We start from the raw sequence: 144,179 nt of genomic DNA, 5'->3' as shown, positions 1-144,179 counted from the left end.
GCTGAAAGTCTGAACTTCAACTGCATCTGAATTGTTTTGTTTAAAATTCAGTGTGGTAATGTCTATAACCAAAATTAGAATAATGTTGTCTCTGTCCAAATATATATGGACCTAACTGTATACATATATATATATATATATATATATATATATATATATATATATATATGAGAAAAAAAGGAAAACAGCACAAAGAAAGTAACAAAAAAGTGGGTCTTTAATGCCTGGACGGCGTGGCGACGTTTCGGATTTTCCAATCCTTTTTCAAGCCTTGAAAAAGGATTGGAAAATCCGAAACGTCGCCACGCCGTCCAGGCATTAAAGACCCACTTTATTGTTACTTTCTTTGTGCTGTTTTCCTTTTTTTCTCATATTATTGGAACCACCTGAATACTGGTCTGGAAAGCTTTGCACTGCAAGTGTGGTAATATGATGCTGTTCTAATTTTTTCAATATATATATATATATATATATATATATATATATATATATATATATATATGTGTGTCTCACTGACATATATATATATATATATATATATATATATATATATATATATATATAGACGGTATATATGTTTTTTAGAATATTTGAGGCGATGGATCCATGATATGTCCATTTTGCAAGCCTGCGAGAAAAAAACGCCGTACGGAAGCCATACGGATGCCATACGGATAAATTTGTGCGTAAAAATCGCATCCTCGCATTGAATACGGAACAGTGTTTTGGGACAATTTCTGCGTATTACGGCTGTAAAAAACAGACCGTATTTCCATACGCTGAGTGTGACGCCGGCCTTAGACGGAGACCTGGAGAGGCGTACAAGCCACAGTGTTTTGCACCAACCGGCAAGCCTCCTTCACTGCCTGTCAGATCGCTGATCTGATACAGTGCTGTGCAAAGTGTCAGATCAGCGATTTGACTTTATACAGTGATGTCCCATCCTGGGACAATGTAAAGAAGTAAAAAAAAAAAATTATATTGTGTAAAAATATATTTTTTTAAATTCCTAAAAAAAGAAAAAAAATATATTGCTCCAATAAATACATTTCGTTATGTAAATAAAAAAAACAATAAAAGTACACATATTTGGTATTACCGCATCCGTAACGAACAGGTCTATAAAACTGTCCCACTAGTTAACCCCTTCAGTGAACACCGTAAAAAAAAGGTGCAAAAAACTATGCTTTATCATCATCATCATACCACCAAACAAAAAGTGGAATAACATGAGGTCAAAAAGACAGATATAAATAAACATGGTACCACTGAAAACCATCTTGTCCCAAAAAAAAAAAACGAGCCACCATACAGCGCCATCAGTGAAAAAATTATAGCTCTCAGAATAAAGTGATGCAAAAACAATTATTTTTTATATAAAATAGTTTTTATTGCATAAAAGGCCAAAACATTAAAAAAAGATATAAATGAGGTATCGCTGTAATCGTTCTGACCCGAAGACTAAAACTGCCTTATCAATTTTACCACATGCGGAACGATATAAACGCCCCCCCCCCAAAAGATATTCATGAATTGCTGGTTTTTGTTCATTCTGCCTCCCAAAAATCGCAATAAAAAGAGATGAAAAAAGTCATGTGCCCAAAAATGGTAACAATTAAAACATCAACTTGTCCCGCAAAAAACAAGACCTCACATGACTCTGTGGGCCAAAATATGGAAAAATTATAGCTCTCAAAATGTGGTGATGCAAAAACTATTTTTTGCAATAAAAAGCATCTTTTAGCGTGTGACAGCTGCCAATCATAAAAATCCGCCAATATAAAAACCAGATATAAATAGTAAATCAAACCCCCCTTTATCACCCCCTTAGGGAAAATAATAAAATAATTTTTTTTATTTATTTCCATTTTCCCATTAGGGTTAGGGTTGGGGCTAAAGTTAGGGTTAGGGATGGGGCTAACGTTAGGGTTGGGGCTAAAGTTACGGGTGGGGCTAGAGTCAGGGTTAGGGTTTTTATTATGTTTACGGCTGGGATTAGGGTTCGGGATGGGATTAGGGTTAGGGGTGTGTCAGTGTTATGGGTTTGGTTAGGGTTATGGTTAGGGCTGGGATTAGGGTTAGGGGTGTGTTGGGGTTAGGGGTGTGTTGGGGGTAGGGTAGTGGTTAGGGTTGGGATTAGGGTTAGGGATGTGTTGGTGTTAGGGGTGTTGGGGTTAGGGTTGTGGTTATGGTTGGGATTAGGCTTAGGGGTCTGTTCGGGTTAGGGGTGTGGTTATGGTTAGGGTTGGGATTAGGGGTGTGTTGGAGTTAGGGTTGGAGTTAGAATTGGGGGAGTTTCCACTGTTTAGGCACATCGGGGCTCTCCAAATGCGACATGGTGTCCAATCTCAATTCCAGCCAATTCTGTGCTGAAAAAGTCAAATGGCGCTCCCTCTGCTCTGCCATGCGCCCAAACAGTGGATTCCCCAGCATATGGGGTATCAGCATACTCAGGACAAATTGCACAATAACTTTTGGGGTCCAATTTCTCCTGTTACCCTTGGTAAAAATAAACAAAAACAAATTGGATCTGAAGTAAATTTTTTGTGAAAAAAAAAGTTAAATGTTCTTTTCTTTTTTAAACATTCCAAAAATTCCTGTGAAGCACCTGAAGGGTTAATAAACTTCTTGAATGTGGTTTTGAGCACCTTGAGGGGTGCAGTTTTTAGAATGGTGTCACTGTTGGGCAGGGCCGGCCCGAACGTATAGGCGAACTAGGCGGCCGCCAGAGAAAAAATTATAAAAAATCTTTTCCAAAAGGTGTATGCAGCGGAGCTGAATGTGTATGAGGTGTATGGAGTGGAGCCATGTGTATGAGGTGTACGGAGCAGAGTCGTGTGTGTATGAGGTGCATGGAGCGGAGCTAAATGTGTACGAGGTGTATGGAGAGGAGCGCGTTTGTACGGAGCGCAGCCGCGTGTGTAGGAGTAGCTATGTGTGGCCATTATACGGTACGAAGTATCATGTGCGGCCAATATACAGTATGGAGCATCATGTGTGGCCATTATACAGTATGGAGCATCATGTGTGGCCATTATACAGTATGGAGCACTGTGTGGCCATATTTTTTTGTTTATAATTATTCTTTATGAAACAGTGTGATCAGCAGTGCTAAATGGGTGTGGTTAGGATGTGGATATGGGTGTGACTAGTTATGAATGGGTGTGGTCAGAGGCGTGGCCTAAAATTTGCAGCGGCGTGCAAAGCGCGCCGCAAACTTTGTCCCTCTTTCCCATCTTCAAAAGTTGGGAGGTATGTTAAAAGTAGTAGGGGCGCAACAAAATAGTTTCGCCTAGGGCGCCGTAATCTCTCGGGCCGGCCCTGCTGTTGTGTATTTTCTATCATATAGACCCCTCAAAGTGACTTCAAATGTAATGTAGTCCCTAAAAAAAATGGCGTTGTAAAAATGAGAAATTGCTGGTCAACTTTTAACCCTTATAACTTCCTAACAAAAAAAATTGGTTCCAAAATTGTGCTGATGTAAAGTAGACGTGGTAAATGTTACTTATTAAGTATTTTGTGTGACTTATCCCTGTGAATTAAGGGCATGAAAATTCAAAGTTGGAAAATTGCTAAATTTTCTAAATTTTTGCCAAATTTCCATTTTTTTTCACAAATAATCGCAAGGCGTATGATTTTTTTTTTACCACTATCATGATGTACAATATGTCACGAGAAAACAATGTCAGAATCACCGGAATCCCTTGAAGCATTCCAGAGTTATAACCTCATAAAGGGGCAGTGGTCAGAATTGTTAAAATTAGCCCGGTCATTAACGTGCAAACCACTCTCCGGGGTAAAGGGGTTAATACTTTTGCCATGGTTCCTTCTATTCCGTTCTTTATTTGTGTAATATCAGTTTCTCAGACTGCTGCACGCACACTGCGATATGGTAGTCTGAGACACTCCCCCTTGTTCTGGACTGTTTCATTCAGGAGTAAAGGGAGGTGTCTCTGCCTGTCAGTAGCCAAGTGAGCATAGAGTAGTCTGAGACACTCCCCCTTGTTCTGGAGTGTTCCATTCAAGAGTAAAGGGGTGTGTCTCTGCCTGTCAGTAGCCCAGTGAGCATAGAGTAGTCTGAGACACTCCCCCTTGTTCTGGAGTGTTCCATTCAAGAGTAAAGGGGTGTGTATCTGTCTGTCAGTAGCCCAGTGTGCATAGAGTAGTCTGAGACACTTCCCCTTGTTCTGGAGTGTTCCATTCAAGAGTAAAGGGGTGTGTCTCTGCCTGTCAGTAGCACAGTATGCATAGAGTAGTCTGGGACACTCCCCCTTGATCTGGACTGTTCCATTCAAAAGTAAAGGGGAGTGTCACTGCATGTCAGTAGCACAGTGTGCATAAAGTAGTCTGAGACACTCCCCCTTGATCTGGACTGTTCTATTCAAGAGTAAAGGGAGGTATCTCTGCCTGTCAGTAGCCCAGTGTGCATAGAGTAGTCTGAGACACTCCCCCTTGTTCTGGACTGTTCCATTCAAAAGTAAAGGGGAGTGTCACTGCATGTCAGTAGCACACTGTGCATAGAGTAGTCTGAGACACTCCCCCTTGTTCTGGACTGTTCCATTCAAGAGTAAAGGGAGGTTTCTCTGCCTGTCAGTAGCCCAGTGTGCATAGATTAGTCTGAGACACTCCCCCTTGTTCCGGACTGTTCCATTCAAGAGTAAAGGGAGGTGTCTCTGCCAGTCAGTAGCCCAGTGTGCATAGAGTGCTCTGAGACACTTCCTCTTGTTCTGGAGTGTTCCATTCAAAAGTAAAGGGAGGTGTCTCTGCCTGTCAGTAGCACAGTGTGCAGAGTACTCTGAGACACTCCCCCTTGTTCTGGAGTGTTCCATTCAGGAGTAAAGGGAGGTATCTCTGCCTCTCAGTAGCACAGTGTGCATAGAGTAGTCTGAGACACTCCCCCTTGATCTGGACTGTTCCATTCAGGAGTAAAGGGGAGCATCTCTGCCAGTCAGTAACCCAGAGTGCATAGAGTAGCCTGAGACACTGCCCCTTGATCTGGACTGTTCCATTCAGGAGTAAAGGGGAGCGTCTCTGCCAATCAGTAGCCCAGTGTGCATAGAGTAGTCTGAGACACTCCCCCTTGATCTGGACTGTTCCATTGATTAAAGGGGAGCGTCTCTGCCAATCAGTAGCCCAGTGTGCATAGAGTAGTCTGAGACACTCCCCCTTGATCTGGACTGTTCCATTGATTAAAGGGGAGCGTCTCTGCCAATCAGTAGCCCAGTGTGCATAGAGTAGTCTGAGACACTCCTTCTTGATCTGAACTGTTCCATTCAGGAGTAAAGGGGAGCGTCTCTGCCTGTCAGTAGCCCAGTGTGCATAGAGTAGTCTGAGACACTCCCCCTTGATCTGGACTATTCCATTAAAGAGTTAAGGGGAGTGTCGCTGCCTGTCAGTAGCGCACTCCCCCCTACTTTTATATAGACCTGGTAAGAGCAAGATAAGTCTTAAAGGAGTTGTCCAAAGGCAAAGTCATTTTCATTCCAAATCCCGATCTCTTTAATGCCATAATCTAAACTGATTTCTAATATACTTGCATTAAACATTCCCTACCATTCCCTAACTGCACTAACTACTATTCTATTGTTTTCCACTACTTTCTTTTTGATGACACTTCATTAGAGAAACCCAGTGCATGGTGGGATACTCAAACAAAGCATTATGAAAGAGGCAGAGGCTGCGATCACTGCCAGAGTCCCTGTCTCCTCACGGAAACAAAGAGTCATAAGTACCCAATGTTATTTCTATGCACTATTGCTTTTCCATACTTCCAGCAGAGTATATGATCATTTTGTTTTTATCTTAGGTTTTGCCAAAGAGAGATTTAGATTTTTTTTCTCCAAGTTGCATTTTCCTAAAATTTGGGGATCAGAAATTGATGCTGAAACTAGTTGTTATCTGCTATGAACAGCAGATGGCAGTGTCATACAGCATATACAGCACTCCTGCTAGAAAATGCTTTAGAAAGCTATGTATTATTAATATGAAAGGATGCCCTGATGAATAAAGCCTCAGTTTAGAATTGGCTCCAGATTGAACTCTGTAAACGAATACATGCAGCAACTTGTGGGGCTCGGTTCTTCCACGTTTATACATTACCCATTAGGCTACTTTCACATTAGCGTCGTGCACTGCAAGTCGCAATGCGACGTTGCGGCGTACCGACGCATACTGTGGAAGCGCCGCACAATGGGGGCAGCAGATGCTGTTTTTCAACGCATCCGCTGCCCCATTTTGGGGTGCGGGGAGGTGGGGGCGGAGTTCTGGCCGCGCATGCGTGGTCGGAAATGCTGGACACGACGCACCAAAAAACGTTACAAGCAACGTTGTTTGGTGGCGACGGTCCGACGCAACACGACGCAACCGTCGCACGACGGTTGCGACGTGTGGCAATGCGTCGCACTGCGTCACTAATGCAAGTCTATGGAGAAAAAACGCATCCTGCAAGCACTTTTGCAGGATGCATTTTTTCTACAAAACGACGCATAGCGACGTGCAGTGCACGACGCTAGGGTGAAAGTAGCCTTAGGCTACTTTCACACTAGCGTTAACTGCAATACGTCGCAAATGCGTCGTTTTGCCGAAAAAACGCATCCTGCAAAAGTGCTTGCAGGATGCGTTTTTTCAGCATTGACTAACATTAGCGACGCATTTGCGACGCATTGCCACACGTCGCAACCGTCGTGCGACGGTTGCACCATGCTGTGGCGGACCGTCGGGACCAAAAAACGTTACATGTAACGTTTTTTGCTCCCGACGGTCAGCTTTTTCCGACCGCGCATGCGCGGCCGGATCTCCGCCCCCACCTCCCCGCACTTCCCCGCACCTCACAATGGGGCAGCGGATGCGCTGGAAAAATGCATCCGCTGCACCCGTTGTGCGGCGGAGACAACGCTAGCGTCGGGGACCTCGGCCCGACGCACCGCGACGGACCGAGCCCGACGCTAGTGTGAAAGAAGCCTTAGTTATAGCATACCCTGTCTCAGAAACACCATTTCTTTAGTTCGTTTTTGTGCATATCTAGTAGAGGACCTTATCACGTCAAACAGGGAGTAATTGAGAAGTCTTTTGTGTTCCAAAATAGTTCTTTATTGTTCCAACACATCTTTGTGCCAGATCGCTGCCTTTCCCAAGGTAAAGAAACAGATATTTGTGCATATATTGTATATCTACATACCTAGTATCAGATTCATGTCAAATATCTGCATAGGTTTTATATGTGTGTGTGTATATAGTAGAAAAATGGAGGCAGCACACTAGTTTGTAGAGAGTGAAAACAAGTGCTACCAAAAAGTGCAAAGGGAGAAAGGTTTTCAGTCAGAACCAAAACGTCGCCATTATAGGCTATTACATAGCACCTATTTTCTATGTCTACAAACTGGTGTGCTGCCTCCATTTTTCTTACTATATTGAAAGTTTGGTATTTGTGTGGTAGGCACGGCACACGGATCAATTGCTGATGCTGCTATTTTTCTTACATGTATGTATATAATATATATAGATATGCAGTGCCCCAGAGTCCTGGTCGTTGCAGTACTGATGCTCTGCCGCTAAAGGGAGTGATGGTACGTCTGATGGCACTGAAGGAGTTCACCTGACCAGGTATCACAGTACACTTCATAGTCTGGCCTCCAGGGGGAGCTAAGGGTGCTATGTATTAGGCCACTCCTCACAATCTGGTAAAACTGGGGGTTAGATAGGAAGTTAGGGAGTAGTGATGGGCAGTCCGGCTCTTTTTGGTGATCCGGCTCTCATGGCTCCGCTCACCAAAAAGAGCCGGCTCTTTCGGCTCACGAATCGGCTCTTTTTGGATCCCTATTGACTATGTGTTCGGGCGTCCGAAACTCCGCCCACCCACCGCAGAAACTCCGCCCACTTCTCAGCAGCCAATTAAATTGAAGAGTGGGCGGTGTTTTGCTCAGGTGGGCGGAGTTACGCCTCCCGAAGTCCGGGATTTTACGCCCAGTGAGAGCCATTCAGGAATTTTAGTGGCTCTCACTGGTGTGCCGGCTCCCATCGTTCACAGCAGGGAGCCGGCTCTTTGTGTCGGCTCGTTCACGAACGACACATCACTATTAGGGAGAAAGCTGACTGGGTTGGAACCAGGCAACATACTGTGGCAGAGGGTGTTGCAGGGGAAGATTCAGGGGGGTCACTGTCAGGGGTGGGATCCTGACAGAGGCCTAGCGAACAGAAAAGAACGTTAAGGAACCGCGCCTGCACTACATCGCGGCGGTATCTCAAGAAAGGACAAGAAGCGAGGTTTATTGTGGAGAGTGAGAAACGAGATCAAAGCAGAAAGGAGATAACACCAATAGGAGTCGTGCTGTAAGATCGAGGCAACATCCTATTGAGGCGCGTAGCCGGTGGCCAGAACGCCGAGGAAGTATTAGGCTCCAAGCATTACTTCAAACAGAGGCAGGACAGTTAATTTTAGGTTGGCTGTCTCACCAAAATCACCTAAGAAGACATAGGGGGCAACTATGGGTGAGGGGCGTTACTAGGGTCCCGGAAGAACTCCAGGCCTTCCCGTCATATGGGTGCGTCCTATCCATATCATCTGGGGGACGGAGAAGAACATCAGAACAGACATAAGTTGTGGGAAATAGCATCAGAAACAGACACAACAGTTGTGAGGACTATCCCATGGTGCTCAGCAGGGAAGTACTACAACACACAGGCGCTAGAAGGTAGGCACAGATTTCCACCTGCAAAGGGAACTCTGGAGGTGCCATCGGACCGGCCGGTCTCATACAGCCCTGTAACCGTACTCCGGATTGAGGACCTTGAAGCCTTCAGTAAAGAGATAAAGAGGTAAAGAGACTGCTACCCTGTGTCCTCGTTATTCATCGCGACCTGCACCACGCACCACCACTTCCAACTTTCATTGGACGCCCCTTAGCAGGGTCACGGACCGGGTCTAGCCACCGTGACAACCCCAGAACTGAGACAGAGAAACCCGGTACCGAGTACCCCGCGGCCCTGCGTCTGGGGGCGCTCCAGATATATATATCTCTATATATAATTGTCTAAGGTCCACTTCTGTCTGTTTGTCTGTAACTTCCATCTGTCTGTAACAGAAATCCCGCATCGCTGATTGGTCGCGCCTGGCTGGCCGCGTCCAATCAGCGATATTGGGGCTGGATTTAAACACCCCTTCACTTTTTACTATTGATGCTGCCTATGCAGCATCAATAGTAAAAAGATATAATGTTAAAAATAATAAAACAAAAAAAAATATTATATTCTCACCTTCCGGCGTCCGCGCCAGCCTTTCCCGCTCCTCGCGACGCTCCGGTCCCAAGAATCCATTGCGGCAATTACCCCAGATCACGTAGCGGTCTCGCAAAACCGCTACATCATCATGGGTTATTGCCGCAAGGCATTACTGGGAACGGAGCGCCTCCCACGTCACTGATTGGTCGTGGACGCCTGGGCGCGACCAATCAGCGATTTGAACCACACTTTGCTGATTGGTCGCGCCCAGCCAGCCGCGACCAATCAGCAACATTGGTGCTGGATTTAAACACAGTGCGCAACCAATCAGTGAAGCGTGGTTCAAATCCCGCGCCAATTCGCGGCCGGACTGCACCTGTCGCTGATATAAAAACATATAATGTTAAAAATAATAATACAAAAAAATAAAACAATATATTCTCATCTTCCGGCATCCGCGCCAGCCTTTCCCGCTCGCGATGCTCCAGTCCCAAGAATGCATTGCGGCAATGACCCCAGATGATGTAGCAGTCTCGTGAGACTGCTACATCATCACGGGTTATTGCCGCAAGGCATTACTGGGAACGGAGCATCGCGAGGAGCATCGCTAAAGGCCTGGGCTGGATCCAGGGACCACCGGAAGGTAAGTATATAACTAATTTTTATTATAATTTTTTTTTTCACAGGGATATGGTGCCCACATTGCTATATACTATGTGGGCTGTGTTATATACTACGTGGGCTGTGTTCTAAACTACGTGGGCTGTGTTCTATACTATGTGGGCTGTGTTATATACTGCATGGCCTGTGTTATATACTACGTGGGCTGTGCTATATACTACATGGCCTCTGCAATATACTACGTGGGCTGTGCAATATACTATGTGGCTGTGCTATATACTATGTGGCTCTGTTATATACTACGTGGCCTGTGTTATATACTGCATGGGCTGTGCTATATACTATGTGGGCTGTGCTCTATACTATGTGGGATGTGTTATATACTGCGTGGGTTGTGTTATATACTGTGTGGTCTGTACTATATACTACATGGGCTGTGCTATATACTACGTGGGCTGTGCTATATACTACGTGGCTGTGCTATATACTACGTGGCTGTGCTATATACTACGTGTGCTGTGTTGTATGCTACGTGGGCTGTCAGACTCTTTCGCCCGGGGCCCTCAAAAACCTGGAGCTGGCCCTGGCTTCACTAATTGGTCGCGCCTGGCCGGGCGTGAACAATCAGCGACAGACGCAGTTTGGGGGCACGAATTCGCGCGGGACTTGAACCACGCTTCGCTAATTGGTTGTGCCCGGCCTGCCGAATCCTGTGTATTCATTGCATTATTCTGAAATCTTCATAAATAAACTACATACATATTCTAGAATACCCGATGCGTTAGAATGGGGCCACCATCTAGTATACATATATCTATATATATATCTATATATATAATTGTCTAAGGGGTACTTCCGTCTTTCTGTCGGCAACTTCCGTCACGGATATTCATTCGCTGATTGGTCTCGCCAGCTGCCTTTCATGGCTGCCGCGACCAATCAGCGACGGGCACAGTCCGATTAGTCCCTCCCTACTCCCCTGCAGTCAGTGCCCGGCGCCCGCTCCATACTCCCTGCAGTCACGGCTCACATAGGGTTAATGCCAGCGGTAACGGACCGCGTTATGCCGCTAGTAACTCACTCCGTTACCGCCGCTATTAACCCTGTGTGACCAAGTTTTTACTATTGAGGCTGCCTATGCTCCGGTGACCGGTCCATGCAAGCGGCAGGTTCCGGTGCTAAGGTTGGTGTGCAACAAGGACCCGCCGTGACGTCACAGTCATGTGACCGCGATGTCATCGCAAACCCTGCGCGCCTGCGCGAGAATGACCTGCCGTGATGTCACGGTCATGTGACCGCGATGTCATCACACCCTCGGACCGGAAGCTGCCGCATGAACCGAACACAGGCGACAGAACTACAAGGGGCCCCTCGGAAGGTGAGTATATGTTTATTTTTATTTTTTAACCTGTGACATACATGGCTGGGCAATATACTACGTGGCTGGGCAATATACTGCGTGGCTCTGTGCTATATTCTACGTGGCTCTGTGCTGTATACTACGTTACTGGGATATATACTACGTGGCTCTGTGCTGTATACTACGTCGCTGTGCAATATACTACGTGGCTCTGTGCTGTATACTACGTAACTGGGCAATATACTACGTCACTGGGAAATATACTACGTCACTGGGCAATATACTACGTGTCTGTGCAATATACTATGTAATTGGGCAATATACTACGTCACTGGGCAATATACTATGTAACTGGGCAATATACTACGTCACTGGGCAATATACTACGTCACTGGGCAATATACTACGTGGACATGCATATTCTAGAATACCCGATGCGTTAGAATAGGGCCACCATCTAGTATATATATATATATATATATATATATATATATATATATATATATATATATATATATATATATATATATATATATATATATATATATACATATATGCACAGTATACAGTAGTGCGAAAAAGTATTTTTCCCCTTCCCAATTTCCTATTCTTTTGCCAGTTTGTCACACTTAAATGCTTCAGATCTCCAAACAAATGTAAATACTAGACAAAGATAACACAAGTAAACACAAAATGGAGTTTTTATGTGAAGGTCTTTATTATTATTAAGGAAAAAAAAATCGAAACCTAGAGGGCCATGTGTGAAAAAGTGATTCCCCCTTAAACCTAGTAACTGGTTGGTCCACCCTTAGCAGCAGCAAATGCAATCAAATGTTTGTGATGACTGGCAATTAGTGTTTTATAACACTCTAGAGGAATTTTGGCTCACTCATCTTTGCAGATTTGTTGTAATTCAGGCACATTGGAGGGTTTCCGAGCATGAACTGTCTTTTTAAGGTTATGCCACAGCATCTCAATCAGATTAAGGTCAGGACTTTGATTAGGCCACTCCAAAGTCTTACCTTTGTTTGTCTTAAACCAATCAGAGGTGCACTTGCTGGTGTGTTTTGGATCATTGTCCTACTGTATAACCTACGTGTGCTACAGTTTGAGGTCACAAACAGATGGGCAGACATTCTCCTTCAGGATTTTTTGCTACACATTAGAATTCATGGTTCCATTTACCACAGCAAGTCTTCCAGGTGCTGAAGCAGCAAAACAGCCCCAGACCATCACACTACCACCACCATGTTTTACTGTTGGTATGGTGTTTCATTTCTGAAATGCTGTGTTGCTTTTTCATCAGATATAATGGAACATACACCTTCCAAAAAGTTCAACTTTTGTCTTGTCAATTCAGAGTATTCTGCTAAAAGTCTTTATGTTCTTTTTGATCAGTAGTGGTTTTCATCTTGGTACTCTGCCATGCAGATCAGTTTTGTCAGTTTGTTCTTTCTTATGGTGGAGTCATGATATCATGGGTGTGTCAGAGGCTGCAGACTGGTGCACTGCATCTAGCTGCAGAAGGTCCCAGCAGTTTGCTTTGCAGACTTTTTCCTAGTCCTTCTGACTCTTTGACATAGTGGCAACCTTCCCCCGACTCTAATGGAAACACCTGGACATGGGTGTTTGTAAATCCCAGTTTGCTGCTGGAAGCTGACGGTGATATTTCCATTTCCCTGTTGAGGCTTGGAGCTATAGCAGTCAGCTATCTTTGGTGTTTGGAGGACGTTTGTGTTTCTCTCTGAATCTACTCAAGCTAAGTGTTCCCCTTGTTTGTGTATCCATCTGTCTTTAGTTACAGTGGAGATTGACCAGTAGCACCTCGTCCTTCCCTAAGCAGGGCTTACCGCTAGGGTTAGGCAGGGATTAGGTATCCTGCTCAGCGAGAGATGCAGAACCTATATATGGATGCTTAGGGCAGACAGGGTGACGTTGGATCTGCTTAGGGGTCTCCACTCCCCGCTTCCCTAGTATTGGGCTCCCTTCCCCTTATACCTTTGTGTTGCACTTAAGGTACCTTCACACTAAGCGACTTTGCAGCGAGAACAACGACGATCTGTGATGTTGCAGCGTCCTGGATAGCGATCTCGTTGTGTTTGACACGCAGCAGCGATCTGGATCCCGCTGTGATATCGCTGGTCGGAGCTAGAAGTCCAGAACTTTATTTCGTCGCTGATCACCCGCTGTCATCGCTGGATCGGCGTGTGTGACGCCGATCCAGCGATGTGTTCACTTGTAACCAGGGTAAATATCGGGTTACTAAGCGCGGCCCTGCACTTAGTAACCTGATGTTTACTCTGGTTACCCGGGTGCTGCAGGGGGACTTCGGCATCGTTGAAAACAGTTTCAACGATGCCGAAGTCGTTCCCCTGATCGTTGGTCGCTGGAGAGAGCTGTCTGTGTGACAGCTCCTCAGCGACCTAAACAGCGATGCTGCAGCGATCGGCTCGTTGTCTATATCGCTGCAGCGTCGCTGAGTGTGACGAAACCTTTAGTCTTTCTCTGCCACAGGATTCTATGTGTCTCTAGTCTGTAGAAGAGTTTCTCAGTGCCCTAGCCCTGATCTGTGATGACATTGACTGTATTTCCTTGGCTGAAACCAGGCAGCAAGGGAATCATTCAATGTTGACTTATAGCTCTGAATTCCGCCAGTGGTCGACTGATACTAAGTGGAATAACCCAGCTCTCAGAAGCCAAATCATTCAGGGTCTCACTGAAAGGTAAAAGGACGGATTAGCAGTGTATGAGACTCCTGTGTCGTTGGAGGCTGCCGTGTCCTTAGCTATTCGGGTGCATAGACGCCTGCGTGACAGATGGGTAATACCACCTCCTTCTGAGCCCTCTTTCCTTGACAATACCACAGTGTTGAAGGGAAGGTCCAGTGGTGAACCAATACTTGTGGAGTTAGAGGAACCCATGCAGTAGGGGGGGTGTTCATGTTGTATGTTTTCCCCAACATTTCCAAGAAAAAGGGTGTATGTTTTTTGTGGGAGGAAGGGACATTTTATTGGGGCATGTCTTGTAATTCCAAAGCAAAAAGACTTGATTAACCCTTGGGAGCCTGGAGCTTGATAGTAAAGGGATGTGTTTGTCTTCAGCCTGAAATTCTTGTTTTGTCCCGACAGCAGATGTGGTGCTAGAGAGCAAGTCTGAAAAAATTTCTGTTTGTAGACAGTGGAGCTGGAGTCAGTATGGTGGATGCTGAGTATGCTAGAACCCATGGTTTTGTCTGCTCTAACTTGGCTAAACCTGTTCCTACTTGCACCATTGGCTCAGAACCACTTGCACAGAGAACACTGACACAAATTGTTCATAACATAAGGCTGAAGGTATAGTCTTTTCATTATGAAGCAATCCCTTGTTATGTCCTGAAGGATCTCCACACTCCAAAGGCTCTGGGTTTGTCCTGGTTGGTGAAGCATAATCCAATTGTGGATTGGCAATCCAGAGAGACTGTAAAATTGGGAGATTACAGTCATGGTAACTGCCTAAAATTTTCCCCTTCTGCTGTATCTACAGGGACCTTACCAGCATTTTTGTCTGGCTTTCAGGACCCTGCCCCAATTTTGCTGAAGGGGTAGGCATCTCGGCCTTGCACTCTGACCTGGAGGGTGAGGTGTTGGAGGCTAAGGGGGACGCCACTGCCTCTGGCCCTTCGGGGAGGTTATTTGTGCCATCTAATTTGCACCACAAGGTATCCAGAGAATTTCATGACTCTGTACTTGCTGGTCATCCAGGTGGTAAGGCAACTGCGGACCTCCTTTCTCATCGGTTTTGGTGGCCGGGGTTGCATCATGATGTGGTTGAACAGGTGTCTGCTTGCAGTGTTTGCGTACATTCTAAAGTACCACATACCTGTCCATCTGGTCCTGTTTTGCCACTACCTGTTCCTTACAGGGTCAGGGGAGACAGGTATAAAGGTATGACTGTCAGTAAACGCATGCCAGGTCTGGACCTGAATGTGAATGACTTTGCGTGGTTGTCTATCAGGTCTATCAGGTTGAGGGCTCCTTCCTGGAAGTTCGGACTTAGATTCATTGGTCCCTATAAGATAACTGCATTGGTCCAGCAGTGTTTTGCCTTGAGCTACCTCAGGCTCTTAAGATCTATTTCACAGGTCATTGCTCAAGAGATATGTGGATCCTCTTGAACCCTCGCCCCTTCCGCCATCTCCAATAATGGTTGATGGTAACCTAGTGTTTCAGATTTAGAGGATTGTAGATTCTATCCTCCAACGTCGTTCCCTACAATACTTGGTGCATTGGAGGGGTTATGGTCCAGATGAAAGGATGTGGGTTTCTGCATCAGAGGTGAACGTCCTTAGGCTGGTTCATTTTCCACACCTCTTATCCTAAGAAACTTGGTCCTGAGTGTCCGGAGGCCTCTCGTAAAAGAGGGGATACTGTCATGGGTGTTTCAGAAGCTGCAGACCGTCGCACTCCATCTGGCTGTAGAAGCTTAGTTTGCTTTGCAGATTTCTTTCTGGTCCTTCTGACTCTTTGACCCAGTGGCAACCTTCCCTTCGCTTTAATGGACACACCTGGACCTGGGTGTTTTTAAGTCCCAGCTTGCAGCTGGGAGTTGCCGGTGATATTTCCATTTCCCTGTGGCTAGGAGCTATAGCAGTCGGCTATCTTCTTCCTTGGTGTTTGGAGGACGTCTGTGTTTCTCTCTGAATCTACTCAAGCTAAGTGTTCCCCTTGTTTGTGTATCCCATCTGTCTTTAGTTATAACTTAGCCTGTTATAAATTCAGAGACACAGGTCTGTCTGGACGTGGTCTGCCTCTATAAGGATGGTCTAAAAGGATGACAGCAGAAATATGTCAGAAATGAGCCAGAAGTGAACAGAAGGTAAGACTAACCACTGTTAATAAATGTACCAAATTTCTTCCCCTTTCCACCACACTTACTCACCATGCTGACATACGCTCTAACAGTTTTGGCTCCATTACTCCTCATTCTCCTTCGCTATCCCACCAAACACCAGCACCCTCTAACCAAGTAATAATCTCTCCTTCCCTCTTGCCTCCCCACCTGACCTCCTCCACTGACCTGCTCTTCAACCTCAGATCTCTCCTAATAAAACACAAAACAAGCTGGCCACTCTCCTTCTCCCACCTGCTCTGTCTCTTTCTGCTTCTCCTCACTGCAGGCGACATATCTTCCAATCCTGGACCCCCACACCTCATACCTCCCATTATTACCCCCTTCTATCGCTCCCAACCCAACATAAACACCCAAAATCTTGCCAACCTCAAATCCGTGCCTCTGACGCCCACCACCCTGCTCCCTCTCTCTGTATCACTCTGGAATGCCCACTCTGTCTGCAATAAACTCCACGTGATTCACAACCTCTTTACCTCTCATAATCTTTCCTTCCTGGGCCTCACCGAAACATGGCTGACACCCTCTGACACAGCCTCCCCTGCTGCGCTATGATATGGCGGCCTCCACTTCACCCACACTACTCGTCCTGGCAACAAACATGGTGGAGGAGTGGGCCTTCTCCTTTCTTCCAACTGTACCTTTAACCCAATTCTGCCTTTTCCCTCCCTTATCCTCCCCTCTTTTGAAGTCCACTATGTCTGCATCTACTCTCCCTTCAGCCTCCAAATGGCCGTCATATACCGACCTCCGGGCCCAACCACTGCCTTTATTGACCAATTCTCCGCCTGGCTCCTTCACTTTCTGTCTGCTGACATTCCCACCACCATCCTGGGTGACTTCAACATCCCCATTGACACCCACCAGTCAGTAGCCTCCAAACTCCTGTCCCTTACTTCATCTTTTTGAGCTACTCAGTGGTTCTCCTCAGCCACCCACACAGACGGACACACATTAGACCTGATCTTCACCCATCTCTGCTCCCTATCTAACGTCACCACCTCCCCTCTCCCTCTATCTGACCACCATCTACTCACTTTCTCATTACTGACCTACAAAGCCATTCATAACCTTTCTCCTCCATATATTTCTGTACTAATGTCTCAATATCTTCTTTCACGTAATCACCGGTCCTCCCAAGACCTCCTTCTCTCCTCCATGCTTATTTGCTCCTCGCCCAATCGCCTCCAAGACTTCTCCAAAATATTCCCCATTATCTGGAATTCTGTGCCCCAACATGTCCGGTTATCCATCACATTTGGATCCTTCAAACGGAACCTGAAAACCCATCTCTTCAAAGAAGCTTACAACCTGTAATGACCAAACAACCACCTCAACACCATCGGAGCTACTGCAACCCACAACCTACTGTCTGCTTCCCCACAATCCTGTAGAATGTAAGCCCGCAAGGGCAGGGCCATCTCCCCTCTGTATCAGTCTATCACTGTTAGTTTTGTTTACTGTATGTGATATTTGTATTCTGATGTAACCCCGTCCCATATACAGCACCATGGAATTAATGGTGCTATATAAATAAATAAATAAATAATAATAATAATAATGATGATAGTGCGGATCGACCAGTTGCACCCCGTCCTTCCCTAAGCAGGGCTTACCGCTAGGGTCAGGCAGGTATTAGGTATCCTGCTCTGCGATACGTACAGAACCTATATAGGGATGCTTAGGGCAGACAGGGTGATGTTAGATCTGCCTAGGGGTCTCCACTCCCCACTTCCCTAGTATTGGGCTACCTTCCCTTTATCCCTTTGTGTTGCACTTAGTCTTTCCTACATCATGTGTGATACATGAACACTGACCTTAACCGAGGCAAGTGAGGCCTGCAGTTCTTTGGATGTTGTTGTGGGGTCTATTGTAACTTCTTGGGGAGTCGTCCCTGTGCTCCTTTGGGAATGTTGGTTGGTCGGCCACTCCTGGGAAGGTTCACCACTGTTTTGTATTTTCGTCATTTGTGGATAATGGCTCTCACTGTGGTTCGCTGAAGTCCCAACATGTTAGAAATGGCTGTATAACCTTTTCCAGACAGATGGCTCTCAATTACTTTGTTTCTCATTTGTTTGCAAATTTCTCTGGATACCAGCATGATGTCTAGCTTTTGAGAGTGTTTTGGTCTACTTCACTTTGTCAGGCAGGTCCTATTTAAGTCATTCCTTGATTGAGAACAGGTGTGGCATTAATCAGGCCAGAGTGTGACTAGGGAAATTGAAATCAGCTTCCCAAAGATGTGATAAACCACAGTTAATAGTACCCCAAAGCAGGGTACAACAGAATGTTTACTTTTATCTTTAACCCCTTAGTGACAGAGCCAATTTGGTACTTAATGACCGAGCCAATTTTTACAATTCTGACCAGTGTCACTTTATGAGGTTATAACTCTGGAACGCTTTATCGGATCCCGCTGATTCTGAGATTGTTTTTTCGTGACATGTTGTACTTCAAGTTAGTGGTAAAATTTTTTCGATATTACTTGCGATTATTTATGAAAAAAATGGAAATATGGCGAAAATTTTTAAAATTTTGCAATTTTCAAACTTTGTATTTTTATGCCCTTAAATCAGAGAGATATGTCACAAAAAATAGTTAATAAATAACATTTCTCACATGTCTACTTTACATCAGCACAATTTTGGAACAATTTTTTTTTTTGTTAGGGAGTTATAAGGGTTAAAAGTTGACCAGCAATTTCTCATTTTTACAACACCATGTTTTTTTTAGGGACCACATCACCTTTGAAGTGATTTTGAGGGGTCTATATGATAGAAAATAACCAAGTGTGACACCATTCTAAAAACTGCACCCCTCAAGCTGCTCAAAACCACATTCAAGAAGTTTATTAACCCTTTACGTACTTCACAGGAACTAAAACAATGTGGAAGAAAAAAATGAACATTTTACTTTTTTTTGCAAACATTTTACTTCAGAACCATTTTTTTTAATTTTCACAAGTGTAAAAACAGAAATTTAACCACAAATTTTGTTGTTCAATTTTTCCTGAGTACACCGATACCCCATATGTGGAGGTAAACCACTGTTTGGGCGCACCGCAGAGCTTGGAAGTGAAGGAGCACCGTTTGACTGTTTCAATGCAGAATTGGCTGGAATTGAGATCGGACGCCATGTCGCGTTTGGAGAGCCCCTAATGTGCCTAAACAGTGGAAACCGCCCACAAGTGACACCATTTTGGAAACTAGACCCCCCAAGGAACTTATCTAGATGTGTGGTGAGCACTTTGAACCCCCAAGTGCTTCACAGAAGTTTATAACGTAGAGCCGTGAAAATAAAAAATCGCATTTGTTTTCACAAAAATGATTTTTTCGCCCACAAATTCTTATTTTCACAAGGGTAACAGGAGAAATTAGACCACAAAAGTTGTTGTGCAATTTCTCCTGAGTACGTCGATACCCCATATGTGGAGGTAAACCACTGTTTGGGCGCACCGCAGAGCTTGGAATTGAAGGAGCACCGTTTGACTTTTTCAATGCAGAATTGGCTGGAATTGAGATCGGATGCCATGTCGCGTTTGGAGAGTCCCTGATGTGCCTAAACAGTGGAAACCCCCCACAAGTGATACCATTTTGGAAACTAGACCCCTTAAGGAAGTTATCTAGATGTGTGGTGAGCACTTTGAACCCCCAAGTGCTTCACAGAAGTTTATAACGTAGAGCCGTGAAAATAAAAAATCTCATTTTTTCTACAAAAATGATCTTTTTGCCCCCAAATTTTTATTTTCACAAGGGTAACAGGAGAAATTAGACCACAAAAGTTGTTGTGCAATTTCTCCTGAGTACGTCGATACCCCATATATGGGGGTAAACCACTGTTTGGGCGCACCGCAGAGCTTGGAAGAGAAGGAGTGTCGTTTTACTTTTTCAATGTAGAATTGGCTGGAATTGAGATCGGACGCCATGTCACGTTTGGAGAGCCGCTGATGTGCCTAAACAGTGGAGACCCCCCACATATGACACCATTTTGGAAACTAGACCCCTTAAGGAACTTATCTAGATGTGTGGTGAGCACTTTAAACCCCCAAGTGCTTCACAGAAGTTTATAACGTAGAGCCGTGAAAATAAAAAAATCGCATTTTTTCTACAAAAATGATCTTTTTGCCTCCAAATTTTTATTTTACCAAGGGTAACAGGAGAAAATGGACCCCAGAAGCTGTTGTACAATTTGTCTTGAGTACGCCGACACCCTATATGTGGGGGTAAACCACTGTTTGGGCGCATGGCTGAGCTCGGAAGCAAAGGAGCGCCATTTGACTTTTCAATGCAAAATTGACTGGAATTGAGATCGGACGCCATGTCGCGTTTGGAGAGCCCCTGATGTGCCTAAACAGCAGAAACCCCCCAAAAGTGACCCCATTTTGGAAACTAGACCCCCCATGGAACTTATCTAGATGTGTAGTGAGAACTTTGAATGCCCAAGTGCATCACAGAAGTTTATAATGCAGAGTCGTGAAAATAAAAAATATATATTTTTTAACAATAAAGATTTTTTAGCCCCCAAGTTTTTATCTTCACAAGGGTAACAAGAGAAATTGGACCCCAAAAGTTGTTGTCCAATTTGTCCTGAGTATGCTGGTACCCCATATGTGGGGGTAAACCACTGTTTGGGCGCACAGCAGAGCTCGGAAGGGAAGGAGTGCCATTTTGGAATGCAGACTTTGATAGAATTGTCTGCGGGCGTTATGTTGCGTTTGCAGACCCCTAATGTACCTAAACAGTAGAAACCCCCAACAAGTGACCCCATTTTGGAAAATAGACCCCCCAAGGAACTTATCTAGATATGTGGTGAGAACTTTGAATGCCCAAGTGCTTCACAGAAGTTTATAATGCAGAGTAGTGAAAATAAAAAATATTTTTTTTCCCACAAAAAAGATTTTTTTAGCCCCCAAATTTTTATTTTCACAAGGGTAACAAGAGAAATTGGACCACAAAAGTTGTTGTCCAATTTGTCCTGAGTATGCTGGTACCCCATATGTGGGGGTAAACCACTGTTTGGGCGCACGGCAGAGCTCGGAAGGGAAGGAGCGCCATTTTGGAATGCAGACTTTGATAGAATTGTCTGCGGGCGTTATGTTGCGTTTGCAGAACCCTAATGTACCTAAACAGTAGAAACCCCCAACAAGTGACCCCATTTTGGAAAATAGACCCCCCAAGGAACTTATCTAGATATGTGGTGAGAACTTTGAATGCCCAAGTGCTTCACAGAAGTTTATAATGCAGAGTAGTGAAAATAAAAAATATTTTTTTTCCCACAAAAAAGATTTTTTTAGCCCCCAAATTTTTATTTTCACAAGGGTAACAAGAGAAATTGGACCCCAAAAGTTGTTGTCCAATTTGTCCTGAGTATGCTGGTACCCCATATGTGGGGGTAAACCACTGTTTGGGCGCACGGCAGAGCTCGGAAGGGAAGGAGCGCCATTTTGGAATGCAGACTTTGATAGAATTGTCTGCGGGCGTTATGTTGCGTTTGCAGACCCCTAATGTACCTAAACAGTAGAAACCCCCAACAAGTGACCCCATTTTGGAAAATAGACCCCCCAAGGAACTTATCTAGATATGTGGTGAGAACTTTGAATGCCCAAGTGCTTCACAGAAGTTTATAATGCAGAGTAGTGAAAATAAAAAAATATATTTTTTTCCAACAAAAAAGATTTTTAGCCCCCAAGTTTTTATTTTCACAAGGGTAACAGGAGAAATTGGACCCCAAAAGTTGTTGTCCAATTTATCCCGAGTACGCTGATGCCCCATATGTGGGGGTAAACCACTGTTTGGGCGCACGGCAGAGCTCAGAAAGGAGGGAGTACCATTTGACTTTTTTAGCGCAAAATTGGCTGTCGTGTTTGGAGACCCCCTGATGTACCTAAACAGTTGAAACCCCCCAATTCTAACTCCAACCCTAACCCCAACACAGCCCTAACCCTAATCTCAACCCGATCCATAATCCTAATCACAACCCTAACGATAATCACAACCCTAACCCCAAAACAGCCCTAATCTCAACCCTAACCATAACCCTAAATCCAACACACCCCTAACCCTAATCCCAACCCTAACCCTAATCCCAACCCTAATCCCAAACGTAACACTAATCCCAACCCTAATCCAAACGCTAACCCTAATCCCAACTCTAACCCTAACTTTAGCCCCAACCCTAACTTTAGCCCCAACCCTAACCATAACTTTAGCCCCCGTCGTCACAAAAAAAGTTCAATGTAACCTTTTTTTTGTACGTCGCGTCCGCCATTTCCGCGGATGCGTGGCCGTAACTCTGCCCCCTCCTCCCCAGGACATAGACTGGGCAGCGGATGCGTTGAAAAACTGCATCCGCTGCCCACGTTGTGCACAATTTTCACAACGTGCGTCGGTACATCGGGCCGACGCATTGCGACCGCCCCGTACCGACGCAAGTGTGAAAGAAGCCTAAGGCTACTTTCACACTAGCGTCGTACTCGGCCCATCGCAGTGTGTCGGGCCAACGTACCGACGCTAGCGTTGTAAGCGCCGCACAACGGGTGCAGCGGATGCTGTTTTTTCAACGCATCCGCTGCCCCATTGTGAGGTGCGGGGAGGCGGGGGCGGAGTTCCGGCCACGCATGCGCGGTCGGAAATGGCGGACACGTCGCACAAAAAAGTTACATGTAGTTTTTTTTGTGTCGACGGTCCGCCGAAGCACGACGCATCCGTCGCACGACGGATGCGACATGTGGCAATCCGTCGCAATGCGTCGCTAATGCAAGCCAATGGAGAAAAAACGCATCCTGCAAGCACTTTTGCAGGATGCGTTTTTTCTCCAACGACGCATTGCGACGGAAGCCAAAAAACGCTAGTGTGAAAGTAGCCTAACTCTAACCCTAGCCCTAACCCTAACCCTAAATTTAGCCCCAACCCTAACCCTAACCCTAACTCTAACCCTAACTCTAACCCTAACCCTAACCCTAACCCTAACTCTAACCCTAACCCTAACTCTAACCCTAACCCTAACCCTAACCCTAACTCTAACCCTAACTCTAACCCTAACCCTAACCCTAACCCTAACTCTAACCCTAACTCTAACCCTAACCCTAACCCTAACCCTAACCCTAATTTTAGCCCCAACTTGTCTTCTCCTGCCGGCCGGCAGATGGCAGCAGATGGCGGGCGCACTGCGCATGCGCCCGCCATGATGAAAAAGCCGGCTGGCAGGAGAAGACAGAAGAGGACCCAGGGACCCCGGGTGAGTATGATAGGGTCCCCGAATCCCCCTATTTCTCTGTCCTCTGATGTGCGATCACATCAGAGGACAGAGAAATAACTGATCGTTTTTTTTTTTTTTTTTTTTTTTTTGCGGTCGCCGGTAAACTGTTAATTACCGGCGATCGCAAAGCAGGGGTCGGTGCAAACCGACCCCGATCATGTTCTTTGGGGTCTCGGCTACCCCCGGCAGCCGAGACCCCAAAGAACATCCGGGTGCCGGGCGGCGGGCGCACTGCGCGTGCGCCCGCCATTTTTTCCCGGAAAAAAGATGGCGGCGCCCATGGGGAGACACGAGGAGCACCGGGGGAGGTAGGTAAGTATTGGGGGGCTATTGGGGGCCATCGGGGACCACATTTCTCTGTCCTCCGATGTGCGATCACATCGGAGGACAGAGAAATTAAACGGCAAATCGCGTTTTGTTTTTTTTTGTTGCGACCGCCGGTAAACGGTTAATTACCGGCGATCGCAACTCGGGGGTCGGTAAAAACCCCCCGAATCATGTTCTCTGGGGTCTCGGCTACCCTCGGCAACCGAGACCCCAGAGAAAATCCGACTCTGGGGGGCGCTATTCACTTTTTCCACAGCGCCGTTAATTAACGGCGCTGTGGATTAAGTACCCTTAGCGGCCGCCGTTAAAAGGCGTATCGGCGGTCGTTAAGGGGTTAAACACAAATGTCTTTATATCACCCTCTATTGCATTGTGTAAATATAGGATATATCCAGGAGTTTATAAAAAACAAAAAACGTAGGCTTTTTTCCGTTCCGCTCTGTCTCGTCAGCAAAGGCAGCTTACTGCTGTGTGCCAGATAAGAACGGCACCGTGCACAACAGGCTGGTAAGCTAAGCTGCAATTACCTGCCTGTTATTGCTTAGGCACATTTGTTTGTTTTTCCATAAAGTCCTTGATATACCCATTAATGCACTTATTGTACAAGGGTGCAGATATCCTATACTGCTAGGTAAACAGAGACTCAGGTTTTCACTAATATGCTCAGGATACTATTGGGTTAATGGCATGTTAGACCATTAAAATGAGATGGTGCAGACCAGGAAACTTCGAAAAACTAACTGTATATGAAAATCACATCAACTCATAACATGTACACCAGCCCACTTAAGAGGGTGGAGTCAGTGTGCATGCAAAGTAGTGATGGGCAGTCTGGCTCTTTTTGGTGATCTGGCTCTTCTGGCTCAGCTCACCAAAAAGAGCTGTCTCTTTTGGATCTTAAATGGATCCCTATTAAATATGTGTTCACAATAGGTGAAAACATATTTAAGATGATGTTAATGCAGCTGAAACCCCACCCACGGCCAAAACTCCATCTACATACAGTTAGCCAATTAAATTGATGAGTGAGCGGAGTTTGGATCGGGTGGGCAGGGTTACGTCTGCTGAACATCTGAATTTTACGCCCAGTGAGAGCCATTCAGAGAATTCAGTGACTCTCACTGGGGTGCTGGCTCCCATTGTTTACAGCAAGAAGCCGGCTCTTTGTCTCGGTTCTTTCACTATCAACCTATCACTAATGTAAAGTCTTCCTGTAAGAAGGAGACAGAAAAGAAGCATGTGAGGAAAGATACCGGGCAGACATGTTGTGATGGCATGGAGAAAAGAGCTGTACCTGAACCTACTTATCTGCTGCAAAGATATAGTCTAAAGAAGCTGAAGAAGCAGGTAGGAGAGTACATAACTCCCCTACATAAAGCACCAAGGTCTCAGCTGCAGTCAGCAAGGACCAGGATCATACAGTTTATGCAGATAAAACCAGCTACGGAATCTGTGTACTTATGCTTGTGTCTGTGCTGTTTTGTGTATTGTAGGCGAGATACTTTGTGGCATTTGCACAGTAATGGCTTTCTTCTGGCAACTCGACCATGCAGCCCATTTCTCTTCCAGTGCCACCTTATTGTGCATCTTGAAACAGCCACACTGCTAGTTTTCAGAGAGTCCTGTATTTCAGCTGATGTTATTTGTGGGGGGGGGTTTTTGCATCCCGACCAATTTTCCTGGCAGTTGTGGATGACATTTTTGTTGCTCTACCGTGGTTTTGTTTTTACAGAGCCCCTGATTTATCATTTGTTAATCACATTTTGAACAATGCTGACTGTCATTATCAATTCCTTGGATATCTTTTTGTATACCTTTCCTGTATTATACAGATCAACTACCTTTTCTCATAGATCCATTGACAATTCTTTTGCTTTCACCATGACTCACAAACAATCCAGAAACATCAGTGGCTGGATGAAAGATGCAAGAGTCTGTCTGGATCCCAGAAACTCACTCAACTTTTAGGCCATGTGCACACGTTCAGTATTTTTCGCGTTTTTTTCGCGTTTTTTCACTATAAAAAAGTGATACAAACGCGAAAAAAACGCAAAAAAAAAGCTTACATATGCCTCCCATTATTTTCAGTGTTTTTCCGCATCACTTGTGCAAATGTTGCATTTTTTTCTGCGAAAAAATCGCATCGCGGAAAAAAAAGCAACATGTTCATTAAATTTGCGGAATTGCGGGGATTCCGCACACCTAGGAATGCATTTATCTGCTTACTTTCCGCATGTGGCTATGCCCACCATGCGGGAAGTAAGCAGATCATTTGCGGTTGGTACCCAGGGTGGAGGAGAGGAGACTCTCCTCCATGGACTGGGCACCATATAATTGGTAAAAAAAAAAAGAATTAAAATAAAAAATAGTCATATACTCACGTTCGATGGCCCCCGGAGTCTTCCCGCCTCTCATCGGTGCATGCTGCCGCTTCCGTTCCTATAGATGGTGTGTGTGAAGGACCCGCGATGACGTCGCGGTCACGTGACCGCGACGTCATCGAAGGTCTTGCACACACACACCATCTATAGGAACGGAAGCCACTGAGGAGATCGGCTGTCTGCAGGTGAGTATAACCATTTTTTTTATTATTTTTAAACATTCTATCTTTTACTATTGATGCTGCATAGGCTGCATCTATAGTAAAAAGTTGGTCACACTTGTCAAACACTATGTTTGACAAGTGTGACCAACCTGTCAGTCAGTTTTCCAAGCGATGCTACAGATCGCTTGGAAAACTTTAGCATTCTGCAAGCTAATTACACTTGCAAAATGCTAAAAAAAAAACGCGAAAAAAACGGGAAAAAAACCACACAAAAAAAAAAATGCGGATTTCTTGCAGAAAATTTCCGGTTTTCTTCAGGAAATTTCTGCAAGAAATCCTGACGTGTGCCCATACCCTTATGCACAAACACTGATTACAGGGAGGGCGGAGGGGGAGATCACAAGCTGAGTGGTTGGGCTAAATTTAACAAAAAACAAAACAAAACACTGATTGCAAGCAAATAGGTCACTGGTGAGGATGTTACATGTGCATGCTATCAGTCCAAAATCACCAGGGTATGTGAACTTGTGATCAGGGTCATTTGGATATTTTGTGTTGTCATTATGATTTAAAAAGAGAAAACACAGTAGTTTGACTATAAATGGCTTCATCCAACTACTAACTATGAGTGGAGAAAAAGTTTTGGTGTTATCATTCATATCCTCTGAAAAAAGGCCAAGAAAGCCAAAATTCTGCAGGGGTATGTAAACTTTTGAGCACAAATATACAGTATATATATATATATATATATATATATATATATATATATATATATGTATACACATATATATATATTTAGATACACTGCTCGAAAAAATACAGGGAACACTAAAATTCCACATCCTAGATATCTCTGAATGAAATATTCCAGTGGCAAATTTTTATTCGTTGCATAGTGGAATGTGTTCATAACAATAAAACACAACAATTATCAATGTAAATCAAAATGAATATCCCATGGAGGTCTGGATTTGGAATGATACTCAAAATCAAAGTGGAAAATCAAATTACAGGCTGATCCAACTTCAGTGGAAATGCCTCATGACAAGGAAAAGATGCTCAGTATTGTGTTTGGTCTCCACGTGTCTGTGTGGCCCTCCAAAGAAATGCCACCCCACACCATTACTGACCCACTGGCAAACCAATCATCATGAAGGATGTTGCAGGCACCAGATCGATCTCCATGGCATCTCCAGACTCTGTCACGTCTGTCACATGTGCTCAGTGTGAACCTGCTTTCATCTGTGAAGAGCACAGGGCGCCAGTGGCGAATTTGCCAATCCTGATGTTATGTGGCAAATGCCAAGCATACTACTCGGTGTTGGGCTGTGAGCACAACCCCCATCTGTGGACATCGGGCCCTCAGACCATCCTCATGGAGTCGGTTTCTAACCGTTTGTGCAGACACATACACTTTTGTGGCCTGCTGGAGGTCATTTTGCAGGGCTCTGGCAGTGCTCCTCCTGTTCCTCCTTGCACAAAGCCTGAGGCAGAGGTCCTGCTGCTGGGTTGTTGCCCTCCTACGGCCCCCTCCACGTCTCCTGGTGTACTGGCCTGTCTCCTGGTAGTGCCTCCAGCCTCTGGATACTATGCTGACAGACACAGCAAACCTTCTTGCTACAGCTTGCATTGATGTGCCATCCTGGATGACCTGCACTATCTGAGCCACTTGTGTGGGTTGTAGAGTCCGTCTCATGCTACCACGAGTGTGAAAGCACAACCAACATTCAAAAATGACCAAAACATCAGCCAGAAAGCATTGGTACTGAGATGTGGTCTGTGGTCCCCACCTGCAGAACCACTCCTTTATTGAGTGTGTCTTGATAATTACCAATAATTTCCATCTGTTGTCTATTCCATTTGCACAACAGCATGTGAAATTGATTGTCAAACAGTGTTGCTTCCTAAGTGAACAGTTTGATTTCACAGAAGTTTGATTCACTTGGAGTTATATTCTGTTGTTTAAGTGTTCCCTTTATTTTTTTGAGCAGTGTATATATATATATATATATATATATATATATATATATATATATATATATATATATATATATATATATATATATATATATACTGTATATATGAAAAAATTACAGCGGCTGTATAAATAAGGTTGGCAATAAAAGGGCCCCATTTGCTATAAAAATATCCCAGGGCATATGTCAGGGCTCCAGTGTTTGACAGTTTCATTCTTAAAGACCATCACCTTTTCCAGTTTATATGACTTTGGATGCTTCACAAAATTTTTTGCTTTTTGTGCGAGTATGGTGATTGTCCATGCGTCTAGGAGTCACATGAGGCAGCCATGTGCGCTGCTCCCAACCTCACCCTTGACTTGAGTTCTTCCATAATGCACTCTGGCTGCAAGTCATCTCTAAGACTGGTTACGTGAGGCGTATGAAGCCTTCATAATGACACAGACAGGAGCAGGGCCTCCACTGACAAATTCTTTGTGGCAGGCGGGTGGCCTGCGGTTACAAGGGTTGGTGAAAAGTCAGCCAGTGTTTGTGTTACTCCACCATGACAGCAGAGCAGTCCATGTCTCTGTCTTCACATGACGCTTCCAATAAGATGTCACGCTAACGATGGTCATTTCTTAGCAGCCGTTCCTCTATTAGGACAAGAAAGCGGCAATCCTTTGATTTCCCAGGAATGTTTCTATAATGCAGAACATATGAAGCCACTGGCAGCTTATCTCAGGCTTATGGATATGTGCAGAGGGGTCCTCACCTGGACATCTAAATTGTATTTGTAGATTTTAAGCTCATACGGCGAGGTTTCCCTACTGCATCTTGCCTGACTATATGCTTTATAATTCAGATCAGGTTAGTGACTGCAATTTTACCTATGATTCTATAAGGGTTTTCCCAAGAACAAAGTACATTTTAATCAATAGTTCTTTGAATGATAGGTTCCAGGTATATTCTTCCAATGGTGGACAAGCATTTTAAAGAGGACCTGTTGCAAGGTCAAAAATATCCAGTTTCAATTCTCATTTTATTCCTATTGCTCCCTTGAGTATGTCATTATTATTATTTAAAAAAAAATCCATCATACAGTTCAAGAGATATGGGCCTATTCATTTAGTGATAATTTTTATCAAGGGGGCATGGATGATTCTTTGCATTAATACCCTGCGAGCAATGCCCCATTAGTGAAGACCATAAAAATTAGTACTAAATAAAAAGGCCCATATGTCTCGAACCCTATGGTGGATCTTATATAAAAAACGACAACTAAACAAAATGCATACTCAGAGAAGCACTGGACCTGGTGACAGGTCCTTTTTGACTTGTCTATGAATGTTCACCATTGGACATTTTATATTGCATCACACCTATAATGTTTTGCTGATTTCTAACTCTCAGGGTAAAAAGTGCTCTTGAAGTGCCATTAAAGCTATATAATGTAGAGACTGGGATCCTGATTACTGTGATTTATCACTTACTGGGCTACTTCAGCGGTTTTGATGTAGTCACTGTTTTATTAGCTGAACAGTAATGCTGTCATGTTGTCCTCTACATGTTAAGTAGGGGAGGAAATATGTCTAACCACGCCCCCTCCACTTATTGACATCTTTCTGCCTATGCACAGCGAAAATAGAAAGATGTCAATCAGTGGTATGGGGGGCGAGTTAGACAGAGCTCAGCATTCAAAGAAATGAAGTAAGCAAGCAGACCAGTAAGTGATACATCGCTGCAATCAGGGTATCTTCTCCTACATGATTCTGTTCTCAGACAAGGAAGCAAAAACCTGGTAACAAATTCCATTTTATGATGCTACACTTAGGTCCTTCTACCTAGACTATAATACACTAGATGGTGGCCCGATTCTAACGCATCGGGTATTCTAGAATATGTATATATATAGCAGCCACATAGTATATAGCACAGGCCACGTAGTATATAGGAGCCATGTAGCATGTAGCAGACAAATACTACGTGGCCTGTGCTATATACTATGTGGCTGCTATATACATACATACATATTCTAGAATACCCGATGCGTTAATACAGGCCACGCAGTATATAACAATGGCCACGCAGTATATAACACAGCCCAAACAGTATATAACAGAGCCCACGCAGTATATAACACTGGCCACGTAATATATAGCACAGCCCACGCAGTATATAACACTGCCCACATAGTATCTAACACTGGCCAGGTAGTATATAGCAGCCACGCGGTATATAACGCAGCCCACGTAGTATATAACACTGCCCACATAGTATATAGCAGCTATGTAGTATTTAACGCAGCCCACGCAGTATATAACACAGCCCACGTAGTATACAGCAGTGTGGGCACCATATCCCTGTTAAAAAAAATAATTAAAATAAAAAATAGTTATATACTCTCCCGCCGGGATCCAGCAAAGCTGTAAGACCGCTAAGTCTTCTGGGTAATTTCGCAATGCATCTCTGGGAACGGAAGCTGGCGGCAGCCGCGCGTGCCTGGGCGGACTACGGAAGGTGAGAATAGCAGGTTTTTTTTGTTTTTATTATTTTTAACATTAGATCTTTTTACTATTGATGCTGCACAGGGTTAATAGCAGCTTTAACGGAGTGCGTTACCCGCGGCATAACACGGTCCGTTAACGGTGGCATTAACCCTGGTTGAGCACTGACTGGAGGGGAGTATGCGGGCGCCGGGCACTGACTGCACGGGAGTAGGGAGGGACTAATTCTCGGCCGGACTGTGCCCGTCGCTGATTGGTCGCTGCAGCCAGGACAGGCAGCTGCCAAGACCAATCAGGGACGTGGGATTTCAGTGACGGAAGTTGCCGACATACAGACAGAAGGACAGACAGAAAGACGGAAGTACCCCTTAGACAATTATATAGTAGATAATGCCCTGAGAGTCAGCCACAGATGGTCCCAAGGCGCCTCACTGGCTGCCACAGGTATGCCCCTCTCTGTATTTTTAACAAATGTCCTCCAGATTAGCACGTGAGGTGTCATGATTCCCCAATGGCATGGGAACATCAGAAACACAAAAATAACAGACTAGCTCTCGGGTGATGGAAACTCAAGCTGACCGTGACCTAAATCTACCACACAACTAACAGTAGCCAGGAAGCATTCCTACGGCTGCCTAGATGCCATGCACCAGCCGGAGAACTAACTACGCCTGGAAGAGGAAGGAACAGACCTGGCTTACCTCTAGAGAAATTCCACAAAGATGATAGTAGCCCCCACGTATATTAACGGTGAGTTCAGAGGAAAAGACATACACAGTATGAAGGTAGATTTAGCAAAGCGAGGTCCACTTACTAGATAGAGGAAGGATACAAAAGAGGACTTCACGGTCAGCTGAAAAACCCTTTCAAAAAACCCATCCTGAAATTACTTTAAGACTCCTGTGTCAACTCATGACACAGGAGTGGCAATTTCAGTCCACAAGAGCTTCCAGTAACAGGAAAAGACAAAACTGTAAACTGGACAAGAAAAACAAAACAATAAGGACAAGAGTCCACTTAGCTGATCAGCAGACTAGTAGCAGGAACATGCAACTGAATGACTCAGGTTACAATGATGACCGGCAAGGAAGTGACTGGAGAGCAAGGCTAAATAGGGAACTCCCAAAACTGATGGAAGCAGGTGAGCCGAGGCAGAAAAGCACACACAAGTCTCCAGTACCACCAGCCACCACCAGGGGAGCAAAAAAGCGGATCACAACAGTACCCCCCCCTTAAGGAGGGGGCACCGAACCCTCACAAGAACCGCCAGGGCGACCTGGATGAGCCCTATGAAAGGCACGAACCAAATCCGAGGCATGAACATCAGAGGCAGTTACCCAAGAATTATCTTCCTGACCATAGCCCTTCCATTTAACCAGGTACTGGAGTCTCCGCCTGGAAATACGGGAGTCCAAGATCTTCTCTATAACGTACTCCAATTCACCCTCAACCAGCACAGGAGCAGGAGGCCCAGCAGAAGGAACCACCGGCACCTCGTATCTCCGCAACAACGACCGATGGAACACATTAACCACTGTCATGATTCCCCAATGGCATGGGAACATCAGAAACACAAAAATAACAGACTAGCTCTCGGGTGATGGAAACTCAAGCTGACCGTGACCTAAATCTACCACACAACTAACAGTAGCTAGGAAGCATTCCTACGGCTGCCTAGATGCCATGCGCCAGCCGGAGAACTAACTACGCCTGGAAGAGGAAGGAACAGACCTGGCTTACCTCTAGAGAAATTCCACAAAGATGATAGTAGCCCCCACGTATATTAACGGTGAGTTCAGAGGAAAAGACATACACAGTATGAAGGTAGATTTAGCAAAGCGAGGTCCACTTACTAGATAGAGGAAGGATACAAAAGAGGACTTCACGGTCAGCTGAAAAACCCTTTCAAAAAACCCATCCTGAAATTACTTTAAGACTCCTGTGTCAACTCATGACACAGGAGTGGCAATTTCAGTCCACAAGAGCTTCCAGTAACAGGAAAAGACAAAACTGTAAACTGGACAAGAAAAACAAAACAATAAGGACAAGAGTCCACTTAGCTGATCAGCAGACTAGTAGCAGGAACATGCAACTGAATGACTCAGGTTACAATGATGACCGGCAAGGAAGTGACTGGAGAGCAAGGCTAAATAGGGAACTCCCAAAACTGATGGAAGCAGGTGAGCCGAGGCAGAAAAGCACACACAAGTCTCCAGTACCACCAGCCACCACCAGGGGAGCAAAAAAGCGGATCACAACAGTGAGGTGCATTTGCTGACTGCAATGGTGTCCATGTACCATGGGTGAGGCTTTGCTTATAGGTTAACTTTGTTTATTCCATTGAGAAAATGGAGAAAATGACCCATTTTACGGACTCCCAAGACTTTGGCACCCGGTGTGTTCCTCACATGGATTAAGCACATGTGAAATGAAAGAACTTGTTTACTGGAGATGATGTATATGTGTATATTTACTGCATATATTTTTTGTCGATCAATGAGTAATTGGGCTTTAGTACAAGTTGTGCTAATTAATACCTTGAAATGCGTCACTGTGCAGACACAGATACTTGATAAAGACTACGGGAAGTATCACTCAAGCTATCATTCGCAAACATAAGAATTGTGTAAAAAAGCCGTTTTTATTGACACCTTTTATTGACTGTAAGATAGGAGAGGATTACAACATGTCTTTATAAAGCTTGAACACACATGTACCTGGATGTGTGTCATTGAGTATGATATAAACATTGACATACTGAAACTAGAACACTCCATATTAATGCTTCCTTCCTTACTGCTACTTCTTCACAATGGTGATTCTACCTTAGAGGCGGCCCATGTGGCTGCTACAGGCCCCTGTAGGACCATTCTAGATTAGTTTCATCCATAAAACCCATGAAAATAGGATTTGATACCAGGACCTTCATTGGGTTAGAAATGTGGTAGTGTCAAGGAGCCAATGAAAGCTCCTTAATATTATCATTGTCCTCTATGTTCTTAAGAAGTTTACTTACCAGATAACTTCCTTACAATTTTTATGACAGTTTTTTGAGCTGTGGGAACCTTAGAGGGGGAAAAGAAGAGGATTCAACTCATGGACACATTTTCTAAATTATTCTCCATGAAAATCATATTGAAATTTTAGAAAACAATGAAAATATTCAGGAAAGCTGCATGTGGCTAGTAAGGCTAAAATTGATCAAGTGGTAAGGAAGCGTGAAATACAGTAGAGTTATATATTGGGAGGGAGGTTATAATTGGCATAGGGGTTGATGGGGCCAATTGTCTTCACTGAAAAAAACAGTACTTTAAACATAAGGTGATGGTAGGTGGTCCCGTTACATGTAGATTGTGCATTGAAGTTCAGAAACTACAAGTTACACCTTCACATAAGAGAGAGGAACAAACGAGTGGCCTATACAGGTATGGTGGTGGCAGCTTGAACCAGCACAAGAAGTTAATATGTTTTGCTTCCCTAAGTAGCAATCATGCACCACATGTCCAGAAAGACAATAAAGCACTGAAAGAAGTTCTAGAAAACTTTGGAAGAAAGTCTTAAATGTTTGTTAATATCAGAAATCTTATATAAAAAGAGCACTAAAATGACATTGATATAGACCTATGAAGACCAGCTATTTAATCCATCATCATCACCTGAAAAGATAAGATTATTTGTAAGAATTTCCATCATAGATGAGCGTAGTGTAGACTATTAGGACTCATACTGTTGAATTACAGATCCCACAACACACCACTTTGCCTAAAGTCTATGTCCAGCTTTGGTGCGCCTTCTTTGGTGAACTCCAGCCTTTTCCAATAGCGTACATACCAAAAAAGACAGATAATGAGTTTGTTATTGGGTTCATGGAGAAAAGGGGCGAGTTGTAGCTCCATTATGTTTGGCAATGGGTGGTAATAATTTGGACAGGACTTCCTTTTTAAGAAAAACTGCATTGTTGGCAAAAAGAGGTTGGGAGGGAAACAAACACCAATTACTTCTGTTCTTGGTGGTGAGACCCAGCACCAAAGTAGGGGTCCATTTTATTTTTTTGTTATATATCCCCCTCTCTTCTCTTCTATGTGCCACATTGTTTTCACACATTTATATGGAAATCTAATGATAGACATTATGGTTTTGGAACCTTTGCTGTTATTTTACATTGTGTGTGGCATTCTCCAGGACATCTTTAGAAAACTCCACAAAAAACATAAAACTATGAAGCTATGATGAAATTACCATTACAGAGATAGAAGATAAAGCTTAGTATTAAAACAAATTGCTTAATTTCTAAATATCAGAAAAATTATTGAACGTAAAATATTTACGTTACAGTATAGTATATATACCAGATATATAAAAATCTCTAATGTTGAAAAACCTCCACTAGACAAGATGGCTTCCTTGCCAACTTTGTATCACCAGCATCAGGACTTTTTGTTAAAAATGTAAGTTGTTTTTGTTTAGGTTTATTTTTTCTAGAAATAAAAGGTATTAACAGTAAGTAGGTTCCTGATGTGTAATGTGATTCCATATACAGTCTCTAACTAGTCACTTTCAATGAACTTTCATATTAACTTATGTAACCTCTAACAAAGAAGCCTTATGTCTAAGTACCCTCACTTGGTGAAGTCATCACTTAGTGTCCCCCCTTACACTATGCCTCTTATTTAGGAAATTTAAAGTGAAGCTATGATCAGAAGATGACCAATTGTTTAATCAGGTTTTTGTGTTACATGTATTTTTTTAAATTCTTGGCAATTTTTCTTTTCTATCACGATCTGTATTTTACAATTTTCATACTGGCCACTGGATAGTTTTTTAAACTCATACTTTCTGTCCTTACAATAGTTAAGGAAGAGTTTTCAGGAGGCTCCTTATCATCAGAGACAGGATTACAATGACAGGTAAAACCATCATACACTGGTGAAAACACAGGATCTACCAATCACAATAGGCGATGTCACAGTTGATCCTGCTCCACCTCCCCTCTTAGTGACCTTTACACACACCCATTAGATGCTTCAGTAGAAAACGTTGCCTCTGATTCAGTCTATAGCTGTGGATTTCCTAGAACAATGGGAAGTCTAAAGTAGCCCCAGTAGCCAGTGTGAAAAGTGCAAGATTTACCATTTTAATTTTTAATGCAGGTTGTGATATGAAGAAACAACATTGACAAAAATGTTAAAATAATATTTCATACAAAAAAAAACCAGATTTTAATAAAAGGTCATTTTCTGATGACACATTCCCTTAACTATAGAATGCAAACTTTAAGAAGTGCCACTTTTTAGTTACAAAGTACAATTCTGATTATCCATCAAATAAGAAAATGTTTTTGAGAAATATAATACTGAAGAACATATTAATCTCCTGTATCCTGACCAAAGGCACGTGTTCAGTAGAAGATGACCCTTCTATTGGACTGTTGGAGAGTTGGGGTCATGCCCTGGTAGTATAATTCTCTTTGCTATTCTATGGTGAAGACTAGTGCAGGTCTTCCCTCTAAATAGGGGGCCATAAGTGCAATTTCCCTTTGTCAAGGAACTTTAAAATGGACACCAACAATTTTAGCATGTTATTTAGAAAATAGTGGCTGCAGAGCTGATTGAAACCTAGTTTTAATTTCTCATTTTTGTGGCCAGCATATTAGCTTGTAAAGTTTATATGCTAATTTCCTCTTCCACTAAGGGTGCAAAAGCAGAGATTCTTCCCTGGGGGTGTTTACTTTTTCCTCTGTAAGACATTGATCAATAATAAGCAGGAGATGTCATATAGGAAAAAAAAAATAAAACAGAAAACACCCCCAGAAAAGGTTAGACTTGTGTGATATGGCAAGCCATGTAATGGCTCATAGCGCTACGCTCTTCACTGATCTTACTGCCAGCACCTTCTGTGATTACAAGCAGTGAAGGGGAGTAGAGCAGTGCTGTGTGTCATTATAAACACATCTGCATCTGCAGCTCTCATCTCACAGCGCTGTCATTTCTGTTCTATTCCTGCCATGCTGACAGTGCAGTGAGATGACAGCTGCGGATGGAGTGTTTGTAATGAAACACAGTTTTGCACTTCTTACTTCCTCCACTTGTAATTACAGTAGGTGCTGGCAGTAAGATCATTGAGAAGAGCAGAGCTGTGTGATCGAAGAGAAAATTACTATATAAACATTACTAACTAATATCTCAGCAATGGACATGAGAATTAAAAAAATAAAAAACTGTGTTATATTCAACTTTGCAGTCACTACTACTCCATGACATGACCAGTTTAACATGCTAAAACAGGTGAATGTCCCTTGAAAAATGAGCGTCCTATGGATTGTACAGTTGCGGCATCACCTAACTTAAAAACAAGATCGGGGGTTTTGATGGCACCTTAAAGCTTGACTATGCTTTTTATAAACTATGATAAAGTAAGATAAGGCAAATATTGTATAAAGTCAAACTTAAAGGTGTGGCCCTAAAAACAAATTTTCAGGATGATTTTTGATTTAGATTTTTTTCAGGCTATGAAGATTGTCAGCACTTCTTATAAATTATTTAACTGCCCAGCAGTATCACATGCTATCTTCTGTACACAACTTTCACATACACATTTATACATAGAGATATAATGATTGATGGCCGGTCAGCCCACCCTGCTGATGGCATGAGATCGGAGAACCTCAACAGGATGAACCATGGCTTCTGCCTTGTCCTTGCCTTGTCTTTGAATCTGATGCAAGGTCTGGAACTATATATTTCTGTATAGGATCTGCTTCTTGCTCAGAAGGGGATGAAGGAACCATTAATCGGGCCAAGGAGACCAATCAGGATCAAGGAAGGGATCGTAGCGGACATGCTTGACAGTACAAGCTGGAATCCAGTGCTATTCCTTTAATGGAATTTAGTACATGAAAATGAAGCAGAACATGAAAACCTGATCTGAATAGAGTTTACATGATATGAGATTGGAGAGGAGATGACTGAGGTCAGGCTGTCACCTGAGCACAAATGGGGCACATTTTGCTGGCCAGCAACAAACTCCATTTGTCATTTCTAACACATAATAACACCAGACAGAATAAATAGACTGAGTACATGTGAAACCCTTTGGCTGCCAGTCTAAAATACGAACAGCCAAAGAGTTTACAAGCAGCTGCACGCCACAAAAATGAAGAAGCTCTGGACTATGGAGAGCACCTATATGAGCACCGTAGTGGCCATATACATTTGCCAAGTAGAAATAGAGCAATAGCAACCCTTTCTATTAGGGAAGATAGAAATCAGTGTTTTTATGCACGATGTGTTCTGAGCACATCAGTCATACTATACACGGGTTTCCAGGATCGACTAATGACCAGAACCATTATTTTACTGCTGCTGTGCAACTGCCCTAACAAAGTGAAATTCAGTCCAGAATACAGAAGCCAATGGCACGGGCTCAATGTATAGCCTGAGGAGGAGGACGAGAAGGGGGTGGACCTGGGGGCATTCGGGCAGGTGGAGGACCAGGTGGAGGTTGCCGCTGTGGTGGCTGATTAGGAGGCTGTTTAGGTGGCTGATTTGGTGGTGGTGGGCTTGGTGAAGCACTTCTGGCAGGTGGCCTATAGATAGCCTGGCTACCATCTGCTTTAACTCTGGTGAAATTAATACAGCGTCCCTAAAAAAAAAATAGAGAGAAAAAACAGAAACATGAAAAGGTAATCGAGATTGTAGAAGGCAGGACAGCAAAATATTCTGCTTCCCCCTCAATCATCTGTTACTGATCCCTCTAAATGTTTCCCTGCAGAACTATAGAGGCTGCCCTGTACAACACCTCAGGGCTGGTAGTTTGGGAGAATCTTCCCCAAAGACAAAACCTACATTCTTCATTTTATAGCAACTTCTACATTTTCAGGATTTTTTTTACCACCTGAAATGGAGCAGTATGGCCCATACTCATGTGCTGCTCCATTCAAACTCCTGTTCACGGCCTTAGGGGTAGGACAAAGGGGACAGAGGGATCCCCCATTCTGGTAATCAGTCCCAGTGTTCAGACCCCAATAAATCTATTTTTCATAATTGAACCAACTGTCATGTGCACCATGTTCAAGGTTGTGATGGGTAAGGGGTAGGCTTCACCTAAGTTCACGCAGGGAATCAGAAGTGCGAAGGAACCCAAAGTCCTGCCTACATGATCAATAACTGCTTTATCAGTCTCCACTATAAGGCAATAACTGGTCATCGGTGCCTTGGGTTTATTTGCTTTTCAGTTGGATGAGTCAAAAATGGTCCTTTCAGGATAGCCCTTTTTGCAAAAGTTTGATCTTTGTCAGAACTCGTCATGGTTTTAAATGCCACTGTTATGTTAGGGACACTAGATCTCACAACTGCTACATACAATCTAGCTTCAATCTTCCTATCACATGTAAGAGACTTATGTGGTTGTTATGTGTAATGTGCTACAATACTACACACATGATGGACCATAAGGACAAAAAAAGCTGTAATGGGTAGAGTGGCAGAGGATCTTTCCCTCACCTCAATTCACTGCCTCTAAACTGGGGACAAATGCCCTGCTAGATCCTCAAGTTGCGTCCATGGTGATGAGGACTTTTCATTTGTAGAACAAAGCCAAAGCCTGTCTAGATCACAAGGATGTGACTAGTGACATGGTGCCCTATGTTCTCACCTTGTCCCCGGCTTGCGGCCTCATCAGAGACACTTGGTCGTATCCTCTCCTCAGCAGAGCCCAAATTGCATCTAGCTTGCCCTGGAGTGAGACAAGAAGTCAGAAGTGAATTCACATGCAATATGTACGATAGGCAGAAAGGTGTAGAGACGTAACCCCTTCTTTACCTTAATTGGACTGTACCATTTCCTCTCCTGTGAATTATTACGCCGTGAGTTTTTCTTTGGTTTAGGCTCCCAGGGTTCAAATTCTTCCTCTGGCAATTTAATGACTGCATTTTTGGGTTTCTCTAGTTTTGCTCCTTCTTCGGTGGAGCCCTTATCACCCCACCTCACCTACAGTAAAATAAATTACATATACTACATTTTGTATATAACAAGTACCCATCTTCTGTCCTCTTCTGTTTTAGCACTAATTATATTCGCCATTAAAGGAATATTCTAAAGTGTTATTATTATTATTTATTTATATAGCACCATTAATTCCATGGTGCTGTACATGAGACGGAGTTACATCAAAATACAAATATCACTTACATTAAACAAACTAACAATGACAGACTGGTACAGAGGGAAGAGGACCCTGCCCTTGCGAGCTTACATTCTACAGGATTATGGGAAAGGAGACAGAAGGTCGGGGGTTGCAGTAGCTCCGATGGTGCTGAAGTGGCCGTGTGGTCATTACAGGTTGTACGCTTTCTTGAAGAGGTGGGTTTTCAGGTTTCTTTTGAAGGATCCAAATGTGGTGGATAACCGGACATGTTGGGGCACAGAATTCCATACCCATAGGATAGGGGATAACTTCCCAGTCGCCGGGGGGTCCAATTGTTGGGGCCTCAAACAATCCCAATAAATATAGAGCATGAATGGGGCAGAGATCGATCGACCATGAGCACATTTGTTCCATTCATTCTTAATAGGACCACTGAGAAGGTAGCCGCGCACTTCGCTTGGTTGGTCTTTGGCACTCCTATTCACAATGAATTAAGTGAATTGATCACCATTCCATTCCAGTTCTCGTGATCACTAGGGGTCCCTTACAAATTGAAATTAAAAATATATCTAATGGATTTGTAAATATCAAAATCTATCCATTTTACCTCCATTCTTTTGATACCCCCGACTCCTCTTCCTCCATAATAAGATGCATCCACAGTTGGCCACTTTTTCTTTGGTAGGCCATCCTCATCATCAGATTCCTGAATAAATAAGATTTGCGCTCATTAAACATTTCTTTTGAGTATAATCAGGAGGAGACAATCCAGGTGACAAATCCTATTAACTTCAATGCTATGTGTGTGCAGCGCCCCAGAGTCCTGGTCGTTGCAGTACTGTGGCTCCGCCACTAAGGGGAGCTATGGTACGTCTGATGGCACTGAAGGAGTTCATCTGATCAGGTATCACAGACACCAATACATTTCACAGTCGGGCCTCCGGGGGGAGCTAAGGGTTCTATTCACTAGGCCACTCCCCACCATAGTGGGTAAACTGGGGGTCAGGCAGGAAGTTAGATCAGAAAGCTGACTGGGTTGGAACCAGGCAACACCTTGTGGCAGAGGGTGTTGTAGGGGAAGATACAGTAGGGTCTCTGTCAGGGGTGGGATCCTGACAGAGGCTTGGCAACTTGAACGAACGTAACGGGACCGTGCCTGCTCCGGGTAGCGGCGGTGCCCAAGGAAGGATTAGAAGCGAGATAGATTGTGCTGAGTGAGAAACGAGATCACGCAAAGGAGAAATACCAGTAGGAGTCGTGCTGTAAGACCGAGGCAACATCCTACTGAGGCGCACTACCGGTGGCCGGAACGCCGAGGGAGTATCATAACATTCAGCTTCAAGCAATACTCCAAACAGCAGCAGGACAGTCAGTTTAAGGCGGGCTGTCTACCTTAAATCACCTATGCAGTCTTGGGGGGCAACTTGTGGAGAGGGGCGACTCTAGGGTCCCGGAAGAGCTCCGAGCCTACCCGTCAAACGGGTGCCGTTCCAACCAGAACATCAGGGAGGGACGGAGGATTAGCAGAACATCATCTAATCGAGTTGTGAGGGAACTTAAGAAACAGACACAACAGTTGTGGGGGACTTTCTGTAAGCACAGCAGGGAAGGACCACAACACATAGCGCTAGAAGGAAGGCACCGATTTCCACCTGTGAAGAGAACTCTGGAGGTGCCATTGGACCGGCTGGACTTGCGCAGCCTGGTGAACCGTGTTCCGGACTGAGGACCCAGAGATCTTCAGTAAAGAGGTAAAGAGACTGCAACCTGGTGTCCTCGTTATTTACTGCACCGCACCACCACAGCCTCACTACTACAGCATCACCACCATCATCCATATCTATTATTCACTGTACGCCCCACGGCAGGGTCACGGACCGGGGCCTAGCCACCGTGACAACTCCAGAGCAGAGGCTCACAGGCCCGGTACCGGGTACCCCTCGGCCCTGCGGCGGTGGGGGCGCTACATGTGTATGAATCTGTTTGAAAAGAGCTCCTCTAGTGCTGGCTGTAGGTATAGAAAATGTATTCATCACAGTGAATGGAGGCTTTCAACCAGAATAAAGGAAAATATGTTTAATTTATTTATTTTACTCTTTTATATAGCGCCACTAATTTCCACATAGCTTTAAAAACATCATCACCGTCCCTATTGGGGCTCACAAGCTATATTGATCACTAAACAACATGGCCTAGCTTTCACAAACGTGATTAATGTTTGATTAGCGATCTGGCCTCAACAAATAAGCCAAAAAGAACAGCAACTTGTCCTTCTGAATGAGTATAAACACTGAAGCAACACAGCCCCTTAAGGTACCGTCACACTAAACGATATCGCTAGCGATCCGTGACGTTGCAGCGTCCTGGATAGCGATATCGTTGTGTTTGACACGCAGCAGCGATCAGGATCCTGCTGTGATATCGCTGGTCGTTGATTAAAGTTCAGAACTTTATTTGGTCGTCAGATCGCCGTGTATCGTTGTGTTTGACACCAAAAGCAACGATACCAGCGATGTTTTACAATGGTAACCAGGGTAAATATCGGGTTACTAAGCGCAGGGCCGCGCTTAGTAACCCGATGTTTACCCTGGTTACCAGTGTAAAATGTAAAAAAAACAAACAGTACATACTCACCTTCTGCTGTCTGTCACACGTCCCCCACCGTCCGCTTCCTGCACTGGCTGAGCGCTGGCCGTAAGTGAAAGCACAGCACAGCGGTGACGTCACCGCTCTGCTGTTAGGGCCGGCACTCATAGTCAGTGCAGGAAGCGGACGCCGGGGGACGTGCAGGTGAGTATGTACTGTTTGTTTTTTTACATTTTACACTGGTAACCAGGGTAAACATCGGGTTACTAAGCGTGGCCCTGCGCTTAGCAACCCGATGTTTACCCTGGTTACCCAGGGACCTCGGCATCGTTGGTCGCTGGAGAGCGGTCTGTGTGACAGTTCTCCAGCGACCAAACAGCGACGCTGCAGCGATCAGCATCGTTGTCTGTATTGCTGCAGCGTCGCTTAGTGTGACGGTACCTTTAGTTCCTTCATGTACGGGATTGGATCCGCACTAATGATGTATCTTGAAAGACCACCAAAGGATTAGACCCAGAAAATGCCATATACATATATATATATATATATATATATATATATATATATAAATTGCAGCCATTGATTTAAAGGGAATCGGTCACCAGTTTTGCTACTCCACCTGAGACCAGTGATGTGTCATGTCATGGCTGCTTGCTGTAGTTTTGCTAAAATCACAGTTTTCCCTGCTGCAAATCTACCAGTTCTTTGAATGCTGAGTTCTGAATAACACTGCCCACTCTGCTGATTGGCGGATTTCTGCCTATGCACACTGTACATAGAAAGCTGCCAATCAGTGGTGTTTTCTTACATCTCAAAAATAAAATAAACAGTCAGAGAAGTGTAAACCACAAACAAAACCAAGACAGTTTCTTACTACTTTGACTGATGGGTTCTGACTTATTTCTATGAGGATGAGGCCACTGTTTACATATAAGGTCTATTCTTTGCCATCACGATATGACAGTTCAGAACATTAGCGCCTGATACACAGCTCCATTGCCCATCCCTGTTCTTTCATTCTGATGGCGACCTTATGATTTTGGCTGCAGGCAGCAGAGAGCTTCTGATAAATACCCCCTTGTTTCACTACACAACAGTGAGGTCTCTAGTGACACTGTTTCATTGGGAATACAGAAACGTTCTAACTACTAGGAAAAAGCCGTGTCACTATTCCTCCTGCTGGTTCTCCATATGGCGGGCAACTTACTAGACCAGAGGCAAAGTGGTACAGCCTGGTGCTGCTGTAAATGTATTTTTTATTGGGGTCACAGCAGTTGTGAACCAGACATCCATGAATTACACCATCAGTGTTTCTGTGGCACCCCAGGAGTCCGGTTGCCACAATGGCATTGACTCCCTCATGGGGGGTGATGCCATGCCTGGAAGCAAGAAGGAATCCTCTTAGCAGGTAACACAGGCATTCAACACTTTCCTGACTCCAGATCAGAGGGGGGAGCTCTATACCCAGTTTCGGGGAGCTGCCCTATAAGTTCTGGTCTAGAGGCAGGGTTAGTTAGTCTGAGTCCGAAAGAGGGAGAGTGAGGATGCAGACAGTGAAGGAAGAGGAAGCATGAGGGGAAAGCCTGAGAGTGGGGCTGCGATTGAGATCACTCCAGGACTGAGTGCAAAAGGCCGGACATCGGAGTCCATGGTTGTATGGGGACTGCAGGCCCCACAACTGAATCTGGAGGACAGGAGATTGCACGTCTCCTGGCCACAACTGAGACCTGAAGGCACAGCAGCAAACTAGAGCCCGGAGTCACCACGAGAGAGAGTGACATCTGGAAAAGGCTCGAGCTGCCTGCCATGCAGGTAGTGTTCCACTTATAGGACAGAGAGAGGGGGACTTGAATAGAGCATAAAGCATCAAGAACCTTGAAAACAGTGCTGTAAGGAAGGCCTCTAAATCCACCTGGCTAGGGGGATTCTGAATTGTTTCCAGGCTGCCCGGACCTCCAACGCCACCTGTCACCAGTGTCCCGGACAACATCTACAATTAAAGGTAAAGAAACTACAGTCCCTGTGTCTTCCGATTATTCCTGCACCCCAACATCCACAACTCCTCATCAACTGTCCTGGTAGCCCTCGGGCCTTCGCTCCACCTGTGGAGAGCAAAACCATCTAAGCTGCATCACCATTGGCCCCAGCGGATCCCTTTAAGCAGCGTCGGCCATCCCTGGCTGAGTACCACAGGTGGCGTCACGAACAATCCCCTATAACTATTTCCCTCATCCCTTTCATTGGATGCCCAGGGCCACGGACCGGGTCACTGCTGCCGTGACACATCCCCTTTAAGAACCGGCTCGGTACCGAGTAACCCCACGGCCATGGTGGGCGCTCCATTTCTCCCTGCCTATTGATTTCAGTAGGTGTCATACTTAGCTTTCCCTGCGGGGGCAGTGCAGACACAGTTGTCAGTTACTAAGGATGATCAATGACTTTTTGGCACTCTATTAAAACCAGTGGACTGACTATATTATAATACAAAATACTTATTACTTACGTAGTAATGGTTCACATTTACATATTGAATTATGAGGTGTGTAAACAAAGATTATGCAAAAATCGCATGGATATAAAGCAAAATACACCCCAAATTATTTGGGAAGGGTTTTTGAAGCTCTGATTTTTTTTTCAAAGTTGTTAAACATTACTAAATCTATGGTCATGCATTAGGACAAAGGGGACATTGTCGAGGCTGTGACGTTAAGGACATATATAGGAATGAATGAAAGGAAGCCTGTGTATATATAGCTGCAGAATCCAGCTGTATCCTGACAGAAGCGAAGGGGAAAGTTCCAGATAATGTATGGCGCTGTGAATGAGGATTTTGTTGGCTGGTACACGGCAGGTTAAATAATGATTAACCTCTTAAATTCCAGCAGAGGCATTTTAGTGTTTCAATGGTTTGCACAGAATTTGGTAGAATATTCATGAATTATATTTTCTTCATACGGTATATTGATTTATCGTTGTAATGGGGAGCTATTACTGGACGAATTATAAATCATGGCAATTTCAGATAATACATTTTTTATACATTCCCCATTTTGCTGATCATTGGGGGTCCCAGTGAGGGAATACCCACTGTTCAGTAAGTTGTCGCCTGTCCTGTGGATAGGTGACAGCTTGTTCTAATTTCCAGACAACCAGACAACATAGACCTTGGTTGACATTCCAGTGTCTGATTGGCAAATTTCAGAACTCCGTGCATATACGGCCAACTCTCCATTCCCAATGTGTGATGTGAGGCACTGATCTCTAGGCATCTGTGGGCCCCAGAGGTGGGTGCCACATCCTGTAATTATCTCCTATGTGCTTGAGATGAAAGCACCATTTTAAATGCTGGTTGTTTAACCAATTAGGGTCAGTGATCTACCATGTAGCCTCCTGAAAAAAGCCAAGCAGAAAAGGTTTGGACCTTCCAGCAGGGGTAACCACTCTGTTTTTTAAAGGGGGAAGCGGGTTCAAAAGGAGACAGCAAAGTTTCCTGTGTTAATTAGGACTTTGTCTATATTCTACACACAGTTCAACACGGCCTGCTTTAAGGGTTAGTGACTGATCACAAATTAATTTGATGCAGATCAAAAATTCGAACAATGGCAGGTAATGCTGCAGCCATTTTATGGCGAATCTGAGAGGACTTCAAAGTACACAGCAAAGACATAGAGATAGCTAGAAAGTCATAAAACACTGAACAAATAGTACAGAGAGTGCCTGAAAGCACTAAAGATTAGTGTGTGAGGAACAGAGAATATTACAGATTTAACTGATAGGTATAGATAAGAGAGCCATTGTCTTACTACTAGTTACCATCAACTTAGGGTACCGTCACACAGTGCAATTTTGATCGCTACAACGGCACGATTCGTGACGTTCCAGCGATGCATTTACGATATCACTGTGTCTGACACGCTACTGCGATCCGGATCCCCGCTGAGAATCGTACGTCGTAGCAGATCGTTTGAAACTTTCTTTGGTCGTCTAGTGTCCCGCTGTGGCGGCATGATTGCATTGTGTGACACAGGTTGTATACGATGTGCGCACAGTAGCCAACGGCTTCTACATCGCAAATACGTCATGAAATTATCGCTCCAGCGCCGTGTATTGCAACGTGTGACCGCAGTATACGACGCTGGAGCGATACTTATACGACGCTGCAACGTCACGAATTGTGCCGTCGTAGCGATGAAAATGGCACTGTGTGACGGTACCCTTACCAAAAGCCACTTGAAGATTACAAAGACTGTGTTTGTATTAAGCCCCCGTCACACTAAGTGAGGTCGCTAGCGAGATCGCTGCGGAGTCACAAGTTTTGTGACGCAACAGCGACCTCAGTAGCGATCTCGCTATGTTTGACACGTAGCAGCGACCAGGCCCCTGCTGTGAGATCGCTGGTCGTGTCGGAATGGCCTGGACCTTTTTTTGATCGTTGAGGTCCCGCTGACATCGCTGAATCGGTGTGTGTGACACGGATTCAGCGATGTCTTCACTGGTAACCAGGGTAAACATCGGGTTACTAAGCGCAGGGCCGCGCTTAGTAACCCGATGTTTACCCTGGTTACCATCGTAAATGTAAAAAAAAACAAACACTACATACTCACATTCCGGTGTCCGTCAGGTCCCTTGCTGTCTGCTTCCCGCACTGATTGACTGCCGGCCGTAAAGTGAAAGCACAGCACAGCGGTGACGTCACCGCTCTGCTGTTAGGGCCGGCGCTCAGTCAGTGCAGGAAGCAGACGCCGGGGGACGCGAAGGTGAGTATGTACTGTTTGTTTTTTTACATTTTACACTGGTAACCAGGGTAAACATCGGGTTACTAAGCGCGGCCCTGCGCTTAGCAACCCGATGTTTACCCTGGTTACCCGGGGACCTCGGCATCGTTGGTCGCTGGAGAGCTGTCTGTGTGACAGCGCCCCAGCGACCACACAGCGACTAAACAGCGACGCTGCAGCGATCGGCATCGTTGTCTGTATCGCTGCAGCGTCGCTAAGTGTGACGGGGCCTTTACTCTGCTCTCCCAATATAGAATACATGACATTCATGTTTATGGAAAAGTCAGGAGAAATAACCAAGAAGCTATCTTAAAATGGACCTTTAGGCTAGGTTCATATTGCGTTAGTGAGTGATCACTAACGGACAGCGTTGCACGGCGAAAATGTCGCAATTAACGCCGTGCAACGGGTCCGTTAGCGCACCCATTGACAGCAATGTAAATTTCGCCTGCAGCGCATCGCTAGCGCGTGCCTTTTTCGGCTCGCGCTAGCGATGTGCCGTTCTTTTGTAGCGCGCCTCGGACACTGCTTGCAGCGTCAGAGGCGTGCCCGAGGTCCGTTCCCGCAGATCAGGGATCTGCGAGAGCAGGGACGTTAGCGCGACCCCTAAACGCGGCCCCTAAAAAAACATTGCATTAGCGCAATCCGCTAGCGCTAAACGGATTGCCCTAACGCAATGTGAACCTGGCCTTAAGCAAGTAATCCTTTACTGAGTAAAATGACATTAACCCCTTCACACTGCAGCCGTTTTTCATTTTTGCTTTCCTGTTTTTTGCTCCCCTTGTTCCCACAGCCATAACTTTTTTATTTTTCTGTCAATATGGCCATGTGAGGGCTTGTTGTATGCGGGAAATGTTGTACTTTTGAACGACACCATTGGTTTTACCATATCATGTACTGGAAAATGGGAAAACAATTTCAAGTGCGGTGAAATTGCAAAAAAAAGTGCAATTCCACAAATATTTTTTAGATTTCACTAAATGCTAAAACTGACTTGCCATTATGAGTCTCCAGGTCATTACGAGTTTGTAGACACCAAACATGTATAGATTGCTTTTTATTTAAATGGTGCAGAAAATCCAAAAATTGTAAAAAAAAAATTGTGTCATTTTTTGAGACCCATAGCTTCCCCATTTTTCATGATCTGGAGCTGGGTGAGGGATTATTTTTTGAATGCCGAGCTGTCATTTTTAATGATACCATGTTGGTGCAGATACGATCTTTTAATCGCCCATTATTGCATTTTCATGCAATGTTGCGGTGACCAAAAAACTGTAATTCTGGTGTTTTGACTTTTTTTTCGATACGCCGTTTACCAAACAGATTAATTCTTTTTATATCTTGATAGATCGGGCGATTCTGAACGCGGCAATACCAAATATGTGTAATTTTAATTTTTTTTTCATTGTTTTATTTTGAATGGGGCGAATTGGGGGTGATTTGAATTTTATATATATTTTTTTAAATATTTTTAAAAACATTTTTTTAAAGTTTCACTTGCTTCAATAGTCTCCATGGGAGACTACAAGCTGCGATAATCCAATCTCCTCTGCTACACACAGGTGATGATCAGATCGCCTGTGTGTAGCAGCAATGCTCACTTGCTATGAGCGCCAACCGCTGGGCGGCGCTCATAGTAATCCGGCAATACCAACCACAGAGGTCTGCTGCAGACCCTGGGTTGTCATGCCTACACATCGACGAGCCGCAGTCATGTGACACGGGCACTGATGGGTGGGATTAGTGATACGCTTCCAACCGCGGCTTTTAGGGGCACATGTCAGCTGTGCAAAACAGCCTCCTGACGAAGCCACCGACGGGGAAACGCGCATCGAGGCCCCCCTCCCCCCTGGTTGCAGCACCGCGGCATTATACTATTTTCAGCATGTCCCAAGGTATTTATATATATTTAGCGCTTTAATATGCACTCTGTAGACATCTGGGCTGCTGATTCAGTTTAATAATGCTCTTGATCCTTACATGCAGTAGGATTTTCCTTCTGGGAGCCCTGTAACTATCGGGCTAAGTACTTTTGTGGGTTTGCTATATCCTTATACATAGAGATATACTTTAATTCTCTCTGTGATATTCACCCACTATGATCTTGAAGCATATGCCGTCTTTGCGGCTGTAATAGGGAGGTTTGGATTTTTTATGTGTTCTTTCATCAGTATCTCTTTCCACCTTGTGATGCTGATTTCTTCTGCTGCTGTTTTCTATTCACCGTTGTCTGTTCTCAAACATATTTTGCATATGTATATTTGATACGTTAATAAATTTATATTCACTCATTTTGATACCTCTATTGCTCTGGTGTGGGATTTTTTTGATTGATAATCAAATCATCTATTAATATATTGTCAGATTTTTTGACATTTGTCACTGCCTCACTATCCAGTGCGACTTCAAATAGGTTTTCTGTGTTCTGACGTAGAGGTATGCCCTCTGCTGGTCGAGAGGGCACCTTCGTTTAGGTGTTTTATGTGCCATGAAACATGTGGGCTCACCGCTGGAGTCCATATCAAAGGGAGGGACACAGCATGCGCAGTACATGTACGGCACATGTCATGAAGGAGTCAAGGTATTCCAAATATATTGAGCCTACAGTTTGCTGCCCAATAAAACATATTTGGTGTAAGGGGTTAATATTGCTATACATTATCCATGATGATCTAGGATAGGATAGTTTTAGCAGTCAATAACTAATATTCCTGTAGGTATATAGTAATTAAGTGATTAATATAATTGTGGCCAATGTTGTATTGTTTAGGATATACATGTCAAATGCTGGCCCGTGGACCAAATCTGGCCCACAGGATGGTTATATTTGGCCAACAACACCAGAACCGCCACACCTATGTGGGGCCATTATTCTGTATGGAGACCTATGCAGTGCCCATAATAATGTATGGAAGACTATGTTGGGTCCATTTTTCTGTATGGAGGACTTTGTGGGGCCCATTATACTGTATGGAGGACTGTGGGGCCCATTATACTGTATGGAGGACTGTGGGTCACATTATACTGTATGGAGGACTATGTGGAGCCCATAATAAATAATAATAAATAATCTTTATTTTTATATAGCGCTAACATATTCTGCAGCGCTTTAGAGACATTATCATTGCTGTCCCCGATGGGGCTCACAATCTAAATTCCCTATCAGTATGTCTTTGGAATGTGGGAGGAAACCGGAGTGCCCGGAGGAAACCCATGCAAACATGGGGAGAACATACAAACTCTTTGCAGATGTTGTCCTTGGTGTGATTTGAACCCAGGACTCCAGTGCTAACCACTAAGCCACCGTGTTGCCCATAAAGCTTTATACTGGCTGGCCCAGGACTTTCTGAAAGTTCTTCTTTTTGGCCCTCTGTGTGTTTGAGTTTGACATTCCTGGTTTAGGATAATGAAAGGGTTAATTGTGGTGGTCTATAGCATTAAAATACTTATTTTAACTAACTAATCTAAATAGGTCTATCATTTTTTATAGGATTTGAAGCTCAGAATTTTTTGCTATAGAGCTCTAAATAGCGAAATCTGGAATTACAGAGTCATAGGGAGGTCAACCTGATAAAAATAAGTCTGCTGAAGCCACCACTAGAGGGAACTCACTGCATAGGAATTTAGATGAGATGTAACTGAATGTTTTCCCCTGATCTGCTCAGGGGAGGGCCTAGTGACCGGTTAGTGTGGTTAGACCCCCTATGATCAGACAGGACGCACAGAATTCATTTTTCTAATTTTGGAATATGGGGGTAATTGTTCTTTAATAAGTGTCTACATCATGCAAATATAATAGATAAACAGCCATGCTTAAAAATGACAGTTCCTTTAAGGTAAATGGTACGAAATGCAAGAATATAGAGCTCAATACTCACTGGTGCTGGAGGAGGAGGTGGTGGTGGCTCTTTAATCACCTGTGAAATAAACCACACACATATTTCAGTAAAATACCAGTGCAGGGGGATGGAGATTATAGATTTATGTAGATTATCAAATGAACCCCATATTACAGACTTTTAGGTCACCTGGGGAAAACAGCATTTTATATTATCTATAGCAACAACGCTGTAAGACAAAAAAATCATGTAGTAATTATCTGTGATGGATACCAAGAAGTATATTGTAAAATTGCAGATCATTTCATCATGCATTCAATAAGCTTTATTTGCTGAAAACAGAATATGGTACTTAAAAAAAAAAGTTGCTTCCGTGTAAAAAACTAATGGCTTCATTACCAATACTTACCACAGTGCAGCAAAGTGGCCAGAACCACCAAAGCAAGGCCAGGAAAAGTAGAAGGAAGAGTATCAGGAGGGCAATAAACAAGATGATTCCGGTGCGCTGCGGAAGAGGAAGTGTGCATGGGGTTATCACAGAGGTAACATGATGATTGGAGGAGATACAAGAGTAATGCTCTTATACAATGTCCACACATGTAGAATTCACATAATACTACCAGATAGTGGCCAAATAATATGTAGGATCCACAATATATAACTCACAGAGCTCATATACAACCGCCATACAGCACCGGCCACAACACAATAATACATAACTTTCACATAATACCACCATACACTGCTAAATAATCTGTGAGTTCATCTGTATCAGGGGCGGTAAAAGGATTAGCGGTGGTAATGCCTGGTGGTCCTTAGTGGTAAGGTTTTAAATGGTCACAGCTTTGGCTGCCCTGCTTAGGGAAGCATTTAAAGAGGTTATCCAGGACTATTTGTTTTCAGTATGGGAATAAAAACTAACAGGATGGTAGTTGCTAGCTACTTGCCTGTTGTGCCTCGTGCCAATTTCTGGTGACACAGAATAATCACAGACAGCTCCTGCCAGCAATTTAGCAGCTTCTGCTGACATCACGTCAACAGAGCAGCAGCTTCTCTTCCACTCTGGTCTGTCAGTGGGGTGTGACTGCCGATGTCATGCTGACTGACAACCCACTCCACTCTGCCTACCTACAGAGAGCCAGCTGTCAATCAACATATCATCGGCAGTCACGCCCCATCAACAGAGCAGACTGAAAGAGGAAGAGCTACTCTGTTGCAATGGATCAGCTGAATTCCTGGCAGGAGGAGTCAATGACTGTTCTGTGCCGGCGCCAGGTAGAACAGGCTGGTTAAGCAACTACCTGCCTGTTAGTTTTTACGTCCATAGTAAAGAAAAAGTAGTCCTGCATAACCCTTTCAAATAGAGACATCGTTGTCAGTTCTGGGAATTTAAGGGTTTATTCATGGTCCAGAGTAGTGGAAGGTTTAAGGTTATCCTCCATAGAGGGTTTAATTATAATATTCCTGGTGGTCAAGATCGGCCTAGAACATTGGGTTACAGTATACCACCCCCATAACCATATATGTTTGAAGAGAGGAACCAAATGAAGTTTGTGATTAATGTGCACACCGTTAGTATATGGCCAAAGGTGTGCCTGTGATACTTACACAATGTGTACTAGTGATGCTCACAGAACTGGAGATAAAGTTGAGGCCCATGTTCATACTGACCTGCAGATACATCACCCTTAAAAAGAAGATGAAGAAATATAAAAAAAACATGTATTTTTCATGTATATAGAGTATTTATTGCTGTTATGGCTAAATTAGCCATCGTCCTTGACCACCCTTTGTACTTAGTCTCTGGAAACATATACAACCCTAATGTGTATACCCCAGGGGTTCCATGGTTATGTAGTGCTGTTTACGGAGCCTGATCTTTTTTTATCCCTGGAATAGGAACATTCATAAAAGGCATCATAGCAGGAATAACTGCATATTTTTCTCTTGTGAATTTCCACCATCTTGTTTTTGCCATTGATATTGTCTATATCCATATTGTATTTTTGGATTAGTTATCAGACAACCACATTTCAATGTTGGATCTTCCAAAATATGACTCTTAAATATGAGGCGATGTATTGGCTCTGACCATGACAGACACTAGTGTACAAAATGTCTGCATATCTGGATGTGTAAACAGGATTATAAATTTATCATACGTACTGTCCAACTTCATGAATAACCGGAGCAGGACATAGCAGGTAGGTATCTTGTATAACGGTCGGCTTCTCATCTGGAAGACACATAGAAAATTGACTTTTCCCAGGTAACTTACAGTACTGTGGAAAATGTTTTACTCAGGTATGGAAAAATGCTGCACAGTAAGAATGCTTTCCAAACTAGAAGTGTTAGTAGTTATTTTTACCAATTACCTTAATAAAATAAAAAGTGAATAGATAAAAGTGACATTTAAATCACCTCAATACTTGGTGTGACCACCCTTTGCCTTCAAAACAGCATCAATTCCTCTAGGTTCTCTTAGTAGCTTCAAACATCTTGAATTTTCAAATGGATTTGAGGATTTGCTCAGGATTAATGGTGTCCTCAATGCAGAAAAATACAAGCAAATGCTTGTCCATCGTGGCATTTCATCATGGAGGTGTCCGATTGGTTCTAAATTCTTTCAGTTGCAGGGCAACCACCCCAAACATATAGCTAATGTAATTAAGAACTATCCTTGGCGTAAATAAGGATTTGTGCAAACCTACATCTGTAAAAGATGTGTGATTACTGATTAGTTCTCCAAGATCTTTGGAACAACCTCTCTGGCGAGTTCCTTCTGAAACTGTGGGCAATTGTACCTAGAGGAAATGATGCTTTGATGCTGTTATGAAAGCAAAGGAAAAAAATCCCCTGTGTTTGCTGGATAAAAAATACCTTTTATTTCTTATTATATTAAAATCCAAAAATTGGTGCACTAACACAAACCATCACCATGACAACAACATACCATAGAAAAGACCAGGGTGGTGCCTAACCCTGTACTCCACTACATGCACCCTACTTGCCAGCGGAGGTTGGCACCCTATAATCCTGCGCAATTGGCGCCCCCGCTCACCGTCGGCTATCCCTCCTACCCCTATTGGGCCCTAACAAGATGGGATAGGATTACATTACCAATCATCACAAACCCCCAGTCGTTTGTATACAAAACACCAATGCTGTGGCAGGTTTCTGACTACATCTATCCTGCCCCTGCCTGACTGCGGAGGTTGGCACCCTATTATGATACAACAGTGGCGCCCCCACTCCTCGACGGCTATCCTCTATCCTGTCCCTTGTCAGATGGTTGAGGGCAAAAAATATATTGTTGAGGTGCTGTAGTGCTTTTGGGATGCCACCGATGCTCCTCAGGATTGTATGTGTATGTCCGGATCCCCTTAGTATAACACTCGATCACAGTGCATGTATACCAGACACAGTACAGTTTGATGTTACACAGTTTCAAGTATCAGGTCTAGTGCACAGTTAGATCGCCCTGGTGCACTAATCATTGCCAATACATATAGTCCACAATCAATTAGCATACCCACTGTTGAGATACCGAACAAATTCCTTGGACACAGCAATATCTATAACCTATATGCCTATAAGTATATCCCTTGCATACTCGACGCGTTTCCCCTCGCTAGTTGCATGAAGTTCATCAGGAGCAAAAAAAATGTTGCTAAAGGGTTACTTAGCTCTTATCTTCATTGTTGGTATGTTTTGACTGTTATACAGCTCAGCATCTCAGGGCGGGTCCCCTCTTGAATGCCACAGCATTGGTGTTTTGTATACAAACGACTGGGGATTTGTGATGATTGGTAATGTAATCCTATCCCATCTTGTTAGGGCCCAATAGGGGTAGGAGGGATAGCCGACGGTGAGCGGGGGCGCCAATTGCGCAGGATTATAGGGTGCCAACCTCCGCTGGCAGGTAGGGTGCATGTAGTGGAGTACAGGGTTAGGCACCACCCTGGTCTTTTCTATGGTATGTTGTTGTCATGGTGATGGTTTGTGTTAGTGCACCAATTTTTGGATTTTAATATAATAAGAAATAAAAGGTATTTTTTATCCAGCAAACACAGGGGATTTTTTTCTGTGAGTTTTTTAATGATATAGGTCCCCAAAGATATATTTTTCCTTTCTGTGAACGTATGAAAGCAAAGGGTGGTCACACCAAACAAGTTTTTACACACCTGCCTAAAACTTTTGTACAGTACTGTGCATTTCCACAGAACTAGAATTTAACAATGAATTAATTTATTACCATATTCCTATGAAATAATTTGTTAGGACTACAGTTCTGTAACAGAAGGCCCAACCTTCTCTTCTGTCTGGTGTTATCACTCACATGGAAGCTAGTGAGCAGGTCTATCTCATTAGTGAAATGCTGCCATACAACAGCCTGATACATATTGCCATCCAGATACCCACTGTTATCCACTGTCCAGATAAACAGTTTCACACAGTATCCAGATAAGTATTGCCTCCAGAAACCAGATAAATCCCTGGTGCTTTATGGGGCAAAAGGTCAAACTCCTGGTGGGCTCGGATGGTGAAGTTTGAAGCTTGTGACAATGGTCCTGGCCTTCAATATCAAATTATATGTCAGGATGAGTGTAATAGCCATATGTAACACCACACCAATATGGTGGGCTGTAATTGGCCTGCTGTGCTACATGATGTCACTAAGACTAACACGTCATTATACTGGTGGGAAAACAGAAGAGTGGCATGGAACCCGGGTGACAGAAAAGGTAAGTATACCAGGAGGAAATGTGCACGATACACTACAAAGTTAGGCCAATCTTCTGACACTTTGTGGATGATTTATCAAAATCAGTGCACTAATACAGTCTGACTGTTCCCATAGTTAGCCAATGGGTTGGTACAGTAACAGCTCCCCTTTTATCCCGTAACTGTTAGATTTAGCCACAGTGTTCTCACTTATAGTTAAGCTGTCATTGAGCCTAAAGCTGCACAGAACTTGACTGATATCACGGGCACTGTGGAAGCCATTTCCTCGGACCACCACCTGGAAGGTCTCTGAAATGAGAACACACAAAGCAAACATTCATTAGCTGGTTATAGAAAAAAGGGCTTTTCATGGGGCAGCAAGCAAAGATAGTATAAATGCCAACATCCTCTGACCTACAGCTGAATCATGGCATACTCAGTATCTCATCAGCTGAAATCAAACTGAAGGAAATGCCAGCAATCTGACTTTTAATGCAGAGCGGTCACCAAATTTCATAATATAAACTGCGTACATCACATTACAAATTTTACAATTCTGACCAGTGTCCCTTTATAAGGTAATACCTCTGGAACGACTCAGTGGATCCCACTGATTCTGAGAATGTTTTTTTTCATGACAAATTGTACTTCATGATAGTGGTGAAAAAAATTGGAAATTTGGCAAAAATTTAGAAAATGTTATAATGTTCACATTTTAGATTTTTATGCTCTTAAACAATAGAGTTATTTCACACAAAACAGTTAATAAATTACATTTCCCACATGTCTACTTCACATCAGCACAACGTTTGAAACATCATTTTTAGCTAGGAAGTTAGAATTGTTAAAAGTTGACCAGCGATTTCTAATTTTTCCAACAAAATTTACAGAACCATTTTTTTAGGGACCACATCACATTTGAAGTGACTTTTAGGGGCTTATATTACAGAAAATACCCAAAAGTGACACCATTATAAAAACTACAAAACCACATTGAAGGAGCTTATTAACCCTTCAGGTGCTTTACAGGAACTGAAGCAATGTAGAAAGAAAAAATGAACATTTAGTTTTTTTTTCTCCGCAAAAATGTTACTTTAAACTCAATTTTTTTTATTCTCATAAGGGAAGGAGCACCGTTTGACTTTTGGAGTGCAAAATTGGCTGGAATCGTTAGTAGACACAATGTCGAGTTTGGAGAGCCCCTGATGTGCCTAAACAGTGGAAACCCCCCACAAGTGACCCCATTTTGTAAACTAGACCCTTCAAGGAATTTATCTAGATGTGTGGTGAGCACCTTGAACCTCCAAGTGCTTCACAGAAGTTTATAAAGTAGAGCCTTAAAAATCAAAAATCAAATTTTTCCTACAAAAATGTTTTAGCCCCACATTTTTTATTTTCACAAGGGAAACAGGAAAAAATAGAAGCCAAAATTTGTTGTGCAATTTCTCCTGAGTATGGAGATACTTGGTAGGGCTCAGAAAAGGAAGGAGTGACATTTTGGAACTCAGATTTTGATGGAATGGCCTCTGGATGTTATGTTGTGTTTGGAGAGCCCCTGATGTGCCTAAACATCGAAACTCCCCACAAGTGACCTCATTTTGGAAACTAGACCCCTCAAGTAATTTTATAACTTTGATCTGTGAAAATGAAAAAAAAAAGTGTTTTTCCCACAAAAAGTGTGTTTTAGCCCCAAATTTTTAATTTTCACAAGGATAGCAGGAGAAAATGGACCCCAAAATTTGTTGTGCAATACAACAATACCCCATATGTGGTCAGATACTGCTTTTGAGGCACAGTGCAAAACTCAGAAGGGAAAAGGCACCATATTGGAGTTCATAAGTTCATATTTTGCTGGAATGATTTTCAGGGTGCCATGTCATATTGGCAGAGCCTCTGAGGTGCCAGAACAGCAGAAACTCCCCATAAGTGACCTCATTCTACAAACTACACCCCCCAATGAATTCATATAGGGGTGCAGTGATCATATTGACACTGTCACATAATTTTATACCATTGGGCAGTTTAGAAAAACAATTAACGTACATTTTTACCACAAAAATTTTAGTCCAAGATTTACATTTTTGCATGGGGAAATGGTTAAAAATGGCACCATAATTTGTCCCACAATTTCTGCTTAATATAGAAATACTCTATATATGTGGCTATACAGTACAGCTTAGCCGTACGGTGACACTCGGGAGGGACGGAGCGCTATTTGCCTCATGGATCGCAGATTTTCCTAGAATAGTTTGCTGACTCCATATACAGAGCGGCGCCGCTAAGTGCTAAAATAGCAGAACACCCCCCTCAGTTCACCCCATTTTGGAAATTATACCCTTTTGTGAATTTATTTACAGGTGTAGTGATGATTTTGAGTCCATGGGTGTTTTCTAGAAACAAGCTGTAGCAGATGTTGCTGAGTGAAAATTGTAAACTGCCATTGTAGTGACTAGTATGTTGTATTGAACAGTACCTTATAGTGCCCAGTACATTGTAGTGCCCAGCTCATGGAACCATTGCTACAGAAATGCCAAACATGTGGACGCTAAATGTGGTTTAGACACACTGGAGCTCAGAAGGGAGGGAGCATTTGGATTTGGGATTTAGAATTTGCTGAATTTCTTTTGGGGTTGAGGAAGGGTGAGGATCCATTTCGTTCTTCCAGAGCCTTTGAACTACCAGTAAACTGGAAACCCCTATATTTCCATTAACAAATGTATTTTTTTGTAGATTGATCTGAAGCTTTTATTATGAACATTTTACATAACATTTTGGATCACATTTATCCTGTGCTCTACCCTGAACACTTACAATGGGGTTTCCATCTAAATCTCCAAGTGACTTGATTCTGTCACGGGAAGACTAGGTGAGCGAGAGCTAAAAACCCGGGCCCCTGCAGTTTCCCTCAGACTAGGGAAATCCTGACTGACCCTCTACCTGGAGTTTACAGTGATGGTGTGCATGTCCAGGCCTCGAACCTCACCCTGACTCCTGTTTTAACCCTAGGCTGATACCTCTTCCCTCCACCCAGTGAAGAGGTAATATTCCAATACCCACAGTTAGCACAGACAAGGATAAAGGAAAATATACACCACGCCGCAGTCACTCAGGAATACACTATAAATGTGCAGGGCAAAATAAATACAAATATAGGAAGGAGTAAATAAGACAGAGGAAAATACACCACCAGCAACGAATCTCCAACAACCAGCTCTCCACTCCAGACCGAGATAACAACGCACAAGACAGAAGCTATAATCGGCGACGCCCAATGAACAGGAGAACTATTTAAAGGCCATGGGAATGGCCCAGCTTCCAATCCGAGGATTAGGTAAATTAACCCTGGAACAGCTAGATAAAATCTAGCAGACGCCAATGAGCAAATAGTGGTCAAAAGCGGAATTATCGCTGTCTGTCGGACGACCTGGTCTGAACAGCGTCCGACATGACAGTACCCCGCCTTCTACGAGGGACCCCAGGGCCCTCATGGCTTATAGGACCCGGCTTGTCTGGATGGCGACGATGAAAAAACCTGACCAGCCGATCCGCATGAATGTCCGAGGCTGGTACCCAGGACCTCTCCTCAGGCCCATAACCACACCAGTGTACCAAGTACTGTAAAGTGCGGCGCACTACACGAGAGTCAACCACCTTGGAGACTTCAAACTCCAAATTACCATCCACCAAGACTGGAGGTGGCATAGGCGCTGCGTCCACAGAACCCACCACCTTCTTTAGAAGAGACCTGTGGAACACGATGTGTATCTTATACACCGTAGGGAGCTCCAATCGGTACGCTACTGGGTTAATGACGGCGGTGACCCTAAATGGACCAATAAACCGTGGACCCAATTTAAGGGACGGTATTTTGAGTCTTATGTTTTTTGTGGATAACCACACCCAGTCATCCACACTCTGGTCCGGACCTGGCACACGCCTACTGTCAGCCACATGCTTGTACCTAGCACCCACACTCAACAGGCGCTGCTTAACTCTCCTCCAGACTGATGACAATTATGTCCCCAACTGGTCCTCCTCTGGAACGCCGGAAGAGCCCCTCTGACTCAAAGTACAAAATTGAGGATGTAGCTCGTAAACACAAAAAAACGGAGACTCCCCAGACGACTCCTGGTGGTGATTATTAATGGCAAACTCAGCCAAAGGAAGAAAGGTAGACCACTCCTCCTGGTTATCAGAGACAAAGCAGCGTAAGTACTGTTCCAAATTTTGGTTCATACGCTCAGTCTGACCATTTGACGGAGGATGAAACGCCGAAGAATGAGATAACTTGATCCCCAGCCGTGAGCAAAATGCTCTCCAAAATTTTGCCCAAACTGAGACCCCCTATCAGACACGATGTCAGATGGAACCCCATGAAGTCTGACCACCTCCTGCACAAATACCTGAGCCAGAGTCTTAGCGTTAGGCAACGAAGGCAAAGACACAAAGTGCGACATTTTAGAAAACCGATCAACAATCACCAAGATGACCGTGTTCCCAGCTGATGAGGGCAAATCAGTGATGAAATCCATGGAGATTTCCGTCCAAGGCTTACTAGGTACCTCAAGAGGAAGTAGTGTGCCAACAGGACGGGAGCGAGGCGTCTAAGCCCTAGCGCACGTGGTACAAGCTGACACGTATGAGACCACGTCCTGTCGGATCTTGAGCACCAAAACCGACGTGACACCAACTCCAAGGTACCTCTAACCCCTGGGTGGCCAGCCAGGACAGCATCATGATGCTCCGCCAAAACCTTTAGGCGGAGATGAAGCGGTACAAAAGATTTGTTGACGGGAAGCTCAGATGGTACCTCCTCCTGAGCCTCGGCAATCTCAGCCTCAACCTCGGTAGTGAGAGCCGAAACCACAACACCCTTTTGGAGGATGGGTACTGGATCCTCCCGAGGTTCTCCCCCCGGAAAACACCTGGACAGAGCATCAGCCTTAGTGTTTTTAGACTCCGGTCTGTAAGTGACCACAAAATTGAACCGCGTGAAAAACAATGCCCAGCGAGCCTGCCTGGGGGACAGACGCTTGGCTGACTCCAAATACAGCAGATTCTTATGATCGGTAATAACAGTAACCTGATGTACCGACCCCTCCAAGAAGTGTCGCCATTCCTCAAAGGCCAACTTAATTGCCAACAACTCCCTGTTGCCGATATCGTAGTTACGTTCGGCGGACGACAGTTTCTTGGAGAAATAGGCGCACGGACGTAAACCACTCAAAGATGAGCCTTGAGATAGTACCGCCCCCACACCAACCTCAGACGCATCGACTTCCACAACAAAGGGTTTAGATAAGTCTGGCTGCACAAGAATGGGGGCTGAAACAAAACTGTTCTTAAGAAATTCAAATGCGCGCACAGCAGCCTCAGGCCAAACGGAGAAATTGGTACCCTTTTTAGTCATGTCAGTTAGCGGTTTAGCAATGTTGGAAAAATCCTTGATAAATTTCCTATAGTAGTTAGAAAACCCATGGAACCGCTGAAGTGCTTTCAGGTTATCAGGACGTTCCCAATGCAGCACCGCCTGCACCTTAGCGGCGTCCATTTTAAACCCAGAAGCAGACACAATATAACCCAAGAAAGGCAACTCTTGAACAGAAAATACACATTTCTCAAGTTTAGCATACAGCTTATTCTCTCTGAGAAGCTGTAACACCTGCCTGACATGATCTAAATGAGCATCACGGTCGCAAGAATATATGAGAATGTCATCTAGATACACGATAACGAATTTCCCCAAAACATGCGAGAACACATCATTGATGAAATGTTGGAACACTGCAGGTGCGTTAGTCAACCCAAACGGCATCACCAAATTTTCAAAATGACCCTCAGGGGTATTAAAAGCCGTCTTCCACTCATCACCTTGATGGACTCTTATGAGGTTGTACGCCCCCCTGAGGTCAAGCTTGGTAAACCACTTAGCACCTGCCACCTGGTTGAACAAATCTGGTATCAGAGGCATAGGGTATGGATCACGAACCGTAATCTGGTTCAACTCCCTGAAATCCAAACACGGGCGTAATACGCCATCTTTCTTCTTCACGAAGAAGAACCCTGCTGCCACGGGCGAGGATGACGGCCTGATGTGCCCTTTGTTCAAGCTTTCAGCAATGTAATCTTTTAACGCTTGTCTTTCCGGACCGGAGATGTTAAACATCCTTGCTTTAGGCAATTTGGCCCCTGGTTTAAACCTGATAGAACAGTCATAAGGACGATGTGGCGGCAACTCTGAACAACTCTTCTCAGAGAACACATCCACAAAATCCAGAAGTGACTCCGGAATGCTTGAAGTCACCGCAGCCACACATGTGGCCAGGCAATTCTCCTGGCAGAACTCGCTCCACCGAATTATGTCGTGAGTTTTCCAGTCAATTACCGGGTTGTGCATAGACAGCCAAGGAAAACCCAAAACCACCTGAGCAGGAAGATTCCTGAGCACCTTACATGTAACCCGCTCGGAATGTAGAACTCCTATGTGGAGTTTCACCTCAGCCACAAATTCAGTTATCTCCCCGAGAGAGAGGAGCAGCATTGATGGTGACCACGCGGATAGGATGAGACAGTTTTTCAATCCTAAAACCTGCTGTGCGCGCAAACTCCTCATCAATGAGATTTGTGGCTGAACCACTATCCACAAAAACAGTAATTGGCAGCTCACTGCCAGCAATAAAAACATTAGCAGGGAGCATGCATTGAGAAACCACCATGGAGGATATACATAAGCTCAGATTGGTCTCCTCCACACCCTCTGAGCTTAGAAGTTTTCCACCGTTGCGTTTTTCTTAGACAGCAGAGGACAGATGTTAATAAAATGACCAGTTTTACCACAGTAAAAACAGGCTCCCTGCTTCCTGAGCTCAGGGGCTTGACGCTTGACATGTGACACCCCTGCTATTTGCATAGGTTCCGTGGGCTCACCTGCAGCAACCTCATGTGAACCTAAACCTTCTCCCACAGGCGGCGTCTCATGCTCCCCCTGACACAAACGACGATCAATGCGGACAACCAGACTCATGGTGGAATCTAGAGAAGCAGGAGTCTCGTACATCAGAAGGGCTTTTTAACCCTTCCAGAAATCCCATGTATAAACTGACTCCGCAATGCTGGATCATTCCATTGTGTATTGATCGCCCAGCGACGAAATTCAGAACAGTAATCCTCTGCAACTCGCTCCCTCTGGCGAATAGTGCGTATCTTAGATTCTGCTAGAGCCATTCTGTCAGGTTCATCGTAGATTTTCTCAAGAGAAGAAAAAAAACTCTCCACAGAGTCAAATGCAACAGAATCAGATGGCAAAGAAAACGCCCATGCTTGGGGATCCCCGCTTAACAATGACAACACCAGGCCCACAAGCTGAGCCTCATTACCCGAGGAGATTGGGCGCATGCGGAAATATAGTTTGCAAGCTTCACGAAAAGAAACAAATTTACTGCGTTCCCCAGTAAATCTTTCAGGCAAAGGAAATTTAGGCTCAGCAACTCTTCCTGTCGCTCCAGCCTGCACATTAGATACTGCTAGTCCCTGTTGCTGCACTGCCCCCCTCAACTCAGTGACCTGTAGGGACAGCGCCTCCAACTGGCGGGTTATGGAAGTCATGGGATCCATGACAAAACACACAAAAAAAAGAAACCCCTTTTTTTTGTTGTACGGCCGATTATAATGTCACGGGAAGACTAGGTGAGCGAGAGCTAAAAACCCGGGCCCCTGCAGTTTCCCTCAGACTAGGGAAATCCTGACTGACCCTCTACCTGGAGCTTACACTGATGGTGTGCATGTCCAGGCCTCGAACCTCACCCTGACTCCTGTTTTAACCCTAGGCTGATACCTTCGCCCTCCACCCAGTGAAGAGGTAATATTCCCATACCCACAGTTAGCACAGTCAAGGATAAAGGAAAATATACACCACGCCGCAGTCACTCAGGAATACACTATAAATGTGCAGGGCAAAATAAATACAAATATAGGAAGGAGTAAATAAGACAGAGGAAAATACACCACCAGCAACGAATCTCCAACAACCAGCTCTCCACTCCAGACCGAGATAACAACGCACAAGACAGAAGCTATAATCAGCGACGCCCAATGAACAGGAGAACTATTTAAAGGCCATGGGAATGGCCCAGCTTCCAATCCGAGGATTAGGTAAATTAACCCCGGAACAGCTAGATGAAATCTAGCAGACGCCAATGAGCAAATAGTGGTCAAAAGCGGAATTACCGCTGTCTGTCGGACGACCTGGTCTGAACAGCGTCCGACATGACAGATTCAGATGAAATCCCAAGGGAATCTATTCACTATAATGAGGCATCTGAGGTACTCTGGACTCCATCTGGCCTCTGTTCAGCGGTGTGCATCTTTTCAGAAGTGCACAAAACTATGGCTGTGCACGATTAAAAAGAAGAAAACCGCCAAATCATATGCCAGATGGCGTCCACAGTGTCTCCATGTGCCTCTTTATAGGGAATCTTCCTCTGGGTTTCCATCTGAATCACGTATTTCAGAGATTTTCATTGAAAACCCTGGTGTAAACGCTCAGCGCAGAGCACAAAATAAATGTGAGTCGAGCCTTACTGCAATCCTTGGGAGGCAGAATGAAAAAAATCAACAGCAGATGAAGAATTGATTTTATTTATTTATTTTTTACGCCGTTCCTTGTGATTAGTGATTAGACGACTTTATTCTTCGGGTCGGTGCAAGTATAGCGATACCAGATTTATATAGTTTTTTTTTTTGTGTTTGGCAGCTGTCACACACTAAAAAACACTTTTTATTGAATCGCCATATTTTGAGAGCTATAATTTTTCCATATTTTGGCTAACATAATGATGTGAGGGCTTGTTTTTTGCGGGACGAGTTGACGTTTTTATTGGTACCATTTTCGGGCACATAACGTTTTTTGATCGCTTTCTATTCCAATTTTTGGGAGGCAGAATGAACAAAAACCAGCAATTTAGGATCTGTTATTGGGTTTTTTTTTAACCCCTTCCCGACCTTTGACGCAGCGTATGCGTCATGAAAACCTGTGCCAATCTGACCTGTGACGCAGCATATGCGTCATGGTCGGATCGCGCTCCTGCAGGCCGGGTGAAAGGGTTAACTGTAATTTCACCCGACCTGCAGGGACAGGGGGAGTGGTACTTGAGCCCAGGGGGGGTGGCTTCGCCCCCCCGTGGCTACGATCGCTCTGATTGGCTGTTGAAAGTGACATTTCACTTTCACTTTCAATCAGAGCGATAGTAATATTTCACCAATGAAAATTGGTGAAATATTACAATCCAGCCATGGCGGATGCTGCAATAGCATCAGCCATGGCTGGAGATCATGATCTGCCCCCCTCCACCGCCACCGATCTTGTCCCCACGGTCCTCCATCCTGTAATAGCTGTCCTCCGCTCCCCTACGTCCTCCTGCCCGCTCCCCCCGCAGTCCGATCCCTCCCCCCGCTGTCCGACACCCCCCCTCATACTTACCGACCTCCGGTGTCCCTCCCGGTGTCCCTCCCGGTGTCCGTCCGTGTGCTCCATGGGCGCCGCCATCTTCCAAAATGTTACAGGTACATTTTGATCGCTGTGATAGGTTCTATCACAGCGATCAAAATAAAAAAATATTAAACCCCCCCCATAGGTAGGGACAATAATAAAATAAAGAAAATATTTTTTATTTTTTTTTTACACTAGGGCTAGGGTTAGGGTTAGGGTTAGGGCTAGGGTTAGGGTTAGGGCTAGGGTTAGGGCTAGAACTAGGGTTAGAATTAGGGTATGTGCACACGGTGTGGATTTGGCTGCGGATCCACAGCGGATTGGCTGCTGCGGATTCGTAGCAGTTTCCCATCAGGTTTACAGTACCATGTAAACCTATGGCAAACCAAATCCGCTATGCCCATGGTGCGAAAAATACAGCGCAGAAACGTTGTGCTGTATTTTCCGCAGCATGTCAATTCTTTGTGCGGATTCCGCAGCGTTTTACACCTGTTCCTCAATAGGAATCCGCATGTGAAATCCGCACAAAAAACACTGGAAATCCGCGGTAAATCCGCAGGTAAAACGCAGTGCCTTTTTCCTGAGGATTTTTCAAAAATGGTGGGGAAAAATCTCACACGAATCCGCAACGTGGGCACATAGCCTTAGGGTTAGGGTTGGAATTAGGGCTAGGGCTGGAAATAGGGTTAAGATTAGGCTGTGGTTAGGGTTATGGTTAGGGTCAGGGGTGTGTTGGGGATAGGGTTGGGATTAGGGTTAGGGGTGTGTTGGGGTTGTGGTTAGGGGTGTGTTGGGGTTAGGGTTGTGATTAGGGTTATGGCTAGAGTTGGGGTTAGGGTTAGGGGTGTGTTGGGGTTAGTGTTGGTGTTAGAATTGAGGGGTTTCCACTGTTTAGGCACATCAGGGGTCTCCAAACGCAACATGGCGCCACCATTGATTCCAGTCAATCTTGTATTCAAAAAGTCAAATGGTGCTCCCTCCCTTCCGAGCACCAACGTGCGCCCAAAATAGTGGTTTACCCCCACATATGGGGTAAAAGCATGCTCAGGACAAACTGGGCAACAATTATTGGGGTCCAATTTCTCCTGCTACCCTTGTGAAAATAAAAAATTGCTTGCTAAAACATAATTTTTGAGGAAAGAAAAATGATTTTTTATTTTCACGGATCTGCGTTGTAAACTTCTGTGAAGCACTTGGGGGTTCAAAGTGCTCACCACACATCTAGATAAGTTCCTTGGGGGGTCTAGTTTCCACAATGGGGTCACTTGTGTGGGGTTTCTACTGTTTAGGCACATCAGGGGCTCTGCAAACGCAACGTGACGCCTGCAGACCATTCCATCAAGTCTGCATTTCAAAAATCACTACTTCCCTTCCGAGCCCCGTCGTGTGTCAAAACAAAGGTTTACCCCCACATATGGGGTATCAGTGTACTCAAGACATACTGGGCAACAACCATTGGGGTCCAAATTCTCCTGTTACCCTTGTGAAAATAAAAAATTGCTTGCTAAAACATCATTTTTGAGGAAAGAATAATGATTTTTTATTTTCACAGCTCTGCGTTGTAAACTTCTATGAAACACTTGGGAGTTCAAAGTGCTCACCACATATCTAGATAAGTTCCTTGGGGGGTCTAGTTTCCAAAATGGGGTCACGTGTGGGGGGTTTCTATTTGTTAGGCACATCAGGGGCTCTGCAAACGCAACGTGACGCCCGCAGACCATTACATCAAAGTCTGCATTTCAAAAGTCACTACTTCCCTTCCGAGCCCTGACGTGTGCACAAACAGTGGTTTACCCCCACATATGGGGTATCAGCGTACTCAGGACAAGCTGGGCAACAACTATTGGGGTCCAATTTCTCCTGCTACCCTTGTGAAAATAAAAAAATGCTTGATAAAACATCATTTTTGAGGAAAGAAAAATGATTTTTTATTTTCACAGCTCTGCGTTGTAAACTTCTGTGAAGCACTTGGGGGTTCAAAGTGCTCACCACATATTTAGATAAGTTCCGTTGGGGGTCTAGTTTCCAAAATGGGGTCACTTGTGGGGGGTTTCTACAGTTTAGGCACATCAGGGGCTCTGCAAACGCAACGTGACGCACGCAGACCATTCAATCAAAGTCTGCATTTCAAAAGTCACTACTTCCCTTCCGAGCCCTGACGTGTGCCCAAACAGTGGTTTACCTCCACATATGGGGTATCAGTGTACTCAGGACAAACTGCGCAACAACTTTTGGGGTCCAATTTCTACTGTTACTTTTGTGAAAATAAAAAATTGCGGGCTAAAAAATAATTTTTGAGGAAATAAAAATTATTTTTTATTTTCACGGCTCTGCGTTATAAACTTCTGTGAAGCACTTGGGGGTTTAAAGTGGTCACCGCACATCTATATTAGTTCCATGGGAGGTCTAGTTTCCAAAATGGGGTCACAAGTGGGGAAGCTCCAATGTTTAGGCACACAGGGGCTTTAGGCACACAGGAGAAATTGCCCAATACATTTTAGGATCCATTTTATCCTGTTGCCCATGTGAAAATGAACAAATTGAGGCTAAAATAAATTTTTGTGAGAAAAAAGTACTTTTTCATTTTTACGGATCAATTTGTGAAGCACCTTGGGGTTCAAAGTGCTCACTATGCATCTAGATAAGTTCCTTGGGGGGTCTAGTTTCCAAAATGGGGTCACTTGTGGGGGAGCTCCAATGTTTAGGCACACAGGGGCTCTCCAAACGCGACATGGTGTCCGCTAAAGATTGGAGCCAATTTTTAATTGAAAAAGTCAAATGGCGCTCCTTCCCTTCCGAGCCCTGTCGTGCGCCCAAACAGTGGTTCCCCCCCCACATATGGGGTATCAGCGTACTCAGGACAAATTGTACAATAACTTTTGGGGCCCAGTTTCTCTTTTTACCCTTGGGAAAATAAAAAAATTGTTGCTAAAAAATCATTTTTGTGACTAAAAAGTTAAATGTTCATTTTTTCCTTCCATGTTGCTTCTGTTGCTGTGAAGCACCTGAATGGTTAATAAACTTCTTGAATGTGGTTTTGAGCACCTTGAGGGGTGCAGTTTTTAGAATGGTGTCACTTTTGGGTATTTTCAGCCATATAGACCCCTCAAACTTCAAATGTGAGGTGGTCCCTAAAAAAAATGGTTTTGTAAATTTCGTTGTAAAAATGAGAAATCGCTGGTCAAATTTAAACCCTTATAACTTCCTAGCAAAAAAACATTTTGTTTCCAAAATTGTGCTGATGTAAAGTAGACATGTGGGAAATGTTATTTATTAACTATTTTGTGTCACATAACTCTCTCATTTAACAGAATAAAAAATAAAAATTTGAAAATTGCGAAATTTTCAAAATTTTAGCCAAATTTCCATTTTTTTCACAAATAAACGCAAAAATTATCGACCTAAATTTACCACTAACGTGAAGCCCAATATGTCACGAAAAAACAATCTCAGAACCGCTAGGATCCGTTGAAGCGTTCCTGAGTTATTACCTCATAAAGGGACACTGGTCAGAATTTCAAAAAATGGCCAGGTCATTAAGGTCAAAATAGGCTGGGTCTTGAAGGGGTTAATGCTGTCTTGGGTGTGGTGAAATTGATAAAGCAGCTTTATTCTTTGGATTAGTACGATTACACATTACAATAATATCACATTGATATAGATTTTTATGTTTTGGTGCTTTTATACATTAAAAACTATTTCATAGAAAAATAATTGTTTTTGGATCGTTTTATTCTGAGAGCTATAACTTTGACATAACTATAGCTATAACTATAAGATATGGACTCGGAAACGAGTTGACATTAAACCACTTTTTCCTGAGATCTTTTGGCTTGTGTCTAAACCAGCAGCGCACATCAAAAAATCCACTCTACCTTGGTATCTCTTTGCATATATATTAAAGAAACTTAAGAAGTCAGGATCTCCTGTTATAAAAACAAATGGTTTTATGTGCACCCAGAGGGGAGTCACACATTAATTTGCCAATGGGCCTACACCAACATTGAGCTGGTCCTGTTTAAAAGGTCAAGTGTCACAATTCAGGAGAAAGGGGTTAGGACCCTTTCTGAGGTTTGCTTTTTGTGTAATCCTTTATGGAAGTTTAAGTCAATATCCATCCACTTAGCTTAATTGTCAGCTCCTCAGTCTCCAAGGAGCCGTCCATGAACCAGTTCTAATCTAAAGTTCTGTAAAGGATGCAAAATACATGGCTGCTTTCTTCAAAAATAGTGCCACATCTGTCCATGGGTTGTGTATGATAAGCTACGATCTCTTACAGTGAATGGACCTAGGCTGCAATACTATGCACAACCTAAAGACAGGTGTGGCACTGTTTTTCCAACTAAGCGGACATGTTTTTCTACTCTTAGACAACAAATATAACTTGCAGGATTGAAGCTTTCTTTGTCTGTACTGGGCGCAGCAGCAGATGATGTACGTGCTATTTACTAACACCACATACTCACTGTAGGAATGCATCCCTCACCACAACTTCCTCCATATAATACAAAGATGCAGATCTGGCATAACAGTAAAATAGTTCAGTCAGCACCAAGAAAAGCAGCCGCTTCTACAAGAGGATGCTGACCATACCTTTCTTCTGATGGTCTGACCACAGGGTATCCAGAACTCATTGCCGGGATTAAGAAAACATGCTTCTCTGGCCCCTGTCCTTGTAGAAAGTACTATATACAGCATGTCTGCAGCAGAACATATGTCATCAAAGTTCTATAAATATTCAGAGATTCGGATCTACCTACTGAAGTCTATGAAGAGGGAAGGGGAAGGAGTCCAGTGAAAAAAAAGAAAGACAGAGGGACACCCAGACTGCGTTGCTGCTTTGTAGTAAATGTATTATCTCAGCCATGTGCTGGATTCCCAGCTACACTGCTAACTAGTGCTGTACATTGTCCTCCATGCTTCTGCCTCTCAGAGTGTGCTACAGAAAAACGGGAGAGCAAGGATGCCTCGTGTCTCTGTGTACACTAAGTCAGAGGTGGTCCAGGCTGCAGGGGAGAAAACTGTAGAATATAAGTACTTTAATGACCAGAAATTGTGTGATTACTAATGTACGCACACGACAGCTTATTTTGAAAAGTCACCTGAAACGACAGGTACACTTTAAATACTTTTTAGTCTTTGCGCCCCACTTTGGCAGTTCCAATATTAAATTGAAAAAGATATGGAATATGCTTTCCACCATTACAATATTGGAAAGTTAAGAGTCAGTTCAAAGGCGGGTAACTAGATTATTACAAGGGATGGAAGGCCTCTCGTGAGGAGAGGTTGGAAAAGTTGGGCTTGTTTAGCTTAGAAAAAAAGACGCCTCAGAGGAGATCTCATTTATATTTATAAATATATGTGTGGTCAGTACAAAGGACTGGCACATGACTTAATCCTTCCAAAAAACGTACTAAAGGACCAGGGAGCACTCATTGCAGGTGGAAGATAGGCAGATCCGGTAGCCAGATTGAGCAGTCCGACTGTGGAATGGCGACCACAAGAGGTAGTGATGGCAGACATTATATCAGCATAACAAAGTGGACTTTACTTAGCCACATGTTCACTTTTTATTGGAATGCTTCATCTTTCTCATCTCTTAGATTGTTGCACTATTTCGATTTTTATGGTGTTATTCCATCATATTTTCTATTTTATAGTATCTATCTGTCTGTCTCCTATCTTCTCCTAACAAATTCTCAAAATGAGCAGCTAATGACAGTTATTTGGATCTGTGAATGTCTTTTGCAGGAAGCAGCAATATTCTTAAGCATGGCAGTACTGCTGTTGCTGTTGAGTTAAGTCATAAAACGTCTTCTTTGTCTGGTAGGACCTGACATACAAGGCGAAATGGGGCTAAAAATCAACCCTAGCGGGCAGGGCCCATCACTCCGCATTTGTTTTAGAATCCGAAGTGAAAAGGAAAATGTTAGCCTAACTGCACTGTGGATTACTCGTTCTGGGGGGGGAACGACTACTGCGTTAATTAGGACTATTGTCAGTAAAACAAGCATTAAGTAGATGTCACCTCTGGCCATAAGGAGACTGAAGGATTATGAGAGTTATGTATTACCACACTATGGTAGCCAAGAGCAAACTTCTAATACCTCATTGTGGCCATCATACAAATACCAGACTTGCTATGCTCATATGTACTATGCTAAAGAGGCTGAAGAATGGCAGATGTGAAAGGTATGACATCTGAGCCTTAGGCTCGGGGTACTCTCAACTATCTAATAAAATGCATAGATAAAAATGCCACAAAGACATAACAACAGAAAGGGTTGGAGGGTAAAGAAATCCAAAGAGGACAACCTTCAGGATGAGCACATCCCAACTACAGTAATCCCAAATAACCCCCAGTGAAAAAGAGTAAGCTCCTCTATTATTATTATTATTATTATTATTATTATTATTATTATTATAGCGCCATTTATTCCATGGCGCTTTACATGTGAAGAGGGGTATAAATAATAAAAACAAGTACAATAATCTTGAACAATACAAGTCACAACTGGTACAGGAGGAGAGAGGACCCTGCCCGCGGGTGCTCACAATCTACAAGGGATGGGTGAGGATTAGTGTTGAGCGATAAGGTGCGATACTTGAAAGTATCGGTATCGGAAAGTATCGGCCGATACCGGCAAAGTATCGGATCTAATCCGATACCGATACCCGATACCAATACAAGTCAATGGGACTCATGTATCGGACGGTATTCCTGATGGTTCCCAGGGTCTGAAGGAGAGGAAACTCTCCTTCAGGCCCTGGGAACCATATTAATGTGTAAAATAAAGAATTAAAATAAAAAATATTGCTATACTCACCTCTCCGACGCAGCCTGGACCTCACCGAGGGAACTGGCAGCGTTGTTTGCTTAAAATTCGCGCTTTTCCTTCCTTACGTGAAGTCCCGGCTTGTGATTGGTCGCGTGCCGCCCATGTGGCCGCGACGCGACCAATCACAGCAAGCCGTGACGTAATTTTAGGTCCTTCAGGATTTTAAAATTACATTCTGGCTTGTGATTGGTCGCGTCGCGGTCACATGGGCGACGCGACCAATCACAAGCCGGGACGTCACGTGAGGCAGGACACGCGCGCATTTTAAATCAATCACTGGACTCAACAGTCATAGGAGGCAGAAGACCAATAAGCTGACTCATTGGATGCAGAAGTGTCAATGCAGTGCCCCAGAGTCCTGGTTGTTGCAGTAATGTCGCTCTCCACCAGGGGGAGTGATATCACGTCTGATGGTACTAAAGGAGTTCACCTGACCAGGTATCACAAGTCACACACTACACTTCACACTCCAGTCCACCAGGGGGAGCCTTGCTTCTATCTATTAGGGCACTCCTCACACACGGGTAAAACTGGTGGGTTGGATAGGAAGTCAGTCAGAAGCTACCTGGGTTTGACCCAGAGAGGACCTGTCAGGCAGACAGGGGGAGGAGGAGGAACATCTGAGCTGCAGACAGAGGGTCCCTGTCAGGGGTGGGATCCTGACAGAGGCCAAGCACGAGATAGAACGTTACGGAGCTGCACCTGCACCCATTGCTGCAGCATCCTAAGAAAGGACAGGAAAGGAATTGTATTGTGGAGAGTGAGAAACGAAGTCACAGTACAAGGAGTTATTACCGGGAGGAGTTCTGCCCCAAGATCGGCAGCCTCCTTCTGAGGCGCGTAGCCGGTGGCCGGAACACCGAGGGAGTAATTGACTCTACGTATTACTTCAGAAACCGGCAGGACAGTCAATTCCAAGTTGGTTGCCCGACCTTAATACCTAAGAAGACACGGAGACAAATTGTGGGAGAGGGGCATCACTAGGGTCCCTATAAATAAGCTCCAGGCCTACCCCGTCATACAGGTTGTCCTATCCATACCATCTCGGGGAGTCAGAGAGAGAGAAGATCAGAAACATCCACGAAAGTTGTGAGGACTATCCCGTGGTGCTCAGCAGGGAGGTACTACAACACACAGGCGCTAGTAGGAAGGCTACTGATTTCCACCTGGATAAAGGAACTCTGGATGTGCCTTCGGACCAGCCGGACTCTGCCTGCCATGTGAACGGTACTCTGGACTGTGGACGCTGAAGTCTTCAGTAAAAGGTAAAGAGACTGCAACCTTTGTGTCCTCGTTATTTACTGTGCCTTACATCGTCCATCATCACCACCTATACATCCGGGAAGCCCTGGGGACATACTTCACCTGTGGGAAGGTATACCATCTAGCTGCCATTCCATCACCCCAGCGGACCCCTAAGCAGCGTCGGTCACCCTGACCGAATACCACAGGTGGCGTCACGAACACCAGACAAACTACACCTTTAATTGGACGCCCCTCAAAAGGGCCACGGACCGGGTCGGGCCACCGTGACATCCCCAGAATCGAGAGGGACCCGGTGCCGAGTACCCCATTGCCCTTACACGTGGGGGCGCTCCATCAACAAAGGCAGTAGTGGCGAATGGCATTGGGTAAGTACAGCTGATTTGCTATTTTTAAGTACAGGGAGCCAATGGAATAGTGCAAAAATAAAATTTAAACCGGACAACCCTTTTTTTAGTGGAACATTTTTAAAAGAACACTTAACTGCAACCTCCTTTGTGCAATTTATAGCACGTGCATTTTCTTATTTGATAGAGCAGCTTTTGGATAACAAATAAAGATATTTTAAAAAATGCACACATTTGTGGGGAATTACCAGAAAACAACTTTTGGCTGCCCTTTTACATGTCTGTATCTAGAGATGAAGTCCAGGTTCTCTAACAAGGAACATTCCTAAATCTATGCAAGATTTGACGACTTTGACATAATGAACTCATCGTGACCGAGTAAACCTTGTATGGATAGACCCACCTAATGGATTGGAGTAATCCCAGAAGAATCGCTCAACTACAGAACAAAATGCCTTACACGTAATCCTACAGGCACGTCTCAATCTAACCTTTGCACTCGGCCAGCTCCACAGACACACGGGGCACCCATGGGATCAGGTTTGCTAGAAGTTTCTGTGTTTTTTTGTTGTTGTAGTATTATTTTCAGTAGTAGATAGAGGTCCATATGGCAGTGTTTGTATGCCAGGCAGGGTTAATTATAATACAGAGTGAATACAGGAAAGCCAGCTCACCATAGTTGCCCAATTTAGATGGGAACACGAAGCAGCATTACTGCCGGAGACGGAAACGATCATCAAACAATTTTGAAGGATCCAGCTTCACGATCATAAAATTTTAATTTTTTGGTGAAAAATATTTTTTACATCCAAGCGATAGTTCATGTGTTAAGATGACACGTTTCTGAAGCACACAACATCTTTAATAATTGTGGACCTTCTCTATTGTTTGACTATTTAAAATACATTATATGAAAAAAAGTATTGGGACACCTCCATATTACTCCTATAGGAGTTCTTATGACCTCCCATTCTACATCCATAGACATTAATATAGAGCAGGTCCCCATTCTGAAGCTAGAACATCTCCATTCTACAAGATTTTGTTGTCTGTGGGAATTCTTGCTCATTCTTCTGCATTTCTGGTGTTGGATGAGGGACCCAGACTCAATCTCCATTCGCTTTGATCCCAAATGTATTCAATGGGGATGAGGTCTGAATTCAGCGCAGTCAATTTCTTCCACACTAATTTCCCACACCATACCATTATGGACTTTGCTTTCTACACTTAGGCACAGTCATGATGCAGGGTTGCCAACTGGATGTTTTATTTTTCCTGAACAGCTTATCCGAAAATCACAACAGACAATGATTTTTACGGACACATTGGAAAAACCATAATAAATCAATAAGATTGAGTGATACATGTCTACAGCCCATAAATCTGATATGGAAGCATGAACTGCATTCACTGTAAACTATAAAATAATGACAATTACAGTCCAAATGATCGGTATAAGTTTCTTCAGCTTCAAAAATTCATGGACCCCTCAAATTTTTTTTTACGGACTAGGCAAAAAAGTGTACTATTTTAACGGACTGTCATGGAATATCTGTACGGTTGGCAACCCAGGGGCGGACATATCATCGGTGCAACCTGTGCAGGCACACAAGGACCCACGAGGTGAGGGGGCCCATTTCCACCTCCAAAACATGTGACTGTTCATTATGATGAGCTTTAGGACTCCAAAGGGCCCATATCTTGTTCTTGCCCAGGGGCAGTTTTAGGTCGGTGTCTCCCAGACGATGGAAAAAGGGCCTTCCCCCAAATTTTTCCTTTAAAGTTGGAAGCTACAATTGTCCAAAATGTCTAGTCATGTTGAAGTGTTAAGATTTCCCTTCACTGGCACTATGGAACCTGTGGTCCCTAGACGCTTTCACTTTCAATAATACCTCTTACAATTTTTTTCTGGCATATTTAGGAGGGGAGAAATGTCATGAACTGGCTTGTTACCCCAGTGACATCTTATTACAGTAAAACAGTGATTAATTCCGTGAACTCTTTAAGCCGAACCTTTTTTTAAAGTCTATTTTATGTGTTCTCTTTTTTTTACCTCATCATTTTAGGCGGGAATTGGGATTTCCAGATGTTTTCGGCTGATTCCTCATTTGCAACTTTTTTAAAAGCCACATTTTTCCACGAATGTACTCCATTCAAGTGATTTTATTTAACATTTAAAATGTTTGCATAAATTTTGAAATCCCTTTAGCGTAACATTTTAGTTGGGACACTTCAAATTTACTTCTCAGCTCCTATGCAATTATCTGAAAAGATTTTTAATCATCTGCCGATGTTCCAGTTTTCAAGAGCCGCTCATTTCACTCTCTGCCAACTGGTTAATCTGATTTCCCTCAGTCACCGCATCCTTTTCTTCCCCAGTTATTGTCACTCTGACCATCGCTGAATGTGACAGGACAGCACGGAGGACTGGAAAAGGTCATTGTGAGGATTAAATTTGGGTAGTGTTAGCAGCATGGAGAAGAGGACTGCTTGGGCTTAGTGAGGGTGATGGCGATGCTTCGGGCCCTCCTCCCCCACATAATAATGAATTCATGACCACTCGACAGCAGGGTGGGTCGCCCGTGTGTTCACTCACATTGTAGAAATAGACGAGTGATGGAGACATTAGGTTGTCACACACGCCAGCAACAAGCTGCCATCTCACTAGAGCGGAAACACATTACTAATGTGCGCTTCAATCTGAGCCTTGTTCTTAGCAACAGGACATTTATTGTCCCTGTTCCTACAAATCTTGGCTGCTGCCCCTACAACGGTCATCACATAGTCGACATCTGAAGAACAGCAGGAAAAGGTCTTCCTCTAGCATTAAAGCCTAAGCGTATGTGCACACGATTAGTATTTTTAGCAAATTTTTCATCAGCAAAAAACAGAGTGTTAGCAGGAAAACTCCTATTTATCTGAATGGGTGAAAAACGCTGCAAAAACGCTGAAAAAAATTGACATGATGCAGATTTGAAAAAATCTTAGATGGTTCAAATTTGCAAGGAAAGAAAAGCAGCAGGTGAATGAGATGTCAGAAATCTTGTTCAGTTTGCTGATATTGCAAAACAGAAAAAAAGTGTCAAAAAAACATGTAAAAAAAAACATGGCAAAAATAAACAGTGTGAACAAGTGCTAACTTTGCTTCTGACATAACAATAAATTACTATACACCCAGCTACTGGGGTGTCAGATTTTCCTTATGTCTATTCCGATGCCTTCTTCAGTCAGTAAACTGTTATAAGGCCCTTGGAAAGATGGGGTCAAGCTCCACTTGGTCCTGTACCCTTTGCAATGGGGTCACAAGAACTTGTGCAGGACTCGCAACTTCAGGAGCACTGTATTATTAGCTAATAACTTGGTGGAAGATTGACCCAAGGATCATGGAAGTTTGGAGTCGGATCTTTGTACTATGAAGGGTTCATACTCTGTGGTGGGGGACCTTGAGGACATCAGACAATGTAGAGGTATCATCCTACCTGTGGCACTGTGATGGCATCAACAAGTGGGTGACTATGTAAGTATCAGACTGTGTGAAGGGGTACTGAGAAATTATAATGTGTCTGGGGACATTGTTGGGGAGCATTGTGAGGATATAATAGTGTGTGAGGGGCATCTTTTGGTTGTCACACTGAGTAGAAGCCATTAAAGGTGTACAAAACAGTGTGGGAAGACAAAGGGGCTTCATTAGGGGCACAGTTTTTGTGTGGACACACAAAAAGCTCTGGGCGAAGTTAGTGGTGCGGTCTACCCTGATTACAGAAATGAGCCATAATAATTACACAGTCCTCTGTATGGCCCCACTTATAGCCCTTTTGTCCTTTGGCTCTGGTACAATGAAAGTCTTTGGAACTGAAGTCATCATGATGACATCATTACTGCAGAATGTAGAGATTAATGCTGAATTGCTGATGTGAAAGCCCTACTATATAATAAGTCATTTTATTCTAACATGCTATGCATTATTCCCAATAGTAGACATACACCCTTTTATTGGCTTCAATTCCAAAAGTACATCTGCTTTTTACCCCTCCTGTCCCAAAAGTCTATAAATCAGAGCCTATGAGAGCACACAACGGGATGCGAAGGAAAATACCAGAGATGCTCACAATATTTCTCTGTATAGGCCTGCTAAGCCCAGCTGACTCTATGACTTCTTATGCTATATAGCTGTAAGTTAGAATACATTATAAACAGCTTGATGGGAATGTGTCACCTTATAAAGGCAGCACTGCCAGAGGTTTACATTACAGCAGGCACCTGGAAGTTCAGGGAGTGTTGTGAGCATGCCTATGGGAGTATAATGTGAGCATGCTTTGTGACATGTGCAGAGGTCACTCCTCAGGGAGAGAGAAGGAGCCCACTTGTCCTCATCACCTAGGGCCATCATCAGGCAGGTGCAGCTGTTAGTTGTCCAGCTTTAATAAAGCCGACCACCAATACAAATCTCAAACTGTATTGAAACCATTATAGAGAATCTTTCAGTAAGATTAACCCAAAAATTGCAAATAAGGGCATGCATGTCTTTGAAAGCTAAATCCATCAACACTTTCTTATCTGCTGTTTGTTGCTCCATTCCTGAGAAATCAGAATTTTCATTCTTATCCAAATGAGGAGTTAAGTGCTCTGGGCATGACAGAGCACTTCCCGATCCCCTCCCTCCCAAGGTTGTTTCCCGGATAAGCACCAGTCTCTTTAGCTCACTGTCTAATTTCCTTGCCTGGTGCCTGAAGCTAAAGCTACTGATGCTGGGTGGGGAAACAACATCTGGAGGCACAGCCTCCATAAGAAGCCTGTCTTGCCCAGAGAACTTAACACCTCATCTGAATATGAATGGAAATTCTGATTTCTCAGGAACTCAGCAACAGATAGAAGATATAAAAGTATGGATGGATTTATCTTTCAAAGACTTGTATGTTCATGTGACAAAACAGCATTTATTCTTAAATATGTCAGACGTATTATTCAGCAGGTCAAGAGACATGAGCCAATGTTCATATGAGTCTGCAGGTTGACTCTTTTTGTATGTTGATTTGTAGAATACCTGCTGATTACCTATTGTATCACCCTGCAGTTTACTATTCTGATAAACCTTGGAGGACAAAGACGCAGGTTAATTGATAATCAATGTTTGTTAATATGTGAATGCTTGCTGTTTACCCATTGTACCAGCCCTGCAGGTTAATTGAACAATGAGGGATTACCTCCTAAAGGTACCTTCACACTAAGCGACTTTGCAGCGAGAACGACAACGATCCGTGACGTTGCAGCGACCTGGATAGCGATCTCGTTGTGTTTGACACGCAGCAGCGATCTGGATCCCGCTGTGATATCGCTGGTCGGAGCTAGAAGTCCAGAACTTTATTTAGTCGCTGATCACCCGCTGTCATCGCTGGATCGGTGTGTGTGACACCGATCCAGCGATGTGTTCACTTGTAACCAGGGTAAATATTGGGTTACTAAGCGCAGGGCCGCGCTTAGTAACCCGATATTTACCCTGGTTACCATTGTAAAAGTAAAAAAAACCCACTACTTACTCACCTTCTGATGTCTGTCACATCCCCCGCCGGCGGCTTCCCTGCACTGAATGTGTCAGCGCTGGCCAACCGTAAAGCAGAGCACAGCGGTGATGTCACCGCTGCTGCCGGCGCTGACACATTCAGTCAGTGCAGGAAGCTCTCGGCAGCAGCGCGTAACCCTGTGGACGCCGGAGGATGTGACAGACATCAGAAGGTGAGTATGTACTGTTTTTTTTTTACTTTTACAATGGTAACCAGGGTAAATATCGGGTTACTATGCGCGGCCCTGCACTTAGTAACCCGATGTTTACCCTGGTTACCCGGGTGCTGCAGGGGGACTTCGGCATCGTTGAAGACAGTTTCAACGATGCCAAAGTCGTTCCCCTGATCGTTGGTCGCTGGAGAGAGCTGTCTGTGTGACAGCTCCCCAGCGACCACACAACGACTTACCAACGATCGCATCGCTGGTCGTGATCGTTGGTAAGTCGTTTAGTGTAACGGTACCTTTACACCTTCCAACAATCCTGTGAAAGAATGCACTGTGGGATATAAATGTGGGATTTGCCTCTGTTTCCATTGAGACTCTACAAGATAGCAGCCAAGAAACCATGGCACCAGCTTGAGGAATATATGTCTGCTTCATTGACCATCACTGCAACCTCAAAGACATTTGGAGAACCCAAGTTGCGACAATCAGGTCATCTGGCCACATACCTCAATGTACGTTGTTAGCTTCCTAAACTTGCTGCTACCTCCTCTGTGGATGCCTGCCAAAAGTGTGGTGCCACTGGTTGGGGTAGTTGACCCTGCAAGCCCCGAAGTCACAGATGTTCTAATTTCCAGGGAGCCAGTGGAAAGGTGAGACTCTGTTATTTGCACCATCTTGTCAATTTGCTGGGACTGTACTATAAGTTGTTGACTGTTGGTGATCCAATAAAGTATTACCACAGTGTGTTATCCTCACTCTGTGTCATCTGAGTAGTATCTGCCCATGTGAAAGGAGTACTAGATTTCAGTGGGATGAGCTCTGGTCCAGGTGGTCTTTCTAAAGACAGCCAGGCCAGTGGACCAGAGCACCCACTGATCCTCATGTCTCCACAGCTCTCATATACAAGATGGAGCGCAATGTGGTACAAAAAAAGGAACTGGTAGTTTTGGGAGGCCAGAACTTTCTAAAGACAACATTCTGTTACCTATATCGTGTCATATCTCCCAAGTGGTGTAATACTGGTATTAATTTTTATTGTAACCCAGCCCTCTAATGATCTAATATGATAACTGACCATGAGATCATGTACAGAGCTCAAACTAAGAATAGATCTCTACAAAGTATCAGTTTATTGTAAGGGCTGCCTACAAGGAATCTTTCAGTAGGTTTTTGCTATGTAATCTGACAGCAGCATGATATAAAGGCAGAGACCCTGATTGCAGCAATTAATCACTTCGTTTACTGCAGCAGTCATGATAGAGACACAGTTTTCTCTGCAGCAGATCTAGCAGAGCTCATATTATTATTATTATTATTATTATTATTATTATTAGCTCAGCTGTTGATCTGTGTATGACCTCACCCATACCACAGGTTTCTGTGTTCATTGCATAGTGCCAGAAAGCTGCTAATCAGTGGTGGAGGAGTGCTTGGACTAGGATGCATGAGAGCAGTTGTCCTCTAGTAATAATTTCTTGCTGATAAAACACTGATTGTATTGAAACAGCAAAACAAAGCCCAATAAGTGACACGCCCCTGTGATAAGGCACTCAGATTACACAGCAAAAACTTAGCGGGGGACATAGCTTCCTTAACTGGATCACCAAGTGCTATATCTCTCGGTCATGCTTGAAAATAATGAGAAAGCCTCTTGACTGACTAATTCACTCTGCAAGTAAGTAGCATTGACCTGCCAAGGCCACATTAAAATATTCTAATTTTTTTTTGCCATCTAAGGCTTTCCATTCCTGTGGTAATGATGCACTCACCCCCAGCGCAGACACTGGATGGCTCAGCAGCCAGGATTTCAATGCAGAATTTCTTCAAGATCTGAAAGAAGAAGCAGTTCTCTGTTTAGCCCCTAATGGCGGCTAAGATTAAGTCGTAGAAAAATATTACTTAGCCATTACTGTTTATACTAGCCAACAATTCAGGCCTTTCTCCTTCTCAGGGGCTGAAGATAAAGCAATGAATGTGGTCACGTATTTGTAATATCCTACATAATACACCGCGATGACTGTAGTACAGTATATATAACTAAGGGTGCTTTCACACTAGCGTCGTACAACGCACGTCGCAATGCGTCGTTTTGGAGAAAAAATGCATCCTGCAAAATTGCCTGCAGGATGCGTTTTTTTCTCCATACACTTGCATTGGCGACGCATTGCGACGGATTGACACATGTTGCATCCGTCGTGCGACGGATGCGTCGTGTTGTGGCGGACCGTCGGCACAAAAAAAGTAGCGTTTTTTTGTGCATCGTGTCCGCCATTTCCGACCACGCATGCGCAGCCGAAACTCCGCCCCCTCCTCCCCGGACATTACAATGGGGCAGCGGATGCATTGTAAAACTGCATCCGCTGCCTCCGTTGTGTTTTTTTTTTCACAGAATGCGTCGGTACGTCGGCACGTTGCATTGCGACATGCGTCGTACGACGCTAGTGTGAAAGTAGCCTTAACCAGATTGCTTCTATCTCAAAGCAGGTGTCTCTCCTGAAACCAGTAGTTAGGTATCACAGTTTCTAATTTCTGGGTCTGTAGGTGCCATTAAATGGATTTTCTGGTTTGGAAAAACCCTGATTCCCCAGCAACAATTTCTTTAAAAAATAACTTATCTCCTCACCCTCCCCAGGTCCAGCACTGAGACTAGTGTCTGTCGACAGTGAGCTCAGCGGCTGTTAGTGGCTTGTGCCATCTACTCAGGCAGAAACGCTAAATTCACTTATTGGCTGCAGCGCTGCCACCCTGACGTTAACGTTGCAGACACTTGGAGCAGCTCTGTACCTGGAATAAAATAATTAGATTTAATCTGGTAGAAAAAGGGTTATTATAAAATCAGAAAACCCCTTTAAGGCAGGCCATGTGCTGCTATAGGTCCTCTGTGAAATGAAGATCTTTCTGGATTGTTGTCATTTTCATTATAGATGGGTGGTGAGAACCTTGTTGAGAATATGGTCTCCAAAAGTCCTGGAAATGGATCTCCTGTTGTGTGTTAGTGCGAAGCAGTACCTAAATTGCGACATGGTGCAACCAGATATATAAATAATACGTTCCTTTTAAATGACAGATGGACATTGTTTCTGCAATATCGGGTTCTTTTCCTATACATTGGCATAGCTATAAGATTAGCGGTCAGGGATCATGCCAGGACTATTAGGGTCTTACAGTATTTTTGTAAAGTCCTACTAATTATGCCTTCACAGATACAATGTGTATACTTCCAGATAAAGTCTGTATATATGAAGTATCTGCTAACTCGCCCAGAAAGGGAAACACAAGAAAAATACAAGCTAGATTATAAAAGCTTCGTAGAAGAAGATTTCCCAGTAACTTTCCTATGTGTTTCGAACAATGATGATCATAGTATAGACAGAACATCATGGTGCGAAACACGTAGGAAAGTTCTCTGCAGATCTATTTCTAATGATCCAATACAGTAAATTGCTGTTTTTCCTTATTTTTCCCTCTCTGGACGAGTTGTTGGATACTTTATATCTATGGACTTTTCCTTGATAATGACATACAGCTTGGATCCGCACACTGTCCGTTGGATATGTCTGCATTTTTTATACACTTACTCTGCAATTTTCTATGTATACTTCCAGGTATATTTCTACTTATCATGATAGTACACTACCTTGGTCATTCCTATCATTATTTGAGTTCTGCAGGTGATTTGCTTTGGGTCAGTCATTTCTAGTTATGTTACTGACAGCGTATAGGAAGGTATACTCACTGAGTCAATGACTCCATGTAGAGCCTGGAATCCACCAGTCACTGGAAACACATGGTCGAGGGTGTCCGCAATGGTGGAGAGCTGTGGGACAGACGGAGACCTCATTCAGAACTTGTTAATGAAAATTACTATTTTTTTTCTACATACTCTACCAGTTTCCTGTACTTGGTAATTCAGCTTCACTAAAAAAGATCATGGCGTATGCAAAACCTTCTGCTTCTACAAAGTCCAGTGGTGTCACGTTATGCCCGATCATGGTGGTCTTAGATCATGGCAAACTAGGGATCAGTTTCCTAGGGACCCGAAAGATTCAAATTGACTCTAATACCTCCCCATATGTAATATTTAACTCTGAATTATGGTAATATTTGGGAAATTAATTGCAGTCTTATAAGTTTTATATTATTTGAATTTTTGATCACTATTTTCTGCACCATATTGCAGTGTTTTGTGGCCTATGCTCATATATGCACACCTTTTGTGAGAAGTAATAGATATTATATGGCAGATTTAATTGGATATTGTATGAGTGTATTATGTATGCATTATATGGCAGTAATATTCAGACACGGTGTGGACATATTATTAAGGCATTGTATAACAGTATTATCAGGACAATAAATGACAGCTTTCTATAGGCACTGGATAGCAGTATTGCAAGGGCATTATGCATGTTATGATATGTGAGCACTACACGGTAGTATTATTTTCAGGTGTCATTGGCAATATTATTTTACATAAGCAGCTTTCACATATCAGCTCTGAGAACCATGTTTTATACCTGAGCTGGACACAGCAGGTGTGCATGGGTCCGGGATCCATATTTAGCCAGAAAAACGCTGCGGGCAACTGACACCACTGGGCAGCAAAATATTCCCATAGGAGGGGCTATCGGATCAATTTTCTCATTTGCATTAAGCAGACGAATATTATGGTGGGAACACCGGCCATACTTAAAGGGGGCTTAAAATGTTGGACAGGATGTTGGGCTTATTTTACTTATTGTGCAGGAAACATGATAGACGTATGATATGTATGGTAGATATATCAGTATAGAATGGATGGGTGAGGTCATGACCACAAATATAGAATCAGATTTATGGAATATATAATCAATATTTCATTGAAGAGTATCTGTCGTTTGCTATAAATATTATTTTTTTTTTCACTCGCTATTTTCCTGGATCTGGCATTGTTGGCCTTTTGTTCTTGCTCCTCTCCATTCCTGAGATATGGGCCTCTTTTCAATATATATATTCTTCTTGAGGACCACACCCCCATAGTGCTAAAGATTAGACTTAAAGGGGTTGTCTAAATTGATAAGCCCGCAGTCACTCGGTGTTACTGCAGACTTATGAATCCCCCCTGAGCACACACTGCGGGCTTCAAGGATTCGCCGGTTTCTGAGCCAGGACCGGCGGGTATGTGCGTTATACATACTCCCGTTCAGGAGCTAAGTCACACCCTCTAGTCGGCCACGTCCATTGGATGGCCTCATCACTATTTGGGCACAAGTGTATGGAGGGAGGCCACACCAATTGGACTGACTCTGGCCGGGAGTATGTATAACGCAGACATACCCTCCGGTCCCAGCTCAGAAACCAACGAACCCCAGCAGGCCTCAGTGCGTGCGCTGAGTGGAATCATTTAAAGAGGTTGTCTGGTCCAAATTGATAAGTCTGCAGTCACTCTGTGTGACTGCAGACTTATCAATTTGGACCAGACAACCCCTTTAAATATACAGAGAAGAGAAGGCCATATCTCAAGAATGGAGATGTGCAGAAATAACAACAAAACAAAGCCAGATTCAGAACAGCAACATTCACATCAGATTAAAAAAATGCATATTTAAAGGGAACCTATCACCAGGTTTTTGCCACTTAATCTGAAAGCAGCATAATGTAGAGACAGAGACCCTGATTCCAGTGATATATAACTTAGTGGACCACAGGTTGTAGTTTTGATAAAATCACTTTTTTATTAGTAGGATATTATCGTCACTAGAGAACTAGTAAACCTGCTGCCATGTAGTCCTCCATATACATGACCTCTGTATAACCCCGCCCCCTCCATTGATTGGCAGCTTTCTGCTTATGCACAGTGTATACAGAAAGCAGTCAATCAGTGGTGTGGAAGGGGTTATACAGAACTCAGCACTTGGAGAACTAGTAGATCTGTGTCAGATAAAACTGGTTTTATCAAAACTGCAGCAAGCAGCCCAGTAAGTGATACATTGCTGGAATCAGTGTCTCTGCTCCCACATTATACTGTTCTCAGATGCGGTAGCAAAAACCTGGTGAGAGATTCTCTTTAAAAGATCTTTTGGGACAATACAATGAAAGGAAAAAGTAGAACTTTCACTGCAAAAACAATCCAGTTAAAACAAAAACATGATCTACTTAGGTTTCAGTGATCTTACTTAGTGAGCCCCCCAGGACGTGCACACTAATAAAGTGACCATCTAGTGTTTCCACACACGTGTAATAATAATTGTGGATGATGTAGTGACATTAGCGCTATAGCCCATTCATATGTATAATCAGATCCTGCCCTCAGTGTCCCTGCTGCACATATCTGCTTATGACAGCCTGGCTGCTTCCATCCTGTCTGTGTCCATGTAAATCTGCCTCACTGCCCTCGGCCGTCTGTCCCTCTGCTTCAGATCATGAATTCAGACTTGAGGATCTATTTAATGTAACGTGGAATGAAAGCACATCATACAAGATGGGAACAAATGAGCAGCAAGGGGACTCCTGCAGCGGAAACCAAAGGGAGTCGAAATGTGCAACAAACTGTATATGGAAGCATGGTCGTAGGGGTTTTGTGGCGAACAGAAGCTAGCACCCTGTCACTTCTACAAATGTTACATCTAATTTAAGAAAGGGCGCAAGGCCAGCTCTTACAAATGCTGCATATAAAGTCACATCGCTAGGTAAAATATGGGATTTAGTGATGTTTTATTGGGTGTCACATCAATATTATTAGGGATAGATTTATTAAAAAAATCAAGTCTCGGCATGGGGTACAATGGTGTGCACTCAGTCAATTTAGAACGAGGTGCTAGTGTCACGGACTGGAGAGTCCTAGTAATCAATATTATTTGGAAGACACTGCACGCTCTAGTGGTAATTTATGCAAAATGTAACACATGGGAGCACATCTACAAACATTAGATAAGCGACCTAATATAATAACACAACATGACGTTTCGACTCTCCCGAGTCTTAACCCCTTAATCCCATATGACGTACTATCCCGTCGAGGTGGGGTGGGCCTTAATTCCCACTGACGGGATAGTACGTCATATGCGATCGGCCACGCTCACGGGGGGAGCGCGGCCGAGTGTCAGCTGACTATCGCAGCTGACATCCGGCACTATGTGCCAGGAGCTGTCACGGACCGCCCCCGGCACACTGCGATCAAACATGATCACAGTGTTCCGGCGTTATAGGGAAGCATCACGCAGGGAGGGGGCTCCCTGATCCTTACGGGCTTCCCTGAGACCCTCGGAGCAACGCGATGTGATCGCGTTGCTCCAAGCGTCTCTTACCTCCTCTCCCTGCAGTCCCCGGATCCAAAGTGGCCGCGGGGCTGCATCCGGGTCCTGCAGGGAGGTGGCTTACCAAGCGCCTGCTCAGTGCAGGCGCTGGTAAGCCAGGAGCGCTGTAAGTCAGATCGCCGATCTGTCAGAGTGCTGTGCAAACTGTCAGATCAGCAATCTGTGATGTCCCCCCCTGGGACAAAGTAAAAAAGTAAAAAAAAAAATTTCCACATGTGTAAAAAAAAAGTACAAATTCCTAAATAAAGAAAAAAAAAATATTATTCCCATAAGAACATTTCTTTAAATAAAAAAAAAACAATAAAAGTACACATATTTAGTATCGCCGCGTCAGTAACGACCCAACCTATAAAACTGTCCCACTAGTTAACCCCTTCAGTGAACACCGTAATTTTAAAAAAAAAAAAAAAAACGAGGCAGAAAACACTCTTTATTATCATACCGCTGAACAAAATGTAGAATAACACGCGATCAAAAAGACAGATATAAATATCCATAATACCGCTAAAAATGTCATCTTGTCCCGCAAAAACGAGCCGCCATACAGCATCATCAGCAAAAAAATAAAAAAGTTATAGTCCTCAAAATAAAGCGATGCAAAAATAATTATTTTTTCTATAAAATAGTTTTTATCGTATAAAAGCGCCAAAACATAAAAAAATGATATAAATGAGGTATCGCTGTAATCATACTGACCCGAAGAATAAAACTGCTTTATCAATTTTACCAAACGTGGAATGGTATAAACGCCCCCCCAAAAGAAATACATGACTAGCTGGTTTTTGGTCATTCTGCCTCACAAAAATCAGAATAAAAAGCGATCAAAAAATGTCACGTGCCCGAAAATGTTACCAATAAAAACGTCAACTCGTCCCGCAAAAAACAAGACCTGACATGACTCTGTGGACCAAAATATAGAAAAATTATAGGTCTCAAAATGTGGAGACGCAAAAACTTTTTTGCTATAAAAAGCGTCTTATAGTGTGTGACAGCTGCCAATCATAAAAATCCGCTATAAAAAACGCTATAAAAGTAAATCAAACCCCCCTTCATCACCCCCTTAGTTATAGAAAAATAATAAAATAAAAAAAATGTATTTATTTCCATTTTCCCATTAGGATTAGGGCTAGGGCTAGGGTTAGGGCTAGGGTTAGGGTTAGGGCTAGGGTTAGGGCTAGGGTTAGGGTTAAGGTTGGGGCTAGGATTGGAGCTAAAGTTAGGGTTAGGGTTGGGGCTAAAGTTAGGGTTAGGGCTAAAGTTAGGGTTAGGGTTGGGGCTAAAGTTAGGGTTAGGGTTGGGGCTAAAGTTAGGGTTGCGGCTAAAGTTAGGGTCAGGGTTTTGATTACATTTACGGTTGGGATTAGCGTTAGGATTAGAGTTAGGGGTGTGTCAGGGTTAAGGGTGTCCGTTCGGATTAGGGTTAGGAGTGTGTTTGGATTAGGGTTTCAGTTAGAATTGGGGAGTTTCCACTGTTTAGGCACATCAGGCGTCCGATCTCAATTCCAGGCAATTCTGAGTTGAAAAAGTTCAACAGTGCTCCTTCCCTTCCGAGCTCTCCCGTGCGCCCAAACAGGGGTTTACCCCAACGTATGGGGTATCAGCGTACTTGGGACAAATTGGACAACAGCTTTTGGGGTCCAAGTTCTCTTGTTACCCTTGGGAAAATAAAAATTTGGGGGGCTAAAAATCATTTTTGTGGGAAAAAAAAAAATTTTTTATTTTCACGGCTCTGCGTTGTAAACTGTAGTGAAACACTTGGGGGTTCAAAGTTCTCACAATACATCTAGATAAGTTCATTGGGGGGTCTAGTTTCCAAAATGGTGTCACTTGCGGGGGGTTTCCACTGTTTAGGTGCATCAGGGGCTCTGCAAATGCAACGTGACGCCTGCAGACCAATCCATCTAAGTCTGCATTCCAAACGGCGCTCCTTCCCTTCCAAGCTCTGCCACGCGCCCAAACAGTGGTTTACCCCCACATATCGGGTATCAGCGTACTCAGGACAAATTGGACAACAACCTTTGGGATCCAATTTATCCTGTTACCCTTGGGAAAATAAAAAATTGGGGGCGAAAAGATCATTTTTGTGAAAAAATATGATTTTTTATTTTTACAGCTCTGCGTTATAAACTTCTGTGAGGCACTTGTTGGGTCAAAGTGCTCACCACACATCTAGATAAGTTCCTTAAGGGGTCTACTTTCCAAAATGGTGTCACTTGTGGGGGGTTTTAATGTTTAGGCACATCAGGGGCTCTCCAAATGCGACATGGTGTCCCATCTCAATTCCAGTCAATTTTGCATTGAAAAGTCAAATGGTGCTCCTTCCCTTCCAAGCTCTGCCATGCGCCCAAACAGTAGTTTACCCCCACATATGGGGTATCAGCGTACTCAGGACAAATTGCACAACAACTTTTGGGGTCCAATTTCTTCTCTTACCCTTGGGAAAATAAAAAATTGGGGGCGAAAAGATCATTTTTGTGAAAAAATATGATTTTTTATTTTTACGGCTCTGCATTATAAACTTCTGTGAAGCACTTGTTGGGTCAAAGTGCTCACCACACATCTAGATAAGTTCCTTAAGGGGTCTAGTTTCCAAAATGGTGTCACTTGTGGGGGGTTCAATGTTTAGGCACATCAGGGGCTCTCCAAACGAAACATGGCATCCCATCTCAATTCCAGTCATTTTTGCATTGAAAAGTCAAATGGCGCTCCTTCCCTTCTGAGCTCTGCCATGCGCCCAAACAGTGGTTTACCCCCACATATGGGGTATCAGCGTACTCAGGACAAATTGTACAACAACTTTTGGGGTCCATTTTCTCCTGTTACCCTTGGTAAAATAAAACAAATTGGAGCTGAAATAAATTTTGTGTGAAAAAAAGTGAAATGTTCATTTTTATTTAAACATTCCAAAAATTCATGTGAAACACCTGAAGGGTTAATAAACTTCTTGACTGTGGTTTTGAGCACCTTGAGGGGTTCAGTTTTTAGAATCGTGTCACACTTGGGTATTTTATATCATATAGACCCCTCAAAATGACTTCAAATGAGATGTGGTCCCTAAAAAAAAATGGTGTTGTAAAAATGAGAAATTGCTGGTCAACTTTTAACCCTTATAACTCCCTAACAAAAAAAAATTTTGGTTCCAAAATTGTGCTGATGTAAAGTAGACATGTGGGAAATGTTACCTATTAAGTATTTTGTGTGACATATCTCTGTGATTTAAGGGCATAAAAACTGAAAGTTGAAAAATTGGGAAATTTTCGCCAAATTTTCATTTTTTTTCACAAATAAACGCAAGTTATATCGAAGAAATTTTATGACTATCATGAAGTACAATATGTCATGAGAAAACAATGTCAGAATCGCCAAGATCCGTTGAAGCGTTCCAGAGTTTTAACCTCATCTGGGGTCATTGCCGCGAGGCATCACTGGGAACGGAAGCTGCCGGAGCATCGCGAGGAGCGGGAAGGCTGTGGGGATCGCCGGAAGGTGAGACTATCAAGATTTTTTATTATTTTTATTATTTTTAACATTTTAGCTTTTTATTATTGATGCTGCATAGGCAGCATCAATAGTAAAAAGTTGGTCACACTTGTCAAGCACTATGTTTGACAAGTGTGACCAACCTGCCAATCAGTTTTCCAAGCGATGCTACATCACTGGGAACGGAAGCTGCCAGAGCATCGCGAGGAGCGGGAAGGCTGTGGGGATCGCCGGAAGGTGAGACTATCAAGATTTTTTATTATTTTTATTATTTTTAACATTTTAGCTTTTTACTATTGATGCTGCATAGGCAGCATCAATAGTAAAAAGTTGGTCACACTTGTCAAGCACTATGTTTGACAAGTGTGACCAACCTGCCAATCAGTTTTCCAAGCGATGCTACAGATTGCTTGGAAAACGCTAGCATTCTGCAAGCTAATTACGCTTGTAAAACGCTAGTGTTTAGCGGGAAAACACATGCCAATTCCGCATGCATTTTACCCGCGGCACAGTTGCCGGTAGAAGCAGTAGTAGCAGTAGTAGTGTAAGTAGTAGTAATAGCAATAGTAGTGGTGGTAGTAATAGCAGAAGCAGTAGTAGTGGCAATAGATGTAGCAGAATAGCAGCAGTAGTAGCAGAAGTAGTAACAGCAGTAGTAGTAATAGTAGCAGCTTCAATAGTAGTAGCATTAGTGGAAGTAATAGTAGCAGTAGTAGTGGTGGTAGTAATAGCAGGAGCAGTAGTAGTGGCAATAGATGTAGCAGCAGTAGTAGCAGAAGTAGTAACAGTAGTAGTAGTAATAGTAGCAGTTTCAATAGTAGTAGCATTAGAGGAAGTAATAGTAGCAGTAGTAGTGGTGGTAGTAGCACGAGCAGTAGTAGTAATAGTAGTAGTAGCAAGAAACAGTAGTAATAGTAGTTGTACTTACCTGTGTTTCATTAAAGTCTTTTACTCCCACGCAGTAAACAATAGCACCCAGACTGCGAGCTCTGTCCGCCTATAAAATACAATATTCACACATACAGATACAGTAACTGATCTCAGTTACTCCATATTGCATCTTATACAGAGCTATCTAAATAAACACTGGCCTCTTAAGAAGACCTTAGACCAATCTTTATCAGCACAGGTTGCCAATTTTGATGGGTGCCGCTGACAATCTCATGCCTGTTTGGATATTCCATCTGTTTGCTTTTCCTCACCTGCCCCACTATAAGAATCCGCAAACTCATCATCATTTATCAATAGTAAGTGCTGCAGAAGAAAAAATGACCTAATATGTAAAGACATAGTAGTATATCCATTTATGGGAAAAGCTACAAAATAACATCCAACTGTTTGGACAGTGTGGTGATTAACGTTGGGTCAATAGTATGCACATAATAACTCCATCACACCACCAAAACACAACCTAGACAAGGCTGTCCCTCAAAACGCAACATCAGAGCAAAACGAAGACTTGTAAGAGAAGCCACAATCACCACGAGGAGCTACAGAGTTCTGCAGCTGAAAATAAGCAGGGTGCACCTCAGCCATAATTCTGCATACCACTGGCCTCTACGGGAATGTGGCAAGAAAGAAGCCATTACTGAAGAAAAGATATTGCATATGGGAAAATATTTTGTGTTCAGTAGAGACAGGAATTATGTCAAAATTCCCAGTGGCATCACTATGCCCACACTAAGGTGCCACATGCCACACTTCTCCTCAGTGTCTACTGGGCAATATATTGGCATTGATGGACAAATTATAAGTATATTGGGAGATAGTAGAAAAAAGCTAAACTGAAGATTGAGAGAAAGTGAGAGAGGACGAGAGACAGAGAGTTAGAGGACAGAGAGAGCATGAGAGTGTGAAGGAATGTGAGGCCATGTTCATATGTTCAGTATTTTTCAGTATTTTACCTCAGTATCTGTAAGCCAAAACCAGGAGAGGAACAATCAGAGGAAAAGTATAATAGAAACACGTCACCACTTCTGTATTTTTCACCCATTCCTGGTTTTGGCTTACAAATACTGAGGTAAAAAACTCACCAAATACTGAATGTGTGAACATGGCCTGAAGGGGTGTCAAAAGCATAGGCGAAAGTGTGAGGGAGAGGGAGCAAGTAAGAGAGTGTGAAGGAGTGGGTTTCATTGTCCCTTTTGACCACAAAACCTTCTCCCACAAGTCAGCCACCTTGATACTGTTTCCTTCAGGAATCATCTCTTTCTTGTCACCCTCTTACACAAGGAGTGAGGGAAAGATTGTGTGAGAGTGAGGAAAGAGAGTGTGACAGTGTGTGAGGGATGAGGACACTGTGAGTCTATGAGAGTTGGTGTGTGAGAGAGTGGGAGTAAGATGGTGGGAGGTAGTACAGACCCCCACACATAATATTGGTGGGATCGGTCAGTTAATATATATGGGGTCTCGTCACTATCCTCAGACAGGTAATATCAGGGAAGATAAAGATTAGGCAGTGTGAATTTATACACCTGACCCTTATTTTCTCAGGAAGGCAAGCAGTGGTATGCGGCAGGGAAGTTCTCTGCTCTGCCCATCATTGACAACAAATGAACATTTCCATTTGTATGGAGGAGCTATAAGAAGTAGCTGTCGGTTATCTCGTGCAAATGGACAGCTAACATGAGAGAGTGTGAGGGTCTCTTATGTACCTCTTTTTCTGCATAGTAAAACTGGTTTTGCTGCAGTTCTCCATCAGTAAGCGCTATGATAACACTCGCTGCCCTGTTACCTGTGGGTAAAAATGCAAATATCAGTCATGACATTGACACTCCTTTCTATTATATGTCTGTTTTGTCTTATCATACAGTAGTTCACTATATATCTGCACCTCACAAGTTCTACATGTATTAACGCTTAGAAGTTCATGTTTATTGATAGCGAGCAGGATTTCCCATCTATGAGCTACACATAAATAATGGGTGTCGAAGGACAAAAACAGCTCCACTACATCTGTATTGTAGTGTATAGATCAGTCTGATCTACATATTATATATCTATACCGATAGAGTCTGCAACCCTGAAGTGGTCATTTGAAGGTGGAATATCCCTTTAAATCTGTACTTTACATGTATTTTGGATTGATAATGGCGGAGGACATCCTATGTGACAGTGCTTCCACTATTCTCCCAGAACCATCATTTGACAGATAGACCAATTTAATTTCCTTCTGGATTTCTATGTTTCTAGCATAATTCATGATTACTGATAGGGTCCACACCATTTTGCCTCGAGTATGATTAGTGACATGTTCATACTTTATGCTTAGTTTGAGTATTCTAAGTATAGTTGTATTTTTATATTGTATATGTATTATACTATATTTGAAGCTAAAAACTGGAAACAAATGGTTTATTCTTCCAACGCATTTCAAAGCTTTACAACTTCTTCATCAGGATCAACCACGATATCATGATGAAGTGAAGAAGTTGAAAAACTTTGAAACGCATTTGGATAATGCATCTCTTCATTCTTCTTCAATGTCAGCGTAGATAAACCCATTTGTTTCCAGTTTTTATCTTCTGTATCTCCTTGTGGGTCCACAGCAGCCTTAAAAGGGGTGTTCTCATTTCCAAGATCTTATCCCAATATGTAATAATAATATTAGCAAATAACTAAATTAGAAATGTAGTATAGTTCTTCTGATTCACTATGTCGCTCATCCCATATGCAGGGCATTGCTGTAGCTTAGGTATTCATGGCTATGACAAATCATATAGTGGCAGTTAGTTGCTTGTTGTCGTAACCAAGGATATCTAAACTACTGCAATGCCTGCACATGGGGTAAGCGACATATCAAATCAGAAGAACCATACCACATTTCTAATTGGAGGTATTTGCTCATATTATTATTATTACCCCTACTACATATTAGGATAGGACTTTGGAGATGGGAATATGGTTGTGTGCACACAACTATACCAGGTGAGCACCACTGTGCATGTTCTCTTAACAACTTTAACCCAGATAACACCCTATTTGTGCTTTTATCCTTTCATTTAATATTATATTTGCACATAGTTATTATTTGATAATTATATAGAGCTTAATTAAATGGGGTTGTCGATATATGACTTTTTTATGCTGATGTGTTATATGAAAATAAACATAGCTGTTACATGCATTCCTCTGCTCCGGCAATGCCTCTCCGTAGCTACTCCTATATCTGTTAACAGACTGCAGTGGTGACTTCATGAATAAAGCACATGTGCAATCAAAAGTCTAGCAGGCACTCCAAAACTTCTTATTACTCATATCTAAGGATGGCGACCAAAGAGCATATAGGAAATAAAGACTAGCATTCACTTTTCACAAGAATACAGCACATGTGACAGCTGCAGCCAATTACTGGGCTCAGCGGTTTTGACCAAACTATCCTGGCATCACTGTGAAACAAGCAATTGGCTGCAGCGGTCATGTGTGATGCATTTGCAATGCCACCATTGTCAAAGACTGGAGCCATGGAGAAGTGCCCCTGGAGCAATGGGGTATGCGTTTCTTTACTTTAACATACAAGAAGCAAATAAGCATAAAAAAATCAAACATGGACAACCCCGTTAATTATTTTGGTTATTAACTTCTATTACAATAAGCACCACGTAGCCTATATTTCCAAGTGTGTGTACTACTGTATTATTGTATACTAAGTGTTAATTGAATACCTCACTGCTTTTAGCTTACAATTCACCCCTGAGGAAGCCAAAGCCAGTAGCGAAACGCATGGGCATCCTTCCTAAAAACATTCCATGTTTTTCCCCATTGTGCTCACAAATGATAAAGTTTTCAGTTATCTCCAATACTAATATAGTACTGCCATAGTATATGCCACCTCCCTGTCAGACCTTCTCATGTGTCTTAGGAATAATTTTTTATGTTTGGATTATTTTACAGTGTTCAAATAGTGTTTATTTAGTAAAGTCATTGCTTGCAGTTTACAATTAGGATTATGGGTAGATTTTTTCCTTTTTGCTTGTTTTCATTATGTAATCTAACTGTGGTCTACCTGGTGTATTTCTATTTGTCTGACCCTGCATATTCTTTATCTACTTGGCTTCTCTCAGTTGTGTTATGTCATTACAATGGGTATTATAGTGGTATGTAAATCATGTTTAGTTGTCAGCTAGTGTACATTGTAGGGCTTTGGGTCTTTTTTAATTGTTTTATTTGTGTTGTCTGATCTCTTTTTGTGTGTATGTGTGAACAATGGTGCATTCAGACATCCATACAAATAGGTCCGAGATCAGACTGCAATGGACAGACTGGCCGCTGGTCTCCCGACCCAAGCGTGATAGCTTCATAGAAACACATTAGGCTGTCACACTTGGGTAGGGAGACCCGTGGCCAGTCAATGCATTGGGGTCCGTTCTCGGACCGATTTGTATGGACATCTGAATGCTCTCTGAAATGCATACTTTTGTATCATGAGTTGCATAAGTGCATTTTTGTTCTGCAGACATGCTGTTTTTTTTCTTTTTAGTGCTAGACATTAGTGTGTAGCAGTGGTGGTTCATATATATATATTTTTTTCTTGATTATATGTATTTTTGTATTACCATTTATAGTAATAAAAGTTGTCAGTAACTTACTTCCACCATTCTCCAGGTTGATCTGCTCGTTCGCCTGTGAAAAATACTCAGTATCAGCCGTGATCTCAAAATGGATGAGTGAACAACTAGAAACATTTTTTAAAATTAGTACTATTCATGCCTTCTTGACGTTCATTGTGTGAAAATAAAATTTAGGTGAATGCTAGGAGATGTTGAGACTTTATTTGTATCTATATATATAATTGTCTTAGGGGTACTTCCGTCTTTCTGTCTGTCCTTCTGTCGGCAACTTCCGTCACGGTTATTCATTTGCTGATTGGTCTCGCCAGCTGCCTGTCATGGCTGCCGCGACCAATCAGCGACGGGCACAGTCCAATTAGTCCCTCCCTACTCCCCTGCAGTCAGTGCCAGGCGGCCGCTCCACACTCCCCGCAGTCACGGGTCACACAGAGTTAATGCCAGCGGTAACGGATCGCGTAATGCTGCGGGTAACTCACTCCGTTACCGCCGCTATTAACCCTGTGTGACCAAGTTTTTACTATTGACGCTGCATAGGCAGCGTCAATAGTAAAAGGATCTAATGTTAAAAATAATTTAAAAAAATAAAAAATCATTATATACTCACCTTCCGCCGCCTTTCCGACGCTCCGGTGACCGGTCCATGCAAGCGGCAGGTTCCGGTGCTAAGTTTGGTGTGCGACAAGGACCTGCCATGACGTCATGGTCATGTGACCGCGAAGTCATCACAGGCCCTGCGCGAAGAAGCTGCGGTACCATGGGACAGGCAGGGACAGCGTCAGGAGCGCCAGGAGCAGGTGAGTATTTCATATTCGCCTGTCCACGTTCCATCCGCCGGGCGCCGCTCCGTCTTCCCGTCCTCTTGCAGTGACTGTGCAGGTCAGAGGGCGCGATGACGTATTAGTGTGCGCGCCGCCCTCTGCCTGAACAGTCAGTGCGGAGAGATGGGACGCTGAGGAGCAGCGACGAGAGGTATGTGATTTATTTTTTTTATTGCATCAGCATTACATGTGGCACAATGCTATATGGAGTGTCTATGGGGCCATAAAGAACTGCATGGAGCATTATATGGGGCATCTATGGGGCCATAACTGCATGAGCATTATATGGGGCATCTATGGGGCCATAACTGCATGGAACATTATATGGGGCATCTATGGGGCCATAACTGCATGAAGCATTATATGGGGCATCTATGGGGCCATAACTGCATGGAGCATTATATGGAGCATCTATGGGGCCAAAACTGCATGGAGCATTATATGGAGCATCTATGGGGCCATAACTGCATGGAGCATTATATGGAGCATCTATAGGGCCATAAGTGCATGGAGCATTATATGGGACATCGATGGGGCCATAACTGCATGGAGCATTATATGGAGCATCTATGGGGCCATAACTGCATGGAGCTGTAAGAGGGTGGTGCTGTTATGCAGTAAGGAACACCCTGTCACTTTAAGAGACTGCACCCCCTTGTCTGGTGTGAGATGGATTGTTCTGCTTTTCCCCCTGCTTTAGGCTGTAAGATGAACTGCCCTAGCTTGAGGGGAGGGGTTGAGCCTGGACTGCGTGTGGAATAGGAAGTCTCCAGAAAAGAGAGAAAGAAGTTTCCAGAGTGAACTGTGTGCTGGCCTGTCTGCTGGTCTGTCTGCAAGGAAGAGCCGTAGGCTGCAAGGAAGATTTCACAGCTTGAGACGAACTGCGTTTGGTAAAGAGACTTTCCCGGATACAGCAAAGGGTAGCTGTTCTGCACTGGTTTGTGAAGCCACGAAGATACTTGGAAGGGGACTTACGGTCTCCAGGAGCAAGGAGAAGACCACGCTTAGCAGAGCTGATAGGAATCCGTGCGCACCACCGTTGTGGACTTTTGGGGGCCCCCTGGGACTGGACCTGTGTCCCCAACATCACCGTGAGTCTGTTCCTGCCTGGTGCACCAGTTAGGGTCTAGTGCAGGCTTCAATAGCTAGAGCACGGTAGCCGTGTGGCCTGAGTAGTAAAGGCCAGGGAGGCTATGTACAGAGTAGCATCGATATATGTTTCATTGTGTACAGTGGCTGGTGAGATAGATTTTGAGTTTGTAATTGTTGAAGTACCGTGCTGTTTTACAGACAAGTTGATTCATGTGCATTATCTTTTGCTATTGTAAATCCCTGTTTGCATCTTCCATGTCCCCTCCATTCCCTGTCTCCCAATAAATCTATCCTTTGTTGATTGCACCTCGTCTTGTGTACAGTAGTCTCCTGCACCGTGGTGGTCCCCCGGCCATCGCTTCAGAGCATTATATGGGGCATCTACGGGGCCATAAGTGCATGGAGCATTATATGGGACATCTATAGGGCCATAAGTGCATGGAGCATTATATGGGGCATCGATGGGGCCATAACTGCATGGAGCATTATATGGAGCATCTATGGGGCCATAACTGCATAGAGCATTATATGGGGCATCTATGGGGCCATAACTGCATGGAGCATTATATGGAGCATCTATGGGGCCATAACTGCATGGAGCATTATATGGGACATCTATGGGGCCATAACTGCATGGAGCATTATACTACGTGACTGGGCAATATACTACGTGACTGGGCAATATACTACGTTGACATGCATATTCTAGAATACCCGATGCGATAGAATCGGGCCACCATCTAGTTGTAAATAAACACACAGCAAGAATAAAGTTGTTTATTTGAAATTATACAAAACACCCTGTTTAACTCATTTATTTAAAAATAAAAAACACAGTTATAATCACCTTCATAGTGATCATGGCAGGTCCTGCTCGTGCAGGCGCGCAGGGCCTGTGATGACGTCGCGGTCACATGACAGGTCCTTATCGCACACCAAACTTAGCACCGGAACCTGCCGCTTGCATGGAGCGGTCACCGGAGCGTCGGAAAGGCAGCGGAAGGTGAGTATATAATGATTTTTTATTTTTTTAAATTATTTTTAACATTAGATCCTTTTACTATTGACGCTGCCTATACAGCGTCAATAGTAAAAACTTGGTCACACAGGGTTAATAGCGGCGGTAATGGAGTGAGTTACCCGTGGCATTACGCAGTCCGTTACCGCTGGCATTAACCCTGTGTGAGCCGTGACTGCGGGGAGTGTGGAGCGGCCGCCCGGCACTGACTGCAGGGGAGTAGGGAGGGACTAATTGGACTGTGCCCGTCGCTGATTGGTCGCGGCAGCCATGACAGGCAGCTGGCGAGACCAATCAGCAAATGAATAACCGTGACGGAAGTTGCCGACAGAAGGACAGACAGAAAGACGGAAGTACCCCTTAGACAATTATATATATAGATATGACTATGGGGTTAGTAATGGATAGGCATCCTATAGACGCCTCTCCATTACTAACTCCTAAGTGATGGGAGTATTCATCAACCAGCTCCTGCACTGTAAATAAATAAGTAAAACATAAAAATGGTGTGGGTTTACCTATATTTTTGATAACCAGCCACTCAAAATTGACAGCTGGAGGCTGCAACCCTCAGCTGTCAGCTTCAGCTAGGCTGGTTATCAAGAATAGAGAGGACTCCACGCCGTATTTTGTAATTATTTAAATAAATAATAATAAAAAAAGGCATGGGGTCCCCACATTTTTGACAACCAGCCTTGCTAATGCAGATAGCTGGGAGCTGGTGTTCTCAGGCTAGTAAGGGGCCATGGATATTGACCACCCACTCTAAAAATAGCAGCCCACAGCCACCTAGAAAAGGTGTTTCTATTAGCTGCGACAATTCTGGCACTTTGCTCGGCTCTTCCCACTTGCCCTGTAGCAGTGGCAAGTGGGGTTAATATTTGTGGGGTTGATGTCACTATTGTATTGTTCGGTGACATCAAGCCCATAGATTAGTAATCTAGAAGCGTGTATAATACACCTATCCATTACTAAACCTATCGTTGAATGGTAAATAAACACACAGCCAGAATAAAGTCTTTTATTTGAAATAAAACAAAACACAATTTTACTTTGTTATTTAAAAATAACAAACACAGTTATACTCGCCTAACACCTAATTCCACTGAATCCCTCGTCTCCTGTAATAAAACTAAAATAAAAAAAACAATATCCCTCACCTCTCCGTTGTTCTGTCCCATCTCGCAATCCATGTCTGGGGATAAACAGTTATCAGCCTGGATGGTGCAAAGATGCGACCTTCCAGGTGGAGAACCACACATGACTGGACTGCTGGGAGGGCAGCCTCAGTGACGGCGGTGAAGTCATCGATGTTACCTCTGGTCACTGAGGGCGGCATTTCCAGCTGGGCTGAACTGCTGTGACCTCTGTGAGATCCCCGCTAGCAACGTGGGAGTCACTGAGGCTGTGCTTGCAGCAGTTCAGTCACCAGTGGTTCTCAGCCTGGATGGTCGCATCTTGGCACCGTCTAGGTTGAAAACTGTTTATCCCCAGACATGGATTACAGTGTGGGACAGAACGATGGATAGATGAGGAATATGGTTGTTTTTTATTTTTGTTTTGCTACAGGAGATGAAGGATTCAGTGGAATAAGGCGAGAGGTGAGTATAACTATGTTTGTTATTTTTAAATAAAAAAGTAAAAGTGTGTTTTGTTTTATTTAAAATAAAATGCTTTATTCTGGCTCTGTGTTTATTTACCATACAACTATTGCATTAGTAATGGATAAATGTGTTATGCACGCCTCTCCATTACTAATCTGTGGGCTTGATGTCACTGGAAAATGCAAAGGTGACATCAACCCCACAAATATTAACCCCACGTGTCACCGCTACAGGGCAAGTGGGAAGAGCCAGGCAAAGCACCAGAATTGTCGCATCTGATAGATGTGCCTTTTCTGGATGGCTGCGGGCTGCTATTTTTAGTCTGGGGGAGGCAATATCCAAGGCCCCTTACCAGCCAGAGAATACCAACCCCCAGCTATCTGCTTTAGCAAAGCTGGTTGTCAAAAATGGGGGGACCCCACGCCGTTTTTTAAAATTATCTATTTAAATAATTAAAAGATACGGCGTGGGGACCCCTCTATTCTTGATAACCAGGCTTGCTGAAGCTGACAGCTGAAGGATGCAGCCCCCAGCAGTGAGTTTTGCCTGGCTTGTTATCAAAAATACAAGGGAACCCACGCCATTTAAAAAAAAATGTATTAATTTATAGCGCAGGAGCGGCTGATTATTACTCCCATCAGCTGCTCCTGCTCTCGCTGTTATTAGCGGCAGCAGGCGTCGGATGATGGGAGCAGTAGTCTCATCAGCTGACACCAGTGGCCAGAGGTAAGCTTTAAACCTCCGATCACAGCTGAGTGCTGACGCTGTCTTTTGACAGAGTGGAAACTGCGGCTCTCTGACTGGTGGGGATGATTTCACCACCAATCAGAAGCAGTGTTTGCTGCGCTGTCATGCACATGACAGCTTGGCAAACACTGGATGTTCGGGCCCCCCATACAAGTGAATGGGGTCCGGGATCGGGTCCGGGTACTGTTCTGGTACGCTAACTTTTTGTAACTGTTCGGCCAAAGCTGCCGGACCCGAACATCCAGGTGTCCATCCATCTCTAGTTATTAATTAACATTAACATCAGCCCCCAGCAGTAGGCTTTCCTTCTGTAGGTTATCAAAATTGCTTGGGAACCCATACTTTTTTTAATTTACTGTAATAATTTATTTTCATAGGAGGTACACGCCCGCGCCTGAATACAACTACTAATAATAAATACTAATAATTGTTTCCTGGTCGCGGTGATCTCAATGCGAGCAGGAGACAATGATGAGAGCTGCCTTCAGCAGACGGAAGGCACCTGGGAACAGAGCGAACTGTACCGCTTGTTCCCAGGCGCCGGTACGTGTCACGTGGATGGCACACAGATGTAACACATAGACAGCAAACATGGACACATGGACTGCACACGGATGTCACACGCATACACACGGGCATGGATCTCACCAGCACTGTCTTTTCCTGTACAGAAATAACCAGAACGTGTGAAGGAGGCCTTGACCAGCTATGTAATATGTGCATTAGATCTTAATATGAGATAGATTCTATAGATTTGATATGTTTTAAGTGAAAAAAACAGCTTAAGTTACCATTTTAAAACCTTCATGCATAAAAGTGTCACCTCCAGGCGCCTCGTTATAAAGCTTCTGGAGGCCTAGACGTATTAGTTCTCTGTGAAGGACATAAAACAACCACAATGAATGGTAAAAATCAGCACAAGATGCATTTTTATTGATTTTTATGAAAACGGAACCCACCAATAACAATTTATTAAGACACAAAACAGAATTATGGCAGGAATGAACATTTTAAATCCCACAGCATTTCACCACTTGGAAGACTATGACCCCATGTTTTCCCACCTTGAGGAACTTCTGTTAATAGAAATATTGACCCATAAACAAAGTCTGAAGTGCATGGCTCCTACTTTGTGAAATAAAATATCAATCAAAGCAAATTTCAGTCTTTAGGTTCCACAGAACCGGAGGATAACATTAAACCCAGTAGTAGTAAATCTCACACTGCCAACAAAACATTCTGTAATATCACTGTCTATGAATGGATGTATTGCTCCGCAATCACACCAGTGCTTTACCTTTTCTCAGTCAACTTCATGATGGTTGTAGCCCGGGAGGAGAAGACAATGAACGACATCCTTAGCATTGGACTGTATCGAACACAAAGATTCATAAAATCAGGGAAATCCAGTGAATGCATAAGGTATGCACAAAATCTGCACTACACAATAATTTGCAAAGTATATACGGTAGTTACTGGATTGGAATGTCAATGAGAATCAATGTTTTACAACATTTTTATAAAATCTTCCAGGAGCAGCCATATCAAAAGGTACAACCTTCTGGTATTGTCTGTATAGTATGTGATAGCTTTATGGCAGCTGCAAAGAGTGGCAGTTAATTAACAGAGAATTGTAAATATACAACCCCTGGCAAAAATTATGGAATCACCGGCCTTGGAGGATGTTCATTAAGTTGTTTAATTTTGTAGAGAAATCAAGAACAAAAAATGTGGTAGTCAGTAATGGCTGCTTTTTTTTAACCAAGCATAGGGGAAAAATTACGGAATCACTCAATTCTGAGGAAAAAATTATGGAATCATGAAAAGCAAACAAACAAAAAATCACTCCAAAACATCACTAGTATTTTGTTGTACCACCTCTGGCTTTTATAACAGCTTGCAGTCTCTGAGGCATGGACTTAATGAGTGTCAAACAGTATTCTTCATCAATCTGGCTGCAACTTTCTCTGATTGCTGTTGCCAGATCAGTTTTGCAGGTTGGAGCCTTGTCATGGACCATTTTCTTCAACTTCCACCAAAGATTTTCAGTTGGATTGAGATCCGGACTATTTGCAGGCCCTGACATTGACCTTATGTGTCTTTTTTCAAGGATTGTTTTCACAATTTTTGCTCTGTGGCAGGATGCATTATCATCTTAAAAATGATTTAATCATCCCCAAACTTCCTTTCAATTGATGGGATAAGAAAAGTGTCCAAAATATCAACATAAACTTGTGCATTTATTGAAGGTGTAATAACAGCCATCTCCCCATTGGCTATACCTGATATGCAGCCCCATATCAATGACTGTGGAAATTTGCATGTTCTCTTCAGGCAGTCATCTTTATAAATCTCATTATAACGGCACCAAACAAAAGTTCCAGCATCATCACCTTGCCCAATGCAGATTTGTGATTCATCACTGAATATGACTTTCATCCAGTCATCCACAGTCCACGATTGCATTTCCTTAGCCCATTGTAACCTTGTTTATTTCTGTTTAGTTGTTAATGATGGCTTTCCTTTAGTTTTTCTGTATATAAATCCCATTTCCTTTAGGTGGTTTCTTACAGTCACAGACATTGACTCCAGTTTCCACCCATTCATTCCTCTTTTGTTTTGTTGTGCATTTCCTGTTTTGGAGACATATTGCTTGAAGTTTCCGGTCTTGACGCTTTGATGTCTTCCTTGGTCTACCAGTATGTTTGCCTTTAACAACCTTCCCATGTTGTTTGTATTTGATCCAGATTTTAGGCACAGCTGACTGTGAACAACCAACATCTTTTGCAACATTGCGTGATGATTTAGCCTCTTTTAAGAGTTTGATAATCCTCTCCTTTTCTTCGATTGACATCTTTCATGTTGGAGCCATGATTCATGTCAGTCCTCTTGGTGCAACAGCTGTCCAAGGTGTGATCACTCCTTTTTAGATGCAGACTAATGAGCAGATCTAATTTGATGCAGGTGTTATTTTTGGGTATGAAAATTTACAGGGTGATTCCATAATTTTTTCCTCAGAATTGAGTAATTCCATAATTTTTACCCTATGCTTGGTTAAAAAAGTAACCATTACTGACTACCACATTTTTTGTTCTTGATTTCTTTTAGTGTTTCTTAAAGCCAGAAAGTTGCCATTTGAAATTACTTTAGTTTTGTGCCATGTCTGTGATCTGCTTTTTTTTTCTACAAGATTAAACAACTGAATGAACATCCTCCAAGGCCGGTGATTCCATAATTTTTGCCAGGGGTTGTACTATCACAGCCTCTTTCTGAGAAAGTGATGGGAGATGAATACAGAGCCTTGTTTATGAGTATAGTGAATATTGTTATCATATTGCCTTTTATATTTCTCCATCAGTACAATACAGCTGTCATTAACTCGCACTGTGCTGATCCTGCCTCAGTCTACACAACAAAGCTGACAAGTGAGCTCTGAAAGACAGGAAATGTCTGCCTATAATATTGGCTATAGTTTCAAAAATAAACAAAAAACATTTCAACAAATATAGTTATAATAAAAACATGATCACGTTATGATATGTATGCTTCTTAAGAGTTAAACATGTCTTCCTTCCACAGTGAAAAAAAACAGTGATGTCAGATGAGAATTTCTGAAAAAAGTGCTCTTCCAGCTGGAATAGCTCTGTCGTTCTCACAGATTAATTGATCCCATGTGGCTATATTTTGGTAAATGGAAAACATTCTACCTTTGTCACACAGAAGTTACTATATACTGAATGCTTTGTCCAACTCCCCTGGCCATAAAAAGGTCAACGGACACGAAATGATACTTGGGAACAGCATCGAGCACTTGTATAAACCTGCTGCCTATACAACTATGAATAACTATCGCCCTTGTCTTTTTACAACAGTTGACACACATATTTTTGTTTCTAAGTGACAGACCAATACATAAGAAATTGTGAAATCTTTAATTTTTCCATAAAAATTGTCAGAATTTCATATACGGTTAGGGTATGCATAGCAAGTATAGTAGAAGTGCAAAGTAAAAGTGCAAGCGCAGCAATACGAAAAGGGACCACTAGGCTGAATGTCCACATGTGTGTCAGAACATACCTTTTAAGTGCTCTTAGCACCCTCCTACAAGGGAACATAGGGGCAAATGTAACAGGATCAGATGTTAATTTTCATCAGCTAGGTTGCAAATAAGGTGTTAGGACTATGCTCATATTACATTTTGACCATAAGTCAGTGGCTCTGTCGGGGCTTCTGTTTGAAACCCTGAAAAACAGCATTCGGGTGGAACCACCAACATGGCCATTTACTTTATTGAGGCACTGTCTGACCTCCATTTCAGCAGTGTCCAAAAGTGTTGGGGGTTAGACCTAAATCCTAGCCACATACCCACTAATCCGTGTCAAATTGCAATATTAACATGACCTAAAGCCCATCTGCTATAGTCCCATCTCTAAAGAAACAAAGGAAACCCGACATGCCCAACATTGTCCCACATTTCCTCATTTCTCCATATTACAATAGCAATACAGACTGGGATTATCAAAAATTCTAACTTGGAAGATGGGAGAGGTGAGTGGATCACTAGTAGACCCTGCATGATCACAGGTTATTCATACATACCTTGTGAATTTTTCAGTAAGACTTTCAACAAAGTGGTAAATTTCATGCCAGTGGTTCTTCACACTCCCGGACCTGTGGAAAATACCATAATAAGATCAATCAATGGTTATTAGGCTAGGGTCACATGATTGATTTTCTCTCAATCAAGAAAATCGGGCCGAGTATGCTAATCACACTCTGATCAGAGTTTGATTACAGTGCGATCCGAGTTTCTCGGATGTTGAGTATAAGAAAAAAAATCTCCATGTACTCCATTCTGTCATACAAGTGTGGTACGGTTGTTCTATGGACCCATAGACATGAATGCTCGAGTGCAATCCAACAATTGATGCTGCAATTTTTACCTTTTACATAGAGGTTTGTAATACTACAATGAGTAGTGGGGTGCTCATACATATGGATGTTTGTAATAGTACAGTGAGTAGTGGGGTGCTCATACACATGGATGTTTGTAATAGTACAGTGAGTAGTGGGGTGCTCATACACATGGATGTTTGTAATACCGCTGTGAGTAGTGGGCTGCTCATACACATGGATGTTTATAATACCGCTGTGAGTAGTGGAGTGCTCATACACATGGATGTTTGTAATACTACAGTGAGTAGTGGGGTGCTCATACACATGGATGTTTGTAATACCGCTGTGAGTAGTGGGCTGCTCATACACATGGATGTTTGTAATAGTACAGTGAGTAGTGGGGTGCTCATACACATGGATGGTTGTAATAGTACAGTGAGTAGTGGGGTGCTCCTACACATGGATGTTTGTAATACCGCTGTGAGTAGTGGGCTGCTCATACACATGGATGTTTGTAATACTACAGTGAGTAGTGGGGTGCTCATACATATGGATGTTTGTAATACTACAGTGAGTAGTGGGGTGCTCATACATATGGATGTTTGTAATACTACAGTGAGTAGTGGGGTGCTCATACATATGGATGTTTGTAATACCGCTGTGAGTAGTAGGGTGCTCATACATATGGATGTTTGTAATACTACAGTGAGTAATGGGGTGCTCATACATATGGATGTTTGTAATAGTACAGTGAGTAGTGGGGTGCTCATACACATGGATGTTTGTAATACTACAGTGAGTAGTGGGGTGCTCATACACATGGATGTTTGTAATACTACAGTGAGTAATGGGGTGCTCATACACATGGATGTTTGTAATACTACAATGAGTAGTGGGGTGCTCATACATATGGATGTTTGTAATACTACAGTGATTAGTGGGGTGCTCATACACATGGATGTTTGTAATACTACAGTGATTAGTGGGGTGCTCATACACATGGATGTTTGTAATACTACAATGAGTAGTGGGGTGCTCATACATATGGATGTTTGTAATACTACAGTGATTAGTGGGGTGCTCATACACATGGATGTTTGTAATACTACAGTGAGTAATGGGGTGCTCATACACATGGATGTTTGTAATACCGCTGTGAGTAGTGGGGTGCTCATACATATGGATGTTTGTAATACTACAGTGAGTAATGGGGTGCTCATACACATGGATGTTTGTAATACTACAGTGAGTAGTGGGGTGCTCATACACATGGATGTTTGTAATACTACAGTGAGTAGTGGGGTGCTCATACATATGGATGTTTGTAATAGTACAGTGAGTAGTGGGGTGCTCATACATATGGATGTTTGTAATACTACAGTGAGTACTGAGGTGCTCATACATATGGATGTTTGTAATACTACAGTGAGTAGTGGGGTGCTCATACATATGGATGTTTGTAATACTACAGTGAGTACTGAGGTGCTCATACATATGGATGTTTGTAATACTACAGTGAGTAGTGGGGTGCTCATACATATGGATGTTTGTAATACCGCTGTGAGTAGTGGGGTGCTCATACATATGGATGTTTGTAATACTACAGTGAGTAGTGGGGTGCTCATACATATGGATGTTTGTAATACTACAGTGAGTAGTGGGGTGCTCATACATATGGATGTTTGTAATACTACAGTGAGTAGTGGGGTGCTCATACACATGGATGTTTGTAATACTACAGTGAGTAATGGGGTGCTCATACACATGGATGTTTGTAATACTACAATGGGTAGTGGGGTGCTCATACATATGGATGTTTGTAATACTACAGTGAGTACTGAGGTGCTCATACATATGGATGTTTGTAATACTACAGTGAGTAGTGGGGTGCTCATACATATGGATGTTTGTAATACCGCTGTGAGTAGTGGGGTGCTCATACATATGGATGTTTGTAATACTACAGTGAGTAATGGGGTGCTCATACATATGGATGTTTGTAATACTACAGTGAGTAGTGGGGTGCTCATACACATGGATGTTTGTAATACTACAGTGAGTAGTGGCGTGCTCATACATATGGATGTTTGTAATACTACAGTGAGTAGTGGGGTGCTCATACATATGGATGTTTGTAATACTACAGTGAGTAATGGGGTGCTCATACACATGGATGTTTGTAATACTACAGTGAGTAGTGGGGTGCTCATACATATGGATGTTTGTAATACTACAGTGAGTAGTGGCGTGCTCATACATATGGATGTTTGTAATACTACAGTGAGTAGTGGGGTGCTCATACACATGGATGTTTGTAATACTACAGTGAGTAGTGGGGTGCTCATACACATGGATGTTTGTAATACTACAGTGAGTAATGGGGTGCTCATACATATGGATGTTTGTAATACTACAGTGAGTACTGAGGTGCTCATACATATGGATGTTTGTAATACTACAGTGAGTAGTGGGGTGCTCATACATATGGATGTTTGTAATACCGCTGTGAGTAGTGGGGTGCTCATACATATGGATGTTTGTAATACTACAGTGAGTAATGGGGTGCTCATACATATGGATGTTTGTAATACTACAGTGAGTAGTGGGGTGCTCATACACATGGATGTTTGTAATACTACAGTGAGTAGTGGCGTGCTCATACATATGGATGTTTGTAATACTACAGTGAGTAGTGGGGTGCTCATACATATGGATGTTTGTAATACTACAGTGAGTAATGGGGTGCTCATACACATGGATGTTTGTAATACTACAGTGAGTAGTGGGGTGCTCATACATATGGATGTTTGTAATACTACAGTGAGTAGTGGCGTGCTCATACATATGGATGTTTGTAATACTACAGTGAGTAGTGGGGTGCTCATACATATGGATGTTTGTAATACTACAGTGAGTAGTGGGGTGCTCATACACATGGATGTTTGTAATACTACAGTGAGTAGTGGGGTGCTCATACATATGGATGTTTGTAATACTACAGTGAGTAGTGGGGTGCTCATACATATGGATGTTTGTAATACTACAGTGAGTAGTGGGGTGCTCATACACATGGATGTTTGTAATACTACAGTGAGTAATGGGGTGCTCATACACATGGATGTTTGTAATACTACAATGAGTAGTGGGGTGCTCATACATATGGATGTTTGTAATACTACAGTGAGTACTGAGGTGCTCATACATATGGATGTTTGTAATACTACAGTGAGTAGTGGGGTGCTCATACATATGGATGTTTGTAATACCGCTGTGAGTAGTGGGGTGCTCATACATATGGATGTTTGTAATACTACAGTGAGTAGTGGTGTGCTCATACATATGGATGTTTGTAATACTACAGTGAGTAGTGGGGTGCTCATACATATGGATGTTTGTAATACTACAGTGAGTAGTGGGGTGCTCATACACATGGATGTTTGTAATACTACAGTGAGTAATGGGGTGCTCATACACATGGATGTTTGTAATACTACAATGGGTAGTGGGGTGCTCATACATATGGATGTTTGTAATACTACAGTGAGTACTGAGGTGCTCATACATATGGATGTTTGTAATACTACAGTGAGTAGTGGGGTGCTCATACATATGGATGTTTGTAATACCGCTGTGAGTAGTGGGGTGCTCATACATATGGATGTTTGTAATACTACAGTGAGTAATGGGGTGCTCATACATATGGATGTTTGTAATACTACAGTGAGTAGTGGGGTGCTCATACACATGGATGTTTGTAATACTACAGTGAGTAGTGGCGTGCTCATACATATGGATGTTTGTAATACTACAGTGAGTAGTGGGGTGCTCATACATATGGATGTTTGTAATACTACAGTGAGTAATGGGGTGCTCATACACATGGATGTTTGTAATACTACAGTGAGTAGTGGGGTGCTCATACATATGGATGTTTGTAATACTACAGTGAGTAGTGGCGTGCTCATACATATGGATGTTTGTAATACTACAGTGAGTAGTGGGGTGCTCATACATATGGATGTTTGTAATACTACAGTGAGTAGTGGGGTGCTCATACACATGGATGTTTGTAATACTACAGTGAGTAATGGGGTGCTCATACACATGGATGTTTGTAATACTACAGTGAGTAGTGGGGTGCTCATACATATGGATGTTTGTAATACTACAGTGACTACTGAGGTGCTCATACATATGGATGTTTGTAATACTACAATGAGTAATGGGGTGCTCATACATATGGATGTTTGTAATACTTCTGTGAGTAATGGGGTGCTCATACATATGGATGTTTGTAATACTTCTGTGAGTAGAGGGGTGCTCATACATATGCATGTTTGTAATACCGCTGTGAGTAGTGGGGGGCTCATACACATGGATGTTTCTAATACTTCAGTGAGTAATGGGGTGCTCATACATATGGATGTTTGTAATACTACAGTGAGTAGTGGGGTGCTCATACATATGGATGTTTGTAATACCGCTGTGAGTAGTGGGGGGCTCATACTTATGGATGACTGTAATACTGCTGTCAGTAGAGGGGTGCTCATACATATGCATGTTTATAATACTGCAGTAAGTAGTGAGGGGCTCACATATATGAATAATCGTAATACTGCTGTGAGTTGAGTAGTGGGGTGCTCATACTTATGTATGTTTGTAATATTGCAGTGAGGGGCTCATACATACATATGGATGTTGATAATACTACAGTGAGTAGTGGAGTGCTGGGTGGTGGTAGATGTGGGTAGTAGTACACAGCACAGAGTACATGTGTTATTATAATGCTATGAGAAAATAAGGCTCATTAGAACCCATGATGATCATTTGTTATCTCAGGGGGGAAGTTTAATTTGGCCAAATAATTTCCTTGCAGTGACCACAAAAGGAGACCCTTTTTAAATAAATGTCTGACAATGCAAAATATCGGTGGCTTGGAGAAGCCAGATAACTAGTCTACTCCTACTTTGCAGCTCCCCATACTTACTCGTCTCACTCTTTGCGTTTTAATAGGATACAATACACAGACAGTGAAAGTTTTTAAAAACTTACAGAAAGACACAAGAAAAGAAAAAAAAAATACAGAAATGTAACATCATGCTGTTGTACTTTATATTTGGGGCTAAGCACCAGAAATGACAATGATTCATGTTGTTGCTTCACAGCGTTATAAAAACTGCATGTTTCAGTGGTATGAATATGGAAAGAATTCTGTAATTATCACTCCAGACTGTCTGCACAGTAACAATATATTAGACACTTACTAAATATAGTATACACAGTGTTCATCATATTGCTAAGTATTTCATACCTAGTAGTTTCTTGCCTAAATTAGGTCTTTGAAAATTTTATGCACAAAGTATTGAATGTGACTGCAATGACCAGCTGATGCTTTGTGGTCTGTAGTTAGGTACCTACAGGGCCGGACTGGCCATCTGGCAATTCTGGCAAATGTCAGAAGGGCCGGTCTGGTCGTGAGCCTCCTTGTCTACTACGTTGTTATCAGAATCTGTATCCTCAAGACGCCATACTGTCAACAGTTGAAAAGGAGCACAAAGTCGCTGGCTCCATCACTTACCCTAGCAGGCCTCGGGCGTCTCATCTGTCTGCAACCTGCTGAGGTCAGAACCAACAGGGGACATCAGCGGTGCAATGATGTTACTGCATCACGCCACCAGCATATACAGTGTGGGATTTTTTTATTTTTGGGTGGGTTGTGGGGACCATCACACTATATAGGGTGCTGTTAGTTGGACCATCATAGTATATATAAGGCTGTGGGGTTGTCCACCATACTATATATTGTACAGTTGGGAGATTCCATCATACTACATAGAGGCTGTTGGGAGGACCATCATACTACAGTATATGGGGGACTGTGAGGTGGAACGTCATACATTTCCTTCTCAGTTTCTTAAAATGTTGGGAGATATTCTCTTCTTTGACTGTGTTGTGATAGGACTTTTTCTATGGCACCTGTTATTTCTATGGATGCCCCTGCCCAGGAGCATTATTACAATACAGAGGCACTGGGGGTCATTATTATAAAGAGGCACAATGGGGGGATTGTTATAATTTTATGGAAAGCAAGGAGTCATTACTATTATCATTATTATTATTATATAAGAAAGCACATGGGGATATTTTTATTATTATAAGGACGGCGGTACAGGGTCATTATTATAAGAGGTCATGACTTTTGTATACTAAATGTATGTGATAGAGAGAGCTCACTACTTACCTTATAGAGCATTAGGCCAATATTCGTATTTGTAAGTTTCACTTCACTAAACTGTATTCATGTGTTTGAGGAGATGATAGTATAAGCCTTATCTTAATTTTTAGTCAAACACCACACTGGTGGGAACCAGAGAAGAAAAGATATATTAAATGAGGGCATTTAGCTGAAAACCACAAAAGCAAATTTGTCATAAAACCTTCCAATAAGGGTGGAAAAATGATGACATCCTGGATAGAGTCCACTATAAGGAGATATGTCTAGTTTATTATAATTATATATATTATATAATTTTCAGATAGAGTGTTATGCCATCTTGGACTCTGACCCCAAGCTGAAGTTCCAAGAACATTTATGGCTTATTCTGACAAAAGCATTTACTAATCATCTAGTAGATGAAGAGAGAGCATCCACAGGCATCCACAGGTAACTACCTTCTATATTCTCTCTATTGTAGCTGAGATAAGGAGTACTACCCAGGAGTTCAGAGTACCTGGATTAGAATCTGTGTTTGTTTGTAACTTGCTTCCCTTCATACATCTATGACTACATGGTCATTTTCAGACATCTAAGGATGTAATATTGACCCAAGATACATGGCTGGCAAGCCTAGATGTGGAAGCCTAACATAATTCATCAACGCAATGGATCTGAAGAAAAAAATCCTGAGGAGAGGATATCCAGAGAAGATGTTGAAGCCCACTTTGAGGCTAAATCGTATTTGTTAATTCCACGAAATCCTATAAATTTGTTGAGGCAGATTCGTCTCATTGGTTTGTTTGGTAGCAAATTGAAGGAGGTGCGGAACCTGTTACACTTGCACTGGACAGTTTTGAAACTTGATAGGTATATCGGAAGTTTGATCTCAGCCTACCTTTCAATAAAACATCAAAAGAGAAGGAAACGAAAGGAAGGAACTTAAATGACTATCTGATGCATAGTCATCTACCACTACAAGCACCAAGTACAACATGGCTGAACAGGAGCAACCTTAAAGTGGCATTCTCATCTCCAAGATCCTATCCCAATATGTAATAGGTGTAATAATAATAATATTAGCAAATACCTCCAATTAGAAACTTAGTATAGTTTTTCTAATTCACTCTTTCCTCATGTGCAGGCATTGCAAGACTTTAGGTATCCATGGTTACAACCACTGATATAGTGAGTTAGTTAGCTAGTTTGATAGCGGTTGCAACCAGGAATACCCAACCATGGATGCCTAAGGTCTTGCGATGCCTGCACATGAGGAAAGAGACATAGCGAATCAGAAAAACTATACTATATTTCTAATTAGACATATTTGCTAATATTATTATTATTACACATACTACATATTGGGATGGGAATACCCCTTTAACTATAAAGGAAAGCACAGCAAAATGTGTTTTCCTATACAGTGTAACACAGCAAAAAAAATAAGAAGTCCAATAACAAATGGCATAAAGAATCTGACAAAAAATGTATATAAACCAGAAGGCATTTGGAAAATAAGTAGAATCAAGCCATAGAAGTTTATGAGTGCTATATCAGAGCTGCGCACAATTTATAGGCTGGCCAGAGCCATAATCTGCTTAAGGACAAGATAATCTGAACAGCTCATGGCTTAGATTTATATTTTACTAAAAAAAACTCAAACGATTCTCTAGTTACCATTCAGACAAAAATTTGCAGAGATGAACTTTTTATGGCAACGTAAACAAAATTCTGAGGTTTTTTAAGCCAAGAAATTGTGTGCAAAAGTGCTTATCGGAAGAATCTGGGCAGAAGAGAAACAAGCAAACACTAAAGCAAGTCTATCAAAAGCGGAGTTGTCAGCACTTGCTGCAATGCCGGACTACAATGTTTGTGAAGGCCAATTCAGAAGGTGGTCCTAAAACATCAAAACTGACCAGCCATTTCTGGAAACCACCGCTTCTCAATACTAAGCCGACTACCCTATGCTCAAACAATGTTCACCCATGCACAATTTACAATGAATATAAAAGAAAATGGGCAATAACACGATTTTGTGCTCGCTTAATACCACCACTGACTTAATACTGTGATTCAGTACTTAATCAATAGTCCCAATCAGATCTTACTAAAGCCATCATTCAGTTGTCCATTAATCCCTTTTCAATGCTCTAATACTACCACAATTCATTGCATATTTATTACAGCTATTCAGTGCTCAATTAATAGCGCTATTGGGTCGTCAATTAATATGGTCAGCTAATAACTCCATTCAGTTTTCAATTCATGTTTTCTATGAATGTTTCACATAAAGTTATAGCTTCGTTGGTTAACTACCTTCCAGAGAACATAAACTATAGTGTAGGCATGTTATTGATTGACCTCTGTTGACCAGAATGATTTACAGTGTACAGATACAAGGTACTGCTATCAATCTGCACAGAAAGTATTACCATTAGGAAATGAAGACATGGTCTTTGAAACTAATGGCAAAATGTACTATATTGTAACAGAAAGCCTTTGGTTAGATGGTATCCGGAGTCTTATCTTCTGCTACTTCCACCACAATATGACGTCTTCTTCTGCAGTGTACAGTAACTATAGCAGCGGGCAGGGCTTAAAGAGGTTGCCCACTACTTTTACATTGATGACCTATCCTTAGGATAGGTCATCAATGTCTGATTGGCCTGGGGTCCGGCACCTGTTATCGGTGGCGGCGGCCACGGGCCAGAAGTACTTGCTTGCATAGCTGGCCGTGTAATTGTAGCTGCTGCCACAGGGTACTACACATCCGCCTCCTATAGAATTTGATAGGAGTCAGATGTGCAGTAACAAGCCCCGACCACTACAAGTAGATGGCCAGCTCCGCAAATAAGGACTTCCGGCTGGCGGACGCCGCCACTGATAACAGCTGATCGGCAGGGTGCTAGGTGTCGGACCCCGGCGATCAGACATTGATGACCTATCCTAATGATAGGCCATCAATGTAAAATTAGTGGGCAACTTTTTAAATAATACTTGTGCAGTGCCTAAAACCTGTACGATATATTCAGGACTGGCTGCATAGAAAGTGAGGCCCCAAATGCATACAGAATTGTACCATCACACAGAAACATTTAGGATGGATTTATACAAGCTGATTTCAGACTGAGTGTGATCTACTATATTGAAGTGGTTTGTTGGCTTATTTACTGGCCTCTTGGCCCAGGCTGATGGAGAACAAAGGTGACAGAACAATTGCTCTGTCACCATGCAGTATCAGGTTATCGGCAGCACACGTGCTGTCTATACTGGGCAATGTGCTGGAGAGAGTGGTGTATTCTGCTCTACGATAAAATATATAATCATACAGTGAATCTCTCTTCCTCTCTGCCCCCAGCAGTCACATGATCCCTTCTGTCCAGGGAAGAAAGTCTTCCCCTCGACAACCCAGCTGTCTGACTAAGTGGTTCCAGGTAAGGAGCAGGGCAAGCAACCTCCTTACATTCCCCCTCTCTTGAAGCTCACCATTCCACGGGCGAGGACTCTTCGTGCTTCTCTTTGTTCTTTTGAGGGGAGTCAGATACCTGCAATTCTCGCATCTCCTTCTGCCTTTCTTCTTTCACATATTGCTAAATTAAATGGTCTAGGAGTTGTTCTTCAGTCAGGGTGAGATGTTCTTCCTCTACCTCGTCGGCAGCCATAGAAAAAAATTCCTCAGACAAATTTTGTGTTGTCACATTAGATTTTCCAACGGCATCCACTGTCCTCTTCTTCTTTTTCTTCTTCTTTTTGGCTTTGCCGCTAGCAGATGCTTGCATAGACGATTCATCCTTTTCTTTGTCGTTATCAGAAACTTTAGGGACTTCTTGCCTGGGCTCCTCAGTCTGGGTGCTTAGTACAAGTAATTCTTCTCCATAGCTCCCCCTCTCTTTGACAGGAGCATTCTCGTCAAAACTAGAATCAGATGAATTAAGACCATGCAGGCCGGACTCTTCGTCATCTGTGCCGGGCTCTGTGGGCATCACTTCCCAGGGCTTCTCAGCCACACGTCCTGTCTCACACAGCTGTTCAATTTCCTCTGTCCGATCAGGAACTGGTGAGCTGACAGCCAGCACACTCTTCACCTCAGGGGACAACATCAGTGGTTCCTCCTTCTCATTGACTAGGACCTTGAAAACGAGCGTTGCAGGAACACTTGGCACTTTCTCCCCTTCTCCTGGGCATCCGATATTGTGGTACTGTCTTGCTCTAGGTGGGGCTCTTCTCTTCCTGCCGTACCACTCCCTCCAGGGGTGTTGTTCCCTCCAGTTAGCAGGACCCTCAGAGGGGTGAGCGGATCTCTGCCACCGCTCTTCTCGGGTAGGGCAATTTCTGGACATGTGTCCCACCTTTCTGCACGACCAGCATTCACGTCTGCGTCTGTCTGGAGGGTGTTTTAGTCTGGATTGTCAACCTCGGCGGGAGACATCTCTCATCTGTGGTTGCTCTTCACCCCAGGATATGGAGTTACACTCTGGGGCCACCACTGAAACCTTCTTCATGCTACGCACTTCTCCGCTATCTCTTTCTGGCTGCTTCCGCACATTACCTCGGGGTATGCCGCTGGTCCCCAAAACGGCAGTCAGGGCTTTCCCCAGACTCTCAATCTCTTCCCAGATTCTTCTTATCTTCAACCGAGAATCCCGGGTCCATGTCATCTCCTCTTCATTCTGACTGGGTGCTCCGAAATTGTAGCATGTCGGCAGTCTCCTTCGCCGAGCGGCACTAATCTCACTTTGGGGGGCAGTCTCTCTTTCTTGCACTGGAGGGCTGTACTCTGCAGCAGAGGTCTTCTTATATTCAGCCACTTCTTCACGAACACGCTTAACCTCCTTCTTCAAGTCTTCTACCCATTGAGGAGCTGTTACCTCCCTGCTCCACACCTTCCCCACTGGCACTACCACCCCTTGCTCTTGCTTGCGTGTGCGTGCCTCACTCCTGACCTCAGAGAAGGTCATATCTGGATTTACGCGCATGCGCTCTCTCAGGGCCTGTTTCATCAACACTTCTCGCAAGCCTGTCACTAGTTGGTCTCGCAGCACAACGTCAATTGACCCCACACCTACGCCTTCCTTCCGTATAATGGCAGTATGAAGCTCCTGCAGTGCATTCATATATTGCGTCACGGTCTCCCCCTCTCTTTGTACCCGGCAAAACAGTCACATGCGCAGCTCCTCTACGTCAGTGGGGCCCCATGCGTCTCCTCAAGTATACGTTATACTTTGTCCAGGGTATCTCTCGCCTGGGGGGTCTGAGCATAACAGAGTCCCGTGCATCCCCCTCTAGGGCCATTGAGAATTTTAGCAGGTTAACTAACATGGCTCCCAGGGAGATGCTAGACCTGGGGCCTCCCTCAACTGCTTGGTCTGCCCTTTCCACGCTACCATGTGACATCCTGCCGACTACGCCAAGTGTAATAGAGTGCAGGGTAGAGTATGTCACCACGGAACAGACAGACCAACTGTTGAGGGGAATTTATTAACAGGAGTAAGATTCTCCTAGCAGGGAGTAAACAGGGGGTTAATAGAAATAAAGCAAACAGTAAAAAGTAAAGCGGAATTGAAATGGTTAATCAGTGTTCTTGTAACTTATCAATCCAGGGAGGTCCTGTCTGGAGGGTCCTTATTCCAACATGGGTACAGTCACCAGCAGCGCTTGAGATCCTGAAGTCTCTCCTGTGTCTCCTGGGAACTGGAGACTCTGGGGTTAAGTCTTTGTAGTCTTTTCTCCCAGTGAAGCTGGAAGCAGGAAGTAACACAGCCACTCTGCTGCACAGTCTCTGTATATTAGCCTGGCAGTCTTTCTGCAGTAGCAATGCTACACACACACTGAGCAGGTTATTTGTCACACTCAGGGATCCTGGCTTGTCACTGCGGTCACCGAAGCTGCTCTCTCAGGTCACTGTCAGGGAATATGTCTTCTCTGATTATGGAGGCTTCCAAGTCCACACTCTCACATCCAGCCTTCACTACAGCTGGTATCTCAGCCTCAGTGCCCTCATGGGGAGCGCGGCGCTGCAGCCTGCTTTCTCTCTGGCGCGCTGTCCCCTTTGTCTCGTGCTCTCTGCTCTCCCGATCTTTTCTGACCACACCCCCCTCTCTTCCTCTCTGCCCCCAGCAGTCACATGATCCCTTCTGTCCAGGGAAGAAAGTCTTCCCCCAGACACCCAGATGTCTGACTAAGTGGTTCCAGGTAAGGAGCAGGGAAAGCAACCTCCTTACACTGACATACCTATGGGCACTGGCCTGTACTGCCAGCATTTTAAATGTGGATGCTGTGCACACACTATGTGTCACACACATACTCTAGGTTACACGCACACACTGTATGTTACATACACACTCCATCCTACACACACAATGTTACAAACAATATGTGTGTTGCACACCCCTCTTCATGTTACGCTACTTGCATACATATAAACACACTCCATGTTATACACACACAATATGTTACTCACACCCACCATGTTACACAAACACAACACGTTCCATACACACTGCAGACAACACTGCACGTTATGCATAGTCCATGTTGCACACATACACTGCATATCATACACACTGTCCATGCTACACACATACAAATTCATGGTACATGCACACTACATGTTCCACACACACTGCATGTTACACAAACACACAGACATACTGCATGTTATGCACACACACTAAATGTTACATACACACACAGTGTATATTGCTCACACTCCGTGTTACACACAATGCATGCTGCACACACACCTTGCAAGTTACATAGTCACTGCATGTCACACATATTGCATGTTGCACACATACACTGCATGTTATACACACAGTCCATGCTACACACATTGTATGTTAGGCTACTTTCACACTAGCGTTGTTTTGAATACATTGCAATGCGTCGTTTAGGAGAAAAAACGCATCCTGCAAAGTTGTCTGCAGGATGCGTTTTTTCCCCATAGACTAACATTAGCGACGCATTGCGACGTATGGCCACCTGTCGCAACCGTCGTGCGACGGTTGCGTCGTGTTGTGGCGGACCATCGGCACAAAAAAAGTTACATGTAACACTTTTTTTGCGCGTCGTGTCTGCCATTTTCGACCGCGCATGCACGGCCAAAACTCCGCCCCCTCCTCCCCGGACCTTACAATGGGGCAGCGGAAGCGTCGTAAGACTGCTTCCGCTGCCCACGTCGGGCATTTCTTTCACAACGCGCGTCGGCACGTCGGGCCGACACATAGCGACGGCCCTGTGCCGACGCTAGTGTGAAAGCAGCCTTACACATACACACTGATTGTTACACACACTGCTCATGTTGCATACACTATTCATGTTACCACCCACAGAAACACACACACACACTCACACACACACACACACACACACACACACACACACAGTGTTGAGGACATACCAGACTTTCTTCTTCCCTTAAGTTGTTCCTAAATCCCACAGGGTGAAGAACCTTTGGTCACATGGCGATAATGTCACTAAAGGTCCTTCAACACCTTAACCTTGAAAACTGCACTGATAATGCAGGAATGGTATAATCAGTATGGGTTCTGGCTTGTAAAGCTTGTTGGTCCTTTTGCGGATAGAGGACTAGTTTTTCCCTCCCCAAGGCCCAGCATATATTTAATAACAATGGTAGACAATGTTGCCATCATGTGACACTGCAAACATGTATACTGTATGGACCAGACAATGCCTGCCTCATTCAATGCCGTAAGATAGGTGCCCATTTATTCATGCCCAAATAATATTATCATACAGTGAAAAATATTGAAATCAATGGTGGCCACGGGCCTCAGGTGCCAGGTTATCTGTGGCGCTCCCTTTTGCAACCACATAGGACGTGTGCCCTGGGCCTGCACATTATTTACCAAGTCACAAAAGTCAGATGAAAGGGTCTTATAATTATTTACAAATGACTGTGTGACATCAGCAGAGGAAATGGAAGCGAGATAGTATCATCAGCATGACATGGGAATCTGTGAATTTCCCAACAAACACACTGTATATCTCCTTAACGATCTTCCTGAAATGCACCAGCAGAAGTCCAGCTCTTTGTGGTAAGAGTGGGCCGACCTGAGGCTTCGACATTCATTACCGGAAGCCTGGATCGTAACCCTTTCATGAATGGCTCCGACTCGGATCACTAGTAGGAAAGATACGGTATATGCTTAGTTACAGGGCATAAGAAAACAAGGAGCAGAATTTGCACCCCAGCCCTTAAGCTTTGAGGGGAGGTGGAGATGGAGAATAAAGTGAATGTCCACTTTTTAGCACCACATAATTCACAGGACTGAAATTCCATAGAGTATTTCTATATTCATCCCACAGTACAAATGCAATAGAACCAACATATGGCTCTTCTGCCAGACATAGCACACATATATCTACTGTATATTAATGGGTTTACTTATACATACAGCTATTTGGCCAGGCATATCGGAAATATACATTATAGTACTAGATATATATTTACTGATACTCTACTAGGCAAAGAACACATTCATTTTACCCTACTAGATATAGCACGTTAATAGTACAGTATATAACACAGGTAAAATGACTCCGAAAATGGTATTTACAGTACCATGTATAGCACAGATATACAGTCATATTATCTGGTATAGGATATACCGGTATGTACAATTATACTGTCCAACATATCTGCTGCGCCCCAGGGTCCTGGTTGTCGCAGTGGTATTGCTTTCCTCTCAGGGAGAGTGATGCTACGTTTGGAGGCAAAGAAGGATAACTGCATCCAGGTACCATAAACATGCAACACATTTCACACTCCAGACCACCAGGGGGAGCTTCTGCTCTTATTTATTAGGTCACTCCCCATATATATACAGTATATATATATATATATATAACTGGTAGTCTGTAGGAAGAGTTAGTGAGTTCCAGACCAGAGTCCGAGGAGGAGAGAGGGTCAAAGGAGCTGTGCATGCCCTCAGAGCTGCAGCTCCCAGAAAGAGACATTCAGAAGGCAGAACTGTATTGCAGCGAACATGAAGGAAGTCAGAGCAAAGGAGAGGATACCAGAAGGGGACCAGCCCTACACAAGCTGCCTCCTTCTGAGGCGCAGAAGCCCGCTAGCCGGAACACCGAGGGAGTAAGGACCTTTATGCTTTGCTCCAGAGACCGGCAGGACAGCTAATTGCAGGTTACCTATCCGCACCAGTACCCAGGAGGCACTGTGGCAACCCTCGGAGGCCGGGGCATGCTAGAGTCCTATAAACTGCCTCAAGCCACCAGTCATACGGGTTTGTCCTATCAGGGGCATAACTACCGCGGTCGCAGCGGTCGCCATTGCGACCGGGCCCCGCAGGTCAGGGGCCCAGGGCCGGCCCCTGAACTGCGGGGCCGGACTGGCCATCGGGCACTTCTGGCAAATGCCAGAAGAGCCGGTGCCAGTAGTGGGCCGCCCGCTGCACTGTTCCCCCCCGCCCCCCGCCAGTGCCGCCGCCGCCGCCGCATTTAACTATACCGGCGTCTATGACACCGGTATAGTTCAATGCAATGATGTCGGAGAGAGCGTCACCTGACGCTCCCTCTCCCATCATTCCCCGCTCTGCCTCTGACAGTACACTGCGGGTGCGCGATGACGTCATATCATCGCGCACCTGCTGTGTCCTGGGCAGACTGCAGCCGCCGGGAGCAGCGCGGGCAAAAGGAAAGGTGAGGAGAGTTTTTTTTTTTTTTTCTTTTTAACTGGACTGTGGGACCATTATCGGGGGGGGGGATGAGATGTGGGCTGTGCTCTATATACCCCTGTGCGGGCTGTGCTGTTTATATCCCTGTGCGGGCTGTGCTGTATATATCCCTGTGCGGGCTGTGCTCTATATACCCCTGTGCGGGCTGTGCTCTATCTACCACTGTGCGGGCTGTGCTGGATATACCACTGTGCGGGCTGTGCTGGATATACCACTGTGCGGGCTGTGCTCTATATACCACTGTGCGGGCTGTGCTGGATATACCACTGTGCAGGCTGTGCTCTATATACCACTGTGCGGGCTGTGCTGGATATACCACTGTGCGGGCTGTGCTGGATATACCACTGTGCGGGCTGTGCTGGATATACCACTGTGCGGGCTGTGCTCTATATACCACTGTGCGGGCTGTGCTCTATATACCACTGTGCGGGCTGTGCTCTATATACCACTGTGCGGGCTGTGCTGGATATACCACTGTGCGGGCTGTGCTGGATATACCACTGTGCGGGCTGTGCTCTATATACCACTGTGCGGGCTGTGCTCTATATACCACTGTGCGGGCTGTGCTGGATATACCACTGTGTGGGCTGTGCTGGATATACCACTGTGCGGGCTGTGCTGGATATACCACTGTGCGGGCTGTGCTGGCACCCAACACCATGTTGCAGTGCAGGAGATTCCTGCAACAGTCCGAGGCGTATCTAGGGGAATGTGGGGGGAGGGGCCCGTGGGGGGGGGGGCATTTGGAAGTTCGCACCGGGGCCCATAACTTTGTAGTTACGCCACTGTGTCCTATCCTATATGGGGGGACAGAGAGAAGGACACCACATCTGTGAGACCCTTATGTGAAGCCATAGGCAGTAAGGGACTACACCACTACAGCGCAAGGGAAGGCTATTGATTTCCACCTGGACAAAGGGGACTCTGGACTTGCCTCCAAATCGGCTGGACTCTGCCTGCCCTGTGATCTGGTGCCCTGGACTGTGGATGCTGAAGTCTTCAGTAAAGGTAAAGAGACTGCAACCTTGTGTCCTCGTTCTTCTCTGCACCTCTCACCATCCACCATCTACATACTGGGAAGCCCTGGGAATATACTTCACCTGTGGGAAGGTATACCATCTAGCTGCCATAACATCACCCCAGCGGACCCCCCTTAAAGCAGCGTCGGTCACCCTGACCGAATACCACAGGTGGCGTCACAAACACAAACTATATCCCTTTAAAGACCTTTCCCTTTTACACAGACGTCCCAGGGCCAAGGACCGGGTCAGCCACCGTGACATCCCCCTGTGAATCGAAGGGCCCGGTACCGAGTACCCCACGGCCCCAAGGGGGCGATCCAACTTATATATAAATTACTCAACACTGCAATTGCAAGAGCAAGAAGGAAAAGTCGTAGAACTATGGAAATAACGGGTTTGAAAGTAATGTTAAATGATATGCTAATCAGGGGTGAACCTAGCCTCTCTGCTGCCTGAGGTGAACAGCAAAATGGTTCCCATCGCCCCCCCCGTAGTAAAATCAGTACAAATAAATCTGGTTTACTCTTTACTAGCCTAACCTGGCGCACATGGAAAATACATACAGTTTTAAATAGGAATATATTTGAAACATCGATCTTTACACTTCTTCAGGGATTAAATGCTGCTTGAGGTGAAGTGATCAACTTGCTTCATTTTAAGTGTGCCCTTGGCCGGGGAACAGTGCTTACTGTAGCGCTTCTTCGCCAGCAGGCGTCTGAGTCGTACAGATGTGGCACACAGTTGCCTCACGTATTATGCACACGGACACGAATATCTCCAGTACCGTTTTTTCCGGTACCGGAAATATCAGGATGTGTGAAACCAGCCTAAAGCCACATTCACACGTTCAGTATTTGGTCAGAATTTTACCTCAGTATTTGTAAGCCAAATCGGGAGTGGGTGAGAGATCCAGAAGTGGTGCACATGTTTCTTTATACTTTTCCTCTGATTGTCACTCTCCTGGTTTTGGCTTACAAATACTGAGGTAACATACTGAACATGTGAACGTGGCCTGATAGCGTGTTTCTGTTACTTCTGACTTCCTGCAAACAGCTGGAGCTGGAGCGGACCACGACGCCCATCTGACCCGTAACGGACCGGGACCGCCCCTGGGTGAGTATAATATAACCTTTATTTCTCATCTTTCAGGTTACATCGGGGGCTTATCTACAGCATTACAGAATGCTGTAGATAAGCCCCTGATGCCGGTGGCCACAGCTCATATACGATTTTTGGGGTGACAGATGCCCTTTAAAAAGGTACTACTGGCCTCTCAGATCCTCAATATTAATCTGACCTGATAGCAAAATGACTATAGTTGCCCATAGGTTATGTCCTCTACTTGCCCAAGTAAGTCACAATAACATGTATGGGTATAACATCCTTTTCTTATAAGCACCACTTATTTGTACCATATAAATGAGATCATGTACAGTATATACTATTCATCCTATGGGCACATATAGTCATTTTGCTATCAGGTCAGATTAATATTGAGGATCTGAGAGGCCAGTAGTACCTTTTTAACAAAGGAAAGGAAGAACAGAGAGAGAGAAAGAAAGGAGAGAGAGAAAGAAAGAAAGAATGGAGAGAGAGAGAAAGAAAGAAAGAAAGAAAGAAAGAAAGAAAGAGAAAGAAAGAAAGAAAGAAAGAAAAAGAAAGAAAGGAGAGAGAAAGAAAGAACAGAGAGAGAAAGAAGGAGGGGAAAGAAAACAGAGAAAGAAGGAGGTGAAAGAAAAGAGAAAGAAAGAAAGAAAGAAAGAAAGAAAGAGAAAGAAAGAAAAAAGAGAAAAAGAGAAAGAAAAAGAAAGGGAAAGAAAGAACAGAAAGAGAGAAAGAAAGAAAGAAAGAAAGAAAGAAAGAAAGAAAGAAAGAAAGAAAGAAAGAAAGAAAGAAAGAAAGAAAGAAAGAAAGACAGGAAAGAATGAACAGATAGAGAAAAAGAAAAAGAGGGGAAAGAAAGAGGGGAATGAAAGAAAGAACAGAGAGAGAAAGAAAGAGGGGAAAGAAAGAAAGGAGAGAGAGAGAGAAAGAAAGAGGGTAAAGAAAGAAAGAACAGAGAGAGAGAAAGAAAGAGGATAAAGAAGGAAAGAACAGAGTGAGAGAAAGAAAGAGGTTAAAGAAAGAAAGAACAGAGGGAGAGAAAGAAAGAGGGGAAAGAACAGAGAGAGAGAAAGAGGGGAAGAAAGAAAAAACAGAGAAAGAAAGAAAGAAAGAACAGAGAAAAAAGAAAAGAGAGAGAAAAAAAGATTAGAGGGGGAAATAAAGAACACAGAGAAAGAACAGAGAGAGAAAGAAAGAACAGAGAGAAAGAAAAAAAAGATTAGAGAGGGAAAGAAAGAACAGAGAGAAAAAGAATAAAAGATTAGAGAGGGAAAGAAAGAACAGAGAGAGAGAGAAAGAAAGATTCTATAAAGATACTATAGTGGCCCTGCTCCCATTGTAATGCCCACCTGAGCATCCCGCTGCAGGACATATCATGATCTGCTCACATGGCCGGCATCCCCGATTCCAAGGCGATCCTGCTGTCCGCGCTGTCGGAGGAGGACACGGTGATGGATCTGAAGTGTTCCCTGAAGTGCCTCCATGGTTCCGTCACAATCTCCTCCCGAAATTACATAATTTCCGGTCAGCTTCCAGCACGTCACTTCCGGTGGAACGTCACGTGCGAGTTTTAAAGTGCTCCTCCGGGCTCCGCCGTGTACTCCTGTGTCCACAGGAAAAGTAAGCTCCCGGCCGGGACAGCCTCTCAAAATCAGGACTGTCCCGCTGGATCCGGGACTGTTGGGAGGTATGAAATTTGCTCCCCACCATACACCGACCTCGTACACACACGGCTCCACACACCTCATACACACATGGTTCCGCTTTGTATGCCTCTTACACACACGGCTTCGCTCCGTACACCTCGCGCACACACACGGCTCCACTCAGTACACACATGGCTCCACTCTGTAAGCCTTGTACACATGTGGCTCTGCTCTGTACACCTTGTACACAAGCGGACACGCTATTTACACCTCCTACACACATGGCTCCACTCCGTAAACCTTGTACACATGCGGCTCTGATCCATACACCTCGTACTCATGCTGCTCCGCTCCGTACACCCCGTACACACATGGCTCCACTCCGTACAACAAGTACACACATGGCTCCGCTCCGTACACCAAGTATACACATGGCTCCACTCCGTACACCTTGCACACACGCGGCTCCGTTCTGTACACCAAGTACACACATGGCTCCGCTCCATACACCTCGTACACACATGGCTCTGCTCCATACACCTCGTACACACACGGCTCTGCTCCACACACCTCGTACACACACGGCTCCGCTCCGTACACCTCGTACACACACGGCTCCACGCCGTACACCAAGTACACACACGGCTCCACTCCGTACACCAAGTAAACACGGCTCCGCTCCATACACCTCATACACACACGGCTCCATTCTGTACACCAAGTACACACACGGCTCTGCTCCATACACCTTGTACACACGCGTCTCTGCTTCGCACAAATCGTACACACATGGCTCCGCTCCGTACACCTCGTACACACACGGCTCCACTCCATACACCTTGTACACATGGCTCCGCTCTGTACACCACATATACACACGGCTCCGCTCTGTACACCTTGTACACACACGGCTCCGTTCCACACACCTCATACACACACGGCTCTGCTCCATACACCAAGTACACACACGGCTCCACTCCATACACCAAGTACACACACGGCTCCACTCCATATACCTCGTATACACATGGCTCCCGCTCCGTACACCTCGTAACACACGGCTCCGTTCCACACACACCTCGTACACACACGGCTCCACTCCGTACACCAAGTACACACACGGCTCCACTCTGTACACCAAGTACACACACGGCTCCACTCCGTACACCAAGTACACACACGGCTCCACTCCATATACCTCGTATACACATGGCTCTCGCTCCGTACACCAAGTACACACACGGCTCCGCTCCACACACCTCATACACACACGGCTCCGCTCCGTACACCTCGTACACACACGGCTCCACTCCGTACATCTTGTATACACACGGCTCCGCTCCGTACACCACATACACACACGGCTCCGCTCCGTACACCTCATACACACATGGCTCCGCTCCGTACACCAAATACACACACGGCTCCGTTCCACACACCTCGTACACACACGGCTCTGCTCCGTACACCAAGTACACACACGGCTCCGCTCCACACACCTCGTACACACATGGCTCCGCTCCATACACCTCGTACACACACGGCTCCACTCTGTACACCAAGTACACACATGGCTCCGCTCCGTACACCTTGTACACACACGGCTCCGCTTTGTACACCAAGTACACACACGGCTCCGCTCCACACACCTCATACACACACGGCTCCGCTCCATACACCTCATACACACACAGCTCTGCTACATCCACCCTCCAAACCCCTCCTGACCCCACACATCAACTTCCCCTCATCCAGCACCATGACAATCACCACAGCACAGTAGAGTCCTGCATACACGATTACCCTGATCATGTGACCGCTGACTCCTCCCCCTCCTGTGACCTCATCACAGGTCCTGTGTGCACAGAGCAGCCATCCATGAGCAACCCGAGGAGATGCATGGAGAAGAGCGACTTCAGTGTCAGGACCTGTGATGATGTCACGTGACGTGAGTTGGGGAGGGCTGGATGAGGAGATCCAGGACGGAGGCCTGAATAGACTCAATAGCGTAGCGTAGTAACTGAACCTGCGTCTCCGACGCAAATCCAGTTACTACACCAACAGAATCTGCCGCCCCCTCTCTTCAGGGACGGCAGTGCCGCCTGAGCCAAAGAGCTCAACTCGCCTCATGGTAGCAGCGCCACTGATGCTAATGATGAAAAAGTGGGAACAAAATTTTCTAAACATCTCGATTTACTCAGTGTCTAGTATTAGCACCATACACAGGAATACATACACTTGCGCGCCTTGGCTGCTATCAATAAGGTTATTAATGGTTATCTGAGGAAAGTTCTTCCACACTGAGTGCACTCGGGGAAATCATCAAGAGCCGCTGCTAGCGACTCAATTTGCAATTGCTGACGAATTATATCCCAGATGTGCTATATGGGACACAAGTCCAAAGATGCTTCAGTACCTGGTAGCACATTTAGACCTCTCAGGCTGCTCATAGTAGTATGAAAAATATTCTGCTTAGGGTTATCTTGTTGAAAAACTGTTCCTGTGACTCTTTGGATAAATAGCCATACCACTGATTCCCCAACTAAATCAATCCAATGCCATACTTGGAATGAAAACTAGAGGGTTCTAGCTACCTTACATTATGCCACCACACACCATGATTCCTGGAGTAGGATCAGTGTGACATTCCCTTATGAGGGCCTCACCATAGCGGTGCCCACGTGGTCTCCATACCAATCTTCGTCTACAAGTACAGCCAAAATAAAACTGGAACTCATTGCTGAAAAGGATACGCCTTCATTCTAGCCTCCATTCCCACCTTTCTGTGCACCATTATAGCCATTGAGAGTGGTGGCCATGAGGTCATTGGAACACCTGTTGGTAGACATCTAACTTGTAGTCCAATGTCATGCCAACGCCTTCCCATGGTTTGAGTAGAGTGGATCATTCGTGTCCTAGGAGCTGGTTTTTCATGTTGTTCGTGGTCATTTCAGCAGCATGGATGTTGCAATGGCCTATGGCATCTTCAAACTTTTCTTCCACTGAGCACATCTGGGCCGTTATTGGTTACAATTACTCAGGTAGCTGCCAGCAGCGGGAACTTAGTGATTTGCATAGTCAAGTGTATTCAGTGAAGCAGAATACAACATCAAATAACTCCAAGTAAATCAAACTTCCGTTTCCACTTAGGAAGCAACACTGATTGACAATCAATTTCACATGCTGTTGTGCAAATAGAATAGACCACAGATGAAAATTATTGGTAATTATCAAGACACCCTCAATAAAGGAGTAGTTCTGCAGGTGGGGACCACATACCACAACTCAGTACCAATGCTTTCTGGCTGATGTTTTGGTCACTTTGAATGTTGGTTGTGCTTTCACACTCGTGGTAGCACGAGACGGACTCTACAACACACACAAGTGGCTCAGGTAGTGCAGCTCATCCAGGATGGCACATTAATGTGAGCTGTGGCAAGAAGGTTTGCTGTGTCTGTCAGTGTAGTGTCCAGAGGCTGGAGGCTCTACCAGCAGCAGGACCGCTACCTCCGCCTTTGTGCAAGGAGGAACAGGAGGAGCACTGCCAGAGCCCTGCAAAATGACCTCCAGCAGGCCACAAATATGCATGTGTCTGCACAAATGGTTAGAAACCGACTCCATAAGGATGGTCTGAGTGCCTGACGTACACAGATGGGGGTTGTGCTCACAGCCCAACAACGTGCAGGACACTTGGCATTTGCCACAGAACACCAAGATTGGCAAATTCGCCACTGGAGCCCCGTGTTCTTCACAGATGAAAGCAGGTTCACACTTAGCACATTTGACAGATGTGACAGAGTCTGGAAATGCCATGGAGAGCGATCTGCTGCCTGCAACATCCTTCAGCATGACCGGTTTGGCAGTGGATCAGTAATGGTGTGGGGTGGCATTTCTTTTGAGAGCCACACGGCCCTCTATGTGCTCACCAGAGGTAGACTGACTGCCATTAGGTACCGAGATGAGATCCTCAGACAACTTGTGAGACTATATGCTGGTGCGGTTGCCCTGGGTTCCTTCTAATGCAGGACAATGCCAGACCTCATGTGGCTGGAGTGTGTCAGCAGTTCCTGCAAGATGAAGGCATTGAAGCTATGGATTGGCCCGCCTGTTCCCCAGATCTGAATCCGATTGCGCACATCTGGGACATCATGTCTCGCTCCATCAACCAACGTCACGTTGCACCACAGACTGTCCAGGAGTTGGTGGATGCTTTAGTCCAGGTCTGGGAGGAGATCCCTCATGAGACCATCCGCCGCCTCATCAGGAGCATGCCCAGGAGTTGTACAGTAGGGGGGTCATACAGGCACGTGGAGGCCACACACAATACTGAGCATCTTTTCCTTGTCATGAGGCATTTCCACTGAAGTTGTATCAGCCTGTAATTTGATTTTCCGCTTTGATTTTGAGTATCATTCCAAATCCAGACCTCCATGTGATATTAATTTTGATTTACATTGATAATTGTTATGTTTTATTATTCTGAACACATTTCACTATGCAATAAATACAAATTTGCAACTGGAGTATTTCATTCAGAGATATCTAGGATGTGGTATTTTAGCGTTCCCTTTATTTTTTTGAGCAGCGTATATAATATATACACACACAGTCATGCAAAAGGCACTCTTCGAATATGAGAGACCTGGAGCAGTTTGCAAAAGAAGAGTGGTCCAAAATTCCAGATCAGAGGTGTAAGAAGCTTGTTGATGGTTATAGGAAGTGATTGCTTGCAGTTATTTATTCCAAAGGTGTGTGCAATCAAATATTAAGTTGAGGGTGCCAACAATGTGTCTGGACCATTTTTGAGGTTTTATGTGAAATTATGTCCAATTTGCCTTTTTTCTCTGGTTTTTATGTTGTTCCAATACACGCAAATGAAATAAACATGTATATAACAAAACAAGTATAATTGCAATAATTTTATGGGAGAAACACTTCATTTTCTGGAACAATTAGAAGGGTGTCCCTTTCGACCATGACTGTATATATAAAGATGGAAGTGAAGCAACACCAGTCCTTCAAGATGTGGGTCCAATCCTCAAAATCCATCAGCTAGTGGAAAATTATAATGAATAAAAGAAAAAGACGTCACACTCCATACCAAGCAAAACACAGGTGAAAAAACTTTATTCCATGCCCAAAGTATACAACGTTTTGGCTCAGGGTATGAGCCTTTTTCAAGTCACTTGGACGTGGTTTTTTTCACCTGTTTTCTGTTATATGGGGAGTGCAACCACTTTTTATGATTGATTTATATATATATATATATATATATACAGTGCCTAAAAGTAGTATTCAACCCCCTGCAGATTTAGCAGGTTTAATAAGATGCAAATAAGTTAGAGCCTTCACACTTCAAACAAGAGCAGGTTTTATTAACAGATGCATAAATCTTACAAACCAAAAAGTTTTGTTGCTCAGTTAAATTTTTATAAATTTTAAACATAAAAGTGTGGGTTAATTATTATTAAGATGGGTCGTCATTTCATCTTCCAACAAGACAACGACCCAAAGCACACAGCCAAGAAAACCAAGGCCTGGTTCAAGAGGCAAAAAATCAAGGTGTTGTAGTGGCCTAGTCAGTCTCCTGACTTTAACCCAATTGAAAACTTGTGGAAGGAGCTCAAGATTAAAGTCCACATGAGACACCCAAAGAACCTAGATAACTTAGAGAAGATCTGCATGGAGGAGTGGGCCAAGATAACTCCAGAGACCTGTGCCGGCCTGATCAGGTCTTATAAAAGACGATTATTAGCTGTAATTGCAAACAAAGGTTATTCCACAAAATATTAAACCTAGGGGTTGAATAAGATCCTTGATGGAGGAGCGGAGGTTCTTGGCCAAAATCTCCAGGTAGGCCGTGCTATCCATCTTCCCATGGATGTGGACCAGATGGCCAGGCCCCTTGGCTGAGAAACAGCCCCATAGCATGATGCTGCCACCACCATGCTTGACTGTAGGGATGGTATTCTTGGGGTCGTATGCAGTGCCATCCAGTCTCCAAACATCACGTGTGTGGTTGGCACCAAAGATCTCGATCTTGGTCTCATCAGACCAGAGAACCTTGAACCAGTCAGTCTCAGAGTCCTCCAAGTGATCATGAGCAAACTGTAGACGAGCCTTGACATGACGCTTTGAAAGTAAAGGTACCTTACGGGCTCGTCTGGAACGGAGACCATTGCGGTGGAGTACGTTACTTATGGTATTGACTGAAACCAATGTCCCCACTGCCATGAGATCTTCCCAGAGCTCCTTCCTTGTTGTCCTTGGGTTAGCCTTGACTCTTCGGACAAGCCTGGCCTCGGCACGGGAGGAAACTTTCAAAGGCTGTCCAGGTCGTGGAAGGCTAACAGTAGTTCCATAAGCCTTCCACTTCCGGATGATGCTCCCAACAGTGGAGACAGGTAGGCCCAACTCCTTGGAAAGGGTTTTGTACCCCTTGCCAGCCTTGTGACCCTCCACGATCTTGTCTCTGATGGCCTTGGAATGCTCCTTTGTCTTTCCCATGTTGACCATGTTTGAGTGCTGTTCACAAGTTTGGGGAGGGTCTTAAATAGTCAGAAAAGGCTGGAAAAAGAGATAATTAATCCAAACATGTGAAGCTCATTGTTCTTTGTGCCTGAACTACTTCTTAATACTTTAGGGGAACCAAACAGAATTCTGGTGGGTTGAGGGGTTGAATAATAAATGACCCTCTGAAAAAACTTTTCCCAATTTAAAAAAAAAAATAAACAAAGAAATAACATTCTTTTTTGCTGCAGTGCATTTCACACTTCCAGGCTGATCTACAGTCCAAATGTCACAATGCCAATGCCACAGCATATATATATACTGTGACAAAACAAATCTGAACCCATTCAGACACCTCCCCTCTTGGTATTGCATGCTGGATAAGTATTGTCCAAGTGCTCATATGGCAGCAGCCAAGTTCATTCAAAAACTGTGTGCGCAAGTTTACCTACAAGAATTATTGCTTACTTTCAGTTTTGAATGCAATGGACGGTCACACCAAATATTGGTTTGATTTCGATTTCTCTTTTGTTCAATCACTTTGCATTTTGTTAATTGATAAAAATAAACTATTATCACTACTATTTTTCAAACTATTCTTACTTTGCAGCATTTTTGTTCACACCTGCCTAAAAGTTTTGTGCACTCCTGTATGTGTATTTATATATATAACAGCTGCAGAAGATGACCAAAGTGGCACCGATAACAGGAGATAACAGAAGACAACGGCTGATACCACTCTGGCAGTATAGTAAAAACAAACACTGGAGTGGTGCTTTAAATAACACCAGATTTTCACACAAGTCCTAAAAGTAAATAAAAAGAACAAAACAAACAAAATGAATAAAAAAAATATAGACTTTTTTAAATGAAGAAAATGATTCCATATCCCATGTCTATGCAAAAGTATTTGAACCTTTAGGATTGGCATAGAATTTAAACATGAAATTAGAGTCTATTTTAGACCTTTCAATCAATAGGATGACAATCGGGTGTGAGTCGGCAATCTGTTATATTGAAAGAAGATAGATCTATCAAAGTCTTATCTTTACAACACGTTTGTGGAAGTGTATCATGTCACGAACCAAGGAGATTTCTGACAACCTCAAAAGTAGAGTTGTTGGAATTTAACAGGCTGGAAGCGGTTACAAATTCATTTCTAAAGAGTTTGGACTCAAGCAATCCAGTCAGACAGATTACGGTAGTTCCGATTCATCAAGACCATCAATTTGCTCACCTTTAAGAGAGCCTTTCTAGAATCAAAAGCCTTTTTAGAGGCTCCTGATTCATGAAGAGGCACACCACTCTTAGTAAATCAGGAAAGTCTGACGAGTGGCATATGCCTTGACACAAATCTCACTCCAGTCCCTGACTTCAGTAATATTTCTGACATAAAGAACGTTACAAAATGTCATGAATTAGAAGAGCTGTGGCTTCACGCCCCCACCCACTTTGGTGGGGCTGGGAGAAACTGGTGTGAAAACACCAAAAGTTGCACAATTCTGAGCTGCACAAAAATTTGTCAAGTTTCAATGCAATTTAAGGCAGCTTTGGGCCATTGTATATAAATTGAGGGAATTGAGAACCATTATTACCATCCCAAGGAGTGGTTAACCACCAAGGATAACTATAGAGTAACTAGACTGTGGCCCGATTCTAACGCATCGGGTATTCTAGAATATGCATGTCCCCGTAGTATATGGACAATGATGATTCCAGAATTTGCGGCAGACTGTGCCCGTCGCTGATTGGTCGAGGCAACCTTTATGACATCATCGTCGCCATGGCAACCATTATGACATCTACGTCGATACTGTGCCCGTCGCTGATTGGTCGAGGCCTTGCGGCCTCGACCAATCTGAGACACGGGATTTCCATTATGACATCATCGTCGCCATGCTGTGCCCATCTCTGATTGGTCGAGGCCTGGCGGCCTCAGCCAATCAGAGACGCGGGATTTCCAGGACAGACAGACAGACAGACAGAAAGACAGACAGACAGACAGACAGAAAGACAGACAGACAGACAGACGGAAAAACCCTTAGACAATTATATATATAGATGTGTATCGTAATCCACTAAGTCACAAAGGAATCCGAGGTCATCTCTAAACAACTATCTTCTCTAATGTTAGCTAATGTTAATGTTCACGAGTCCACCATCAGGAGACACAATGATATGAATGTAGCACACACTCACTCACGGGTAACGGAAAAAGGGCAAACCTACTACAGGGAGACGCAGCAACCACATCCAACTGGTCCCTGAACAGACTAGCCACACAACTCAATAACACCACCTTGGACCTGGCTCCCTAATAGGCCATCAAGGGTTTCTCGTACCCTCTGAGGAGGGGAGGCTGCAACACACTGCCAACAAGAGGAGAGGGAAGTGTGCAGGAAGATACAATAGTATAACCTCCGAGAAAACCTAAACAGGTGAAAGGAAGAGGAACTGGGAAGGAAAACAAACAGACTCACTGCAAGGTTTTTAGCTGAAGGGCTGGAGCTCATAAACCCAAGTATACTAGAAGTATATCCAGCAATGAAGTGCAGTAAAGGGTGAATATACAGTATAAAACCCAACCCAGAATGTTATAGCGCAGATCAAAATGGGAAAATGAGAAACACCTAGAGAGGAGCAAACCAAGAAGGAGGAACAAAGACAATTGGAACCATCAGCATTTGGACAGGGAAAAAAAGACAATAGCTCAGTAGACAGGGGAACCAACCACGTAGCAAAAGGTCAACAGATCAAATCCCTAAGGCTACTTTCACACTGGCGTCGTACTCAGCCCGTCGCAGTGCGTCGGACCGACGTACCAACGCTAGCAGTGAATGCGCCGCGCAACGGGGGCAGCGGATGCTGTTTTTCCATGCATCCACTGCCCCATTGTGAGGTGCGGGGAGGTGGGGGCGGAGTTCCAGCCGCGCATGCGCAGTCGGAAGTGGCGGACCGTTGGCACAAAAAAACGTTACATGTAACATTTTTTGCTGCCGGCGGTCCGCCAAAACACGACGCAACCGTCGCACAATGGTTGCAACTTGTGTGCATATGTCGCAATGCGTCGCCAATGTAAATCTATGGGGAAAAAACGCATCCTGCAGACAACTTTGCAGGATGCGTGTTTTCGCCAAAACGACGCATTGCGACATATGCAAAAAAACGCTAGTGTGAAAGTAGCCTAAGCCAAGCCGTGATACTAAGAACAACGATGGTTTGAATGGCAGGAATTTAAGGAGAAAACCACTCCCCAAAAGGACCTTTGCTGCACGTCTGCTGTTTGCTAAAGTTCACCTGGACAAACCAGAAGGCTATTGGAACAATAGTTTGTTGTCACGTACTTTTGCCACTCACAAACAAGTCATATTGGATTATTTTCCTCCTTTAAAAAATGTCAAAGTCTAATATTTTGACTTATTTGTTTAATTTGGTTTTCTTTATCTACTTTTAGGACTTGTATGAAAACTTGATGCTGTTTTAAGTCAAATATATGAAGAAACATGGCAAATTCTCAAGGGTTCACAAACTTTCAATCAGCACTGTAACCGAGCTGTAATAAGCCATAGTTGTCCATGTGATTAAAGATTTTTACACAACCAAGCAGGTTATCTTTTATCAATTAGATGGTGAATAACTTGTTGGTCCTATCGTTTAGTTCTCTAGAGATCCCAAGATCGGGGCTCAGGAATCTAAAAAAAGGGGCTATCCAGCTCCAAATTGAATATAGCAAAGGTGCACATGCTCGGCCTCCATTCCATGCTTTGTCAATAGAAATGCTGGAGAAAGCCAAGCAAACATTCCGCTTTTTAGTGGCTGGACTCCCAGTGATTAGCAATTTATTCTCTATACCCTGATTATTTGCAGATAAAACTGGGCAGGGATTAAATTAAATTTAAAATATCAGTGATAAAAGTTTTCCAAGACTGTAATATTAATGGCCTATTCTTAGAACAGGCCATCATTATTGAATTGATGGAAGATCTGACTACCTGTACCCCCACCAATCAGCTCAATGAAGGAGCCATGACACTCTCCTTTATTATTTGGCCATACAGCGCCATACACACAGTTGTGGTTGAACCTGAGACCCTAATGATGAGTCCACTGTCAGTCAGGTTACAACCACTGCTCTCTATGCACAGAGCGGTGAATGAAAGACTGAAAGAGCGAATCTGTTGGGGGGGAATAAAGTTCATTTCCTCCCACCAGCGGGGCTTCCGTGCGGCGGTCGCAGGGCTTTAGATTGCTATTAACCTGCAGAATAACCCCATCTGCAGGTTAATGGCATTATTTTACATGACGCTGATGAAGCTGCCAGACAGCAGTGATACGCGTTTGGGGGTGCACACCCTATGATACTATATTGCCCAGTATACGTGACTCCACTTTTTAGGATGTTATTCATTTATGGTAGGTTCTACTGTTCATTTTTGTGTGCTTTAAAGTGATCCTGTTGGCAGGATTTTACTAAGTAAACTACAGGCATTGTCAGGCTGGCACTGTTACACTGATTAAACTGATACCTTGGTTGAAGAAATCCGTCTTGTGGTTGTTGTTTAATCTGTGCATGCAGTTTTGAGTTAATGAGATGCTTGTGCTTCGGGGTGGGCATGTGGGGGGTCTTTTTGGGGTGCTCTGACGCCGGCACCATTTTATTGGAGCAAAATTTAAATTAGTTAAATACTGTATATACTCGTGTATAAGCCGAGTTTTTCAGCACTTTTTTTTGTGCTGAAAACGCTCCCCTCGGCTTATACACGAGTCATTGTCCCAGAAAGATGGCGGGGGAGGGGCGGAGCAGCAGGTCACAGAGTCAGGAGCCGGCGGCTGCGGCTAAAGCCTGTGCCCGCTGCTAAAGATAAATGAATATTCACTTCACTGGCAGTGAATATTCATTTCTCTTATAGCGCGCACAGTTACAGCCACAGATGCCGGCCTCCAGCACATATCCTACTTACCTTCCCTGCACACCCTTGCTGCATCTCGTTCCGGTGCCAGCAGCCTCTCTCCACTCCCATAGATGTGGAGTGAATATTCATTACGTTAATGAGCCGGGACACGTGATCATTTGGTCAGAAGAGCTGCTGGCACGTAAAGAGATGCAGCGAGGGTGCGCAGGGAAGGTAAGTAGGATGAGTTTTTTTTATAGGAACCATGCATACAAGGACAGGGATGGGGAGCCATGCATACAAGGATGAGGATAAGCCATGCATACAGGGACAGGGAGCCATGCATACAGGGATGTGACCCCATGCAAACAAAGACAGGGATGGGGAGCCATGCACACAAGGACAGGTGATAAGGAGCCATGCATACAAGGATGAGGATAAGCCATGCATACAGGGACATGACCCCATGCAAACAAGGACAGGGATGGGGAGCCATGCACACAAGACAAGAATGGGGAGCCATGCATACAATGATAGGTGATAAGGAGCCATGCATACAAGGATGAGGATAAGCCATGCATACAAGTACAGGGAGTCATGCATACAGGGACGTGACCCCATGCAAACAAGGACAGGGATGGGGAGCCATGCACACAAGGACAGGAATGGGGAGCCATGCATACAAGGACAGGGATGGGGAGCCATGTATAGAAGGATAGGGATGAGGGGACAATGTATACCTGGCTTATACTTAAGTCAATAAGTTCTCCCAGTTTTTTGTGGCAAAATTAGGTGCCTCGGCTTATGCTTGGGTCGACTTATAAACGGCAGTATAATCTACTAGTTAAAGGGGTTGTCCACTACTAGGACAATCACTTCTCAGTCAAAATGTTTGACCCAATAAAAAAAAAAAGCTTATACTCACCTCATGTGCCGGCGCCGTTACTGCAGTGTTGGCCATGCGGGGTTCGCGGACTCTCATGCAGTTCCATGACACGTGGTGCCCGGGGCCCAATCAGCGCTGGCATCACTGTCCCCAACCTTCTGTCGAATTGAACATGAAGAGGAAGCCAGGGCTGCAGCTTTTCTCTGATTTCCTCTTCATGTTCAATTCCTATGAAGGTGGATACAATGATGCCAGCGCTGATTTGGCGCTGGGCACCATGTGCCATGCAAACTCACAAAAGCCCTGGGAATGTGAGTGCCGACACCGCTGGTACGGCACTGGCATGGGAGGTGAGTATATGCTTTTTTATTTTTTCTGAGCCAAACATTCAGATCAAGAAGGGGTTGTCCCTGTAGTGGACAACCCCTTTAAGTTCCACATTACAGTTTTCCTGGATAATTAATTAGCCAACCTGCATTATATTACATTGTCTTATGTTTGTCGCCCATCCCATGCTGCATCAGTCCATGCTATAATACTGTTGCTCAGTACACAATATTTCCAAGTGCTTTTTAGAAGACATTAGAGCATTGTCTTATGTTTGTCGCCCATCCCATGCTGCATCAGTCCATGCTATAATACTGTTGCTCAGTACACAATATTTCCAAGTGCTTTTTAGAAGACATTAGAGCATTGTCTTATGTTTGTCGCCCATCCCATGCTGCATCAGTCCATGCTATAATACTGTTGCTCAGTACACAATATTTCCAAGTGCTTTTTAGAAGACATTAGAGCATTGGGAAATAAGAGCTCATGCAGAAGTCCGTGGATCTTTATCCAATCTCGGAACCCAATGCACGGACTAGTTGCAGGTTTCCCGATCCCAGCGTGACAGCCTCATAGAAATACATGATGGTGCAGCTAGTCCATGCATTAGCGTTCTGTAATAATTGTCATACTTGTCGACCATTGTGTTGGCACAGTCAGTGCTTTGGTATAATGTGCCATTATTAGAGTATGCGCAAACGTCTTCTTTTTCAGGTGGACTACACAAAAAGGCCCCATAAAATGAACATAGTGCACAGCAATGTCAAAACTACATTGCTGTGCACGTTTTGTCTTATGTCATTTCTTTTAACAACTTCATGATTTGGAAACACTGAAGTGGTTAAAGGAAGTGATATGCTTATTCATTAGCTGGCTAGAAAGCTGCCCCCTGCTGTCTATACTTCACAATATATAGAGAAAGACTCCAGTAGCAGATCCATCACTGGTACAACGGCAAGGCCACCAAAGAAGCATCTCAGGAAAATGAGCGCCGGCGTCTAAATGATGCCATGTGCACATACCCAAATCCTGATCAAAATATCAAAACTTTTCAAAAACTTGGAAGTTTCCACTTAGTGGCTATGTGCACACATATATTTTTTTTCTAGGAGTTCTTGGAGTAGAAACTAAAAGGAAACTTAGTGGAAACGCTCCAAATCCTCCTCAATAATACGAAACTCCTCAAAAACGTGGAAGTTCTGCTCAGTTTCTGCACTGAAAACTCAGCAAAATGTTCAAACTTAGCTTGTTTCAGATGTGTTTCGAGTAGAAACTCTCCAAACGCCTCCTCAAAAACTTCTTCAAAGCATTTAAAAAAAAAAAAGACAATGTGTGCCACTTCTTTGAAGCATTCCTTGAAGGAAACCTCTCTAAACTACGCACTGCCCAATCAAAAGGCTGCAAATAACCCTTTAGGAAAAAATGTCTTCAAAAACTCTTGAAAACTACTTTAGGAAGCTCTTCAGAAGAAACAATGCTTCCAAAACCTCCCCAAAAAAGTTTCCTCAAGTGGTTTCAGCGTGAAAATTTGTGGTTTCTGAATTTCTAAGAAAAAACCTCAGTGTGAACGGAGCCTATAGCATGATTGAGTGATTTCTTGGTGTTTGGTGACCTCAGCAATTAATTTCTCATTCTACAGTACAGTATACTGAGGGTGTTGCCTTTTTAATCTCGAATTTTACAGTGATCTAGTACAAGTGCCAAATATAGTTGCAATCTGCAAGGATAAGCTCATTCTCATGGAAGGCAGCCACAGCACAGGGGTCGTCCAACGTAGACAATCTCTTTAAGTGGACAGTGCTCCCATTAATTTGGGAATACTAATTAGTTCAGGAATGCACAGGATTTAGAAAGAATCTATTACTAGGGCTTTGTGTTGTCTTGAATATACAAGGCAGTCCATACAGAATAGCGGAAGGAAGCCCTGTATTTAGTATCAGGATGTATATAAAGACAATATATCTACATTCTGAGATTTGTACAGGATGTGCGTCTAGTAACATAAGTACAGGCAAAACCAATCATTTTTCTTTGTGTCCTAATTCCTCAGTGGTGATAAACTTCAGTGGTGCTCAGTATATGAGCTGTTTACAGCCTGCCAAGTATGTGTGAGTGCATGTGCAGTTCTGTCTGTGTCTGCACTTCGCTTTGTTTGGGTGTGTGATGTGGCTCGGGGTATCTGTAGCTCTAGCTGTGTTTATTTGGTGTTTGGATTTCTGTGATGTGAAATTATGTGCGTTTTTATCGCTGAAGGTTTTTTTTATGTGTATAGGAGTGTGTATGTTGTGTGTGTTTGTGTGTGCGCCTGTGGTATGTGTGTTTGCCTGTACATTTCTGCATGTATCTGTGGGTCTATGCATGTCTTTGTGTGTGTGGGTGTACGTATCTTCAGTTCTGGTTGTTTCTGTGTGTGGTGTGTGTGTATCTGTGTAATGTGTGTGTGGGTGAGTGTGTGTATCTGTGTAATGTGTATGTGTCTGTGTATATCTGCAATTCTGCAGTTTTCTGTGTGTGTGTCTGTGTTGTGTGTGTATAACTGCAGATCTGTGTGACTGTTTGGTATGTGTTTATTTTCAGTTTTACTTGTGTGGTTGTCTGTGTGGTGCATGTGTGTTGTATGTGTGTCTTGCTGTGTATGTCTGCATTTGTGGTGTGTGTCTGTACATCTGCACTTTTATCTGTGTTTATGTGGGGTCTATATCTGCAGTGTTCTCTGTGTGGAGCGGCTTTGTGTGTCTGTATTTGTGAAGTTCAGTCCGTTTCTATCTGTGCGTGGCTGTGTGTGTCTGTGTGGTGCGGCTTTGTGTGTCTGTATTTGTGCAGTTCAGTCCGTTTCTATCTGTGCGTGACTGTGTGTGTCTGTGTGGTGCGGCTTTGTGTGTCTGTATTTGTGCAGTTCAGTCCGTTTTGTGTAGTTTAGTCTCTTTCTATCTGTGTTATGTGTGTATCTGACTGTGTGTGTCTGTGTGTGGTGCTGCTTTGTGTGTCTGTATTTGTGCAGTTCAGTCCATTTCTATCTGTGCGTGACTGTGTGTGTCTGTGAGGTGTGCATATGTGTGTCTGTATTTGTGCATTTCAGTCTGTTTCTATCTGTGTGTATCTGACTGTGTGTCTGTGTAGTGTGCATAAGTGTGTCTGTATTTGTGCATTTCAGTCTGTTTCTATCTGTGCGTGACTGTGAGTCTGTGTGGTGTGCATATGTGTGTCTGTATTTGTGCATTTCAGTCTGTTTCTATCTGTGTGCATCTGACTGTGTGTCTGTGTAGTGTGCATAAGTGTGTCTGTATTTGTGCAGTTCAGTCCATTTCTATCTGTGCATGACTGTGTGTGTCTGTGTGGTGTGCATATGTGTGTCTGTATTTGTGCATTTCAGTCTGTTTCTATCTGTGTGTATCTGACTGTGTGTGTCTGTGTGGTGTGCATAAGTGTGTCTGTAATTGTGCATTTCAGTCTGTTTCTATCTGTGTGTATCTGACTGTGTGGTGGGGCTTTGTGTGTCTGTATTTGTGCAGTTCAGTCTGCTATCTGTGTTATGTGTGTATCTGACTGTGTGTGTCTGTGTGTGGTGCTGCTTTGTGTGTCTGTATGTCTGTATTTGTGTAATTTAGTCTCTATCTGTGTTATGTGTGTAACTGACTTTGTGTGTGTGTGTGTGTGTATTTGTGTAATTTAGTCTCTATCAGTGTTATGTGTGTGTCTGACTGTGTCTGTGTGTGGTGCTGCTTTGTGTGTCTGTATTTGTGTAATTTAGTCTCTATCTGTGTTATGTGTGTATTTGACTGTGTCTGTGTGTGAGTGATGTGGCATTGTGTGTATTTGTGTAGTTTAGTCTCTTTCTATGTGTGTTATGTGTGTATCTGACTGTGTCTGTGTGTGATGTGACTTTGCCTGTCTGTATTTGTGTAATTTAGTCTCTATCTGTGTTATGTGTGTATGTTAATGTGTGTGTCTGTGTGTGATGTGGCTATATGTGTCCGTATTTGTGGAATTTAGTCTCTATCTGTGTATCTGTGTCTGTGTGATGTGGCTTTGCGTGTCTGTATTTGTGTAGTTTAGTCTCTGTGTAATGTGTGAATCTGTGTGTGTCTGTGTATGGTGCGGCTTTGCGTGTCTGTATTTGTGTAGTTTAGTCTCTGTGTTATGTGTGTATCTGTGTGTGTCTGTGTATGGTGCGGCTTTGCGTGTCTGTATTTGTGTAGTTTAGTCTCTGTGTTATGTGTGTATCTGTGTGTGTCTGTGTATGGTGCGGCTTTGCGTGTCTGTATTTGTGTAGTTTAGTCTCTGTGTTATGTGTGTATCTGTGTGTGTCTGTGTATGGTGCGGCTTTGCGTGTCTGTATTTGTGTAGGTTAGTCTCTGTGTTATGTGTGTGTCTGTGTGTATGGTGCGGCTTTGCGTGTCTGTATTTGTGTAGTTTAGTCTCTGTGTTATGTGTGTGTCTGTGTGTTAGCGGTTTCTGAAGTTGTCTGTAAACACACATACACCGCAGCTCAGTCGCTGACGCAGCATCAGGTCACTGCTACAGAAACCTAACAAAGAGAGTTTTATGCAGTCTTTCCTGAGACCACCTCAGCATGGATCCTCCAGCCAGCCTCACTACAAAGCACACTGTCACCAAATGGTCAGCCGTGTGCAATGTGAACACGTCAATGGGCCACAACAAGTAACCATGTGCACAGAGCAGTCATGTAACACCTGAGGCCCTTTATGGCAAGTCTTATCAAGCGATGTGTCCGTCTGTCAAATGTTCTGCACAAAATCTAGGTCCCAGCTCATGTGCTTCTTATGCCCAGTCTGAATTATACCCAGGGAGGGCCGCAGTATTGATAGACCATGGGCCTGACCAGTAGAAGGAAAGCCACTGAAAGTGCTTCACATAATGGAACCTCCAGAGACCTTCACCGGTTATTCCATTATTCTTAAGTACACAGAAAGCAAAGCTTCTTGAAATATTCAACATAAACCTGAATGTCAATGTAGGCTGAGGTTCAGGGGGGGCAAATACTTTTGTTCTCAGCCAAACATAAATCCCATTGATAAAGGGATTGTACACATCTTACTACATATTACATGTTAGTTCAAGGTATCACTGAGAGCCCTCAAATATAGGGGTGTGCGAACTGGTGGGGCATTTGCCCCCAGTGTGGCATGCCAACATCTTGGACAGCAACGCCCCTGAACAATAAGTTTGATGGCAGTAATGGCACATGACATTCAGGATTTTCCATAAAGTGAATAGACAAGTCAAAAAACTCAGGACATTTAAGAATGTAGACCAGTGAAGTAAGCGGATAGAGAAGTGAGGGTCTACAAGGTCCTGGCGCAGATTTGGGGGCCTTAGTCCATGGCGTGGCTCTTAACCTTGTATGCACTCTGCTCCACTCTCTTAAGACAAAACTTAGCCCATTTCTTGCAAACTGTGCCTTTGTTGCGTCCTACATGCCTGCCTTCCCCTCAAATTCCCCTTCTAGACACTCACTTGTCAAGAATGAAGTACAGATCAAATGCCCCATCACAGGACCGCTGTTCTTCAGTCTCTTGAGCCTGGCACCACAGGGGGAGTAGGGCAACAAGGGCTAGTAGGATCCCACTCTTCATGGCCCAGTGTTTCCCTGCGTCTCCTCACCCAGGACTGAGGGAGAAAGGAGGAGGCGAGGGGGCAGCAGCCAGGGGTGGGAGAAAGGGATGGAGGAGGAAGAGGATGTTAGGGAGGAGGAGAGGAATGTCTGTCTATGCTGCCGAAACCCCAGGGGGAGAGGATATTAACCCATTCAGTACATAGGCAGGCATATGATGGTTTTGAAACTAAAGATATTTGCATGTGGAAAGAAACTTTATGGCAGGCGTAGGACTTTGCACTAAAAAGGACCCACAGGGCACAATGCAATAATATCGCATTCATGCATTTACAAAAAATGCTCAGATATAGCAGAGCTTAG

At 43.8% G+C, this 144,179-nt stretch overlaps 1 protein-coding gene across 1 annotated transcript; it reads right to left on the bottom strand.

Annotated features, from left to right (window-relative positions):
• Positions 1-33,313: 33,313 nt before the first annotated feature.
• Positions 33,314-143,900, bottom strand: ANTXRL (ANTXR like). The gene is made up of 18 exons (XM_077251164.1): positions 143,720-143,900; positions 105,631-105,702; positions 102,329-102,400; positions 101,823-101,904; positions 95,771-95,804; positions 92,837-92,916; positions 91,111-91,179; positions 83,144-83,224; positions 81,177-81,237; positions 55,955-56,053; positions 53,186-53,255; positions 52,628-52,706; positions 51,429-51,524; positions 51,059-51,097; positions 40,427-40,525; positions 39,495-39,662; positions 39,328-39,408; positions 33,314-38,316 (listed from the first exon to the last, which is right to left on the bottom strand). Exons 1-18 carry the CDS (start codon positions 143,836-143,838, stop codon positions 38,098-38,100), a joined length of 1,620 nt encoding a protein of 539 aa, XP_077107279.1. The 5' UTR covers positions 143,839-143,900; the 3' UTR covers positions 33,314-38,097.
• Between the last annotated feature and the right edge of the window lie 279 nt (positions 143,901-144,179).

The sequence above is a fragment of the Ranitomeya variabilis genome, chromosome 4 (genome assembly GCF_051348905.1).
Source record: "Ranitomeya variabilis isolate aRanVar5 chromosome 4, aRanVar5.hap1, whole genome shotgun sequence".
Classification (NCBI taxonomy): domain Eukaryota; kingdom Metazoa; phylum Chordata; class Amphibia; order Anura; family Dendrobatidae; genus Ranitomeya; species Ranitomeya variabilis.
This window is presented reverse-complemented; position numbering and strand designations above follow the sequence as displayed.

What these genes read in the sequence shown, in the direction of transcription:
- ANTXRL (XM_077251164.1), bottom strand. Translation starts at nt 143,838, where the DNA reads ATGAAGAGTGGGATCCTACTAGCCCTTGTTGCCCTACTCCCCCTGTGG. An exon ending in TACATGGAGTCATTGACTCA is followed by an intron (nt 81,238 to 83,143) that starts GTGAGTATACCT and finishes TTCTTCTTTCAG; the next exon opens with ATCTTGAAGAAATTCTGCAT. An exon ending in GGGGTATCAAAAGAATGGAG is followed by an intron (nt 39,663 to 40,426) that starts GTAAAATGGATA and finishes ATTTTACTGTAG; the next exon opens with GTGAGGTGGGGTGATAAGGG.